At 40.0% G+C, this 136,337-nt stretch overlaps 3 protein-coding genes across 22 annotated transcripts in view; all 3 read left to right on the forward strand.

Moving 5' to 3' along the window:
- The window catches only part of DOCK9 (dedicator of cytokinesis 9), a 180,440-nt gene extending 174,417 nt beyond the window's left edge, over window positions 1-6,023 (forward strand). For 18 of the 19 annotated variants that reach the window (XM_042456882.1, XM_042456886.1, XM_042456900.1 and 15 more), the window contains 3 exons: window positions 609-709; window positions 799-937; window positions 4,882-6,023. In XM_042456882.1, coding sequence (XP_042312816.1) covers window positions 609-709; window positions 799-937; window positions 4,882-5,004 — 363 coding nt within the window. In that variant the 3' untranslated portion in view covers window positions 5,005-6,023. Of the gene's footprint in view, window positions 1-608; window positions 710-798; window positions 938-3,626; window positions 3,635-4,881 lie in introns of all 19 variants that reach the window. The other variant, XM_042456893.1, reaches the window with a different exon arrangement.
- Window positions 6,024-42,249: 36,226 nt separating this feature from the next.
- SLC15A1 (solute carrier family 15 member 1) lies at window positions 42,250-70,211 on the forward strand. 2 transcript variants are annotated; one of them, XM_042458687.1, is made up of 17 exons: window positions 42,250-42,366; window positions 43,760-43,859; window positions 45,012-45,102; window positions 45,853-45,936; window positions 46,767-46,849; window positions 47,703-47,789; window positions 49,301-49,390; window positions 50,287-50,331; window positions 50,726-50,758; window positions 50,861-50,949; window positions 51,577-51,658; window positions 52,573-52,698; window positions 59,599-59,751; window positions 60,772-60,821; window positions 62,741-62,848; window positions 63,732-63,825; window positions 65,912-66,064. In XM_042458687.1, exons 1-17 carry the CDS (start codon window positions 42,320-42,322, stop codon window positions 65,921-65,923), a joined length of 1,374 nt encoding a protein of 457 aa, XP_042314621.1. In that variant the 5' UTR covers window positions 42,250-42,319; the 3' UTR covers window positions 65,924-66,064. The 2 variants fall into 2 exon arrangements, with proteins under 2 accessions (XP_042314621.1, XP_042314622.1); XM_042458688.1 differs by lacking the exons at window positions 42,250-42,366; window positions 43,760-43,859; window positions 45,012-45,102; ... (3 more) ...; window positions 49,301-49,390; window positions 65,912-66,064 and adding exons at window positions 49,853-49,902; window positions 67,142-67,288; window positions 67,901-68,008; window positions 69,469-70,211.
- Window positions 70,212-77,966: 7,755 nt separating this feature from the next.
- On the forward strand, window positions 77,967-113,018 carry STK24 (serine/threonine kinase 24). Its single transcript, XM_042459552.1, has 11 exons — window positions 77,967-78,370; window positions 84,603-84,833; window positions 94,520-94,576; window positions 96,367-96,475; window positions 96,566-96,723; window positions 101,195-101,380; window positions 103,101-103,246; window positions 103,501-103,624; window positions 105,156-105,224; window positions 108,006-108,142; window positions 111,081-113,018. The coding sequence occupies exons 1-11, from the start codon at window positions 78,326-78,328 to the stop codon at window positions 111,115-111,117; spliced, it is 1,299 nt and encodes a 432-aa protein (XP_042315486.1). The 5' UTR covers window positions 77,967-78,325; the 3' UTR covers window positions 111,118-113,018.
- The last annotated feature ends 23,319 nt before the right edge of the window (window positions 113,019-136,337 follow it).

Raw genomic sequence — 136,337 nt, forward strand, 5'->3', positions numbered from 1 at the left:
CATGACTCTGGGGGATCCCTCCCTGCTTTCAGGATTATGTTATTTATTTTTTATTTAATTTTATTTTGCTCACAAATATACATAGGCAGCATTATTCAGTGAATACAAGAAGTGGAGTTTGGGAACTGGATTCTGTTCTCTACCCACTTGAGTGTCCTTAAAGGCTTCATTATTTTCAGCCTTAGTACATAAGAAGACCTTTCTTTTGTAGCTGTATTTGGACATAGTGCTGGTAGGGGCCTCATAGGCCATTGGGTCTTACCTCCTTGTTCAGTGGGGGATCTCTAACGAGAGTATCCCCAAGAGCTGAGTTAGAATGTCCTTGTGACAGAGCCTAATAGGGGAGCCAATTATGTTGGGGCATTTAGGGCACACAGAGGGAGAAACTCCACGTTTCTCCTTAAAACATATGTGAGATAATGCCCAAATAGGGCTTCTGTCTAGCTTGGAAATCAAGCTTGACAGTCCCTCGCAGGCTGTTTTTCCATGGATGTGAGAGGCAATTTTAAATGAAGCATTTCTTTTCGAAATTCAACCACCAAATAGATGAAATTTTGCTTTAATGTTACTAAAATGATATACTTGATAACTATACTTCTTTCAAAAAGGTTAATGCTGGACCATTAGCATATGCAAGAGCTTTCTTGGATGACACAAATACCAAAAGATATCCAGACAATAAAGTGAAGTTACTCAAGGAAGTTTTCAGGTAAACAGTCTGAAAGTTTATCGTTTTACCTTTTTAGCTGCCTTCCGAATCATTTTTACATAATTTGTTTTGCTTAATTACAATTCCAGACAATTTGTTGACGCATGTGGGCAGGCTCTAGAAGTAAATGAGCGGCTAATAAAAGAAGATCAGATAGAATATCAAGAAGAAATGAAGGCTAACTACAGAGAAATGACAAAAGAGCTTTCTGAAATTATGCATGAACAAGTATGTATTAAATCTTAAGTATTTCATTCAAAATATCCTAAGTGGTAATAAAGGTTTGTTTTATTATCAGTAAATTGTCTCAAATTCCATTTAGTCTGAGTATTTAATTTAAAGAAGCAGATTCTGAATGTATTCTTTATTGATCTCTTCTTTGATTATGCATCAGTTTTTTAAAGATGGAATAACTAGACAGGGGAAATTCACTAATATTTTAATTGCAAAGGGATTCTGCAGCATCTTTGAGATTTAACTGTGTGAAAGAAGTTGTAGCATGAGCTTTTGTAGACTCAGTCTACTTCTTCAGAATCACTCAGTGCATCTGAGGAAGTTGACTGAGCCTGCAAAAGCTCATGCTACAACTTCTTTCGCATTGCTAGTCTCAAAGGTGCTACAAGAACCTTTCGCATAGTGATATTCCAGACTAACACGACTATGTCTTTGAATTCTACCCTAATATTTTAATTAATTATGCATTGGTACTTTAGTTGCTCTTTGAACATTTTTGTTCTGCCTTTCATAAAAAAAGATCCTAGGGTAGAATATAATTCTGTGTCTATGTGCATGTGCGCATGTGTTAAATGCATTTTGCATAATGTACCATAAACTTAATTACAGCAACAGATTTAAAAATTATTTTATATATGGGAAAAATAAAAGAGGAGTTGCTTTCCACAAGAATGCCCACTCATCACCTGTCTGCTGCTCATCACTTCTCTACTGCCAAGAACACCCTCTCCTGCTTATCATATGTTTCACCTCCCATGTCAGGGGGAAGAAGAAGATTGTCAACAGATGTCCTTAACATCTGTGCAGGTTGTTAGAGATATAGCTTTACCTTTGGGATACCTATGACCTTAATGCCCTTAAAGATCAGCACTAGAAACCTCAATTGAGTTTTGAAACAACTGGCATTAAGTAAAAGTATTTTAAAATACTGGTGAGGAATGATCCCATTATGTACTGGCAGCTGTTTCCAAACCCTCTTAAAGAGTTAGTAACAAATACTCCAGTATAACAAAGAGATTGCAGAACTGCAGGACCTACCTTGGCCCACATACCTTTTTTTAGGCTACCAAGAGCCTTCCTCTTAAAACAAGTATTTTGGAAAAGATAAGAGGTGGCCTGAAATATTCAAAGGCTGCAGCTGCCAAAGGTTGAGCTGCCATATTTGACCATTTGAGGACAAAAAGTTAATTCATCCCAATTTAGCAGAGGTACAAGCATGACAGTGGGAGGTTTGGCCCTCTAGTATCCCATGGGGTGCTGTGTAAACCCACAGACTCTAGCAGTAGCCCACTTCTGATTTAAAAATTATTCATTTATTTAGAAAAAATATTTTTTTTAGAAAAAATAGCCTGCCAGGGTCCTTGAGGCAATGTACCCCAGTAAACACATGAAACATTCTTTAAAAACAAACTTGAACAGTTTTTCAAACCAATTTTAATAACACACATTCACAAACAATCCCCAAAGCCAATCCTAGCTTTAGGGTCCAAAGGCTATACAAAACATGCGAGCTTAGCTGTCCACGTGAAATTGAAGAGCAGCCTGACTTCCCTTGGCAGGGAATTCCACAACCAGGATTCTGCTGCAGAGGAAGCCCTGTCCCATGCGCTCACCAGCTTATTCTCTTAGGTGGTGCGAAACACAGTACGGCCTTTGTGCCAGATGAGCAAATATGGGAGGAGGTAGTCTTTCAGATAAATTGGCCTTAAGCCATCAAAGTTTTGAATTGCACTTAGATGTAAAATATAATCCAATATTGCAGTGAAACAGATAGGCAGGAAGGAGCGGCCTGAAGCTGCTCCTGGCTCGATCGTCCTGGGGGCACGGCGACCACATGCCATGGCCCTGAGGGTGCCCGCTACTGCAATCCCAAATGGAATGCAGCAAGAAGCGGACAAGATCCACTCCTTTGTGGGCTGCCTTAGATGGCCCTGCATGGCTTCAGGGCAGTTTCTGCTTGCCTCGGGGGCATGTGTCATGTAATCAACACACCCCCAAGAGGTCAGCTTTTTAAATCCATCTGTTTTGGGCCATAGTCTCTAAAATGCATGCCAGATAGCTACCACATTTTGTAGTAGCTGCGGTTTCCAAACACTTTTCAAAGCCAACCCCATGTATTATACGTTATGGTAGTCTAGTAGGAGGTAATTAAAGAACAAACTACTGTGGTTATAGGTTAACCCAAATAAAGCAGATAGTACTAGAATATCAGCAGATACACACCTCCTATCATTTGTTTGACTGTAAGATTTCTGTCACATTTTATTCTAATAATGAATGATATGAGTGTATATAGTCATCATTCTGTTACAAGTTCAAGAATTAGTGTATATAGTCATCATTCTGTTACAAGTTTAATTTAGATTTAATGTTCTGGGATTTTTCTGGAGGAGCATCCAATTATAATGGGAAACAATTCAAATTTTCAGTAGGGATAGCTCATTTTATTGAAATATCTAAGTGTACATCTTGTATTTTTTGACCATATAAATTTGGTTGAACTGCTTATTCTGCTAAGATAAAAATGTCCATTGTGCTTTCTTAAATACATGTTGAAGAAATAAACAAAACAGATAAACCATTTTTCTGTTAGACACACTTCTATATATTTTGTAGAAATCTTAATGGGCATCTCTCTTTCTTCCTTCCTTTCCCCCCTATGCTGCTTTGAAAATGTGATCAGCTGGGATGGTAATATTTTTTGGTTTCTCTTTCTAATTTTGTGTTGCCTTTTACTCCCGTGGCACAGATAAAATGTGTAACTTTATCATGTAGCACAGATTTAGGCTTGCTCTTTTTAGATCAAATACATTGTGTGAAGCTGGAGCGAGTGGATTGTCCTTCCCTGTACTGGGAGTTTTAGGAAATTTTCACTTCCAGTTTGGGTTAATCACAGCTACTGGTGTTTTCTGGACCAAAACATGCAAATAACAGTAATTATGGTTTCAGAAACCATAACTTGGCATTGTCATATCTGAAATGAAACATCATTCATGCTAGTCTCAGTTATTACATTGTTATTCATCTGTTTTAACTGCCAAGCTCCTCCGTTGTTGTGTGGGAGGCAGAGCTCATGAACTCAAGGCTTGTTCCCCTCTTTCCTGTACATGCACATTGTAATGTACATGTGTAATACATAGTTTAGCATGACTAGCAAATACAGCCGGCCCTCTGTATCCACAGATTATCCATGGATTCAAGCATCCATGGTTTGAAAATATTCAAAAAAATATATAAATTCCAAAAACAAAGCTTGATTTTGCCATTTGATATAAGTTACACCACTTTACTACCCCATTGTATTTAATGGGACTGGAGCATCCATGGAGTTTGGTATTGTAAGCCTGAGGGCAGGGAAATGTCTAATTAACAAATTGTAAGCCGCTCTGATAGCCTTGGCTGAAAAACGGGGTATAAATAAAATAAGTATCCATAAAAGGTCCTGGAACCAAACCCCAGCGGATACCAAGGGACTACTGTGCAGCCTGCATATCACAGTATGGAGGAGAAAGAGTTTAGAAGTGTTGGTGGTGTTGCATAATATTGTATAATATTTACTATTTTACTCATCAAGGAATTGTGTCATACCCTTAAAAAAACAAATGTTAAAAAAGGAAGTCTGTTTTCTTGAAGGAAACAAGATAAACATCTTTATTTTAGACTATTGTCTGTATTAAGTTGTGTCATGCTGGAGAACTGATATTGATTAATAAGGTTTCAGCCATTTAAATTTAAAAAAGGCATTGCTTTCACATAATTGACTCGGTTTCTTAATTACATGTATAGAATACTTTTCTGCTCTCATCTAAAGTTAGGTCTCTGATATTCACCTTTTGACTAGTCACTAAAGCAAAGACCATGGCAGTACCACACTTTTGATAAGCCCCTTTCTCCAATGTATTGTATGATATATGTCTCTCTTTTTCTTTCTCTTTAAGATAACTTCTGTGGAAGAAAAGGCCAGTGTAATGCCCAATTCCTTGCATATTTTCAATGCTATTAGCGGGACACCAACAAGCACAACAGTTCACGGAATGCCCAGTTCTTCTTCTGTTGCATAAGCATTTTGAATGACTACTTTAAGTTGGAACCAAAAAAATATATTTTTTTCAAACTCAGGATGAAAGCCACAATTGAAAGAGAACTGTGCAGGTTCTAACAAAGAGTGTGTTTAAATTTTTGGATCAGTCAGGGATAAGAAAATAGATGGTAGATATCATATATGTATACTGATGGTGCACATATTTTTTATATTCTATTGGCAATATTAAAGGTTCTCTGTGTTTGTAAAAGCAAACAAACACAGAAGTGTTCTGGGAAAAATCTGTTTCATATAATGGTATTATAGAAGAAATGGCACATTACAGGCAGGTGTTATGGAATGTACGTTTGGAGACGTAAACCACCAAAGTGTTGTTAATTGTATGCACATATTGATACAAAATACAAACACTAGTGGGTTTGATTTCACACTAGTGGGTCTAATCAGCACTAATTTGAGGAGATTAATATACTAGACATAAATTTTTGTATTTAACAGTTGTGTTCCATTTTATACTTTCTAGACATTTTGGAGAGCATAGAAGCATAAAATTAATTAAGCAGTTGCATCCAACCAAAAGACACTACATGATATAGTCTATAAAGGAAGAATTGTACATATTTGTTAATATAGATCATAAAGTCTGTACATAAATGTATTGCAGTTCAAAGCATTTTTAATATTCATACCAGCTCTCATGTGACAAATTCATGTTCATTCCAAGTAAATGCTCTATTTTCTTTTTACACATTATTGTATATAAATAAGTGCAATATGAAGTTGTATACAGTTTCTGTAACATTATGCACTGTTTTTAAAAAAAAGACATCATTTTTGCCAAAGTGATGGAATATGAAAGTGGTGATAACTACTGTGGTAAATGGTGATGTAATTTAAGCTTACTATATTGTTTTAAGACATGAATTAGTAATTTTATATTTGAGAACATAAAGGGTTTAATTTTATTTAACTGAAATCACTCTCCTGCTGTAATTAAACATTATATACTTCATCTGTATTAAAAAAAAGTTTAATTTATGTGGAACTTCTTCAGATCATTTTATTTTGCTACTGTAAAGCAACACTATCTGCTAAAGTTGGACATTATGTTGTTTTCATAAATGATACTAATAGCTAACTCTCCCCAAAATACTGGGTTATAAATATTTGGTTTAGTTTTTCTTTTGTAAAATTAGTTTATTGGCCATACTGCCAATATGTTCTGTACTTCCCCTTGCAGAGAAAATATTGTTTTCTATAAAAATTATTTTCAGCAACACAATTCAAGCCAGAGACAACTCTAATAAGAGTACTTAATGCTTAATACATGATGTAGAAACTTAACCAAGAACTTCTGCTCTTACATTCCAAGTAATTGTAACCTACATTTTGACTGTTGTTAAGGGTACCCAATACATAAGGAGGCTTCAGATAATTACATATGTGAAGCATATGCAATAACAGTTTTCAGGTATTGTCACCATGCATTCTCACCTACATGAACTTGGATGTTTATGAATGCAGTAATGAACAGATTAAGCGATTTTTATCAGAAGTGTGGTATGCACACAACAGATTTATGTACTTCATAATGCTTCCAATGAATAGCTTCTTCCAAAATGGAAATTTAGCTCTAATAACCATTAGAATCCAAAAATTGGGGTTTTGTTGTTATATATTCAAATGGTATACTCAGTACAGATGAATGGAATTAATTACTGTTATTCAAAACAAAGAGTGTCACACGTGTCGGCTGGGTGGCATTTACATCTATTGACTGCTGTAGTAGATGGGAAAGCTTCAGGATTGGGCTGTTTTTCCTGCCAAGGCTCTGGATAGCTCAATTTAAATGTGCCCTTGTTCGTAATTTGCTAGACTAGTAGGCATGTTGTCTGTTTCCCTAGCTACAGAGAAACAACTCTTTTAATCTAATCCAGTGATTCTCAGTGGAGTAGGACCCCTGAGGGGGGTTCAATACTGTAGTTGCATTAAAAGCACTACAGCCGCCTCAAGCTGGGAGAAGTTTGATTGGTAAATTTTTGACAATCCTCTCCCTTGCCCTCTCTCCCCAGAAGTCCAATCTGGGGCAGTCACTTAGCATGGCTTTCCAGTGATCCCGTACTGTTGGAAGGGAGAGCAAGGGAGCCCATTACCAAAAAGCAATCCAGCAAACTCCTCCTGGCATGAGTTGCACAGAGGCCAGACTGCCTAGCTCAGGGGAGAAGAAAGAAGGAAGACAAACCTGCTGAAAAGGCTCTACAGCCATAACATTCCCCTGCTATGCTTTCCTCCAACCTCAAACATAGCAAAAATTGGCTTCCCCTTCTTTATACACTTTCCGCCCAGCTTCTCCAAATGTTACATCACTGACATGGTGGGTGCATGCCCCTTACCACCCACAAGGCATTTTCCATAGGGGTAGTAAAAAGAGGCTGCAGCATTGAGAGAACAAGAGCTCAGCATTGGGGGTTCATGTGGCTTGTAGGAGAGTGAGAGGAAGGAATCTAGGGGTGGTGGGGGAGCAAGAGGAGGAGAGAGTGTGAGCCAACCAGAGAGAAGTAGTACAGAAGCCTGTTACAAACCCTTTCTCCCGCTTCCTTCTGACACCTTTTCCATCCTCTTCATTCTGCCAGGCCCAGCCACAGCACTTATGGCCATCCTCACACATGTGGTGGGGAGAGCCTTCCATTCTTTTCCCTTATCCTCCTCCATCCAACCTGAGGCTGGGTTGCAAAATATGAGAGCCTGTCTTCCCTACCATCTTCCTTGGCTCTTCACACCTGACTCCCTTTCCTCTTGATTTAGTCTTTCAGGTAGATACAATACCTGTCATCTCTCAGTTGTATTTCCTTTCTCAATCTCTCCCTGCTTGCTCCTCCTCCTCCTGTTCCATACAGGGATGTGGCTCAGATATGTTGTGCCCCTGAGTGTAGCTGTGACTGCACATTCTGCATCATGGAAGAAGGAAGGCTTTGCAAGTGGTGGGTGATGGGTGGGGAGAAGGAGAGGGGCAAGAGGACGCTGAATACAGCTGTCCTTTCAGGCATGCATAGGTCCCCTTTTTTTCTCACCAGAATGTGTGCTTGTGAGGTGGCAGGAATGGAGATAGGAAGGAAACAAGGAACACCCCCTCATGACTGCAAAGTTGGTGCTGCAAATCTAGAGCAGGCTCTAGAACAATGGAGAAGGCTTCCTTTCCTCTGCCATCCTTTCCCTAGGTTTCACTCTCTCCTCCCTCTCCCTTGCCCCAAACCCTTCACCCCTCCTGCCCAAGTTCTTGTGGAAGGGAACATACACACCCAGTCCTAGAGATACTTTTAGTTTTTCTGCTTTCATGGGGGTCCTGCACCCCTCCCCCTGCCAAAAGTGAAGGCTGGCTGTACTACAGCAAGCAGGGGGACCATGAGGTCTACATGTGTATGCAAAGGGGGTCACAGGGTTAAGGGATTTGAGAAACACTGAACTAATCAATGGAACAAGTGTGTACACAATTACTCTGACCATTAGGATGTTCAAGGCATTAGTATAATTCCTGTCATGTTTCCATAGTGCTGCTTCGGGGGGAGGTTTCTGGATCCAAGATGTCACAGTAATGCCAATAAAATATACAGTACAACATTCACATGCCCAGAAAGCAAGCACGTCTAACCTCTTCGATAACAAAGCACATATGCCAGAATGGAATACATTTCTGTGAAATAATTCATTTACTCTTCTTTGCTGTGTCCATGTCTAATTGAGTTTCTAATTGTTGTGGTATATTTTAAGTGATAGGTGGAAACAGAACATTATAAGAAATCCTTGTATGGTATTTTTGAAGGGTTTTTTTTTTAATGTGTTGTTTTGTTCTAAATTTGGAATCCCTTATACGGCAGAGTTTACTCATAGACAATGATTAAGTCACAAAGTGATTTCAAATTAAAAACCATAATATAATTACATAATTGAGTATATGTGGGGCAGGAAGAGAAGATGGATGGATATTTTCAACACAAGATTCCGTGTTGCTTTCTGTGTCTGAATGTTTGTTTATACATCTAGCCCTTACAAAAATCCCACACTGGCTACCAACTTTCATAAAGTGAATATAAAACCATAAATCTGAGGCCACAACTGTGATAAAACTATTAGCATGGGTCTCCAGCTAAATCATGTGTTGGTATGCCCTTTACCTCTTTTTCAAGCTATGCTTCCATTATTATCTCTCTACGCTTGCACAAATAAGTGTGCTTTCAACAGACATCTAAATTATAACATTGAGAGTTGTTGTAGTTTTTGATGTAGGTAGTTGACACACTGACCAAAGTGCAATCACCTATTCTCTTATTCAGGTATGGCTGATTCGGTTAAGGCTGTTTCAATAGCCATGTGGACCATGTGCTCATTTCCAGAAACAGGTACAACTATTTTAGAACGGGTACTACTATTTTAAAATGCCACAAAATCAGAATTGAATGCTGGAAAACTCAATAAAATATACATCCAGATTCATAGTGGTCCTTTTTGTTATTTTATTTTGCAATAGTATTGCAGTTCTACAAAAGTATATTTCTTTTCCCACTGCTCTAGAACAGTCTGGGCGAGCAGCTTAAGAAACTCATTGAAGGCCCTTATCTGCTGCCTCCAGGAGGAGGTGCCATCCTAGCTGAGAGACGATCCTATTAGGCAAGAGAGGGTAACTTCCAATATGTGAAACAAACATTCAGAGTGAGAGGAACTAGGGGTGTAGGAGGTAACACCCAGCAACTAACCCGTTTTGCCTGTCTAGATGTGAAACACTCCAGAGGGTGTGCTCCTTTAAATGTGTCAGTGAAACTGCAAACGGAAGGTAAAAGGAACAGGAAAACAAGAGAATACGTGGCAGTATGTGTTAGAATGTCCTTGGAAATCAACATTTCTGAAACATTCAGCAATGATCTTGATAAGTCTTCCCAATTTTTTTTCTGTTCACCTTGAATAATTATAGCATTTACAATTGATAAGTGCATTTTTTCATCTTGTTCTTCATATAGGCAATATTCATGTGCACAAGAGGGACACATAGGCCTGTCTGTAACAGGCCATAGACTCATAAAGCTGGAAGAAACCACAAGGGCCATCCAGTCCAATCCCCTGCCATGCAGGAACTCACAAAGCATCCCCGACAGATAGCCATCCAGCCTCTCTTTAAAGACCTCCAAAGAAGGAGACTCAAACGCACTCCAAGACAGCTATTCCACTATTGAACAGCTCTGACCATCACAAAGTTCCTTCTGAGATTTAGGTGGAATCTCTTTTCCTTAGTTTGAATCTATTGCTCCTTGTTCTAGCTTCAGGAGCCATGGAAAACAAGCCTCTTCCCTCTTCAATATGACATCCCTTCAAATATTTCAACATAACTGTCATGTCCCCTCTTAACCTTTTGGTCAGGCTAAACATTCTCAGCTCCCTAAGCCACTCCTTATAGGGCATGGCTTCCAAACTTTTCACCATTTTGGCTGCCCTCCTCTGGACACACTTCAGCTTGTCAACATCCTTTTTGAATTGTGATACCCAGAACTGGATGCAGGATTCCAGGTGAAGCCTGACCAAAGCAGAATACAATGGTATGATCGCTTCCCTTGATGTAGACACTATAGTCTTTGATGCAACCAAAAATCACATTGGCTTTCTTGGCTGCCAAATCACACTGCTGGCTCATGTTCTGCTTGTGGTCTACTGACTCCTAGATCCCTTTCACATGAACTGTTGTCTAGCCAGGTGTCTCCCATTATATATCTGTACATTTATTTTTTCTGCCTAGGAGTAGGACCTTACATTTTTCCCTGTTGAAATTCATCTAGCTAGTTTTAGTCCAGCCCTCTAATCTGTCAAGATCATTTTGAATTTTAATCCTATCCTCTGGGGAATTGGCAACCCTCTCCCAGTTTGGTATCATCTGCAAATGTAATCGGCATGCTGTCTATTCCTTCATCCGAGCCATTAATAAAGATGTTGAACAGCACAGGGCCTTGTACTGATCCCTGAGACAGTCCACTAGTTACCTCTCTCCAGGATGAAGAGAAGCCATTGGTGAGCACCATTTGGATTCAGTAAGCCAATCCACCTAACACGTCAAAAGGGTCTTGAGCTGGATGGGTTCACATATATATTTTGCTACAGCCCTACTGGGCCCTAAAAGACACCAGGGATAGCAAGATTCCACTCCTTTTGGAAGATTTTGGATCATGCCTAACACAAGTGGTGTCTATTAAGACCAGACAAAATGTATGGACCCTGAGTTGGAGTTAGGGTGTTTGAATATTCCATCCACCCAAGTAATGCCTCCAGGAATAATAAAGCTGCTAGTGCATACATAACTCCTTTGATTTTCCTGAACAGCAAAGGAAAGCAATAAAATGATGAGCACTGTTTATGAAAAAAAACCCAATGTTACTGATGTAATTAACTAAAGCCATTTTGATCATTGTGATTACTGTTTGCATCATCACTGAAAGTCCTTTGGCTATGTGGAATAACAGTGAATTTCTCCAAGCAGTTACCACACTGGTGCAAGCTATCCTGTGTATGGAGTAGCTATCTTTAAGCATAACACTGACATGGCATCAGACATAAGTAAATTATAACTCCAGATCTGCAGTTAGTGCCATTTTTATTTGTAGACACCACATAAACAAAATAATCTATTATTGTAGCAGCAAAATGTGAGACAGCAAGGAACTGAGAAACATCAAAATGTACTCCATGTCAGGGTTTGTCATATAGTCCTGCTCCTACTTGTCTGATTTATTTATTTATCAAAACATTATGTACAGGTTGAATATCCTTTTATCTGAAATGCTTGGGACCAGAAACATTTTGGCTTTTTGAATATTATTTTGGGGGATTTTGGAACATCTATATTTGCATATGCATTAATGAGATATCTTGGAGATGGGATCCAAATCTAAACACAAAATTAATGTATGTTTCATATAAACTTTATACATATAGCCTGAAGGAAATTTTCTACAGCAGTTTTAATAATTTTGTGTAAGAAACAGTTTGTGTACCATCAGAAAGTAAAGGTGCCACTATTTCAACCACCTATTTTGGTTTGGGGAATATTTTGAATTTCAGAATTCAAGATAAGGGAGATCCATATTCTAGTAGATTGATCTGTATAGTTACCAGGAATTACCATTTTATTTTTAACAGAAATTTCATAGTTTTCTTTTTATTGCTAAAATTTTTATTCTGCTTCTACTGCTGTTCACAAAAATGATTCCTGTGAACCATATTGTCTTTGCAAGGAAATAAACAAAGAATCCCCCACCACCTTTCAGTTCAGATTAATTGAAAACAATAGAACTGTGCATATAGTACTTACATAATAGCTGAAGAGGAAAAATACTAATTATTCCTCCATTAGATCTGCTTGTGGAATGTAGATAAGCAGAACACAATTATCTATTGCAGTTTGGCCATCACTCTTAACGTTTGACTTAATTTGGCATTGGTGACTCTCATTTGGTATACTTTTTTCCCTTCTCATTGGTTAGATAGTTGGGAAACTTACTGAGACCATTGCAACTTTTCTCAAAATTTTGCAGATACTTTAATCAAGTTGGCATCTTCAGATTTGTCTTGCATTTCTCTGTAGGCAAAAACACCCCTAACTTTAGAACATCTGGAAATCTGCTGAGGAATTTTTAAAAGTCTTACTGCAACTCCTTGGCTTTTCTCAAATTAATTTGGTCTTTTGCTGAAGCAGGAGCTTTCACAGCAATTTCCAGTCTCATTCTCATAAGCATCTGGTACCAAACTCACTCCAAATTTCAGTAATCTTAATTTAATAAGAACAGAGACCGATAATTTATTTGGGTTTTTTGTTTTGCCCTCCAAAAATTGAATATTGAAATAGCTAGAAGTCCAATTTTATTTTTATGCAATGAATGCCCTGTGGGCATGTTTCTAGATGTGTTATTCTTTTTTCTCTCTCTCTCTCCCTCTTCCAGAAAAAAAGTACAGTAGCCCCTAGGCTTTTGTGAGAGACCCGTTCCGGACCCCCCTGCGCGAAAATGGAAAATCATCGAAATTCAAGTCCATTGGCTTGAATGGCGGTGTGCGCCCACAGGCACACACCCCATTTTGTCTCCCTCCATTTGCCTCCTGCAAACGAGTGACAGACATGGATTTGAAGTCCACAAAAACGGAGGGGTGACTGTATAGTCCAAGAGAGTATGGGATGACATAAAAACAGTTTTGGGAATTGCAATTGTCTCCAGGGGTTGTCACCCTGCCTCAATTTAAAAAGAGGTAAAATATGAAGCATTATCTGTCAATCATTCCTCCTTGTGGGCAGAATATGGCGGATTGCCAGATACTGTCCCAAATCTAGAATTCAATGTATTCTAATTTTCTTGCACATCTTCTGACACATCTTGTGTGTCAGAATGCTTTCCCATTCACAAGGATTATGCACATGGATTCCTTCTGGCTATATGCCTAGTAAGCTAAAGGCACTTCAGAACTGAAGAAGAAAGGATGGTAAATAATATCCCTCTTATACAACTCTTCTAAACAACACTGGTTTCTGCAGTCATCAAAGGACAGAGAGAAAATACAAGACAGGAAGAGATGACACTACCAGGTAGGCCAATAGGGCTTAATTATGTTTGGGTGACACATTTTTATACATCTTCCTCCTATCCAAGTCGGTTCTGAGGTCAAGCCCTTTGCTTCTAAGTACGACGGCATAATTTAGGTTACAACATTACTGTGGGCAGCTTTTGTTTAGGTGCATTTAAAGTTTCAGTGTGAATTCCAACATGATGTGAAGCAACTACAACAACCAGTCTGTTCAGTAAGTGATTACACTTGAAGCAGTAAGATGGAGTTCACCCATAAATCCCAATGGACAAGTTGCTAACCTCTTACGCTAATGTCTGGATAAAATGGAAAAGCATCACTGTGAGTTACCATAAGTAAAGGTGAAGCTACTGATATAAATAAAGCATTCCCATCCATAAACAATGCACATGGTTGGTTTTGTTTGTGGGGGTGTTCCCACTTAATATTTGAAACGATTTAAAATACGTTTTTAATAAAACCGATTCAAAATAACCCTGGTGTTATCTCGCGTTCCGAAACGCGTTATTCTTCGTTCCTATCTGGTTATTTAAATCGAAGTTTTTACCTGCAAGCGTTCCTACTTGGCATGAAATCGGTGTTTAAATAAAGCGATTCTTCTCTTCCATACCTTATTTGGAGCTGTCAATCAATAGTACGTCAGAATGACGTAACGTTAACCCGGATTATTTGGAAGCAATTTAACTTTCGTCAGCGTTTCCATTTCATTGACCGTTTGTGAAATGATGTATTTTTGGCGGTTTTTTTTTAAATGAACCAATCAAGGCGCTTAAACGATCAAACGTCATAAGAGCTGTCAGCCTTATATACATTTTCCCTCCGAATTTAGTAGGAAACCCAAGCTCTTTCCAGAGGAACTATGGGATAGGTTTTGCATGACAGCATCCCCTCTTCATGTCTCCCAAGACAGCCAGGGAGAATCCCTTCAGAGAGCCCAGAGATCAATGGGGGAGGCTTCTGGCAAAGCAGGGAGGGAGCACTCTTCCCAAAGATTATCTTTCCAGGGTTGGAGGAGAAGGCAGATTCCGTTTGAGAAAGAGAGGGAGAAAGGCTCTATTCCCCCCCCCCCATTGATCAGAGCCCTTCCCTGCCTGGGCGAGATCAGATGCCTCCTCGTGAGGAGCCTTCCCTTCCCTGCCTGGGTGAGATCAGAGCCCAAGCGGGCAGGGAATGCCTCTTTGAGAGGAGCCTTCCCTTCCTGCCTCTCCTCCGTTAGAAATGGGCTCTCCCCACACAGAGGGGAGGTTGCAATCCACCAGGAGAAGCCTTGTAGTCCTTTGCAGATGCAGGCGCTTAAAGCGCTGAAGAGATTAAGCGCCTGAAACCATTAAAATAAAAAATAAAAATAATCCTTATCTCTTATTGAAAGACCACAGCGAACAAAGGGGTGAGGGAAGAAAAAATGGCGACAGCCACGACGGATGGGGACAGAAAGGGCAACTCCCCCAAGGACAGCCCCCACCTCAGTCCGCTCCTCCCATCCATCCAACCCGATTCAAAGGCTGTCGTTCCTATTTAAATACTCCGGTTCCTAACTCGAATCAATGGAAAAACGTAGGTCGGACCCTAGTGTTTTTTAACACGTGTTAAATGAGGAAAATTCGATTTAAATTTTTATCCCGCTCTACGATTCGATTTGTAGTGGGGACGATTGCGGGTTGCTCTAGAACCGTTCTAGGTTTAAATCGGATCCTAATATGAACGCCACTCCTTGGATTCGATTCAGAACGCGGGTTTCCCCTAGTGGGAACATCCCCTGTGTCAAACCATTAATTGAAACTATGAGGATAAAGAGAACTACTATAACTATCAATGCAGAGAAATAGAATGCAACAACAAAAAAGGAAAAATGAAAGACCTCTTCCCAGTGGTGTGCTGGGTTTTGGTGTCACCTGGTGCAGGGATGGCAAGGCTTCATGCCAGATGGGGTGTACCCAGCCCCTTCTTGCTGCAGGAAAGAGCCGGGCCAGCCGTGAGCAACTTCCACACCCCTCTTTCCGTGGCCTGCTTCTTTCCCTCTGGGATGTCACCCAATCTGGTGCACATCCCCCGCACCACCCCAGTGATGCTATTGCCTCTTCCACAAAATCTGGGAATTCAAAAGGAAGTTCAAACCAAGGACAAGAATTCTCTATGGCAAGAAAAAGAACATACTACAAGATCAAGAAAAAATAAAAATGCATTGAAGGCAATACACAGAAAAGTTATATAAAAGAGATGAAGGAATGAATGACACATGGAGTGAAAAACCACATGAAATAACCAAATCATAAAAAGCAAAGTAGAAGCCGCAATAAGAAAAACTGGTAAAAACAAATCACCAGGAACAGATGATATTCCAAGTGAATTGGGGAAATGCTCACAGACAGAAGCAGCTCTAGTGCTAACATATGTCGACAAATATGGAAAACAAAGTGGTGGCCAAGAGAAATTATCAATATACATCCAAAAGAAAGGAAACACAAAAGACTGCGGCAACTATAGGACCATAGCATTAATCTCCCACCCAAGCAAAATAATGCTCTATATTTTGCAGCACAGGTTCCAATTATACACGAAGACAGAAATTCCAAAGGCCCAAGTGGGATTCAGAAAAGGGAGAAGCCCTAGGGATCATGTTGCAAACATACGATGGTACAAAGGAATTCCAGGAAAAAATCAGCTTGTGCTTTATAGACTACAGCAAAGCATTTGACTTTAGATCACAAAAAGCTATGGCTAGCTCTTAAGGTTATGAGACTGCCACTACACTACTACTACATTTGATAGTCCTGATGAGAAATCTTTACTTGAAACAAGAAGCTACTTTTAGAACAGAGTATGGAAAAATAGACTGGTTCCCAATCAGCAAAGAGGTCAGGCCTGTTCATTTGGTATACAGAAATTATAAAATAAGATTCCAGTACACAGAAAATAAAGGAATTATCTAAATTGCAGTTATCATTATTAGGCAGATTAGCAGCTGTTAAAGCCCATATTCTAACCAAATTCTTTATTTCTTTTTCAAACAATTCCTCTGCTGATACAAAAGGAAATCATTAAGAAATTTTTACAAAATTATAGCATGAGGGAATCTTTAATCTTTGCTAATAGCACTAAATACACTCAATCATCAAGTGGAGGTTTAGTCTTCTTAGAACTGTTTTACGATGCATTCTAGTTGGTTCAGTTGTGGAAAATTTCTAAAAGATGCCAAATTAATTGCTTGGTTACCAATGGAAAGAAGTACAGTACAATATCTAAAGCCTGTTTGAATATATATATTTGTAGATAATGTGAAGACGTTACAAGGAAGACTAGGCAATCTGTTTACAAGAGTTGCTTAGTATGTAGCTGAAGTATAAGAAACTGTTAGCCCCAAATGCCATTTGTCCATTTTTAGAGCATTATATTTTCAAAGAAAAGGATAAATATATTCAGTTTAAGGAGTGGAATGAGAAAGGGATATACGGAATAACTGTATATATTTCCAGGGGATAAACCTGTACAACTAGAGCAAATGAAAAATAAATTGAATCTGATAAAGCCATCTTGGGGCAGAACTGATGGGCCAGAAAAAGCAGCCTGAATGTGCATGGCCCAACCTCATGGAGCTGCATCAAGCTGTGCAGCTGGGTAATTTGTTTTGTTGCCTCCCCACCATGCATGCACACTATCGCACAAACACACCACTGGTGTCTGCCTGCTGCCTAGATGGCATCCCATTTGTGTTTATCGCACAGGGCTTGGAGAATGGAAACGGGGGGAAACACATATTATTGCACGCCAATGCTGTTGGGAATCCCCAATCTGTTCCCCATCAATCCCACAGCAGCCAATTTTGATATTTTATTTTGTCTGCTTCAAAAAACACATAATTCCCCTCCTATAATAAGCATTTGCTATGTAACTGTCATTTATCATTATTATCATCATGTCCCTTAATTGCTCTAATTAGTTTCATCAAAGAAAATTCAGTATCATGTTTTGTACATCCTCTTCGACAGCAAGATGTGGGTGGTTCAAGGTAGCTTTCATGGCATGGGTGTAAGCAAAAAGGGACATATATTCATATGTTGTGGGAGTATCCCTATATACAAAAATGCTGGTTATAAATTATTCAAGAGAAAAATAGAATGATGGGGAGAAACCTCAAATTTAATAAAGATAATTGTTTTCACTTTGAATTTAAGAATATTGGGATCCAATAAGATAGAAGATTACATAATAAAAACAAATTAATTAAATTAATTAAAAAAAAATAAGAGCAGCACACAGTGTAATAGCATTGGGATAGAAAAATAACAATGTTGGGGAGAAATTGGACACACTATATTGCAGAAAGTCTCTTACTTCATTTTTTTAAGAGGGAGGAAAGGAAAATATAATGGTCAAACAAAGGAAATGATCTGTAGGAATAAGTGGGGTTTTTTCATTAAGTAAGTAAAAAGTGAAAGGGGGTACAATGAAGTGAGAGAAACTATTAATAAGATATTCTACATTGTAGGTATTAGATACTAAAATATTTGCTATACTCATCAAAGGAGGATGAAGGAGGGGGAGGGCGAAGGGATATGAAATGTGTGTGGTGTAAAAATGGAAATATCTAGTAATGATTTAACATATAAGATGTATGCTAAATTGAGCATAAAATTAATAAATAAAGGGGAGGCAGGAAAGGTTGCCTTCATGACACGATCTTCCCTCAGAAGAATGAGCACAGGAGATATGCAGTGTCTTTGTAATGATCGTTTTAAATATACGTATTCTGAAGACATTTTAGATGTCATAGCTGTAATGCATGCTGCCAGAGCTACTCACAAAACAACACAGGCATGAACACTTCATGGACAAGGCAGGGGACAGGGACGTAGCTAGGATTTTAGGAAGGGGGGGGGGGGTCCAGACTAAGTGCCACCATTATAATGGGGCTTGAGTGCGGCGGCGCAGCAGCACACACCATTCATTTTTCTAGTGGAAGGGGGGTCCGGACCTCAAGAACCCCCCCCCGGCTACGTCCCAGCAGGGGATCAGTGTTGCAAATCACCCTTGAAGATATTCCCCAGGATTGGTTCCCAGATTCCCTGGATCCTCCCCAAATTACCCGGAACGGGACAGGACTTCCAGTTCAGGAACGGGATTTCCAGTTCGGTGGGGCACGCGCAAGGCACTATGGGAAAGCCTAAAGGAAGTGGGGCTTCTGGTTCAGGGGGGAAGGCACTATGGAAGGTGTAAAGGTGTAAAGCTTGCACTGGTAGTTCTTTCATCTGGACTTCTGATTGGCCATTGTTCTTCATCCAGACGTCCTGATTGGCCACTTTTTGAGCGGGATGGTTTAATTCCCTGGAAATTCCCTGGAAATTTTGCAAACACAGACGTTAAATGGAAAGAGATTAAATCCCCCTGTTTCCAGGGAATTCCCCAGAAATTGGTAACCCTGCAGGGAATGTTGCCCTGTGCCATTTTAGGGGAAGGTGTCTCCCTGGCTCAGTAGTCCACAGGTCACCACTGAACATAGGCCCTCTAAAGTCTTGGAAACATTTTTCTCTCCCAGTCAAACAGCAACCTGTCCATTCCAACCTTGCTAGATCAGGAAAAAATTGGTTTCACTATCAGCCCCTAATCTCACAAGTGTGTATAACAAAGGGCATACTTCACATGCTTGAATCAAAAAGTACCTTGCAGCAGCCTTGTCCTTGTCCAAAGCCTAACTGACCCACTTCATAACAGGACAGAGTTTTCAAAATACTGTTGCACAGAACAGACTTATAAGAGACTTGCATTGAATAGTAAGACTTATCACTCCCTCCATTATTTTTTCCATAACACTGTGGATAAGCTGTTTTACTACGGTTACAAATTGTTTTTGCCCCAATGTAACTTCTGACAAATTGTTTGGATGCGGTGGACGTATGTAAAGCAAACGTGTTTTTTTTACAAGCCTCCCTCTTGTCACTCTAATTCAACTATTATGTACTTAGTTCTCTGAATAAAGGTCACCCAGTTTTTCTTGACAATGAAAATGTAGCTTCATTTTGTCTTTCCTGTTTAAACATTTTTATCAAAAAGATGCCTTTTCCTTGTAAAGTTTTATACTTCTATCTGGTCTTGTTCTGGTAGGACAAGACAAAACAGCAGTAGGTTGCAGTCCGCCTTGCTTTCCAATATGAACCAGTCTGTATAATGAATTGAGACAACGCATTTCCAAGATCTGTTTTTTTTTTTGTAGAATACAATATGATGACAACAAATTAGTGCTGGTCATTATACATCTAACTAGCATAGATCTTCCAGACTAATATCTCAGTGAGTATTGGATTGGTCCAAAAACAAAGGTTTTGAGCAGGGAACTTCCCCTCACTATTTGGTTGCAGTTTATTACAGTAGATTTGTTTTGCATCTTCAAGTTGACTCTGACTTATGCTGACCCTATCAATGGATTTTCTTGTCAAGATTTATACACAAGATTTCTGCCATTGCCTTCTTTTAATGCTAAGCCAGTGTTATTTACTTTGCCCAAATTCACTCAGTGGGTTTCCATGGCTCAGCAGGGATTTGAACCCTGGTCTTCCAGAGGCCTAGTCTGACACTCACAACACTACACCATAGTGGCTCTTGTGTGCAGTTTAATAGCTGTCCTTAACATGGGAAGTTTGTTTATTCGGGACTCACAACATACCAAGATATAACTAAACATAACTGCATCAATTCCATAAGCAGAGATAACTGTAGTTTTCATGCAGGAAGAAAACACCTATATCATACAGTAACTTATCATAAGAATTACATCATTATCATATGGGTAAAAGTACTTTGTACATTCCAAAACAAACATGATAAGGCAGCTCTAGTTAGCTGTCAAGAAAAGAGCTGCTACAGAACTGATTTAGGGGCAGAATAGGCCATTGCAAAAAGGTGGATTGGGGCTGCCTTGGTGCCACTCGGCACAGCAAGGGGCTACCACACACTAGCTCCAATCTGCCCTGAAGCCAGCCCAAATAGGAGTGGAAAAGAGCCGCTCCTATTTAGGCCTGTAAAAAGCCACCTTAAGCGGCCTGGGCACAACCCAGGACAGGTTCAAGCTGCTTCAGCGGTGTGCAACATGTAAAAAACGTGCACCTGGAGCGTCTTGAAGCTGCCTATGTCTGGTCAGCCAGGGGATCTTCCAGGAGGGCGTGCGCAGCATCTAAACCACACACCTCCAAGTTGCATGGAAGCCAGCTTTACTGGCTGGTCTGTTCCAGTCCTTACTGTGTCCATGTTCAAAAATACCCTCCTTTTCCTTTATATTTTGAACTACCTCTAATTATTCCTTCAGAGCACCTGTATTTCTGGCCTCTTCACTGTTTCTACCCACAGGCTGGCTATTGTTATAGACAGTTAAGGGCACCTATATACAGGCATACCTCAGTTAACCAAGTTAATGTGTTCCTGGACATTACTACTTTAACAGAAAATTTGGTACCAGTGGTAGAAATACCACAAATTCACCACATAAAATAACAATATGCACATGTGAACCTAAACAACCAGATCAGATAAGGCTTGCATAAAACTACCTGAAAGCTTCTCCCCAAATGCATCCAGGGTTGATTTTTAATTTCCCCAGACTCTACTTTTCTTATTATTTCTAGTTTGCTCTATGGATCTATCCCTTTTTAATAGACTGAGAGGAATTGGTGGAGTAGGCTAATCTGTGTTAAAAAGATTCTAAAGTAACTAGTATCTGTAACAAGTTGAAGTGCATAACCCATCTGAACCAATCACATATTTTCAAACCATTGTTTTAAATAAAGTTTTTATTGTTTGTTTGTCTTTTAAAAAGCCAAGCCTGGTCTCAAGTTACTACCACGCTAAGCACTTCACATTAAAATTGGTGGCGGCGGTGGGATAATAACTCCCAGGTGCCTGCCATCATAGGAAAGGATTGTGGTGTTGCATCACAATTATGAAGTATAAAAATTAGATACAACAAATGTTTACTACTTTTTTACAGTTTCATCTCATCCATATCAGGATGTTCATTGCATTTTAATGAATAAACACTAGAAATATCAAAAAATGTTACGTTTATTGGATAACTCAAAAAGATTTGTGAGACCTGCCTTTGCTGCTCCTTTTATATCCTTCTTTTTGAGTTTTCATATGCATCCTTTTGGGTCACAGTGGGAAACAGATGCTAGGTTATTTGTTAGGTCCTTGTTCAAACAACCAGAACTCTTCTTATGAAAAAGACAAACTTCTCTCTTACAAGAAATAAAAAGTAGGCCACCAAAATTCTTTCTATGTTCCAAATTAAGGGGCAGTACAAACTGCTCTGAAATGGTGGGCTACAGTGGAAGGATGCCGCGGCTGCCAAACCACACAGCACCCCTCCGCAGTAAAAAGAGCCCAGTTCTTCCGGGTTCTTTTTGTGGAACACTGCATATGTCACAAGTGCACCATTAGTGCACTTGTGATGTACGCAACTCGCAGCAATGTGCAGACTCTGTACATCGTCGTTATCATCATGGCAGCACCCATGTGAACAGGATGCCGCTATGATGCTGCCGCCCATATGGAATAGGGCTCCAGAGCGTGCGGTTGCCGCATGCTCTGCAACTCTAGTTTTGGCACCAGCACACCACTTTTGGCCGATGTGTTTTGGGCCCTAGTTATATATCTGATTTTGAAACATATATTATAGTAAAGAGGAAGATCGCATGCTAGATGGATGGACTCTACTAAGGAGGTCACAGGTATGAATTTACAGGACCTACCAAAAATCTGGCACCAAAAATCTGGATTTTAATATGACCCATGGATAAGTCAAGGGTAAAACTGGTGCACTTGTTACGCCACTGCCGCAGCTTCAAAAAAACCCCGCTTTTTGCAGGTTCTTTTTCCATTGGCGGGAAGCCGTGCGGTTTTGTGGCCGCGGCTTCTCTCCAGTGGAAAAACAGGCGCTGGCAGGACACCCTTTTTGGGTGGTCTGTACCGCGCTATAGACGATTATGTACTTTAGCAGAGCAGTGGAGGGCAGGGAGTCTTGGAGATGTTTCATCCACAGGGTCGTCATGAGTTGAGATTGATTTGAAGATGGTTAACAACAGCAAAACAAGAAATGCAATGTAACTAAAATAACTCTGTTCATACACCCTTTTGCTTGCCTGAGGATAACATTAAGCAGCAGTTGAAAATTTAACCAGAAAGCAATGGAAGCCACATAGTGTACTTTTCACTATTGGTAGATACAAGAATAATTAACCTGACATAAAATCTCATTCTGTCCTAAATTGCTTCATTATTTCTTTCTGAACTTTTATTCTTCCAGGGTTCTAATTTCTGTTGCTTTGCAATTCAAGAACTTTTAGATAGTAATGTTGTTGTGTGCTTTCAAGTCATTTCTGACTTATGTGGCCCCTAAGACAACCTGATTACAGAGTTTTCTTGGCAAGATTTGGTCAGACTGGTTTGTCATTGCCTTCTTCTGAGGCTGAGAGAGTGTGACTTGCTCAAGGTCACCCAGTGGGTTTCCATGGCAAATGGGGATTTGAACCCTAGTTTCCAGAGTCATAGTCAAAAACAAAAGGCAGGTGCATACATGTATACAAAGAAGGCAGAATTGAGTACAAAATATCAAATCTACAAGTTTAATCTACATTTTATATTATTATTAAGAGTGCTGTTTATCAGCTTCATTGTGGTGAGGAAGGAAGTGTCCAATTAAGGCACACGCCATTTTGTACCTATGCCCTTTTGTTAAAATGATGTCCTGTACTTTCACATTTGCATAAAAAGCACATCAGCAGAATTTGATGCAATGCTTGCAAAGCTTTCTGTTTTATACCTATGTAAAGAGCTGTTCTGTCTTATAAAAGGCTAAAAATGCTTGTTTCAGTGGAATGTTCCAGTGAATCACCTGGTTCTACAGCTGAGTTACTGGTTTAAATTATTTGACTTTTGGTTATGATTATACTTTAATTTGTTATGGACTGTAGAGTCAGAAAAAGCATAGCTGACCCTACCTCTAGCAAGATCAAGATAGCTGACTCGGGCCCCATTCTCACTAGCCCATTTGCTCTGGATAGAACTGGGCAGCTCTGGTTGCCCTCATACCAAATCTGCCCGGAAAGAAGTTCATACTACCCCTTTACTTTGATCGATGCAGTTTACCCCTCTGTCAAGTTCACATTTGCAGTACCACTTTAAAATGGAGCCTCCTTTGTTGTCAATCAAATTCACTTCCGCTTTCGTCAAAGGTGACATATCCTACAATCATTGGCCAATGGAATTGGTTCTTTCCCCCCTCCTTTTTTTAAAAAAAAAAAAACTGGCTGCAGTGTGCACATATTCTGTCAACTTGTCATATTTAAAAACCTCCAGGTGTGTGTGTGTGTGTGTGTGTGTATTTGGGTCATTACAGGTTATAGCAACCCTAAAACGACCCCATCCTGAGTTTTTATGTCAAGATTGGTTCCAAGGTGATCTGCCATTGCCTTTGCCCTGAGGCTGAGAGAGTGTGACTCCCCCAAAGTCATGGGTTTCCACAGTCTTCCCTCTGAATGCCAGCCTCTAGCTTCCCCCTCGCTTCCAACCCAGCATTTCCTCCTCTTTGGAAGCTCTTCCCTTCCCTTCCCTTCCCTTCAAGCTCCAAAGCCTTTGCCTCCCCCTATGTCATCCTCTTCCCTTCCTTTCCAGCCCAAAGCATGTGCATAATCTGCCACAATAATAATAATAATACCTCACCTCAGAATGCCATCTCTGCATCCTCTTTCTTTGCTTTCCCTCCAATTGCCACTCCAGAATGCCATCTCTCCTTACATACACATATGTAGCAAAAGCATTCACACATTGTATCAATTTGCCAAATTTAAAAGGAAACACAATCATTCGCATATTCGGTCACACACAAAAAAAATAATGTTTAAAAAATGCCACTTGCAAAGTGAGGAGCCGTGCCGGCAGCAAGCAAACGAAAGGGAAATGTAGCACAAGCAGACACATTCTATCAATATGTATCAACCTCTAGAACAAGCATTCACATAATCTGTCAAAAATAAAATTACAAAAGAAAGAGGGGGGGCTTCCTGCAAGAGGGGAGGCATGTTCCTCCCTCTGCCCTCCCTCTGACCTAAATCCCTCCCCTGAACTTGACCCGATCATGACTGGGTCAAGTTCACATTTGCCGGCAGCAGGGAAGAAATGGGTTTTCCAAAAAGAAATGGGAAATAATCCACTTTAGGAAAAACCGCCCTAAGGGGAATTTGCCCTGGATCGGGTGTGCAAGACCCTAATTCTGATGTGTTTAAATTGGTGCCAATGGGAACTTCCGACTTTTAATCCGGGTTACAGTTTGGTACAAAAGGTATTCTGAATGGCACCACAGATGCTGGGAAACCAGCAGGATGCTACTGGAGGAGAGGACTGAGTGCTGCACAACTTTCCCCAGCTTCCTAAAGTAGCCTGCCTCCTTTTGGTGTTGGGTAGGACACTGCCCCATCAGCCAGTGTGGAAGACAATCCAATTGCCAGTTCAGCTGGCTTGTTTTATATGGGCCCTTATCACATGAGGGAAATGTACCTCCATCCCAAAGGAAAAGGAAAGTAGACCCAATTCAAAAGTAAGCCAATTCATCCTGCTCTTTGCCTTGGGCAGCAGAGTATCTTGAGCCAACTTTGGCAAGTGTGACAAGAATAAACTTGGTCAATCAGAAATGTATTGTTAGCAGAAGTGATCTTAGGCCAAGGTGATTCTGAGTCAGCATACATAGAACTGTGACTAAGTTTTGTGCTTCTCCAGTATCCTTTTTCAACTGTTCTGCAGACATTAAATCTGTAATGAAAAGTGTATTTTCAGTTACACTTTTTACGAACAACAAATAAGTTCACCCTTTCAGCCCATCACACTACGGTCATAAGAAGACAAGGCCTGCATATATCGTGAATTATGTGCTTTTTAATTTATGAATACATTTTGAATTAAGATTTAAACACTAATTATGTGTTTAAATCTTAATTCAAAATTTAGTCATAATTTAGTCATAATTTAGCCACACTGATATCATTGTTGGGTTCAAATCCCAACTCAGCAAGTCACACTCTCTCAGCCTCAGAAAGCAATGACAAACCATCCTCTGAGACACAATCTTGACAAGAAAACCCTAATAATAGTTCCCTTTGAGATCATAAGTCTGAAATGACATGAAGGCAAGTAACAGCAATACAGAAGCCACGAAAGGCACAGAAATGAATACCCTGGATGTTGTTGTTCTTGTCTGCATTTCCCTCTCAGATTAGTGTTTTCCCACATGTATTTTCTAACTCATGTTACCTTCAGGGAGAAAGAAGGACTAGTTGTGTAAAAACAAACAAACAAACCCAAACCAAAAAAAAAAAGCCTACTTGGTTATGCTTTCATTTATTTCTGATAAAGAATTATCTGTACATACCTTTTAATCCTTCTGTTTACTTTTATTCCTTCCCTGTTTCCTTTATTTCTCAAGCCTCTTGGCTCTTTCTATCTGAAGACAGGGACATTTCTTGACTGTCTCCTCCCTTCCTCCCAACTTGTCACTAATGTTCTTTCTTCCAGTCTTTCAGCTTTAAACCAACCTCCTCCCCTTTCTCCCTGGACACCTCTCAAACCCTCTAGTACTTAACATCTACTCTAGTATTTAAAACCTACTTTCATGTCTTTAAAATCTACTCTTCCAGCAAGATCTTTGCTTGACAGAAGGAAATTCAGCAAATGTGTCTTGGGGAGGCAGGGGTGCCTTTGAGAGAAGGAAAGATCCTGGTGGTTTCCATCCATCTGAATCCAAGGCACAGAGAACCTTCCTCCCATGGTCCCACCACCAAATTTTCCTTTTTTGGGGTTAGAGTGGCTCCTGGTCTTTTAGAGGACTCTCCCACCTCCATATTGCCACCTCTCCTCCTTTTGCACCACCTTTCCTCACAAAAACAAGGAGTGGCTGAAGTCAGGAATCATGAAATCCTAGAGTTTGAAGAAACCACAAGGGCCATCCAGTCCAACCCTATGCCATACAGAAACTCTCAATCAAAGGAAAAGCAATCCCCTACCCTACAAAATGTTTCCATGGGGAGGAAGAAAAGAGGGTTGCTTTCCTAAGGCGCTGACCAGACATGTCCTCCTTTCCCAGGACAGGTCTTCCATCCCAACCTCCTGTCCCCAAAGGTCCCTCCATTGGGAGCATGACTAAAGAAGCAGGAATTGACATCCCTGGGAGTGTTTCTAGCTTTAATGTGGTCCATTTTTTTTCCTCCTGGAAGGTCCTCCCTTTTGTGGTGCCTGGTCCTCTTTAGCAGTGAGCAGGACACCTCTGGTCACCCTGGTTAAGAAGGTGTGTGGTCATGAAAAGTGTGGGTGTCCCTTTGGGTCGAGGCCATTCCTCTCCGCCTTTGAGAGACTGCCTTGCCCAGGTAATAATAATAATGAGCAGGGTAGGACTTGGAGCCCAGCCAAGGGCAAAGCGAGAGAGAGACTGAGAAAGAGAGAGAGAAGGAGGCTTTAAAGGGAAGCCCTGGCCCTCTTCTCCTCCTCCTCTCCACAAGAAGCAGAGCCAACAGAAGCAGCAGCAGCACAATGGGTATGTTGTGTGTGGAGGGAAGGAGAAAGTTGGAGGTGAAGGGATGGGGATGGGAAACACCTGTGAGGCTCATTTAATTTGGAGAGGCTTCCAATGGATGGTGTGTTTCTGGAGACACTTAAGAGTCCATCCACACTGGAGTAATAATCCAGTTTGGCAGTGCTTTTGAGAGCCATGGCTCAATGCTATGGAATTCTGGGGATGGTAGTGGGTTGTGGCACCAGCTGTGGCACCAACTCACTACCATCCTCAGAATTCCATAGCATTGAGCCATGGCTCTCAAAAGCACTGCCAAACTGGATTATTACTCCAGTGTGGATGCAGCCCCCACTTATTTTAGTTGTGTTTTCTTTTTTGCCTTTGCACTGGACGCCCTGGTCTGGCCTGGTGTGGGTGGCCTTTTTTGGCCTCCTCTTCCCCAAGGAATGAGGAGAATGTCCCTTCTGGCAGGACTTGACCAAAGTGGGGGAGTCTCCTCAGCACAAAGACTGCACAAAATCAGGGGGAGCAGAAGGCTCCAGTTTGGTCAAGACCTTGGATGGAAATGCAGGGTGTCACTTTGGAGTTCCTCCTGGACAGAAGGTTAGGATGGAGGACAGGTCCTGGGAAAGAATACTCAAAACACCCATAAGAGTGTCACTTTTGGAGTTCCTCTTGGACAGAAGGTTAGGATGGAGGGCAGTTCCTGGGAAAGGAGGACACCTGGTCACCCTGACCAGAGGTCCTCCTCCCTGACCCTCACCCCCCCCCCCCAAAAATGGAGAAGCTTCGAGAAAAATGCAGGACAGGACCAAAGAAGAGCTCCACACCCAAGTATGAATGCATACTTCTTCATGGTCAGTGCGCCAACTGCAGGACCGTCAAGGAAAATGGAGGACATGAAAGCTCAAAAGAAATGGAAAGCCCTACTTCATGTTAGTCGTGCTCCAAATGGAGGGCCTTCAAGGAAAATGGAGGGCATGACCACGGTGAAAGCTCAAAAGGAATGGAAAATCATGCTTCTTAGTCATGTTCCAAATGGAGGACATTCAAGGAAACAGAAATGCAAGGGATGACTGCTCCTGCAAAGATGCATGCAAGCTTCTTTATCAGGCTCTAAATTGAGGACCTTTGGGAGTTCTTCCTGGGCAGCAGGTAGAAATGGAGGATGTGTCCTGGAAATGGAGGATGTGTCTGGTCACCCTACTGTGCGTCTACTTTTCCCAGGACCTGTCCTACATTTCAGCCTTCTGTCCAGGGGGAATTGAAAAATGTCCCTCCACTTGGAGCAAGAAGAAGAAGAAGAAGAAGCATGCATTTGTGATACAAGTGCTTTTGGGTTTTTCATGCCCTGCATTTTGCGGTGGGGACACATCTGGCCACCCTGGGAGCTGGCAGGGGCAGAAGGTGCAGGGTGACCCTCACCTCCAAGGAGGATAACGTACCACAAAATGTGAGACATTCAAGAAAAAATGTAGGATATTGCAAAATATTTTAAAAACAAACAAACTAAAAACACTAATATAAATTCATGCTTCTTGGTCTTGCTCAAAATGGGGGGCATTTTGGAATTCTTCCTGGACAGAAGGATTGAATGGAGGATGTGTCCAGGAAAAGGAGGACACCTGTTCACTTTGATGCTTGTGTGCTTTTCACTGAATAAAGTTTAGCCAGCGACCTTTAATGGAGACCCCAAGTTGGTCTTCCCTTCCCTTTCTACCTCCCAGACCCCGAGACAGTGAGCAAGAAAAGCTACTTGTTGGTTGCTATACAATATACAAAGATATAGCCATGTAGTCTGTAGAATCAGTTTGTAGAGAGATCTTGTAGCACCTTTGATATTCACTGAAAGAAAGAAGTTGGCAGCATGAGCTTTCGTCTGCTTCCCATACATCTGAGGAAGTAGGCACAAAGGAAAGCTTATGCTGCCACCTTCTTTCTTCCAGTGAGTCTCAAAGGTGCTACAAGATCTCTCAACATATATAATATACAGGTGAACTCCATTTTCAGGCTGTCCAGGTTTCTGTGGTTTTAAATGAGGCGCAGGGAAGGGCGGGGAGAAGCCCCTCAGGTGTGACCACTTGTCTTGTCGTTTGGGAGATCATGGATACATCTGACCACTGTGCAAATGACATGACAGGATGACTGAACTGACTGGAGAGTATCATACTACACTGTTATTATCCTACTTTAATTGCTATGGTTGCCTCCTGTGGAATCCTGGGATTTGCAGTTTTTTGTTGTTTACTGCCATGGAGTCCATCCTGACTCATGGCAATCTTGTGGATGAGACATCTTCAAGATGCGCTATCTTCCACTGCTCTGAAAATTCAGGCCCCTGACTTCCCTGGTTGAGTCTAACCATCTGGCAATCAGTCTTCCTCGCTTTCTACTGCCCTCCACCTTTCCTAGCATTATTGTCTTTTATAATGATTCCTGCCTTCTCGTGATGTGCCCAAAGTACAAGACCCTCAGTTTCATCATCTTGGCTTCCAGGGATATTTCAGGCTAGATCTGTTGTAGTCTGTGTGTGTTGTTTGCCTTCAAGTTGTTTTTGATTTATGGCAACCATAAGGAGAATCTGTCATGGTTTTTTTTGGCAAGATTGGTTGAGAGGTGGTTTGCCATTGTCTAGTTTAGGGAGGGACATTTGGTATTCTCTGCCAGAGAGCTCTTAGAACTCACTAAACTACAAACCGCAGAATTCCACAGGAGGCAGCCATACAGCAGTTAAAGTGGCATAATAGCACTACATTCTTCTCTGGGTTTAGGCACAGGACCCCTGTGAATGTGGAATCTCTGGGTCCTTCAGTGCAATTTTGTGGTCCACATCTGCAAGACATTGACCATAGAATTGTGTTAGAGGAGCTACAAATGCTTAGTGGAGTGTTCTCTCTAGGAATCTCTAGGTTCTTCAGTGCAACTTTTGGTTAAAGGTGACCATCGAGTTGCGCTGGAGGACCTAGATATCCCTAGAGATAACATAATTAATAAAATCCATGAATAATCAAATCCACAAAAGTCAAAGCTGCAAATGTGGAGGGATGAGTATATAACAGTGTAGTGTGAAGAGAGTCAAGATGAAGACTTACCATCTTTTTGTGACAGCGAAATTTACCAGTGACAAGAACAAAAGAGCTTGCGGCATATCCAAACACAGAACATGTTTATCATTCCATGAGCTAACCAGGAAGAGAGTCTGATCCAGGGAGTTTTGTTGTCTGAGGTGAAGAATAAGGTGGCAATCTTTTTCGTGACAGTTAATTGGCAGTCCCATTTCAACACTGGCATTGAGACAGTGCCCTCCTCTGCACCTGGATGCAGCTGGGCTAATTCAGGGAGCCCAGGACAAATTGTGTAAAGCCCAAAAGTCATTGCTACTCCACAGTATCTTCCACCTGAGGCAAACACTTGCCCAATGGTAAGGACCAGGCCTGATGAAATAGTCCAGGGAAACTTGTGTCATCTATTAGGCTTCAAGTTGATACAAACTTCTTTGTTGTGTTTCCTGCTGACGCAGCCATCTTACTGGAAGTTATTCCTGGATAAACACAGGATTGCAGGCCTGATTTCTATAGTCCTGGATAGACCAACTCTCTCTCTCTCTCTCTCTCTCTCTCTCTCTCAATCTTTCACACACACATTTCTGTGTATATTATATAGTATATAATCAAATACAGAAAGGGTGTGTGTTCCATCATCTTATTTAGGTCATTGCCAGACATGTATTTAGAAGTTAATCCAGGTAAATAAAAAGATGGGTCAGTCAGAATAAGTTCATTTCCTTTTTACATTTCAGTTTTGCTATGCAAGGTTAAAAATAAATAAATAAAAAGCTGTGCACTGATTTTTGACTGAAAGTCTAGGCAGAGGGCAAATTCATAAATAATCATAAAGAAACTGGGGATGTTACTGGGCAGTGGTTGGATCTTAAGATCTTCCTTTGGTATAACACACTAGCATGCATGGTATTACCACCACGTTTTATGGGTAAAGTTCCTGCCTCTTTAGTGTTGCATAATATGTTCCTGCCTCTTTAGCGTTGCATAATAAAATTAGAGATATTTGTCCCTTTAGCTTATTTCCACATGGTGGTGGTGGAGAGTTGCACCTGTTGAGTTTTTTGCCTGTCACACAGCCTTTAAAAAGCACATGAGTGTGTCAGGAAAAGGTGACAGCTTTACTTGAATCATAGAATCATAGAATTGTAGAGTTGGAAGAGACCACTAGGACTTGTGTGGCAAGTAGAATTGCCGACTCCTTTATAGCCACCCATTTCACAGATGATAATTTTTAATCCCAAGGACATTAAAAATGAAACCTGTTGATTTTTGCTCAGCAACCATCTGTTAAAGGCACACACATACACTAAAACATATTGTTATTACTGAATTAGCCCTACAGGGGAAATCCTGCTTGTTGGGAAGTAAGGCCCTATACAGACCAGGAGAAAGTGCCGGTTTGTAGGCAGAATCAGGGCTCATTGTCCTGACTATGCTTGCCCTAACACTGCCCCCCTGGCGCCATTTTGGTGCATGCTGGTCCAGGCGCAGCGCCAAAAGGGGTACCATAGAGCCTTGCTGCCATGGCTATGGTGCCTCTTGGAGGACACTTTTTGTGGCTCCTTTTTGCACCCTCCAGAGGTCAGATCAGGGCTGGAGCATGAGTTTTTTATCCACAGATTCAAGAATCCACAGCTTGAAAATATTCTCCAAAAGTATAAATTCCAAATAGCAAACCTTGATTTTCCATTTTATATAAGGGGCACCATTTTACTCTGCCATTATATTTAATGGGGCTTGAGCATACACAGATTTTGTTATCCATGGGAGATCCTGGAACCAAACCCCATAAAAAGGTCCCACTGTGGTAGTAAGCAGGTTAGGCCACCCTTTCAAGTAACTTAGCAGTTGGGACCCACCCTATATTCCACTTATGTTTACATGTCATGTCTTAACATTCCAATTATGGGTTTTCTTTGCATTGATATCATCAAAACATAATGAAAAAAACTTCTGGATTTCAGCTAATATTACCCCATAATGGTACTAGCTAATTCTATTTATTTTAAAAGGAACATTTAAACCATCATTGGATTTCCTTAATATGTGCAGTGGTATTGTACTAATCCATATCATACAAATTCAAATATTGACAATTCCTATTGCCAGTACAAGAGAGGCCATTCATTTCAGAAGCAAACTTTTTGCTGTTCCTGAGTGGTAAAGATGGGAACTGGTACTCAATGAAGTGCCTTTGCTTATATGTTTGTTTGTTTATAGTACTTATAACCTGCTGTGCAGGATTTCAGACAGGGCTTTGGAAGTTACTTATATCCATTCCAATACTCATTATAGTGTTTAAAACTATGGTGGACACCAGTGACTTGTGATCTTTCTCATATTGGTCACTGCTTCCTGTTTTCTTTCTATTAGTCTTCTGAGAGCAAGCCCTCCTCAGATTAGTAGCAGAATGACATTCCTGTGAAACTGGCTATAAAAATTCCCTTTTGAAAATAATTAGAAACCATTACACAGGCTTATAAAATAACTTTGCTCATACTTGTTTACATTACTTTTGAAGGGTGGCATTGTTGTGTTGTTGTTTATCTTCAAGTTGCTTCTGACTTATGGTAAGCCTAACAGGGACCTATCACAGGTTTTCTTGGCATGATTTGTTCAGAGGGAATGTGCCTTTGGCTTCCTCTAAGGTTGAGAATGTGTGACTTGCCCAAGGTCACCCAGTAGGTTTCCATGGTTGAACGGTGATTTGAACCCTGATTTCCCAGTGTCCAAGTTCAATGCTCAAATTAATACATCACATTGGTTCTCCAGTGCAACTGGCTTTGTTGCACACTTATTAATTCTCGCCTATAACTAGTTACACAGCTAACAGGATTGTTGATAAATCTTTATTGTACTTGGAGTTGCTTACATATCAGTAACAAGACAATGCCCTCAGTCTTACAATCATAAAAATGCACAATATAAAGGAAAAAGGAGATAGGTGTGAAAAAGTAGGACATGAAAATGCAGTTTTTAATGCCGTGAAATGAAATTAATGCCATGAAATGAAACTTATGCTGTATTATTACCAGAGCTGTACTGTTGCTTTAATACTACAATATAGCTGGATTTTGTTAACCTTCTTATCATGACCACCTTGTACAGAATTAGATGAAAGAGTAGAACCCCCTCCCTCCAAAAAAATTGTTGATCTTTCAACCAGATGAGATGGTCCTGACTGCTTCCTAGCTCTCCCTTTTCTTCTGCCTGATGGAATGAATGTCAGGTGATTTTTTTTAAATTGTATAATAATGTTTCCGTCACTTTTGTATCAGTTGCAATTGTGTGCTTGTGTACCCTTTACAGATTCAGGTCACATTTTTGACGGCCAAAATTTGCCATTTAGGAAGCTTAAGAGTTCCCAGGTATTACCAGAATTTGGCATGTGATGGATACTGAAATATCTGATGGTGTGAATCTTCCACGTGCTGAGAGCACCTCAGCATGGACTGAGCAAGATGGAAATTGACATGAACAAAATTTTCCCAGTGGGCACTATGCATTGAAGATGTTGTCAGAGTGAATTCTGCCTCTCCCCAAATGTTTTTGTTTTTGTTCAGTACACAGCACACCTGTGTCACATCTATAGCAAAACAGGGGCATCTGTCCCTCCAGGTGTAGTTAAACTCCAGTTCTAATCAGACTTAGCCAGGTATGATGAGAGTAGTAGGTCATCAAGAAGGGCGAAGGTTCCCCCAAAGGAGCTGATAGTACTGCCTGATTGTTGGAGGGTTTTGTGTGTGTGCACATTTTGAACTATGGACCACATGCTACTAGAATTACCAAGAATACAGTTATAGCTACCAATTACAGATATGCTTAGCTCACAAATTAGAGTTCTAAAGTACAAATCCTTCTTGTACTTGAGTCTTATCTTCAAGATAAGTGAAACTGGTCACATAGTAGCACAAGAAGTGCTGACATAAATCTCATTGTCATGTTACTTTTTAATTATCTGTGGTGAACTTCCTGATTCTTATAGCAAAACTCATAAGCTGGAAGCTGGAAAACCTTTAGGTTCAGTGTCAGGAGGTACAGAAATTCCTCTGGCACAAGTATGTGTAACCAGACACAATTGCTGTGTGATCAAATTAAGGGTTACTCTATTCACAGCCCATCAAATACAACTTGGAGAAAGTTGGTCATAACAATATATCAGAATTCCCCAACTTTGTTGATGATGTTTCCAGTCAGATGTAAACACTTAATGGTGACAGCCAGTGAGTGGCGAGGGACCAGCTATGGACAATGTGTATATAAAAGTGTGTGGAGGTGGTGTAAATATTGGGGCTATAATCTAAGAAGGATTACTATGTGTGGTGGCTACCATGGACAATGTTCAGGACAGATATGATCCAGGAAAACAACCATATATTTGTTTGGGTAGGTGAAACAATCACAATATTTTGTGTGTGTAATTTACCACAAGATCGTATAATTAATTACAGCCACCTCAGCCTAGACAACATCATATTATGAATATCAATTGCATCTTTGGACAAAGTTTTTTGCTTTCTCAGGCTGTAAATATAATTACTGAACTACATACTGTAAACTCCTTGCTAACAGCCAATATGGAGTACTGACTATTGACTTAGACCAAGGAGACCCAAGTTCAAGGTGGCTTGCAAATGTAAAACAGATAAAATTAAAACCTGTCATTAGTGGAGCACACAAAAATTTAAAACATAATACAACTATAAATGAAATTAGAAACAATGGTATATCTATTAAAAAGAAACAGAAAGTCAGTATAACACAATTATTAAAGCTCTAGCCTCACAAATATTCAGTTCCCAAAAGCCTGTTTGGCGGGGAGGAATATCTTCCCTACCAGATGCACACTGTTGAAAAACTCCCACCTTGGCCTCTCTAGGAAAGGAGTTCTACATCCCAAGCAACAGCCACAAAAAGGGCATCTTCTGCATTCATACAAAACATGCCTGTGATGGTGTAGGACAGAGAGCAGGTGCGTAGCTATAGGGGAGGAGAAATGAAGGCATTATCTTTCCAAATAAGAATTATGTCCCATTAATGAAATTTTCCTTCAGTCCACAAATTTTGAGCTTTCCAGATAGTAAGACACTTTATTGCAGATTTCCCACAAAACAGTCAGGGAGACCCCAGAAGTTTGCAAAAAAGTTAGCAAGTTTATTAGCTGGCTCATTTCAGAGGAAACATTTCCCAAAAATCTGAAGCCCCATTCAACAGGTGTTCCGCCTTTTTATATGGATTCAGACAAAAAATCTCTAGTCTATACATTGATTGGCTACAAAGAATTAAACATGATATATTTCATTCAGTCACTGGTTACAGAAAAGCACATATTTTCAACCCCATATGGGTACCCATCAATCCCCCTTATCAGGATTATTTTTACTCTCTGTCCCAGCATGGCATTTCAACATTCCTTATTTTGACTAATGCAGACATCTAGGCACCCATTTGAACCATAAACAAGCTTGAGTTGTCATGAAAAAGCCATGAAAAGATCTCTTTGACCGGTTCTGTTATTTATTACAAAAACAGTCCTTTCCCTTATTTCATATACAGGCATTTTAGCTATTTAACATATTGGCTATTTTTCTATTTAAATAATTTTATTATTTTTGTCCTCACACTGAAAACAGTTCACACCTAGAACTCATATGTTTGTTTTGCTCTCATTCCCTTGGTAACTTTGCCTGTCCCTTTCACTGAATGTCTAAACTGTATTTATAAATAGTCAACTGGAGTTTTAAGTTACTGCAATATTATTAATTTTGGGGCTGAAGGTAAATTTCATTGGGGAGTAGAATTCTTACCTGGCAGGCAGTGCCCTAATTTTGTTCCCTCCCTCTGTAGTTGCACTCTTGGTAGAGAATACAGTTTAAAACAGTTTAAAACCACATGTATGTGTAAACCAATTAGACCCGTAAGGGGCCTTAATCAAAGCCATGTTTTACTTGGTGCTGGAACAAAGTCAATGTTGGCACCAAGGCCTTCAAAGGGCTACAACTGGGATGCCACTGTGCTTACACACTGTATTGCTCTTGGTGTCAGAAGACAAGAAAGTACCTCTCTAATCAACCATTTAGCAGTTTGAATGTCATCACAAGTACCTTACAGCCAGACTGGAAGCATATTGGCAGCCAGTGCAATTACTTTAAGACAGGTATTACATGGGGACTACATGACACTTCTGTCAACAGTCTAGCTGCTGTGTTGCTGGAATTCAGCGTACAACTAAAAAAACAACAACACAACTTGCCACTGCCAAACTGAATTCTAAATCAGGATGTATCCCGATATTATCACACACATTTTGCCACTGACACTGCCGGCCAGATGAATCCCGGGTAATGTCCAGCTAGAATATGAGCTCAGCTGACTGATTTGCAAAACCAGGAGCTTCCTGGTTTTGAAAAGAGACTAGCTGAGCTTGGATTCTAGCTGGAAGTTACCCAGGATTTTCCCGGCCGGCGACAGCAAAATGCATGTGATAATACTAGGATACATCCTGAATTAGAATTGAATTTGGCAGTGGTACGTCACTTTTTTTAGCTGCGCAACGCACTAATGTTGTTGTGTGCCTTCAAATCATATTTTACTTATGGCAATCCTAAGGCAAATCTATCATGAGATTTTTATGACAAGATTTGTTCAGAGTAAGTTTATCTTTGCCTTCCTCTGAGACTAAGAGAGTGTGACTTGCCCAAGGCAATCCAATGGCCTGTGGGCAGAGTCAGGGATGAGTGTCCTCACGTTCAATGTCCTCATGCCGTCACCAGGGTGCCATTTTGGCGTGTGCCGGCTCACACGACATGCACCATAGTGACACACCTCTGGTGTGCATCCAAATGGCGCAGTGCCAAAGAGGCGTCATCACATCGCACAGTGGTGGCTATGGCACCCCTTTGAGGGCACAACAAAGAGCCTGTTTTTCTGGCTCCTTTTTGTGCTCTACGGAGGCCGGATCGGTGCCGCAGCATGCAATCAGTAAAGGGGTGGTCTGTATAGCCCCATAGTCTAGCTCTCCAACCACTACACCACAGTGGTTCTTGCTGTGTTATACCTGTTAATAACTGTAATGTACATTAGGAATAGGCAGATGGGTTTCTTCAAACAAGGTTTTAATGCTTTTTGTTGAACTAGTACATTTAATTCTTTATAAAAGGAGAAAGTATCTATGGAATATGTTCAAGCAGTGTGTTGTCTCTTTAAAAGGCAAACCTGGAGCATAATAAAATGTGATGTGAAAGTGTATATATGCTTCTATGTGTTTGTGCACATCTGTTGACCACATAAGGAGCAGCCAAAGTTCAATTACTGTATAAAAAAACCCTGTAAACTGCATATATTTTATGTGAGATTATTTTGTAAATAATAATAATAATAATAATAATAATAATAATAAATTTTATTTTTACCCCGCCTTTCCAAAATATGATCAAGGCGGCTTACAAAATTTAAAACACTACAGTACAGGATAAAAATTCAATATAAAAGTTAAAAACATTACTACAGAGAACAGGAACAGGAAATCAATAAAATACACATGTCAAGGGCAAAGAGAAGGAGAAATTAATTTACAACGGTCCGGGGTCGAAAGGGAAAAAAACGAATTAATATATAAGCCTATGTACTTTTAAAACTTTTGTAACATTTAGTCTTTAGCCTGGAGCTGCAGCTAGGCAACATCTGTTATCCTTTACATATTCATAAGCACTACATTTTATTAATCTCTTTTAAAATGCAATTATGTAATATAAAATCCACTTTTAATTCTTCTGGTTTATTTATATCTGTAATGCAAAACTGTACCTAAAAATCCCATTTTCTCAATAGTAAATTGAAATTATGGCTGTGTATTCTAATGTTAAATTTATTCTGATTGTTTTTTGCTCCACCTCCATCTTTTCTGTTTTTGTTTTTCCACAGAGAAAAATAAAGGACGTAGCAATCATGTGGTAAGTATTCATGCTGTAGAATGTGGTAGCTTTTTTCTTGTTGGATATTTCTATTTGCTGAAGAATGAATCGTTGAATCATAGAGTTGGAAGAAACCTCAAGGGCCATCCCATCCAACCCCCTGACAAAATACACGCCATCCAGCCTCTGTTTAAAAACCTCCAAAGAAGAAGAATTCGTTACACTCTGAGGCAGCATATTATATGAGGCAGTGTATTCTAAAATAGATGATCACTCTAACCAGAAGTGAGACTCAAGTGAATTTCAGCTGCAAATTCAAGCATTTCTCACCATTGGCTATGCTGGATCGGAGTGATGAGAACTGCAGTAAAATAACATCTGGAGGGCCTCCTGATTCCCACCTCTTCCCTAAAGCCACTTGCTAGCCCCAGTTAGAATAGACATAGGCTGCATCTTCACTGCAGAAATAACCTGGCTTGAGACACCACTTTAACTGCCATGGCTCAATGCTATGAAATTCTGGGAACTGTAGTTTATTGTGGCACCAGAGGTATCTGCTGACCAGAGGTATCTGCTGACCACAGCAAATGACAGTTCCTAGAATTCCATAGCATTGAGCCATGGCAGTTAAAGTGGTGTCAAGATGGATTATTTCTGCACTGTGGGTGCAGCCATAGACCCATTAAATCAGTGGTGAACAGGTACATAGGGAGTAGGGCCCTATGTTTTGCCTTCCAACCCCTCCAGTTAGCTGTACAGTCACATCCAGACTTGCAAACTCTTTCCCAGCTTTCCCCTGGCTTCTCTGCGACCGCCTTCTGGCCTCCCTGGCTGTGGGAAATTTTAAGAAAGGCGTAGGGAAGCTGGTCAATGGCCAATGGACTGGGGATTTGGGGCTAGGAGAGGCCAGAGATGGGACAGGCCAACAAGCTGTCCCCTGCCACTTGCCGATTCCTAAAACCGGTGCAAACATAGTGGGAACTACGTTTTTTCAGAACCAGTTTCAGGAATCAGTTCAGGAAATGGATTCCTTAGCTTCCTGTTGCTTTCTAGCAAAACTCAAGGTTCTAAATAATATTATATATAACCTTTAAATATTTATTTCTTTATATGCCAGTTACGCTATTTTGTATCATACTATAATTTCTCATCAATTAGAATTCTATAATTTTTTTTTAAATCCCCTAGTTTTTAAGGCATTTACTGAAAATAAAATATTTGCTGATGGGCCAGAATTTTAACATCATCCAATAACAACAAGAATAATAACAACTATGTAATCACAATCTAGTACAGTGTTGAATATAAATAGGAAGCTATAGATGGGAAGTTTTAACATTCTTGCTCTGTCTTCTTCAGGTAGTTTGTCTTTAATGAGATGTCCTCTGTAAAGAAGGGCACATGGCCACTCCAAGTGCTGTTTCAATTTCCCACAATGCTCCAGAGAGACATTATATTTTTGGCTACCAGACCCAGCTATTGTCTGCTTTCATGTAATCTGGATGGAGCCCATTGATGTAAAATTGAGCCTACTAGGAACTCCTCAAACCTGGGCCTGCTATCCAGAAGCTCATGAGGAGCAAGGCATAAGATGTGGGTGGATGACAGAATCCCCCCCCCCCCCCGCTTTCTGCAGAAAATAAAGGGTCTGGATTCTAGTTCAAAAAGATTTACAAATAAAATGAATACAATTTTGAAAATACAGTACTTATTGTAGTTGTTGCAGTGTAGTTTTGCTGTGAAAGCCTACATTTTAATATCCCCCCTCTCTTGGAGTGATATTTGTTTCGTGGCTTCATAATTATTATGGCTTATTGTTGTCTGTTTTTCTGCTCCATCAGCCTGGTTGTTTTGGCTACCCACTCAGTATCTTCTTCATTGTCATCAATGAATTCTGCGAAAGATTCTCCTATTATGGAATGAGAGGTGATTTTTCAGTTTACTATAGTTCATTGATCATAGCTACAGTTACAGAGTGCTTCCTTTATCTAATTTTTGTTATTTTCTCCCTATAGCTGTGCTTGTCATCTACTTCAAGTTTTTTCTGAGTTGGGATGACAATCTTGCTACAGCCATTTACCATACATTTGTTGCCTTATGCTATCTAACACCTATCCTAGGAGCACTAGTGGCTGACTCCTGGCTGGGAAAGTTCAAGTGAGTACAAATATAAGATACCAAAATAATTCTGTGGAAGAAGCAGCTGAGTAGAGTGAAGAGACAGTTTCTTATTTGGGTATGACTGTGAACATATTGGCTGAGGAATTCTTGGAACTGTGGTCCAAAAAAGTAACCTTTCCAAGCTTTAATTTTATCTTGAAAAAATCTCTTGAAGATGGAATTCATATAATTAATCATGTCTCCTGCCCATCAATTCCTCACCCTGGTAAGAGCCGCAAGCCTGCGCAAAATCCATTGTACACCTTTCCCTAGTACAAAAAAGAAGTGATGGGGAACATCTAATGAATTTCTGCCTGTAAAAACACAGACATGGTTTGGAGAAATGAGTGTTGCTCTGCCAACTGTATAACATTTGCAGACCCGTGAAACTACTCACATATTCTTAATAATATCTGTGTAAATTCCACATTTCAGCTTGCAACCTGAAATATAGAAATGTGTGTGTGTAACATAAACTAAACATTTTGATTTCCACATGAAATACATTCAGTTTCTGTTTTTGAGAATGTATTTTGTCATTGATACCAACAGAAATTGAATCACAATGGCCAAATTTTATCTTAGGCCTAAATTTCATTGATAGTCCCAACAAGAGCAAATCAATTGTTGAATTGTGAGTCTACATTTATAAAATCCCATCGAGTCAGTAAATCTATTTTGTGATTGTTGTTGTTGTTTGCCTTCAAATTGTTTCCGATTTATGGTGACCCTAAGGTAACCCTATCATTGGGATTTCTTGGCCAGATTTGTTCAGAGGAGGTTTGCCATTGCCTTAGGGCTGGAGCATGGCTTTGGTGCGACTTCTGGACTCTTAGGACGCATGCATCATTGAAACACCATATCTCCACTGTGACTCAAAGCAGCTTTATTTTGGCTGTCTGTAACAGGCCTGTGTTACTTTCCCAAGGTCACCCAGTGGGTTTTCATGGCTGAACTGTGAATTGAACCCTGGTTTCCAGTCATACTCCAGCACTCAAACCACTACACCATGGCTGGATGTCATAAATCTACTCTAGTTGGAACTAAACAAGATTTAGGCCAGAGAGACTGTGTGTGAGAATGTGTTAAATAGTATAATAGAGTATCAGACAACTTAGCCTCAATTTAAAAGATCCACTGCTCAGTTTTACTCTCATTGTGTGGGAGTGACCTTAAAGTTACTTCCTTCTTTGCTGGTCTGGGAATTCCAGTTTTGTTGGAGTGCACTAATGCCACATGTGATACCTCTTGTATGTACAATTGTGCAGTGATCATTATATAAGGTTTAACATATACAGATACTCTGACTCTCATTACTGTAGCACAACAGATTTCTCGGTTTCCCAATGTCACTATTCCTCTTCATCAAGTAGAGCCATATCTCAGTAATGGAGGACAAGCTTTGCATACTGAGTTTATTGGGTTCAATCCCTTGTATTTTTAATCAGAGATGACAAAGAAACCTAAAATACGCAGACTGCAGACTACTTGCAGTGAGTGTGTGTGTGTGGGGGCTTCTGTGCACATAAACTCCTAGAAATTGGGTACATACACGTGAGTGATGGGCTCATCTGTATGCATGTTTAAAGATGTAGATATATATCGTCTACACTTTGTGCATTCTCCAGGCCATGACAACAGCCTATCAAAACCAACTTGCTTACCTTAAGACAAACATAGTGAGGACTGAGCTGTTAATCTTTTACTTTCTGTATTTGGCAAATTCAGATATAGAGACTAGAAGCAAAATAGGATCCTAAGAACAAGAACAGAAAAACCATCAAATATTGAGTTGATATTTAGAATTATTTGCATATGTTCAGCAATAACATGTTCAGATTTTTGTTGTCATGGTATAGTTGTCCAAACACAGTTTGGACAGTTCAGCTAACAAATTCATATTCAAGCAAGCAAGAATGAGGGTTTGTGCCATTAAAAAATGCATCTTCTGTCTACTTTCTTCATAACAGGACCATTATTTCCTTGTCCATTGTGTACACAGTTGGGCAAGCAGTTTTGTCAATAAGTTCCATAAATGATTTGATGGATGGAAACAGGGATGGTGTACCAGATGACGTTAAGATTCCTGTGTAAGTTTCAGCACTCATTTCTGTCTCCCACATGAATGCACATTGGGGCATACTAGAGATTCAATGTACCACAAACCCTCTGTTTACTGCTGTTTAATTGTTGTAGCCTTGGCTGTGCTCTTCACATTGTCCTATTACTCTTATTGCCCTCAATAAAATTGCAAATGTGCTTTGCTGGAGGATGCATGCGTTTTGATGACTCTCTGAAGACTTTAAATTGTTTAACTATGGAACATTTGTAATCTCCACTCTCATTTTACAGAGGAAATTGTATATTTTATAGCATGTGCTTGCAATGTAATTGCTAGAAGCATACAAATTTTGTTAGAAACATGCTTTACATTTTGCCCTTTAAGGTAAGCAGATGCATCAGATGTAGCTTTCTCCAATGTACTAATTGGTATGCATAAGAGGACAGAAAAATTATGTGGTCCACAGATTCAGAAGCAACAAAAATAAAAAAAAGAAAAGAAAAAGAGGTTCACTTAACCATACACAAAGCTTGTATGAGTACACTTTTTCTTATTACAGCCGTCTTTATTGGTGGTCATCTTTGAAGATATTGTTTACATTAAAAATTATTTTTGTGGTAGTTAGACTTGGCTTTGTGGGCTATCCATGTGGACCCATAATTCTAGAATACCACAACAGTGTCAGGTCTAAATATCAAAAGAATGAAAACTGAAACATAAACTCAGCACATCAACGGTCAACTATGGAATATAAAGAAGCTGTCTTGGATAAAATAGCAACTAACATTTATTTGTTTAGTACTATGTTTAAATCTTAGCTTGTCTTGCACCAATAGTTGTGCATTGACTTCACAATAGTTGATTTCACAGTAATCCATCTTTGGGATGAATAATATACTATGTGTCATGATCCCAGGGGATTACTGGAGGTTACCATATGTAACATTGTGGGAAAGAGGGGGCCCCAGACTAGTTGTGATTGATGTCATGTTTAATGTGCACAAAACCCCAAGAAATTAAGCAAAATGATGGCAGAATGATAGCCTTACCTGAAATCACCTCATGCATCTATTCCCTCTGTTACTCCTTAAGAGATTTTTATGGCAAGGAGAAGATAGAAAATAAGGTGCAAAAACAAGGGTTACAAAGGGAAGGTGATAGTGGATATTTTCTGAAGCTCCTGTAAAATACAGTGAGTGAGGAAAGGTAAATGCACGATAAAAAGTCTTGTCTATCCTGGGTTAAGTGGGGGTTTTTTTGCAGCCCCTCCCCCCCACTTAGTTGGATTCATTCAAAATGCAAAAATTTAACCCAGATTTTACCTGTATTATTTTCACCATCTGAATAACCCCTAGGAGTGCTCTCAGTCATTTGATCCCATAGCATATTTGTAAATACATTTTTTCTTGTTGCTGTTGCAGTGTTTTCTCTATGATTGGTTTAGTCCTGATTGCTTTGGGAACTGGTGGAATCAAGCCATGTGTAGCAGCTTTTGGTGGAGATCAGTTTGAAGAACATCAGGTATAACAGTATTTTGTTTCAAACTCCAACTCAGTGATTGGTGAGAAGTTTCAAAGATGCATTGTTTTATTGAGCTTCATTGCTTGTAGAGGAGGAGGGAGTGAAATTGCAAAAAGTGTGACATTTTCCTGTGTTACATTACAATTGCAATGTAAGTTGGTTATGCCATAGTTTTCTACTAAAAGGGAACTGATTATAAGCAACTAATTATTTTTCAATTAGGTATTTCCAAGATCTGTCAAATCCTTCTTGGTGCATTTACTCACAACTTTAATAACAAAATTGGCAACTTTGCCCCTGATAATTTAAGAATTTTGTGGATTAAAAACCCCATTATGCATTAACTCTATCTACAGTATTTCACTCCCAAGACTAAATAAAAAGACATGAAACTTTTATTTCTTATTTATCATTAATAGATGCAAGATCATGCTTACTTATAGCAGTCATGCACTTTAGCATATACAGTTATGCCTCCAGATTCCTTAGCCACAGATTCAACCATCCATGGCTTGAAAATATATATATATATTTTAAATTCCAAAAAGCAAACCTTAATTTTGCTATTTTCTATAAGGGACACCATTTTACTACACCATTGTTTTTAAATGGACTTGAGCATCCACTGATTTTGGTATCCATGGGGGGTGGACTGGAATTAAACCTCAGTGGATACCAAAGGCCTATTTAAGATGTCTTAAAGTGAGGCATCTGTATAGTGATCTTTGTTCTTTACTCATTACTAAATAACTGCTAAATTAGATGTTCTCTGCTCAGGGGTTAAGACACTGACTCTGACAATTGTAAGATTGGCAGGTCGGCAGTTCAAGGCCTAGAGACGCTACATGAGGGAGTGAGCTCCCACCACTAGTCTCAGTTTCTGTCAACATGGCAGTTCGAAAGCATGTAAAATTGCAAGTAGATAAATAGGTACCACTTCAGTGGGAAGGTAACAGCGTTCTCTGCAGTCATACTGGCCACATGATCACAGTCATCTCTGACAACACTTCAACTTAGCAATGGAGATGAGCACCGCCAGGACGTGACTAGACAATCTTATAAAGGAAAAATCTTTACCTTTTTTACTATTTTATAATAAACACTGAATACAGTCATGGGTAGTTTATACCAAGTTTCTGTTTTGCGTTTCAGGAAAAACAAAGAAGCAAGTTCTTCTCTATATTTTACTTGTCCATTAATGCTGGGAGCCTTCTTTCCACTATAATCACACCAATGCTGAGAGGTAAAATTTTCTCCTGTATGTATAAATCTATTTTAGAAGAACTGTTTATTTCAGACTTTGGCTGATGAAGAACTTGACATCATGTTCAGTTGTCTTCATCTATAAAGGCGAAATATTTGGTGAATGTTGTGATAGTGGTATCCCACCATTATCTTAGTCACTAAGGGAAATACAACTGTATGGATCTTGGCTTACATCTAAGGAGATTATTGCACAGGACTTGGATGAGACTATCCTCGACGGATGATGGATTTTACTGCACTCTGCCATGGTCAGGCCATAAGCAGCCCCTATGAATTTTCCATCCTAGAAAATTTCCCATTCTTGAAATACGGGCTGCCTATGGCTGCCTATGGGTCCGACTATGGGAGATTGTTGTAAAATCCATCACTGAAGGGATAGTCACATCTACCTCCCGTGTGATAGTCTCCATAGTAACAAAAGGGCTACTATTTAGATTATAAAACAGTATCGCTATGGCATCTTCTAAAGACTGTAAGAGACAACAGTTGCTCAGTGAGGACCTCCTGTTCACAAAAAAGTGTAAAGAAGTTTGGTGTAAAAAAATATAGCTATCTTTGCCCTCAGCTATCCAAATATGAACTAAAATCCCTGAGATTAATCAAGAGCTGTTGTTCTTGAACTTGGCTTTTGCGTAATCACCAGAATTTGGTAGATCAGATATGGCCTTCATAGGCTTCTGTTCCAGAAGAATTCTGATTATGTCTCCTGCTCATTTCTTTTATTAAGGGGTGGAATGCGGAATTCATGTCAAGCAAAAATGCTATCCTCTGGCATTTGGAGTCCCTGCTGTATTAATGGCTGTTGCACTTGGTATGTTTTTTTCCTTTCATTTTAATTTACTTTAATTTGACAAATTTGGGGATAGGGAGGAATTGCAGTAATGTATTTGTAAATTTTTAAAATCCATTCATTCATTCATGCCCTCAAGGAGTCTCCACAGCCATGCTTCCAAGAGTCCAAATGTGAAACAATTTTGTTAATCCATCACACACACACACACACACACACATACACACACAGATTTTAAAAAATATTTTTATTTTTTATTTTTTATTTAAAAACATCAGATAATACCAAATGTTCACTTTAACCACATGAAAAATGCACATGCAAATACTTTTAGGCTGTGCATATGATATTGTAATTTAAAGGTATAATTTTAATTTTGTTAGCTGTTTATGTCATAACTGTTGCCATTACATGTCCCACATAATATGTGGGGATTATGATTTATGAATAACATTAGTCCAGAATACATTACCAAGGATTCTATATGGTGTGGCACGGGAGGAAGTCAACAGGGTCAGTGACATCATGAGTTACTGCACCGGGTGATGCCAACCCTAGTGATGTCACTGACTGGTGTAGAGGCTTGCTATGCTACTGCTACAGTGACATTCTTTGTTTGCTGAGGTGGTAAGCTATATGAAATAAAGAGAAAGTTATTTAATACAATTCAGAACAGTATACAGTCATGTGAGCTGCTGATTTTGTCTACTGGGATTTCTGTATCAGTTCTTAGAGTGGTTGCAATGGCCCCAGGTAATTTGCCCCAGGCTTATTCTTTCTGATATTTGCTTGCTCTTTCTGAGATTTCAAAAGCTTCATCACATGGTGGTTTTCTTTTTCTCCTTCTGCAGTTGTATTCGTAGCTGGAAGTACAATGTACAAGAAAGTTGAACCACAGGGCAACATAATGGTCCAAGTTGCTAAATGCATAACGGTAAGCAATACGAAGTACAAGGGGAGCATTTTCAAGGATCACTGTGTATTTCTGAGCTTATCAAGAGAATATTGTTTGGCAAACATAACTTTTTTAGACTACATACCACAGAATCCCCCAACCAAGACAGCCAATGACCTTTTCTTCTGTGATGTGCCATTTATAGAATGTCTTTGCCTTGGAGACCCAATTGAGGTTGACATTGACTTAATTCTGATCCCCCCCCCTTTTTTTTTTTTTTACAAAATAGCTTTTCATTAAAGCCTTTGAGGCCTAACTAATTTCTTCCAAAATGCTTATGTACATAGTTTTAAACTTTTAACCACATAAATTGTTTTTAACAAGCAACTTGTTTAATATGTTTTAGACTATTTAAATTATTTTAATGGTTTAATTTCTAAATTATTATAAATTGTTTAAATCTATTTTACTTGTTTAAATCGATTTTACTTGTATGCCATTCCCTGCAAACTGAGAACAAAGCAGAAAGGTGGGAAGAGGAGGAGAGAGAAACTGGGACATTTTAAAAACATCAGAAAAAGAAGGAACACAGAGGATTCATTAGGACTGACCCTACCGAACTGGGACAGTTGGAGGTGTGATACACTGCCCTGATTTCTATCTTACCTGTCTGCCAAAACACAGAGCTCAAGGTGGCCAATAGCAGCAAACGTCAAAATAAAAATACAATTAAAACATTTAAAAAAGTATTAAAAATACAGTTAAAACATGTGAATTGTTTACATTTCTATTTCAGTTTGATAAATCATGGAAATTGTTCTGTCTGTAAGAACTTATTAAAATAATCAGTAATAAACAGCATCACTAACAATTTGAAATTGTTCTTTTGCAGTTTGCTATTGGAAATAGATTCAGGCATCGCAGCAAACATTTTCCAAAAAGGGAACACTGGTTGGACTGGGCTAGTGAGAAGTATGATGTAAGTTGTGCTATTTGTACAGAACTAAAGTCTTTGCACTTTGAATTGATTTTCTCTTGTTAAGTGACACGTTTTTGTCAAAGCTATCTACAGTAGCACCCAGAGTACATTGTAAGGCATACATATTAACATGAACAATTACTGAAGTGTGTGGACTGCATCAGATGACACTCTAAGATGGGAGTTGAGACCACTGCTTCCCAAACACCTGCCTTTTGTCAGAAACAATCTGTGGCATTCACCTGCATCACTTCAAAACTCTAAAGAGATGGTGTGAATGGGGTGAGCTTCAGCTCAGTGGGAAGAGAAAGAAGAGGCCCCAGGTTTTAAAATAAATTAAAATTTTATTTTTTACATTTTTAAATTCTTTAAAATATTCTTTAAAAATATAACATCTTACCAAATTTTCACTTTAACCACATGGAACTATGTATATGTAAATACATTTAGACGGTGTTTATGATACTGTAACTTAAAGCTATAATTTTAATTTTGCTAGTTATTTATGTCACAACTATTACTATTACATTCAGTGATATACAGGAATTATGATTTATCAGTAACATTAGTACAAAAAACATTACTAAGGATTTTGTATGGTATGCAAGGAAGTAAATGGGGGTGGTGACACCATGAGTTTCTGCATTGGGTGATCCCTAACCCTAGTGATGCCACTGCATATTAAGATACTTCTTTTGGTGTCTGTTAACCTTTCTACAATATGTAATTTCCAAGTCCAGTAGTACATAACAAATCGGTTTCTGTGTGACCAGCACTTGGAACCTTTAGTGTCTTTAAGACACAACAAATGCTACTTCTTCTCTCAAAAACACTTGCACTGAGTTGTATTTTGTAGCTGCCTGTTCTGTAAGTCCCGAGTAAGTCATGAGACACTGCAGGAAACAGAAGATTGACATCAGTAAATGTAATTGACACATTTTTTGGTTCTCTGATAGATTTATTTGATCTCTGGAATTGTGATTAAATCAGTTTAATTTACTGATTGAATCTTTGGCAGATAAGGACTGCTTGTCTAACTTCTGACACCTACAATAGAGGCAGCATTATTTGAGCAGACCAGGACCCAATTTCTGATAGCTGGGAATGTGTTCTGAATGCTCTTTCCCCTAGTTTTGTAATATGGGAATAACCATGGTGTCACCTCTTATCCTGCACTATTAGAGCACCTTGGGGTTCAGACTGGGCTTTGGAACTACAGCTGATATTGTTTTAATCCTGACATGTTTTTAAATTTGGACTATCCTTACTGTTGATTCCAAATACTTTTGATTAAAGACAGTAATCTAATATTGCAGGATGCAACTTTGAGAAGTGGATATAGGAAGATGGGCAGGCGTTCTGTCTCCCAGTTGACAATTGATATGCTTCAGGAGATCTCATTGTGTATTCTAATCTATATTGTCACTATCAGTTCCAATCTGTATATGGGCAACTTTATCATTTTACAGAGATAATACTTTAACATCTCTTGTATTCTTCCTCTGATACAGAAACGGCTTATTGTCCAGACTAAGATGGTTTTGAAAGTTTTGTTCCTGTATATTCCTCTCCCTATGTTTTGGGCACTTTTTGATCAGCAGGTAAATTACTAAAGAATATTCATAAAGTGGGTGATGATGATACTGGAATAATTAAAGCTTTTCTATACTTCAGCTCAGCTGTGAATCAAAATGGTGAATGTGGTCAAGAAATCAGAGCAAGACATGGAACGCTATGAAGGGACTAGATAAGATTGCCAAATGTAAAGATATATCATTAAAAATGGAAGCCAGAATTAATCTACATCACTGTATTTCTAGTTTTCCTAATTGTGTAAACTGGACAGTGAAAAACACTGGCATGAAGAGAATCCTAACTAATTTGAAATGTGTTGCTGGAGGAGATTTCTGTGTATGCTAATTACTGTAAAAAAAGGCAAATAAATAGGTCAGAGAGCATCTGATTCTCCCTAGAGGCCAAAATGACTAAACTGAGGCAGTTATTCTTTTATTCTGATATTAAAGCTGACAGAACAATTGTACCTGGAAAGCAAATCACATATTCACTAATATAACATAATGTAAGAAGAGCCCCAGTGGATTTGTAAATTATGGTTTGATACATTTTGTTTTTGTTTTCCAAGAAGTCCACAGGCCAACAAAATTATCTTTAAAATATTTGTCAATAATAATAATAATAATAATAATAATAATAATTTTTATTTGTATACCGCTTTTCCTCCAGATCAAAGCAGTTTTATTGATTTAATTTTTAACCTGATTCCTACCCAGGCAAATGCTCTCAGAGGAGTTCATAAACAGATTATTTTGGCAGTCTTAATTATAGATTATTTTCTTAATTTTTTACCCACCTTCCCTTAAACAGTGACCTGGAGTGTACGAGTAAAACAAGTATTCTTGATATTCTGTAAGCGTATGTTCTGACAAAATTTAATTACAATTATTTGCTAAGAAACATCTCTTACTTTGTTTCAAAGGGATCACGGTGGACACTGCAAGCCACAACCATGGATGGAAATTTTGTAAGTTATTTCTTTAACTCCTTCAGCTTGACTGAATTCTAGTCAGGTGTTTGGGAAGTATTTTTATGCATGAACAGCTGTGCATCCCACCGAAAGCACATTTGACTTGCGCTTGCATTTCCTGCTGTAGCAAGACATGTGCCTGTCTTTAATATGCATGAGTACCCTTATTTATTAGTATGTATGTATGTATGTATTTAAATATCTATACCCCACCCTACATCAAAAATATCTTAGGTCTGCTACCAATATATGGAGCTGTAATTGAGGACTCACAGCTCATTACAGTAGTATAATCCAAGGGTAGCTAGATTGGCACAATAATATTTCAAGTGTTGATTTATGAATGTTTTAAAAGTATGATATACATCCTCTCTTTTCTCCTCTCCTTTAGGGTGCTGTTCAGATTCAGCCAGACCAGATGCAGGTACAGTAAATATCTACATCCATATTTTCATCTCTTTCCAACAGACCTTTTAATGGTGTTTGAACAATCTCCACTTTCTCATGTTTTATTCTCTCTCAACAGACTGTGAACCCAATACTCATTGTTATAATGGTCCCAATTGTGGATGCTGTGGTTTACCCTCTGATTCAGAAATGTCGCATAAATTTCACGTAAGTAAAGTTCGCTGTTTAGAAACTGCTTTCACCTCTAGCATATACAGTAGTGGTATTAGGACACATACAGTGTCTGGGTTTAGTATAAAGTAATTTGCAAATCAACTTCAAAATGGTGGATGAAAAGGAAAATACACATGTGGTGGGGATGGGATGAGAATATGGCTCTTTCCTTCTATCGGTCTAAAATATGTGCAACAGCACTGCACTACAATTTGCCTAGATTATTTAGCTACTCTGTTCAATTAACTGGAGAGCTGTAGTGATCTCCTTTTGTACAATAAGAAAGCCCCCACTTCCTTAAAAAGAAAGAAACCCCAGCTTGGCTTCTGACATGTGAGATGTGATGTGTATACTGCACAGTCAGATCATGTCCATAGTGTTGTCCTCTTCACACCAGTCATAGAAAGTGACCTGAATCAGCTGCACCATTAGGCAGCATGAGGCAACTGCTTCAAGTGACAAATTATGTGGGTCAAAATCCAATAGCCATTAAGCTCATTTGGAGTATAAAGCCTGGCATGCTTTCCTAAAAATGTGGCAATAATTTTCAGTAGTTTAATAGCAACAGTGGATTTTGGTTAAGCATGTTCCTAAATATCTGCTTGCTCCCTTCTGCACTAGGCCTCTGAGGAAGATGACAGTGGGTATGTTGCTGGCAGCTCTGGCTTTTGGGGCTGCTGCTTTGGTGCAAGTACAAATAGATGTAAGTAAAAAAAAAATCTAGCAAAATTCTATGAAGAGGACTTTTATTTAGCTTTTAACATTGTAATAATGGATATTGGTGTTAAAATACAGGTTGTTTAAAATCTGATGCTTTTAGTTTTACTTAGTATCATGGAAACCCAATGATAAGAAGCTTTTCAATGGCACATTCTGGAATTAAATATGCAGAGCAAATTTAAATATATTTATCTTCATACTAAACATTTTAACATTCCTGGTTGATTCTTATCAGACAAGATGGCAGAAAGATCAGGTGGATGATACTGACTGGGGAAGACAGTGAAATGGAGTAAATCATTAGGCAATAAAGTATTTGATCAGAATTAGGAGTGGGGGGTGTTGTGTTTGGAGGCCTAAGTTCTCAGAAGTCAGACTGTAGGCTCTTCAGGTGTTTAAAAGATGCTTTATTGTTCTGCAATCCTTCCTTATCCAAGGCCACCGGCCAACTGTTCTACCCTTCCTAAACACACAGCAGAAATCCTGGGATGGACTATCTACACCTAGTCCAAGCCATCACCAAATTCCTTGATATAGATCAAGGAATGTATCTGCTGAAAATACTACAAGAGGGAGAAAAATCCCATAAGGGAGAACCATATTTCAGTGTTATAATACAGTCAGCCCTTCCCTGATGCGGAGGATCTGTTCCAGACCCACCCACCCCGCATAAGGGAAAAAACGGGTATGCTCAAGCCCCATTAGAAGTAATGGGACTTGTGCTTGAGGCCTTCGTGGTGATTCTGTTTATCAGGAAAGCAGTGTAAAGCAATGATAATATTCTGTTATCAGAAGCTTGAGACTACTCTGAAGAAATATTGCAATTTCTATATCCAAGAAATTTTATAGCATAGACTGTGATATAATGGCATTCCTTATCACTTTCTTCCACTGCAGAAAACTCTTCCAGTCTTTCCTAATGAAGGCGAGTCTCAAATCAAAATAGTGAATCTTGGAAATGATAATGCAACGGTTTATTTTCACGCTAATGAGAATACTGTTAATTTGAGTCCTTCGACCTGGGTAAGTTTTAGCATTAATCTTATGTTTGACCGACGATCTGCGTCTGAGCATCGACAGGGGCAGTGTGACCCTGTTGGTGCTTTTAGACCTCTCAGCGGCTTTTGATACGATAGATCATGGCATCCTCTTGGATTGCCTGAGGGGGCTGGGAATTGGAGGCACCTCATTGCAGTGGTTCCATTCCTTTCTCTCGGGCAGATCTCAGAGGGATCTCGCTGGGTGAGATCATTCGGAGTTATGGAGCTGGGTGTTATCAGTACACTGATGACACCCAAATCTATTTCTCCATGTCTCATTCGTCGGCCTTGAATTCTGATGGTGTCTCCTCTCTCACTGAATGTCTTCGGGCAGTAATGGACTGGATGAGGAAAAACAGATTGAGGCTGAATCCAGACAAAATGGAAGTGCTCACGGTAGCGGCCCCGAAACCAAGAATTGGGTTACAACCTTCAGTCCTGGACGGGGTCACACTCTCCATCAAGGACTGCTTTCGCAGTCTGGGGGTGCTCCTTGACTCGTCGCTCCTGATGTCAAACCGGGTAAATGCGACAGTCAGGAGCGCCTGTTATCAGCTTTGGCTGATACGCCAGCTGTGCCCTTTTCTGGAAGTAAGGGATCTTGAGACTGTTGTGCACGCGCTGGTAACCTCACGTCTAGACTTCTGTAATGCGCTCTACATAGGGCTACCCTTGTGCTTGGTCCGGAAACGGCAACTAGTACAGAATATGGCAGCCAGAGTAATTTCTTGAACATCCAGGAGGGACCATATTACCCCAGTTCTAAAGTCCCTCCACTGGCTGCCCATTAGCTTTCGGACCCAGTACAAGGTATTGGTTATCACCTTTAAAGCCCTAAATGGCTTGGGTCCAAACTATAATAATAATAATAATAATAATAAAATTTATTTTTATACTGCTTTTCCAAAAGATCAAATCGGTGTACACAAAATTTAAAACCAGTTACAAACACATCATAAAATAGATAAAACTAATAACACAATACAATATACAAATCTAAAACAATCATTCAAAAGGGTGAGCCAGGAAGTTGATGGGATCAAAGTACACTAGTTCATTTTCCAGAGGGGAAGGCTTGAGAGAAGTGGAAAGTTTTAGCCTCTTTTTGAATGTTTGTAGAGGGGTGATCAGGCGGAGTTCCTTGGGAAGACTTCCAGATTTTTGGGGCTGCTATTGAGAAGGCCCTCTAGGATGTAGTATTGTATTTAGATGATGGAATTTCTAGCAAGTTCTTCCCGGTTGTTCTGGGTGTGTGGGGCGGATTATATGGGGAGATGCGGTCCCTCAAGTAACTCGGGCCCAAGCCATATAGGGCTTTATAGGTAATAACCAACACCTTGTATTGTGCTCGGAAGCGAATAGGCAGCCAGTGGAGATCTTTCAGAATAGGTGTTATATGGTCAAACCAGGATGCACCGGTGACCAATCTGGCTGCCATGTTTTGTACTAGCTGAAGCTTCCGGGCTTGGTACAAGGGTAGCCCCATGTAGAGTGTATTACAGAAATCTAGACGAGAGGTTACCAGAGCGTGTACCACAGTTTCAAGGTCCCTTTGGCCCAGGTAGGGTCGCAGTTGGCGTATCAACCGAAGTTGATAGCAAGCACTTCTGACCGTCAAATCTACTTGAGATGTCAACTGCAGAGACGAGTCCAGAAGTACTCCTAGACTGCGAACTTTGTCCTTCAGGGGAAGCGTGACCCCATTCAGGACAGGTAGATAAATTTCCTTCCCCGGGCCTGGGGAACCTATCACCAGTACTTCCGTTTTCTCTGGATTCAGACTGAGTTTGTTTTCCCTCATCCAGCCCATTACCGACTCTTTGGGACCGCCTTCTCCCCTACAATCCTCCCCGCGCACTCTGCTCTTCTGGGAGAGGCCTACTTCAGCCACAAAAATCTAGGCTCTCGGCTACCTCCCAGAGGGCATTTTCCATCGTCGCCCCCAGACTGTGGAATGGCCTGCCGGATGAGATCTGTCTGCTTACATCCTTAGACAGCTTTAAAAAGGCTGTTAAGATGGATCTCTTCCGGCAGGCCTTTCCAAAATAGAGAATCTGGCCTCAGAAAAACGTCTGGGAATAAGATACTGCCGCTCCCATTGATTGCTTGCTGAGTGATGTTGTTGACCTTCTGGTCAGTTTTTAAGTTGTATGTTTTTTTGTAGTTGTTGTTTTAAATTTTGCATTGGATTTGATACTTTTTTAATTGGGGGAGGGCACCAGGGATTTTATATGTGCTGTATTTTTAACTTTGTTAGCCGCCCTGATTGTTCACAGAGGGGTGGGATACAAATAAATTATTTATTATTTATTATTATTATTATATTTCATTGCAACATCCAAAGTAAACTTACTAAATTAAGATTTCTCACCCTTAATTGAAAACTAGCAAGCTACTTTCTTATTATTTGAATTTATTGACACATTTGAAGTACTGTATCATCTGTGGAAAGGTAGTATAACTTTGAAATACATGTGTACAATCACACTTGTGTAGGAATATTCTGCAGGCTGCAGATGATTAGACAAAAATATAAATGTTTTAACTTACTCAAAAGGGCCAACCTGGTCTGAGTGCAGCACAGTCTTGTTTGTTCTAAAAAAAAGAAAGAAAGAAAATCTTCCTTTAGTTTACTTTATTTAATCCTCATTGAAACAGACAACCCTCTAGTCATGTTGTGTGGGAAAACTGCCTAACTAGACCTACATGGTATGGTAGAAAACATGAAAATATGTTAAGAATTTTAGACGTGAGAAATGCAGATTTTTTTTTTACCCAAAAATCTACTATATCTTTTGAATTTGTGTTAGTTGTTATTTATTTTTCAAACAAGTTAGGCTGGCAGCTACTCAAAACAAGTATTCCACTTCATATGAACTTTTGTTTTCTTGCAGTTGGTTTTGGGAGGGGGGCGGTGTGCCCTCAAGTTGCCAGTCAACTTATGGCAACCTCATGAATTTTGTAGGGTTTCCTTAGGCAAGGAATATTCAGAGGTGATTTTCCAGAGAATGCCCTTAATTCTGCCCTCATCAATTTAAACAAACAAATAAATTCTGTTGGTGTTGGTCATTTTTATGCTGCAAACTACATTGGAATTCTCATGAGGGTAAAAAACACACTCACATTCGGGCACTAGATTGATTTTTTTTTTAAAAAAAACCTGCCTGTACAGTATAAGGATGAATCCCCTTACATTTCTGTTTGTCTGATTTATATTTGACTGTTTTAATAGTGGGTATCGTGTGTCCAGGGATCATTGTCCTCAACTGTTATATTGTTCCAACCTTACCTCTTTCTGGTGTACATAGTATAGGCTTACATTTTGTCAAGATATTAATGTTCTCAGTTCAGGTGGTATGAAGGTATATTCATGTAGGAAGGCCACTTCTCTTTTTTGGCCGTGTTGGATTTGGGAGACAAAAAGAGTTGTAAAGTCCAGGAAATAAAATCTAGGGCTGAAACAGACCAACAGTAACCGCTGGCTTGGGGTGGCATGGTGTTCAGATGATGGAACCCAAAAGGTTCCAGGAAGCTCTAGAGGGGTTTATGGTTGGAAATGACGGCGACTCTGTTGATGCCCTGACCAACATCTGGGACACGGATCTCTCCAGGGCTATACACAGTATCGCTCCCAAGCGTCCTCTCAGGCCTGCTTCCAAAAAGAAGTCCTGGTATACGGAAGACCTCCGAGCAAGGAAGCGGGTACTGCGACGGCTAGAGCATGCCTGGCGGAAACACCAGCGCTTACCCGACAAGGCTCTCCTAGACCATCTTTTGAAGGACTACGGAGAGGCGATCGATGCAGCAAAGAACTCGTTCTTTGGTGCATGTATCGCATCCGCAGAGTCGCGTCCAGCAGAGTTGTTCAGGGTGGTCAGGGAGCTAACTCAGCTCCCTCCTGCCCCGAACCAGATCCTTGAACCTACTAAGGCCTGCTGTGACCAATTTAACAACTTCTTCGTGGATAAAACCTCTCGGATAAGCGAAGGTCTTGAAGCCAGTATTAGAGCAGAACCAAGAGTAGAGGCATCCAGAGCTTCCGTGGACTCCATTGTACTGGATCAGTTTGAGTCTGTCAGTACCGAGGATGTGGACAAGATCCTTGGAAGTGTTAGGAAGACAACTTGCTCTCTCGATCCCTGTCCCTCATGACTAGCGGCCCAGGGGGGCCGGCAGTAACTTCACTGTTACGCCGGATTATCAATACATCCTTGAGGGAAGGGCAATTTCCAACTAATTTGAAATTGGCCATTGTAAAACCTTTGTTTAAAAAGCCCTCCCTTGACCCCCTGTTGCATAACAATTATCGGCCAGTCTTGCTATTGCCATTTTTTGGGGAAGGTGATCGAGCGGGCGGTTGCAATCCAGCTTCAATCAATCTTGGATGAAACGGATTATCTAGACCCATTTCAAACTGGCTTTCGGGCGGGTTACGGGGTTGAGATTGCCATGGTCGCCTTGGTCGATGATCTCCGTCTGGGCATGGACAGGGGTAGCGTGTCCCTGTTAGTGCTCTTGGACATCTCAGCGGCTTTCGATACCATAGACCATGGTATCCTTCTGGAGCGCCTGGCGGAGGTGGGTATCGGGGGCACTGCGCTCCAGTGGTTCTGATCGTACCTCTCTGGGAGGTTCCAGATGGTGCAGCTGGGAGACGTGTGCTCCGATAGGAGGGCCCTAACATCTGGGGTCCCTCAAGGAGCCATTCTGTCTCCCATGCTTTTTAACCTTTACATGAAACCGCTGGGAGAGATCATCCGGAGACATGGGGCGCGGGGTTATCAGTACGCTGATGACACCCAAATAGTCTTCTCTATGTCTCCGACTGATGCAGAGACTGGGGATGGCATCTCTCCTCTCGTGGCCTGTCTGGAGTCGGTAATGGGCTGGATGAAGGAAAACAGACTCAGCCTGAATCCAGAGAAAACGGAAGTACTCGTGATAGGTTCCCCCGGTCCAGGGATGGCTGTGGCTCCACCTGTCCTGAACGGGATCACGCTTCCCGTGAAGGACTCGGTACGCAGTCTGGGGGTGCTCCTTGACTCGTCGCTGCACCTTACATCTCAGGTGGATGCGACAGTCAGGAGCACCTGTTATCAGCTTCGGCTGATACGCCAGCTGCGTCCCTACCTGGCCCGGGGGACCTTGAAACGGTGGTACATGCTCTGGTAACCTCTAGACTGGATTTCTGCAACGCGCTCTACATGGGGCAACCCTTGTACCATACTCAGAAGCTGCAATTAGTGCAGAATATGGCAGCCCGACTGGTCCAGGGCCAGTCATATAACACCAGTGCTTAAAGATCTTCACTGGCTGCCTATTCGCTTCCGGGCGCAGTACAAAGTGTTGGTTATTACCTATAAAGCCCTAAATGGCTTGGGCCCAGGGTATCTGGAGGACCGCCTCTCTCCATATAATCCGCCCCACATACTCAGATCATCTGGGCAGCAACTTCTAAGAGTTCCAAAGGCTAGATTAGCTTCCACCTCTAGGAGGGCCTTCACCATCTTGGCCCCCAACCTCTGGAACTCACTGCCCCTTGAGCTCCGCTTAGCCACCTCCCTAGCCCAATTTAAGAAGGGGCTGAAAACCTACTTCTTCGAGCAGGCCTACCCCTGACTGTTTCGCTCCAGAATGCTCTCCCCCCCCCCGGTCCATCAGCATTGTCAAGCTGGCACAAATTTTATTGTTTTTATTGTACTGTGCTGTTTTTAAATTATGTTTGTATTATTATATTGTGTATGCCTTTTGCTGTACACCGCCCTGATTCTAAGAAGGGCGGTATATAACTAAATTTTATTATTATTATTATTATTATACATGCCCCGACTCCACGCACAAGCCGATGTCATGCCGCGCACCCGCCCAGATGGTGAGCAGCTTTGTGGCACTCTGGCAGCACAGTGTTCAGATGCTGCATGCCACATGTCTGCAGAAGAGCTGCTGCCGTGGTGGAAAGGGAGGCTTTTTTTGCGCTCCAAAAAGGAGCGTCATTTTACCACTTTTGGGGGGCCAGAAAAACACTGGATCAGGGCCGCAGCATGCTGTTGCCATAGCCCTGATTTGGTGCTCAAAGGGGCGGCATCAAGCCGCCCCTTTAGAGCCATCTTTACCGGCCCTAATTAGGAACACAAAATGAAGCTTCCTTTGAGATCCAAGCTGTTTCTGTCCTGTGCAAGGCTACCCACATATGCATACTATTTCTGGCCTAGAGAAGGTCAGTAGCTCTATATTTACATTTTTCGTTTTCTTTTTGGTTTTTACCCTGCATCTGATTTGACTCCAACAAATCTCTGAAGATCTGGACATTCAGTACAGAGAAACCAGTTTGGATAAATATCCATAAACATGAGCTGCAATTTGGTCTGCATTTTCCATTAAGGCAGTAGTGTTGCAGCCTGGGTCAGGCATTCCTGGTTTAGGTCTTTTCCTTCAGCTTTGGGAAAGATTAACTTTACTTACTAAAGTTTTTGTATTTTCATTACTGTATGTTAGGTGCTTTGGGGATTTAACTAGTCAGAAAAATAGCACGTAAATAGAAATAGAAAACTGAATTCCATTTTGACCCTGCTGGCTGTTCAATAAGGCCGAGTGGATAACTGACACAAAAAACATCTTCATTGTTCCACCTCTTATTTCTAGACTGTTGCCATTCCCCTTAAGGCTGCAATCCTATGTGCAGTTGACTGGAAAATAGGTTCTCTTAATTTATGTTCTTAGTAAAATATTCTGATTACTCAAATTTCAACATTTGGATGAATCAGGGGTAGGTATGGTTTGCAAAAACTAGGAGATATAATTGCCAGTACTCCATAGGAAAAAAAAAAATCTCCTGCATCAAAGGAATGCCAGCTGTTTAATTGTTCTTTCTCTTTATTTACAGACAGATTACATGCATTTTGAGACAGCAAAGCTAAATAATAATAATATCTCTATAACTTATGGAAATGGAACTCTAAACCAAGCTTATATTTATGCGGGAAAAGAACGACATACTCTTGAAATAACAAATAGAGCTAGAATCCAAGCTGAACTGGTAAATCTCTTTAATGTCATATTTAAGAAAACAGCCTCTTGTCTTGATGTAAGGGGGGAAGGGGGGATCAGGAAGTTAAATGCCAGGTACAATGTGCAACTACGTAGGATAGTTTACAAACAACCTGAAGGCATGATAATGTTGCTGCCTGTGAGTACTCATGCATCTTACAACCTGTAAAACATGTTTGATCAGAGATCAGCCAGGGAATATTTAAAATGTGGGTGCACAAGATCAGATAGCAGTAGGTTAATTGCAGTTCCTTCAGGTTTATGGAAAGCATCCTTTCTTTGTACATGGGATGAAAAAACTCAAATACAGAGGGCTCTGGTACATTTGCAGAGCTTCTGATCTTTGGATACTGTACTTTGGGTACTTTATTGTGAAACTGCCCTGCCTTGTTCACAGAATTTAAAAAAAAAAGTTTTAAGAGTGTCTCTCTGGATGACATTGTAGTTAGCTTTTAACTTGTGTTTTCAGACAGCTGCTCCAATCTTTTGCTTTTTAATTACCTGAAAAATAATCTGCAAAATGCCTTTTGATTGCTAATGCTAAGACTTCCCATTTAGAAGAAATCAGTTAATTCATATAAAATTCAGTATTTGTAAAGCTAATCAGAGTTCATCTTTCAGAAGAATGGTTTTAAATCCTGGTAGGAGACACTTTGTTGGCCATTACTATGATAGTTATGTAAGATTTAATCACAGTTAAGGCTGCTGTGCACATTCCAAGATGGAGAACACAATCCATTTTTGGTTGCCTAAGTTTTAAGTAATTGTAAAAACTTTGCATGCACTACTTCAGTGTAACACAGTGCAGGTGAGACCTGTTGAATGAACACTTAATGTAATAATTATTTGTGCAGTGCATTCAGTCAGAATGAACTATCTTTGAATATGAAGAATGTCTATTGTCAAAGTTCATTCTTGATACAAGAGAAATCAGCTATTTTAGGCAGAATATTACAGATCTGAGACACTGACTTGTGCTTCATTAACCCTAAACTGTCTTGTCTAACAGCTTGTGGATGGTCTCGTAGAAAAGCCAGATCAAGGAGTCAATAAGATCAGGTAATAAAAATTATAGTTATATAATACTATTTTTTTAAATTACATTTTCTTGAAAACAAAACACTGGTTTGAATTAACTTCATATTGTGGTATAAAGTTGTCTTCTTAATACCGAAAGTTGCATTATTTTTTTTAAACTCCTAAATATCTAATATTAGATCATACCATGCCAGTGGCATCACTAGGAGTGCGGATTGCAATGGTTAAACTCCAGATAAGGGGTGGCAACTGGTTGGGCCTTCCTTCTCCTTCAGGGTAGAAGGGGCAAACATGTGCCCTTCTTGGCTGCTCTGTTGCTGGGCTTTCTCCTTGGATAAAAAGCTTGGTGATGAATGAGAGGAGGGCGAATGTGCACCCTTTCCGGTGACTCTGCTGCTGGGCTTCATCCCTAGGGGAGAAGCCCAGTGACAGAGGAAAGGAGGAGCAAATAAGCCCCTTCTGTCCCCTTCTGTTGCCTCACTTGCCTTGCCAGGGCAACGCAGGGCAACACTACCCTTCCAGGGTCTGGCCCAGTGGCGGGCGACTAGGTGGCTGGAGTTAGCGGGAGGGGGTAGGGCATGCCACTGCACCCCCCTTCCCCCGCTGGCAGCTATTCCTAGTGGGTGTCTCATAGTGATACCACTGCCATGTGCATGATAGGAAATCATACTGCACCCACGGCTCATATGTCATTGGCCTCCTCCCTGGTCTACTCCACTGAACCGTCTTGTGGGGAGAGGACAGTTTGATGTGATAACATGTAATGTGTTGACCATCTCTAGGCATTGTCTAGAATGGGGAAATGGGACTGTTTTTACATTAATAAGGGAAGTTTAATTTAGCATGTAGTTATTTAACAAAGTAGTGGAGCAGGAAATTTGTTTTCAGGATAGCTAAACATTCATATATCTAAGAATACCTCAGAAAGTAAATGTCAAATAAAATGATATAAACATTAAGAAAGCAATATGAAATATGGATTGTAATATAACTACAGTATAAAATATCAAGAAAACCTCTCATCAATGTCTAATTGCCACTAAGTAACTAGAGATGCTTTATTTCTGACCTTTTGGCAAAACCCCCCACATCTTGAGCATCTTATAGTGGCAGCAAATGTGTGCACAGCTTGTTAGATATAAAATAAGGCATATATTGAGGAGTTAAAACAAGTAAAATTGGAAATTTCAGACAGTCAGCAATGAAATAATAATAATAATAGAGCGTAATCTGGCACATACAGTCGGCCCTTCTTATACACGGATTTTTTATACACGGATTTAAGCATACACGGTTTGAAAATGTTCCAAAAAAGTATAAATTTACCTTGATGTTCCATTTTTTATTAGGGACACCATTTTGCTATGTCATTATATTTTATGGGACTTGAGCATCCACGGATTTTGTTATACACGGGGGATCTTGGAACCAAACCCCAGCATATAACAAGGATCCACTGTATTTTTTTCTTCAAAAGTTGACACACTGCATTTTCCTGGTGTAAAACAAATAAATAATTCTCTACCAATCTTCTCTCAGTTTTTTCACAATATATATGGAAACCGCAAAGGGATATTCCTATTAATTAGTAAGACTTAGAGCTTGTCTACACAATTAAACTATGTACTCCTCATTCCAGTAAAATACGGATTCAACCATCCATGGCTTACATAACAGAAGTTTGGACAACCTTAATTGTGATTAAATCTAACATAACAGTAGGAGTTCAGGCTTTTTGCACCCTCTCCAAAAAAACCTCCATAAAATCCAAAGGAAAAAGGAAAAACAAATAAAAACCAGAGGAACCAGATCTACTCAATGTTTACTAAAACTACTCTGTATAAGAAGTAGAGCTGAACCATAATACTGTTTTGATTTCTTCAGTAAGTTGCTGATAAAGGTTTTTTTTAAAAATCTAACATGCATTTTCCCCCCTAAAGATTCATAAACAACTTGGATTCACCCATTAATATCACTATGGGTAGTACTGAGTTTCCAGATGTGCTGTATTTCTCTGCCACAAACTATTCAAGTTTTCCAAGGGGACAGTAAGTATTACTGCTATTTAACATTGCCTAGTGCTAGCTTTTGAAGAAGTGGGATGTTGTGTTACCAACAAGATCAAGTTTGTACTGAATTCTACTATTCTATAGCTCTTTGCAATCCAGCTACATTTTCACAGATTCAACCACCCATGGCTTGAACATATATATATATATATATATAGAGAGAGAGAGAGAGAGAGAGAGAATATATATAAAAAGCAAATCTTGATTTTATCATTTTATGTAAGGAATACCATTTTACTATCCCACTGTATATGATGGGATTTGAAATCCACATGGAGTCCTGGAACCAAACCCCAGCAGATACCAAGGGCCACTATGCTTAAATTTAAAGTGCCCAGAAGTGTTCATTCCTCCCTTTGACTTTTCAGCGCTGAGAAGGTTCAAAATATGTTTGTTGTGGTACTAGTGTTAAGTAAACAAAAACAATCTGGCACTGCTTTTTAAGGCTCTTGGACACAGGATTCTAGCTAGATGCTTTAGAACTTAGTGTCCTTGGCTTGCCCATTCTCCTTTAGCTTAACCTTCATATTTTTAAATAAAGATCACAGATCTCTTGCATTTGTTCCTTGTAAGGCTGCTCTTGAAGTGGAAAACAACACAATGTACTTTGATCACAAAACAGGAATACATGATGATGCAATGAGACAGTAGTCAGTAAACTATCTAAAACAATTTCTTGTCATGACAGCTTTAAAACATGGAAGTTAACTGGTTAACCAAATAAACATATAATAATTAGCTTGTAGCTAATGCATGTAATATGAATAGACAATGTTTATGATGCTACTTTTAATTCCTATAATTCCAGAAATACAAATATATAATTTCTAGACTATTCATATTCTTCTATTCCTTTTTGCAGACAAGATATTACTGTCAAAACCAACCTTTATGAGTGCAAAAGTCCATCTTTGTCATTTGGATATGGCAGTGCTTATACCATTATAGTAGACGGGGTAAGTTATAAAAAACAGAGTTTGGAGCTTCCCAAATAGTTTTGTATATACAGTTGTTCCTCCATATTTGCGGCTTTGACTTTTGCAGATATGATTATTTGTGGTTTTGATTAATATGTTCTCTCTAGGAACCTCTAGATCCTCCAGTGGAACTCTGTCAGACGTTGACCATAGAGTTGTGATGGAGAACCTAAAAGTTCCTTGAGAAAACACTTCTCTAGACATTTGTAGGTCCTCCAACATGATTCAATGATTAACTCCTGGCAGATGTTGACTGTAGAGTTGGACTGGAGGACCTGGAGATTCCTAGAGAGCTGTAGTCTTAGGTAAAAATAATAGTGTTTTTTATTTGTGGTTTTCTCACATTCACAGGGGTCCTTCGCCTCTAACCCCAGCGAATGTGGAAGGACCACTGTACTCATATTTAAAAATTGAAAGATCATTGTCAGTTGTACAAAACTACCATACATACTCGTGTACAAATCAACCTCATGTGTAAGTCAAGAGAAGGTTTTAGGGCCAAAATCATGGATTTTGATATGACCCGTGGATAAGTTGAGGGTAAAACTTAGGGGGGTATAACAAAGGCGGGTTACAGACCGCCCATTTGGGGCGGGCTGTACCCGCCCCTTTCCCTGGAGTATCGGGGCCTCAGTGGTCAGAATGGCAGCCGCTGAGGCCCCGATCCGCTGCTTTTCAGGCTGCGGGGAAGTGGCAAAACACCGCTTCCCCGCAGCCTGAAAAGGGGTGTCCCTGGGGCTTCAAGCCCCAAGGACACCCCGCAGCATCGGGGAGGAAGAGAAAGGGGCTGCTTGGCCTCTTTCTCCTTTGGTCCGCTGGGCGCAGCCATGTGAAGGCTGCACCCAGCGGACCAAACCAGGAAGGAGCTCCAAAACAGAGCTCCTTCCTGCTCTGTGCTAAGGGTGCACTAAGCGCCCTGGCGCCGAGCGAGGACGTCACGTCCGCGCCGCCCCGTATAGAGGTGGCACGGTCGTGACATCATGGCGGCAGCCGTGTGGAACGGCCGCCGCCATTTTGTGCGTGCGGAGTGCACACTAGGGTTAGGGGGCGGAAGCACCACCCCTTTCTAATCCTAGTGTGCGCTCCGCACACACAAAATGGCCCGTTTGTAACAGGCCAAAGAATCTAAAGTGGAAAATGCCACTTCTGTCCCTCCTTCTCCTTCTCTGGACCTCTCCCAGCCACCTAACACCACTTCCCTGGTGCTGGAGGAGAAGGTTTTAACATTGGTTGGGGAAGGGAAAGAAGTGGATTTAAATGTGAGATTTGGTGGGGAAAGAAGGATTTAACATGGAAAAAGGAAAGAAGTGGACTTAAATGTGAGGTTTGGTGGGGGAAGGTTTCAACGTGGAAGAGGAAGGGAAAGAAGTGAATTTAAATGTGGTGTTTGGTGGGGAGAGATGTCTTTAACATCGGATTGGGAAGGGAATCACCTCTTTCACACACACACACACACACACACACAAACACTCACTCCCTGCCGACAGCTCTTTCAAAAATCACACAGTGGTGCTTTTTTCAGGACCTTTCTAAGCACTATTAGTGCACTGACCCGTATATAAGTCAACATAGGATTTTACGGTAAATTTTTGGGCACAAATTTCATCGAACCATAGAGTTGGAAGAGACCGCAAGGGCCATCCTGTCCAACCCCCTGCCATGCAAGGGGAATACATAGTCGAGTATATGTGGTGTATCTACCTGGAACAGTAGCACATATTTGAATTATAATTAACTTTTTGGTCTTCTTGTTTTTCTTATAGTTTATTACACTGGTATCACATGTCAAAACATAATAGAATTAAGATTCCAAAGCAAAAGATATTTTGCTGAAGATTTTATTTCTCTTATAAGAAGATGTGCCTTAACAAGCACTAGAACTGAAGCAACTGACAATGCTACACAATAAACGTCACTAGGATGTTTTATATTTAAAACAATTAGGTACTGCTTTATAAATGTGAAAGCTTTTTATTTCAGACTTAGAATTCAAACTAAGTAGATGGTATGCTATGTACTGAGGATTTATGATGCTGGTTCTAGCAACTGTATTTCTATATTTCAGCTGAGTCTGTGATTTAGCAAATGCTAAACATTTGGGTCAAGTGGGAAGATATACACTAAAGAAAGAAACAGGATACCTCAGAGCCATATATCTGGCCTAGCAATTTGTGATCAGCACCAAAACAATGCTCACAGATCCTTTAAACACTCATTCACTGCCTCGTCATTCTTTCTGACCAAAAGTTTATTGGAAGGATGCTTTGTAAGTGTTGCTGTTGTATGACAACTGAGAGAGAATCCTACTAACGTACTGCATAACACTTTAAGATCTATCTGTATATCTATATCTACTTTCTTTGTCTATCTTCTGCAGATTTGTGATATAAAATTCAGCACTCAGTCTATAGCAAAATGTTTGCTTTTCATACAGATCTCAGTGAGCAGGACATTCCATTCATTTTGATGGAGAGAGAAAGTATCTTTATTCTGCCACTAAGAGAGCGGTGAGAGCCAGTGCAGTGTAATGATTTGAGCACTGGACTGGAGACCAGGTTCGAATCCCTGCACACCCATGGAAACCCACTGGTTGACCTCACTCAGCCTCAGAGAAAGAAAACCCTCTGAACAAATTTTGCCAAGAAAACCCTATGATAGGCTCACTTTAAAATTTCTAGACGTTGGAAACAACTTGAAGACCCACAAGCAGAAGAAGAAGAAGAAGAAGAAGAAGAAGAAGAAGAAGAAGAAGAGAGTGATAGGAACTTAGGTCCAAAGCACATTATAGAAATAATGCACTATGGGACCACTTTAACTGCCCTGGCTCAGTGCTGGGGAATCCTGGGAATTGTAGTTTGTTGTGGCACCAAAGCTCTTTGACAGAGAAGGCTAAATGTCTGACAAAACTACAGTTCACAGAGTTCCCTAGCATTGAGCCAAGGAAGTTAAAGTGGTCTCAAACTGGATTATTTCTGCAATATGCTTTGGACCTTAGTTGTGTACAGTATAGTTCTCATGTTCATCAGGAATCCCTGGACATACACATCTCAGAATACTTTGTTGCTGTTGTTCATTTATATATAGTTTAATCTGAAAGACCTTAAAATTGATTTGCAGCTGAAAGGGGGCTATAAATCTTTTGCTCATACGTAATGTGTCTTTACTCTCATTGTTTCTGCTCTAGGTATGTGTGATGGTAAAAGAAGAAAACAGTTTTTATATTTTGATTGCCTTTTTAAATGCCAAATATTTTAGTACTGTGTATTATTAATGAAATTTGGTTTTTCCTCTCCAGTGTGACAGCAATGGACTACAGCTCAAATACATTGAAGATATTCATGCCAACGCAGTCAGTATGGCTTGGCAAATCCCCCAGTATTTCCTTATTACTTGTGGTGAAGTTGTCTTTTCAGTGACAGGACTATCATTTTCATACTCCCAGGTAAAGTTACCTTTATAGAGATTTTACTTTTAATCGTAGTCCTGAAATACTGATAAACTGGCAAAGCATTGAGATTACTTCCAAGGAAAGGCATATAATAGTATTTAGAAGTGGGCCAGCAACACCTAAATCAAATGGTGTTGCTGGCCCACTTCTAAGTCCTATTTCAATATGGCTTATTCCTCTTCAGTTGTATCACTCATACTCTAATGTATACTATGGTACTATACAAAATGCTTGCCATGTGGAAACTAATCTAGTGTGGGCATATGAAAGTAAAGCTATACTGATTCCAGATTTCTGTACTACTACACACACACACATACACATATACACACACAAAATATCATGGACACGGACATAGTCTTAGCCCACCATCAGTTAAGAACTATGGGAGGTGAAAATAGTTGGAATATTAAATGCATTGTTTCCTTACAGTTGCAGGGTTGTTGAAAATACCGTAATACATAGATGTAACAGCCATTTTGTGACAGCTCCATTGATACTTTCTAGACATCTAAAATATACCCACTAGTTGGGAACCCCTGGGGCCCCCTGCTATATTTCAGAACAACATGCAATTGAATTAAATTACCTATTTTGATTTTGTAGGCACCTGCCAACATGAAGTCTGTGTTGCAAGCTGGTTGGCTATTGACTGTGGCTGTTGGCAATATCATTGTCCTTATTATAGCAGGAGCATCAAAGCTTAGTGAGCAGGTAAAGTAAATCAATGTTGACACTAAAGTTTTAATACAGGATGTAACTGTTACAAGCTGTACATGTGCTTTTATCAGTAAGATACACCAAGATATGGAAGAGGGCAGTTGCAGGTAAGTATCACACCATAGAACTGTGTCACTACACCAGAACTGCAGTTTTATTAGATGCACAACATGTAAAGATGTTGCTATGGCATGTGACAAAAAACAAATTCAGCACTACCTCTATATTGCCTAAAATTAGTTTTAGATGATAAAATCTTTGGTACCAGATCTACAAAGTCAATTGGGTAACCATGATTAGGTCTTTTTTCCAATCCTTGGGAGAAACCTGTTCAGAGTTGTATGAGGTAACAGGTGGTAGGTTGCGGAGTAGAGCCCTCTCTCATTCTCCTCTCTTCTCCTTCCTTCTTCAGCTATCATTCCCTTCCCACCCCCTCCTCTGTATAGCAATTAAACTTTCAGACCTGTTATTACAGGTTGAGTCCCCCTTATCCAGATTTCTGAAATTTGAAATATTCCAAAAAACAAAACTTTTCTCATGGGTGGATGAGATAGTGACATCTTTGCTGTCTGATGGATCAATGCACACCAACTTTGTTTTGCACAAAGTTTGTATCAAATTACCTTCAGGCCATGTGCATAAGGTGTATATGAAACATAAATGAATTTTGTGTTTAGACTTGGGTCGCATCGCCATGATATCTCATTATGTACTTATATGCAAATATAAGCATTCCAAAATCCTAAATAAATTAATAAATAAATAAAAACCCAAAACACTTCTGGTCCCAAGCATTTTGGATAAGAGAGACTCAACCTGTATGTCTCAGATGTAGCTTAGAGGTTAACAGCACAATCTTATGCGTGTCTGCTGAGAAGAAGTGGCATCATTAGTATTAGTATCATCTGGTGCAATAACTAGCCTCATGGCTGGAGAAAGGAGAGTTATTGCTTACTGATGGTGCGAGCGAGGCCTCTCTTTGCACTGCCCACTGAGCTTCACTACTGATACCCTTGAGGAAGAAATCTGATTAAATTATGCTACTTTGGTATTAGTTTTCATAACATCGCCACTTATCTCCCAATCTGTTTAGAATGACTCTTCTAGGAACAGTGCTATGTTTTGTACATTCCTCAACAGACTCTAATCATATTTAAATATAAATGTATGGTGAAAGGAGCAGTGTGTTTCTACTGACATTTGCAAAGTAATGCTTATGTGTTAATGCACCTAGGCTAGTAATAACTTTTGGCTGACCATACCTTCATATGATTTATTTTGGCTTACACTTAGTGGCATGCAATCTGTAGTGTAAATATAGTTGTAGAAATGTTATATATAAGAGATATTTGAGTAGTAATTGCATAAGTTTTCCTCTCGATGAAAATAGCAATAGTGTCAAATGCAAAAATCTCCTCTTACAAAATATCTTTGTTTCCCTTTTCTTTTTACAGTGGGTAGAATACGTTTTGTTTGCAGGTTTGCTCGTAGCTGTTACTATCATTTTTGCCATCATGGCCTATTTTTACACCTATGTGGACCCAGCTGAGGTGGAGGCACAACTTGTGGAGGAGGAAAACAAGAAGAGTGAAAAGGAACGGCAATTCTATGAAAATGGATCCCTCTCACAGACTAAGATGTGAATACATATGGAAGGGTGAATGAGAATGTGAACAGCCATTCGAAGAACTGTGTCTTTAGCTTGAGACCCATAAGTGCCACTGGGCAGGGATACATTTAGAGCATCAATAAAAGGCACATGTTCTTCTGAGGCCAAACATCAGGAAATTTGTTCTGTGGAGAAAATGAAGAAACCCCAGTCCTTTCTCAGAAGAATTTGCACTTTAAAAAAGGAAGGGGATTTGAATCTGTCTTCACCTGCCATTATGAAAAGACATTCAAAGTATTATTTTTATACTAATCTAATTTCATACTGTAGGAAAAGGAAAGTCCTCCCAGATCTAGGCATTTGTGTCTCATGTAAAATACAGTACAGAATCCTGGAGGTCTAAAGGCTTTTAACTGCTCCCATACCAATAATGAATGTGTTATACAAATGTACTTTTTCTGAAAACATGCATCTGAGCCAGCTGAATGTTTACAACCTTGGTGTTGCACTTGAAACGTCTGCCTTCATTTACTTCTGGAGGTCTCTGCCGAAACAAATTTCATGTAACAACAATGGTAGAAATGAACAAAGAGGAATTGCAAGTGGAATAAATCTTTGATTCTAACAATTAAGAGTCTAAACTCACTTTCTTAAAAGGAGGAGAGATTATTTCACTATTGTCCTGATGAGGACAGAGTGCCCTATACTTTTGGTTGGGAAACACTGGTGCATTGTTCTGATGATATGTCATACTTTAAAGTTACATCTCTTTTTTGGTTTCACATGTGCTTTTTATATGGATATTTTCCATGGATAATGCTCTGGATAATTGTGTTTAATTCTCACTTTTCCAAAGGTGGTAAAAATGAGCAGGGTTTACCATCAATCTACTATTGAGAGTCAGATAAACATTACCTCCACCTTTGGTTAGTCACAAAATACAGGGTACTCATAAAATACATAATTCAAACTAAACACCTGGTCATGCACACACATACACACCTCAAAGTGTTCCTAAGTTCCAATGAAACTAGTGATGACTTGCACTTGAATAATCCTTGGCAAGGTAGAAGGCAGTAGGAAAAGAGGAAGCTTGTACTACAAATGGATGGACTCAATCAAGGAGGTCATGGCACTGAGTCTGCAAGACCAGAGCAGGGCTGTTTGTGACTGGGGCTCTGGAGATCTCTCATACCTAGAAGTTGCCATGGGTCAAAGCTGATTTGACAGATAATAAAATAAACATATTTTTATTCCAGTCTTGCGATTAGAGTGGCTTACATGTTTTTTGGGGGAAATTATTCCACTCTTTCCATGACAGGATCGTACAACACACCCATCCCCCAACATCCTTCTCTTTCTCTCCTCTGAACATCTCTGAGTACTCACTATGCCATGCTACATCAAGAAAAGAGATGTATGCTCATATTGGCCATACTACCATACAATCTTTAACTTTCTGTTCTATCAAGACATACATTTGGTGTGAATATTACACATGCAAGACTGTGGGGAAAGGCTCTTTTATGCTCTGTTGAGAACTTTTGTTTGGGACTTCAAAAGCCTTAGCCGTTGTAGCTAATGTAGTTTAAAATCATCTTCAAGGCCTCCACCATTCCCTCTATCCATGAAGATAAAGTCCATGTCCACATCTGCATCTTTTCAGATATTACAGACACAAGACAATAATTAACAACAGAAATAACTCAACATTCACTTCCTCTGACAGAACTCCTTTTTGGGGCCCATTCCAACTTACCAGAAAATCCGTTTCCTGAACCGATTCCTGAAACCATTTCTGAAAAAACGTGGTTCCCAATATGTTTGCGCCGGTTTCAGGAATTGGTTCAGGAATCAGCAAGTGGCGGGGGACAGCTTGTTGGCCGAGTTGCCAGTGGGAATCAGAGCAGATTTGAATCCAATTCAAATCCTCCTGGTTCCCACTTGGGCTGAATTGATTTATTTCTAAATTTCTAAACAAATCGATTTAGCCCAAAAAACACCACATTTTTCCAGCATCTTTTTGACGCGGGTTGAATGGGCAAAAAAGGGCAGAAAGCATGGCCTCCCCTTTCTGAATTGATTTCTAAAATCGGATTCAGTGGGAACCATGCCCCTTTAACACAGATCCCGATCTCGATTTAAACATAGTGGGAACAAGGCCTTGCTGTAGCCCAAACTTTCTCCATCCCAGCTGTTCTAGTTCTTCTTACCATCTTTCCCTTCATATTGAATCCTTCCTTTCTCTTTTTAAAATCGCTCTGCCACTCAGTATATTGCTGATAGACTTAGCAATACCTCTAGACAACAGTCTGTAAACTATGAGGGGCCAAAAACTGTGGGCTTTATCACACATGGCTTTTAAATTGCAATAAAAGTTCAATAATAGCACCTCTGGCCATACGTATGACATGATGTAGTCTCCCTCTCATTGCTTCCTTGTCTTTCATTAATTAGCACATAACTTGCTATTGATGGGAAACACCCACCAGTCAACTCCCAATTGTGCTAGTTGTCATCCTTTTACTGTTCTGGGATTGCACAGTCACATAGGACTTTATCACACAGGGAAAATCGGGGGTTTAAACAGTAAATATCCCATGAAAATTCTGTGATTACGATTAAGATTTTCACATGATGTCATAATTAAAGAGTCATTATCCTGGGAATAACCAGGGAATAACCTGGTTGATTTATTGTAATTTAATCACGACATTGTGTGTAAATCTTAATTGCGATGACACAATTTTCATGGGATATTCACTGTTTAAACCTCTGATTTTCCACCAGCTTCCCCTGTGTGATAAAGTTCATAGTGTCAGAGTCTCCTCCTCTGCCCCATCCCTCTCTCCTTCACTATTCCAGAACAGCTATGCAGTTTAAAACCACAGAGTTAGTATAACTCCTGAATTGTGTTAAGGAATAAAAAATACATGAAAGGCATGTTGTGTAGAGGACAAGGTAGGGAGGTAGGGCTAAGGATGAGGATGGAAGAGTACGCAAGGGGCCAGCAACATCCCAGTCACGCAAATGGAAGGATGTGTGTGGTAGTGGTAGGTAGTGCTCCAAAACTGGTATGTATGCAATTCCCTTCATTAATGTAAGCATGGTGAGAATGGAAGTGGTGTGATAAAACCCTAAGGAAAGGGCCCTGGCAGTAATAATATGTAGTACAATAAATAAATAAATAAATAAAGAAAGAAAGAAAGAAAGAAAGAAAGAATTCTCTTAGAGGTCTCATGTTTTATGTTACAAAATCATAGGATGTCTTGCTGAGATGAAACGGAGGTACTGGCAAGTATTATACTGGGCATCAGTGGTGATGCTTTGTGCCATATAGACAGTCTATGGGGCTAAACAGACAGGTAAAAAGAGGTGCTTTCAGGCTGACTTAAAGGTGTGGCATTTAGATGACACATGCCTTGAAGCCAGCAGGAAAATGCCCTTTAGGCACCTTATGCAGAGAAAAGCCGTTTCAAAAAGAAGCAGCTTTTTCCGCTTATTCCTGGCTTGAAGCCATATCATATGGTCATGACATGAGCACTTGGGAGCCGGTGGTGTGGTTGGTGGGATTTCAACGTGGCTTCAGAAAAGGCAGCTTCAAGCCACTTTTTCCTGCCCATCTGTTTCACCTCTATGATTCATTAACCTTGTTAGGAAAGGGCTTTAGGGCAGAACTCCACTTCTCATTCATCAGAAATGAGTAGGAGGGCCTCCAGATTCAGTAAGGTTGGTGTACAGCTATACCTCACTTTAATGGAGGAATGTGTTCCTGGGCATGCCTTTTTAAATTTGGCACCACAGGCAGAAATAACATGGAAAGAACGAGAATAGATTCCTACACCATAACAAAAAAGATCAACACTTTTCAGCACATTTTTTATTCAGCACTAACAATATCCACACCTGAAATGAAACAACCAGGTCAAGCCAGCCTTGCAGAAGTAAACAAAAACATTTTGAGTCTTTTAGGCATCACTTGAAGGCTTCTTCCAAAATCCATCAATTTTCTTTCACCTGCTTCCACTTTTCTTATGATTTCCATTTGGGTGGCCAATCGTACCAATTTATGATTTTAAAAGAACTTGCTAGAGGTAGCTGGTGAAGCAGTCTCTTTTTTGCTCTCCCCTTTTCTCTACTTTGCTGTTTATGTTTAGTAAGAGATTTAGGAGGCAGCTGCTGTTTACCTTTCCAATTGCAGGCTGACACATTTAGCTATAGTAGGATTGGCTAGGATGTAATCCCACTCTATCCTAGCTCAAGCTTTATCACTTTACTGCAGACATGCTGCTGTAACCCGTCACTAAAACTCCGTGTTTCTCCAGTTAGACCCAAGTGCAATTTGTGGTTGGAAGTCTGCACTTGGACACTTGGTAACAATAAATGTTTGGAAAATGTGCACATCTTTAAAATGCACATTAGACTACATACATCTTTAAAATGTGCATCAACATCCTTTACCCAATGAGAGAGAAAAATGCATTCAGTTTAAGGATGTATGCAAACAAGTGTGCATTTTAAAAGAGTATCAGAAATATGCAGAAATTTCCATGGAGAGAGAGAATATACTTCTAATGGAAAGAAGGGGCTGGGTGGGCATAAAATGCCTTTGTAAAAGGAGTTTTATTGTCAGAGGCTGTACTACGTTTTGAAAGAAGTCAAGTAATGCACGACAGTGAAATAATACACATCAGTGTATTAAACACTCTAATGATGTGTGTGCGCGCAAGATGATGAAGTCCAGAGTCTAACATTAATGGCATAATTGTTACTACGTGGCATATATTTTAAAGAATGTAGAGATGGATGGCCTTAGCAACCATACTCAGAAAAGTAGTGATGGAAGAAGTGGCTATTAAATTCTTCCTTGGCGTAATTAAGCTGCCTTTGGTCTCATTAAAGCCTTTGCAGCAAGTTTGATCAACACCAATTATTTTAATTGTATAAGAGTCCAGCTATGGGTGTGACAACAGTATCTAGGTTAAAACAGAAACGTATAATTGATCATCCCAGGAAAGGAATGCAATTATGGCCCAGTGAAGGGTTGTTATGAACAAATCCAAGATGTTCTTGCAGGCTATGCAAATATACAGAATCCTACTGAGGTTAGATTATTTTTATGAGCTTCCGCTATTAATTACTATTAACCCATTCAGAGCAACAGCACAGATACTTGAAGCATGTTTAAATCCAACAGTTTATGTAAGAGACTAGTGCAATTCTATTTCCCCTTTGAAATCTTGCTTTTCTTGTTCTTGCACCTGGACACAAAACATTAAAAAGCATTTAAAGAACTGAACACAAAAGCTTTTTTTTACTGAATTTCGCTGTCCCTTAGGCTGATTTGTAAACAACAACAATAAGAAGTATTGGCAAGATTAGGCTGCAAGGCAGTGGTTCAGTATGTGGAGCCTGTCTCCTATTTTGTTTTTGCTCATATATTTGCTTATCAGTCCTCCCTTTTGGTAAGCAGAAACTCTTGTGTGCTCATTGGTAAGACTAAACTAAGATAAGGGCTTATTGTTAAATAATTTGCTGATACAGCAGGGAAGGAATTATCTCTTTTCAACACTTGCAAATCGACAAAACCCAACCTTGCCTTTCTGATTTCCTCTGCATAACTCACCCTATTCAAGGTCTGTATCAGATTCAAGGGCTTTCTCTCTCTCTCTCTCTGCATGGAAATTTTTTGCATATTTCTGATACCCTTTTAAAATGCACACTTATTGGATAAAAATGTGTGCAGGTTAAGTATGCTCTCAAATTTGCAAAAAGTCATAATAGAGCAGACCAAGGTAAATTATGATAAAAATAATGTACACAAATAAGTGTGTATTTCAAAAGGGTGTCAGAAATAAGCAGAAATTTCTATGGAGCGAGAGAAAAAGGTTGATGCATATTTTAAAGATGTATGTAGTCTAAAGATGTGCAAATTTTCCAGACATTTATTGTTACCAAACTATACTATGAGCTTCCAACTGCAGACTTTCCAACCACAAATTGCACTTGGGTCCATGTTTTGGCAGGAGCGAATACTTCTCAAAATCTAACTGAAATGAATTTTTTTTTCAACACTCCTAATTTGTGAAACGCTAAAGGATATGCGTGTTGGGAAGGTAGGAGATCTGATCATCATATTAACGAATTCAAGTTTTATGTTCCCTATTTAAACCCCTAGGAAATCACCAGGAAATTGAGTTATTATACAGCTTTCTGACATATAACTTGTGTAGTCTGAGAATGTGGAAATTGTGAAGTACACTCATCTCTCCATATTTGTGGCTTTGATATTTGTGGATGTGATTATTCACGGATTTGATTAACAGGTTCTCTCTAGGAATATCTAGGTCCTCCAGTGCAACTCTATGGTCAACTTTAACTAAAAGTTGCACTGAAAGACCTAGAGATTCCTAAAGAGAATACTCTGCTAAGCATTTGTAGCTACTCTATGGCATTTTTATGGTCAGTGTCTGTCGGAGGTTGACCACAGAGTTGCATTGGAGGACCTAGAGATTCTTAGAGAGGTGTCCTCTCAGGTTAAAAACATGGTGCTTTTGTCATTTGCAGTTTTTTCATATTCACTTCTGCCCCTAACCCCTAGCAAATATGGAGGGACAAGTGTAATGTGGTTTAGCCATTTGACAGCAAGAAAACATGTAGTTTATAGGGTGGTTTATTGGAAAGCCTGTGACATGTATTTTGTGCATTTTGGTTGACCCCCCCCCAAAGACATCACTGTTTTGTGGGTTTTGGATGTTACCCTAAGATCTAAGTTATTGAAATGCTATAAATTTGGAGACTGAAGGAAAATTTCACTTGGGATAGCACAATTGGGGGGCATGATCAATTTTGCCATCACCACCTCAAACCCAATCCCTGAGACTGGAAGAGGCAGTATTATATTTGGGATAGAGCACTTGGTGGTGGTTTGAGCATTGGACTATGACTCTGGGGGACCAGGTTTTCATTCCCCTCTTGTCCATGGAAACCCACTGCATGACTTTGGGCAAGTCACACTCTCTCAGCCTCTGAGGATACCAGTGGCAAACCCAATCTGAACAAATCTGGCCATGAAATGCCCATGATAAGGTCATGTAGGAAAGCACTTGAAGGCACACAACAACAACAACAACAACAACAACAACTCCACCTATTGCATGCCTTTTATTGGGAGCTATGGAGTAGCAGGCTCTCCTAAGGAAGAGTCTCCACAGAACTCTTCCTCAAGAGGCATCCTAGTGCTGCTTTTAAACAGAAAGACAGAAAAAGGGGCACAGGAAGCAACCAATGCCTCACTTTAACTGCCTTGTCTCAGGGAGAAGGAATCATGGGAACTGTAGTTTGTGGTGGCAGCAGAGCTCTCTGACGGAGAAGGCTACATGGCTCCCCCAAACTACAATCCCCAGAGTTCCACTGCTTTGTCAAACGCCATTATTTTTGCAGTGCTGAGGCAGCCTCTAACTGGCTGAGTGCGGTGGAATCATGGGAACTGTAGTTCGTTGTGGCACCAGAGCTTCTCTGACAGAGAAGGCGAAATGCCTCGCGAAACTACACTTCCCAGAATTCTATCGCATTGAGCCACGGCAATTAATGAGGCACCAAACAGGATTATTTCTGCAGAGTGTGGGTGCTGCACAGGGCATTATCTCCACAGTGTCAAACTCCATAGCGCTGAGGTAGCCTTTAGTAGCCATGGTTCCATGCGGTGGAATTATGGGAAGTGTGGTTCGTTATTGCACCGGAGCTCCTTAATAGAGAAGCCTCAATGCCTCACGAAACTACAGTTCCCAGAGTTTCACCGCATTGAGCCACGGCAGTTAGAGGCTAGGTCATTTCTACACTGCTGAGGCAGCCTTTAACTGACGCGGCTCAATAACATGAAGGCATCATGGGAAGTGTAGTTCGTTGCGTCACTGGAGCTCCTTCACAGAGAAGGCTAAAACGCCTCACAGAACTACAGTCGCCAGAATTCTACAACATTGAGCTGCGGCGCTTAAAGCGGCGTCGAAATTGGCTGAGTGCGGTGGAACCATGGGAAGTGTAGTTCGTTGCGGCGCCAGAGCTCTGTCTGTCAAGGGAGATGAGCCGCCTCACAGAACTACAACCCCCAGAACCTCATAATGGCGGGTGTCAAACCATCCTTATTGCTGCAGCTGTGGCTTAGTGCGGTGGAACCATGGGAAGTGTAGTTCGTTGCGGCGCTAGAGCTATTTGTCTCAAGGGAGACGAGACGCCTGACAGAACTACAACCCCCAGAAAGCTCAATAAGGCGTGTGTCAGACCTCCCTTATTTCAGTGCGAGGGAATCATGGGAAGTGTAGTTCGTTGTGTCTCCACAGCTTCTCTGCCTGTGGGGGCAAGGCCTCATTTCTCCCAAAGCTACAGTCGATGGATAGGGGTTTAAAGCGGTGTGGGCGTGGGTTGTTCCTGCAGTGTGGACAAGGAAGGCGTGGGGATAAGAAGCAGAGGGCGCCGGTGGCTCCTCCTCCTCCCTCAGCGTCGAGGGCGCTCCTCCTTCCTTGTCCCTTCCTTCCATGAAGCGCAGGCCCCTCTCCTCCTCCTCCTCCTCCTCCTCCTCAGTGGGGAGGCCGATGGGGCTGCTGCTGCTGCTGCTGCTGCTGCTGAGGTGATTCCTCCCTGAAGAGCCCGGAGGGAGGGCCCTGGATGCCTCCTCCATCATCACCTCCACCGCCGCCTTCATCATGGCCCACTCCCCCGTCCAGCAGCCTGGCCTCCCTGGGATGCAGGTGAGCCATGCCCCCACTGGAATGGGGCTCCACTGGCTGCCTCCACACACTCTCCCTGCTGGGCTTGCATGCGGGGCGAGGAGGGGGGGGGTTAGTCATATTAATAGTAACCTAGATATTAAACCTCCCTCCCACATTTTGGAGGAGGGGGACTGGGGGCACACACAGCCCTTCCAGGCAGCGCTTCTTCAGGGGGGAAGGTTTACTATTTAGGATATTATTATTATTGTTGTTGTTATTATTATTATTATTATTATTATTATTTGACCCCTAATTGAAAGGGAGCCACCCCCCTTTCCCCCTCAGCTTCCATTGAGATATATATATATATATACACACACACACACACACACAAATAAGGGACACATAACTCTTCCAGGCAGGGCTTCTCAAAGGAGGAAGGTTTAATTTTTAGGGTTTTTTAAATTATCTGCCCCCCAAGTGAAAGAGACCTCCCCCTATATATATAAAAAGCACACAGCCCTTCCAGGGCTTCTCAAGGGAGGAAGGTTTGGGTTGCTTTATTTTGGACCCAACCTGTATAATCTGACTCCTAAATGAAAGGGAGCCACTCTCGGCTTCCATTGATTTTAATTTTTCAATTCTCTCTCTTTTTCCCCCCAAGTGGTTCACTGAAATCCCCCAGATGTGGGCCATGCTTTTGAAAAGGGTCTCCCACACAGAGACACATACACAAACAACAACAGCCCTTGGTTTGAACCACTGCAGTTGTAGCCTAGGGAGAATAGATGACCTTCAGGGTGTCCTGTGGGATGGGGATGGTGCCCCTCTGGATATGAATCCTGGCAGGAGGGAGGTTAAAAGCAACCCAACTAATCTGGAAGGGGGATGTTTTAGTCCAGGAGGATGCCTCTCTCTCTCTCTCTCTCTCTCTGTGATTCAGTATTATCATCTCTCTCCTTACAGCCCTTGATAGATAGATAAATAGGGGGAGAGATTTCGTCTCCTTCTTTTATTTGGTGTACTCCTGCTCCCTCCTTCCTATCTCTGTGCCATCCAGATAAGGCAAGGCAACACTGGGATGGTGGTGTCCTTGAGGGGATCTTTGCTGTGAAGAAGTGAATTTGGAGACTCATTTCAGATGTTAGGTAGCTCACAATGATAGCGACATACTGTTTTGGCCTAAGCAAAGTGGGGAGGGATGGGTGATACCCCAGAGTGGCCTATGCAGCATCCACACTGTACAAATAATCCAGTTTGGTACCACTTTTTAATTGCCATGGTTCAAGGCTATGGAAACCTGGTGCCACAACAAACTACAGTTCCCAGAATTCCACATCCTTGAACCGTGACAGTTAAAGCGGTACCAAACCAGATTATTTCTGCAGTGCAGCCTTTTGTGACAGGGAGAGTTTTCTGTCCTTCACAGGCTGCAGCAGATAGGAGTCATTTGGGCTTGTTTTGGCTGGAAAGGTTGGTATGCTCTCTCTCTCTCTCTCTCCTTCTCCCTATGCAAGGCTCTTGCCCCACAAGGACAGTAAATAGAGGGGAAGCTAAAGGGTGGAGAAGTGTGCTTCCTTTTTTTTAGCACTGCACTTAAGGCATCGGCTTTGGGGAGGGCGGGGTGAAGTATTAAAGCTAAAGTATGAAGCATGCTTCAGGGTGTTTGTGGAAAGATACTGCCCTTTGCCTCTGTTGGAGTTGACCAGGTTTTGTGAGGTTTTGAGGAGCATCATTCTGAACCAGGCTGCCCTGCAGAACAGAGAAGGATAGGAGAAGAGAATTGTAGGTTTTGATGGTTTTGAGTCCTGGAGATAGTCCTTCCTTGAATGACACACTTTCTCTTGAACTTCCTGCCCCAGAGTTCCTTAATTCCCGACTGACATCCCCTATGCATTGATAGAAGGAATCAGGTGCAGCAGGAAGCGGAGGACAGCAGCCTTAGTGACACCACTGCCATGGAGCCTCCCTTGACAGAGCTTAGGAGCAACCACTGAGAAGGCTCTTTCTTGGGTCCTCACCAGCTGTATCTGTGATGATGGTAGGACCGAGAGAAAGTCCTTCCCCAAATATCTCAAAACCCAGGTAGGCTTCTATTAGGGATATAGGATCCTTCAGACACCCTGGCCTTAAGTCATATAGGACTTTATAGGTCATAACCAGCACTTTGAATTCTGCCTGTAAATGGACTGGTAATCAGTGAAGATGCTTCAGCAAGGGATATATATCTATATCATCTATCTATTTATTGTACTCAGTATTAATATGTTCAATATTTTCTCTACCCTCACAAAATCTAGCCGAATATGTACTGTATGTTATTTTATGTCTGTTGTATCTCAAATTCGTTCTAACCAATCCTCTCACAAAGTCATCCTTCAAAATCCTTTTGCTTCATGGCTATTTCTACCCTTCTTTTTATAATCAGGTTACATACAATTCCATCCCTTAATCTCTTGGATTTTGTTATATTTCAGGTTTTGAGTTCATTTGTTTTATTGTTATCTTTTTGTTTGCTACACTTAATATATACTTTTTAATTCTTTGTGTTCTTCCAAGGCTGGCAGCAGAATTTATAAACTAAATCCACCAGCTATGTAAATGAATCTATGGATATTACAGGTGCACAAGAAAGCTTCTCAGTCTATCTGCCCATGTTATTTGGGGCCTTCAACAGGAAAACACACAAATCAAGCAGTTCTAACTTTTGGGAAGCTTCTTTTTCTGATGGCTTAAAGACAGTTCTTTATCATCGTAGGCCCTGCATTAACTAAAAGCTTGAATAAAACACATACAATAAAGGGTTGCACTTTTGATAGTTAATTGTTCTTTCAATAAGTTACATAGAATCATAGACTCATAGAGTTGGAAGAGACCACAAGGGCCATCCAGTCCAACCCCCTGCCATGCAGGAATTCCCAATCAAAGCATCCCCAACATGACATCTCTGTGATTCTGAGTATTATTCTGTCTATTATTATTGTGTGCCTTCAAGGCGTTTCTGACTTGGGTCTACCCTAAGGTGACCCTATCATGGGATTTTCTTGCAAGATTTGTCCAGAGGTGGTTTGCCATTGCCTTCCCCTGAGGCTGAGAGAGTGTGACTTGCCCAAAGTCACCCCATGTGTTTCATGGCCGAGCTGAGAATCGAACCCTGGTTTCCAGAGGCCTAGTCCAACACTCAGACCACTGTGCCAAACTACCTCTATATTATTTAGTTATTTTTTTTAAAGAAACCTAAATATGAAACTTTACTGCCATTCATAGTAGAAACCTTGCCTGCCAAAAGAAATTAGATCTGTGGCTGGCTAATGATTTTATAGCTATGAGCCACTTTTTAGAATGCACTGGGCTATGAGAGGCAGATACAGATTTCATATTTCTTACAAAATCCCCTTATAATCTTGTGTGTTTTCCTTTATATTCATATTGCTATGATGAAGGGAGATGGTGCTACAGAACTCTTGCATGCATAATTGGCGGTCTCATGCTTGACTGGATTGGCCCTCTGATATTTGGAAGTAGGATGTAAGTTTGGTCCCAAGGCAAGGTCTGAGGATACATGATGCAGGAGTCTTGGTGATGCTAAGCAAGCTTTGTTCTGATCAATGCTTACCCTGGATTTTTTGACAGAAGAAAAGTGGAATACAACTATAATAAAGAATTGCATTATATTCAGCCCTCCTACCTTTGCTATTGAACATTTTTATTTTAAAACCCATTTGTTCAAAACCAGAAGGGGACTTCTTCCAGTCATTTCCAGTTTTAATCTTCATTATGTAGCATTATGGGCAAGTGTTGTGGTCCCTGGAGTCTCTGGGGCAAAAAATGGATCCCCAGAATTGCCACAATTATCCATCCCTGTATTAGAGGCTTAACTTTGTTAAAAATTTATTTAGGTAGACAAAAAATTAATATTGGATGCTAAACCTGGCTGGGGATTACCAGCTACACAATCTTGCCCAAGGCACCTTGCAAAGTGATGCTAGCCACTTTTATTATTTTAATAGTAAAATATAGATCTGTATAGCATGGCAGAATATGTGTGTGTTTGTATTTGCAGCAAAAAGGCCTTTAGTCATGCACACTATATTGCTTCCACTACATTAATGCTAGTGTTATGCTAGTCCAGTCCTCTGTTATGCATATGTATATGCTGTGATGACATGGATCCATGCATATTGAAAATACAGATATTTTGGCTGCAACTTTCTGGTTGTCTGGCTCCTTCCGTGTTGGCATCTGCTCAAGTCAAATGCATATAATTCTGTCTACCTGGCAACTCTAGGCCTGTACCCCTGTGATAACTCCTTATCTGTTTGCCTCTTGGTTCCTTAATTGATTCCTGTGGTTGCAGGTATAGAACTGGTGTGTGTGTGTGTGTGTGTGTGGGAGGAACTGATGTAGCCTTCTTGATGTTGGACTGCAAATCTCATAGTCACTATGTTGACTCAGTTTGGTGGGAGTTGCAGTCTGGAGGCCTGAATGTTCCCCATGCCTACATTAGAAAAGGGGAAGGCAAAAAGTGCCTAAAGAACAAGGTGTAACACCTTCTTAATGAGGATAGGATAGACTCTTCACCCTTCACTAGGGATATGAAATGACACATTAATGGAGCAATAAAAGGAGTGAAACCACTTTGGAGGTATTGACTAGGTAGAACATACTAGAAGTGGGGTGGGGAATTTATGGCATCCAGAGTTTGTTGCCTCATCCCGACTTCTGGCCTTGCAGGCTGGGATTAATTGGAATATAGCACTGTCTGGAGAGCCACAGGTTCCCATCTCCAGATTCCCCATCCTCAAACTTGTTCATAAAATGGCATTCTAATCCCTGTTGTGTGGCTGCTATGCTGTATGGAATTAGCACTGTTAAGGTACATTTTCTTTCCTTATAATCTTGGTTGCTAATAAAAGTGGAATTTAAATGATAGCTGTCATGGTTGTAGAGCAAAGCTTGAAAGTGTGTCAGTAGCGCATGTGGAAAGTTCAGTAATTGAGAAACTAGGGATTTGAAATTGCAGTGACTAAGGGAGAGAAGGCTTTTCTGCCTGAATTACCCCATTTTCACACTTCTTGCTTGTATTCATTTTAGCATGGTACATTATCCTTATCTGTATTACCTTTATTCTGCAACCCCTCCATTCTTTAAACATATATACTGTATGCCACATAACTTTGGTTTCCATAATGCATGGAACTTGGGTTCCTTAAAGTGGGGTTTCTTTTGACTGGGAAGGCATCATCTTGTCTCCCAGGTTCTTCCCGCAGGTAGAGTATTTCCAAACAGTGACCAGAGATCAGATGGTCTGTTGGTAATACTGTAGTCTTTGTAATAAACTTAATTGCCATATAGAGAAGAGTATTTCCAGAAATTGTGTGTGTGTGTGTGTGAGAGAGAGAGAGAGAGAGAGAGAGAGAGAGAGAGAAAAGAGGGTGTTGAGCATTTGCATTGAAGAGCAACATGGTAGCAGTGGAGCTTCACCAGTTTGTCTAGAGCCAAACTGTAGGCCTGCTTTCTAAAAAGCCTACAGAGTCAGAGTTTCTAGCAATTCTCCCATTTAGCGAATCTTCTGCCCACTGTATACCGTTGACGCTGTGTTGTTGTTGTTGTGCCTTCAAGTTGTTTCTGACTTATGGTGATCCTAAGACAACCTGATAATGGGAATTTTTGTTCAGAGGAGTTTGTGATTGTCTCCTGCTGAGACTGAAGGAGTGTGACTTGTCCATGGTCAGCTATTAGGTTTCCATGGTCAAGTTGGGTTTTGAACCTTGGTCTCCCAGAGTCCTATTCCAACACTCAAACCACTGCCATCCTGGCTTTCACTGATGCTGTGTTATACAGTTGACCTCCATATCCACCGATTGGATTTAACCATCAATTTATCCACGGATTTAACCATGCAAGGCTTGAAAATATTCTAAAGAAATATACATTCCAAAAAGCAAACCTTGATTTTGCTTTTTTATTTAGCAATTTCATTACACCATTATTATTAATGCAACTTGAGCATCCATGGATTTTGGTATCCATGGGGATGTCCTGGAATCAAACCCCAGCGCTCACTGTAGTTTTTTCATTCAACAAGAGGCTAGCATGATTAGTTTGTAGTGGGAATAGTCAATGAATATAAGCTGAAATTTCCCTGAAGCCTCTTTGCAATACTGAACGTGACTTCAGAAGTCAGCATACATTATTTGGAGTATTCAGCTGAGAGCTGCAGTGTAAGTTAAAACATCAACATGGTCAACTTCTCTTTTTCTTTTGCCAGAATCTGAAAGCTGATCCAGAAGAACTGTTTACGAAACTAGAGAAGATTGGCAAAGGTTCATTTGGTGAAGTTTTTAAAGGAATAGACAATCGAACTCAAAAAGTTGTTGCAATAAAAATAATTGATCTTGAAGAGGCTGAAGATGAGATAGAAGATATTCAACAAGAAATCACAGTGCTGAGTCAGTGCGATAGTCCGTACGTTACCAAATATTATGGATCCTATTTAAAGGTAAAGGGTTTTATTTATGTTAAACTTGAAAGCTCTTGCATGAAATATATTGTTTTATGAATTGAGATATTTGTGAAATAAATTAATAGCTTTCGGTGAAAGGCGATCTGCTTTGAATGCTAGATAAAATTACTAATACTAAAATTACTGATACTGATATTCAAAATAAGGTATGTGTTGCAACCCAAGAGAGGAAAATTCAGAACTAAGGAAGAAGCAGGTGAAGGCAGGTTTATAAGAAAAATCAGGTGAAGACAGTTTAAATAAATAAATAAATAAATAAAATTATTTAAATTTATAAATTAAATATTAATATATATAAAATTATATAAAATATATCAGAGCAAAGCCTGCACTGATATTATATATATATATATATATATATACACACACACACACACACACATATATACAATTTACTTTTATTGCTCTCATACTTCAAGATTATTGCTAGCTTGACAGACTTGCATTATCTCACACAACCTTTTGAAGATTTGTAGCTAAGGTTACAATTTGCATCTTTCTGTATGCTGTTATGCTCTGACCTCACCCTTGCAACCATGTAACTGCTACATACTTTGGGTTTTAATATTAACTTCCATCAGTGTGTCTCATGACATGGATTGAAATCCACAAGAGCTCATGCTAAGATAAGCCAATTAGTCTTAAAGGTAAAGATTCCTTCCCTGCCTCCCATTTTCCTTTTAGATAATTTTCAGTTATTCAAAAAGAAATGTGTGTCCTATTTACACATCACAGAGGTGGAAGTATTTGATGTTGTTTCATGAGTGCTAGGTACCAGTCCATCTGCCACAGTTTGTGTAATTTGTGTAAATTGTGATGCTAGCAAAGCATGGAAAAATTAGCTTCGGTGAATAGTTTCCACAGTATTGATACAGGTAAAGCTCTTGTAGCAAACAAATAAATAAATTATGAAATATGTAAATAAAATAATAAACAAATTAATAAAATTATAAATAAAAATAAATAAAATATAACATAAAATACAAAAAAATAAAAGTAAATAAAAGTAAATAAAAATATAATATGATATATAAATATTAAAATATAAAATTAATATTAAATATATGAAACATGAAATATAAAAAATAAAAATATTATAAAGTAAATAAAAATTAAATGCTAATAGAAAATGTATTAAAATAAGATAAAAAGAAATACAATATATAAAATATACTGTAAAAATAACAGCAAATATATAATAATATATATAAAAATAAAAAAAAATTGTCAAGCCGAAAAACAAGCAGAGAGCCTTAAGATAGGGTCTGTGGTTTTCCAGGTAGATTACTAGGCATCAGTTTACTTAAACAGCTTCCAAAGCTGACACTCACATATCTGCCATTGGATTTGATGCTTGTCTCAAGCTCAAGCCCCTTTTCTTTTTGCCTGGAGTTTTACCCTGGCTGAGCTTGTGCTATCCTGCCCCAGTGCTCACCCTGGGTTGGCATGGGCATGGGCGGGTGTTCACACCCTGACCCAGGACTGGGTCACTCAAGCCCAGATTCTAGGAGGGAGCATATCACACCAATATTAAAATCACCTCACTGGCTGGCAGTTAGCTTCCATAAAGTGTTGATTATAACCTTTAAAGCCCCATGGTTAGTGTTAAGGTTGCCAAGGTTGTTCTCTGGGGGACTTTTCTTCAACCAGCCAGGAGTACAGTGGAACAGCTGCCCCTAAGCTGTTGAAAGATCTGCTAGGAGAAATTTGACCGCTAAATATGTTTTTTTTAATTTAAAACAGTATTAAACTACCTATCTCTTCCAGCAGGCCTAACCAATTTAAAATTGGTATATTCTTACTTACGTTGGGATGATTTTAATCTGTAATGGTCATCTTAATGTTATGTTTGTGTGTTTTACATGTATTTACATGTATTTAGTTATATAGTTGGCCCTCCATTTTCATGGGGGATTGTTCCGGAGCCACCCCCCCTGTGAAAATGGAGGCTTGTGCATATTCAAGCCTCATAGGGGCTTGAATGGGGCACAGCCCGTGCGTGCGTGCCGAGCTCGTGCCCCATTGAAAATAGTGGAGATAGCCCCCTGCAGATTTTCGAGGTTGCGGATCTCAGATCTGCGAGTTAGGAGGGGCGACTGTATATTGTGTTTACCCAGCCTTGAGCCATGTGGAGAGGTGGGTAAGAAAAAAATGTTGTTATTCTTACAGTCAACCCTTCTTATACACGGATTTGTTATACACGGATTCAAGCATACACGGTTTGAAAATGTTCCGAAAAAGTATAAATTTCAATGATCAAACCTTGATTTTCAATTTTTTATAAGGGACACTGTTTTGCTCTGCCATTATATTTAATGGAACTTGAGCATACACGGATTTTGTTATCCACGGGGGATCTTGGAACCAAACACCAGCGTATAACAAGGGTCCACTGTATTATTAGGCTGCCATAAAACTTCTTCTGAAGCTTTCTGAAGTTTCAGAATAGTCTTCCAAAACTGGTTGCACATCATTCTTGAGGCCTTGTGAAATTTGCAAAATTCTCATTAATTTGTATGCTGCCTTTAAAGACTATACAGCAGTATCAAGGCAGTTTACATAATAAAACCATGCCATCATGCTGGTATACAATCTCTTGCAGAAAAACAGGATCACAATCCCATCTGGCATACACAAACTATTACATTATCGAGTTTATATATGGCTTGGAATCTTCTGTTGATACAGTGTATTCACAGCATATGAGCATCCAGATTTTTGTGATGGAAAGGGCTTTGCAGAATGAAATCAGTGAGAATTATTCAAATATTTATTCACGATTCAGTCATTGAGTCAATAAACCTATTCTAGATGGAGTACCAAGAGAGTTAAGGCCCTAATCTTTAAATAGCACCGTTCCTTAATTCACCTTGTATTTATCAATATCAAGATTGTGTTTTTGACTTGCCATTTCTTACATCAGTGTACTTGATTAATTTGACAATTTTCATTATTTCTCATGCTGTGAATAGCCTGCTTTCAAGAGAGAGTTCCTTGTTATTTCTCGATTTACTGAATATTAATATTTTGGCTGATGAAAATGAATTCCCATTTAACTCCAGAGTTAAACTTATCATTACCTTTTATCAGAGTTATCATTTCCTCTTCCACTTCTTCCGACAATATAAAACTGAGCACAATAATGTCTAATAATTTAATGTATACTTAATATGTGTTTATCATTCCCCCTGTTACCTAAAGAAAGGTGGGGAGACGGGGGGGGGCACCAACTACCAGTATTACTTCAAATGTTTGGGAACTTAGCTTTTGTAGTAGGCTTAGGTAACCTTTGGACCATTTGCACCTGTTTATACCAGTACTATACCAGTACTAAGTGAGGAGTACTCCAGGTTTGGGATGAATTAAGAGGATTTATTTAGAAAAATATGTAGAGTGCAATCACATACGTACAATAGCCATTCATACAGACAGTGCACAGAGCTAATTGAAATGAAATTGAGATGATAGAGTTAGGGGATTTGCAGAAGATTAATACAGTGGTACCTCGGGATACGAAATACCCAGGTTACGAAATTTTCGGGATACGAAAAAATCCCATAGGGAATTATTGTTTCGGGTTACGAATGTTTTTTCGGGTTACGAAAAAACTTTTGGTGCTTTTTTCGGCTTTTCCGCACGGAATCGCGGCTTTTCCCCATTAGCGCCTATGGCAATTCGGCTTACGAAGGCTTTTCGGGTTATGAAAGCGGCCGCGTTACGAATTAATTTCGTAACCCGAGGCACCACTGTAATTACTTGTCAAATGATAGACCATGGAAAGCTGGAGTGGCTGAGACTGGGAAGTCTGAGGGCGATACAGGACATACTCAGAGTTTAGAGGTATATGCAGAGGCTAGATTTTGTAACCATGCTTATACCTAAAGTATAGCCTCAAGTGGTGGGCTATCTTGTCAGGAAGCAAAGGCTGATGGTCCTTTCCCAGGAATTGGCAATGAGCTGGAGTATCCCGGTTTCTTTTTGCTCTGGTTTTTAGCCCCTGAGTGCGGCTTTGGTCCGGTTTCCAGCTGCTTTTGCCCCACCTTCAGAGCAGCTTGAAACTGCTTTATTTTGCCCATCTGTTTCACCCTCTAGTGTTCCTGAAAGGTCATCAATCTCTCCTCGACCTCAGATAATGGGATATAAAATATGGAGACCCCAAAGTGCAGTGTGGGGTATGCAGGGTGTGCTAACATCCCATTGGCCAAATTGATAGGCTAATTTAGGAGAAGTCTATCATTTATAGTTGAAACATGAATATCCTACTTAACAGTATTAGCAGCAATCTGTACCTTTTCTATGAACAAGTGTTCTAGAATAAAAAAGGTATGAGTACATGGTATCTCTAATGCTAGGTTATTGTGATATTCAGTGGAAGTATTCAACCATTGCTGCTATAACCCCCCCCCCCCTTCAGTCAGTTCAGGTTACTAGCTTATTCCATAATCAGTGGAGCATGAGACCAGGAGATGTCTCACTTGAAGAATGGGAAGAGGTTCATTTGGGAGCAGGAGAAAAACAGCAGGTGCCTTTTGATTTTCCTTCAGTATGTCTTGGCTGATGCCAGTATTAGCTGAGAACCATTTGGCTTTTAAATAATTTGATTTTAAAACCTAAACTAGTCACCATAGGCTCCCTGGAATAAGTATGGAGATGCCATCTACAGATAATAACTGCACTTCGGATTTTACAAGGGCCGCAAGTGGAGGATGCATGTTGAACCAAGATTTACTCCTGCTCCTGCTTCATTGACAGTTTAATGTCCATTGTTTTAAGACTTCTGATGACATGTTTTTCAAAGAGTGACAAAATATTTGTTTGCATCTTTAGATGCAGATGAATTGTTCCTCTCTAGGCAAACTGAAGAAACTTTGTTGTTATGTGCCTTCAACTTATGACTTATGGCAACCTTAAGAGTTGTTTGAGTGTTGGACTATGACTCTGAAGATGAGAGTTTGAATCCCGTGCTCAGCCATGGAAAGCCACTGGGTGCCTTGGGCAAGTACATACTCTCTCAGCCTTTGAGGAAGGCAGAGGCAAACCCTCTCTGGACAAATCTTGCCAAGAAAACTTTATGAGAGGTTCATTTTAGGGTCACGATAAGTCGGAAACACAACTACTGTACTACAAAGAAGAAACTGCCTTGTCTTTACATTATAATGCTGCAGATTCACCACTAGATGGCTCTGTGGCATCAACATATTTGTGCACCAATTGTTTGAGCCCCCATATTATATAGATTGCCTGTTTTCTTTTTAAAAAATAAACTCAATTTATGCTTGGATGGAGAGGAAAAAAATAGTACTATGCATTGTACCCCATCTGTAAGGTTTAGGTTGATTAAACATTTTAAAATGTAACTTGTAAGTTCTTTAAGCAGTAATTAAACAATGTTATCAAATCCCAGTTGATATAAAGTACTAGCTAATTAATACCATATGATGCACTTTATCCAGAGAGTTTACAGAATGGGGAAAAGCAGAGAGGTAACCCAGTTTTAAGAGGGTAGAAAGAGAAAGGGGGAAGATATGTGAGTGGATTATTGTGCTACCTAACTATTTAGATAGGTTTCCATTGAATGCAGAGCTCACTTTGTTTTGTTCTTAAGATAGCCACTTTCTATGTGCTTGGTACCTGCCCAGAAGAGATAATTTCTTAAAAGGCTTTCAACAACAACAAAAAAACCCCTTAGCAGCCTCAGAACATTCTTCCCAGCATAGATATAGGATCTCTTACTTTTCTTTCCTTTATTTCCTGCAACTCAGCCATTTGAGGGTATTTTACTCTCCTTTCCGACCTTACTACAAACTACTATTGCACAGTTGCCTCTCAAGTCTTATTCTTTCATGTTCATGTTTGATAACGATGACTTGAGGGGAACTGAAAATATTGGCAAGATGATGTATGTTCCTCATAGGGGGAAAATAAACTGCACGAGGATCACACAGTTGTCAAGAGAGATGAATTTTGTAACCAATATAAGAAAATTGGAAGCTAGTGCAAAGAATAGGACTATAAAAAATAATAGAAGCAGGGATGGCTCTCCTTTTTGGCAGGGTTAGAAAGCCTGCCCCAGATACCGAGTTCTGTATACTTTTAATAGGACAGCAACTCATCAACCGTACTATATTTTTACCATTGTTTTTGAATATTCTGTTTCAGACGTCAAAATGTGACTGACCATTTCCACACAGAGGTCCTTACATTAGTAAATATTCTTTGATAAGTTAATCATTTAAGATTTACAAATGACTAAATAGTACCTTTTAAAAAATCATTCCATAACATACTACTGTAATTTTTTTCTGAAGTAGATATATAAATGGAAATGTGAAAATTGGTTCTTGCAATTAGGAAGAAGCTATTTCCTAATGGCCTGTGGTGTGCGTGTAACAGTACAAATGCTATCCAGACTCTCAGTGAAGTGTTTCAAATGTTGACTGGCTGTACTTATACATGCCCTGTTAGACATTGCTTTCATTTTGTGTTCAAGCTACTTGTGCTATATCTCTTCTAGTGTACTTACAGCTCTGAGTTAAATCAGTCCTTGGGTGACATTACTTTGTGTTTCCTGAGTGTATTCTGTATTACCCGTCAAAGAATGCATTTCCCTACTATCAGTAACCATGCTGGATGGAGAACTTTAATGAAAAGGTTGTTGTTAAGTGCAATCAAGTCGACTTCGACTTATGGCAACCCCTCTAAGGAGAGACCTCTAAGTCATCTTATCTTCAACAACAATGGTGGTTGATAAGAATGTCATAACCTCAATATAGATTTATTCAAATTTTCATAGGAGTAAACTATAAAAATACTTTATTTCCATAACTTTCATATAACTCAGCAAACAGTGTATTTAAAAGCAGGTAATTTACATCTTAGAGAGCCAGCATGGTGTAGTGGTTTGACATTGAACTACAACTCTGGAGACCAGAGTTTGAATCCCAGCTAGCCCATGAAACCCACTGGGTGAGTTTGGGCAAGTCACACTCTCTCAGCCTGAGGGGAAGGCAATGGTATTGTCTTCCTCAATGGCAAACCTCCACTGAACAAATTTTGCCAAGAAAACCCCTGATAGGATTTTGAGAGGGCCTTAGGGTTGCCATAAGTTGGAGACAACTTGAAGGCACACAACAAGAATAAAATCAACAATGTACACCTTTGGGACATGAAACCCATATTTTTCTTTCTTTTTTAGTGGGCAGTTTTGCACTAATTTTGTAGCTTTGGGGGAAATTTAAGAAGCAGATGGTGATGATGGAGAACTGGTAGGTTTTAAATGAAAAGAGGAAAACATTTCTGGACATGTTTTCTCTGTGTGAATTGAACTGTAGCTGTTATGTCTCCAAGAAGTATATTGCTTCTGGATTTGGAGTGAATAAATTGCAAGTCTGTGGAATTTCTCATACTAAACAAGAACTAGTTGACAGTGAATTATTACAGTTGTGTGCCTTCAAGCTGTTTCCAACTTCTGGTGAACATATCATGGGATTTTCTCAGAAAATATTGTGTGCGCGCGTGTGTGTGTGTGTGTGTGGGAGAGTTGCTACTGCCTTCTTCTAAGGCTCAGAGAGAGTGATTTACCCAGGGTTACCCAGTGGGTTTCCGTAGCTGAATAGGAATTTGAACCCTGGTCTCCCTAAGTCCTAGGCCAGCACTCAAACCTGCTGGTTTGGCAGTATGTTGAATGAATTACAAGCAAGTTTATTAAACAACAAGGACTAGACTGGAGGTACATCCTGATACCAGGCATGTTATTTGCATCCTTCAAATATCAGGCGTCTTCATAAATCCTGGTGGGTTGCAGTTGATAATGTCTAAAGCTATCCTACAGTTGTCTTAGACTGGAAGTACCATATGCAGTCCATCTGTGCCATATGTGAGCTGACCATATGCTACTTTGATCATACGTGTATGGCAAGCCCAGGGGGACAAAATGACCTGCGCGCCCATGCACGGCCCTTATTTTCAACGGGGCTTAAGCATATACATTTTTTCCCTTATGGGAGAGGGGGTCCAGAAGAGATCTGCCACATATGTGAAGGGCCCACTGTATACTCACCTGTAAGTTGAAACATTTATGTGCAAAAATTGACCCTAAAATCCTGGGTCAACTTATATATGAGTCAATACAGTAATACCTCTTAGAAAGGTCTTGACAGATGCTCCACCTGGATGCCCCACTCTCCCTGCCTCTGCAATGATCTCTGAAAGAGCTGCCCAGGCAAGGAGTGTGTGTCTTTGTGTGAAAGAGGGGATTCCCTTCTCAATCAAATATTAAAACATTTCCTCCCCATCCTCCTCCTCCGGATCTCTCTGACCACCAAACCCTATTTTACCTCCATATTCCTTTCCTTTTCAATCTGATGTTAAAACCTCTCCCCCAGCACCAGGGTGTTTGGTGGTTGGGAGAGGTCCAGAGAGGGAGAAGGAGGGAGGAAAGTGGTGTTTTCCTTTTGTTTTGCCCTTTACATCCTTTGTTACATGCCCCTAAAGCCTTTCCTTGGCTTATGCTTGAGGTTGACTTATAGTTGAGTATATATGGTAGTATGTTCAAATTTGAAACATCCTTTATTTTAGTAAATCGAAAGTATACCTGTCTTAGTTTTTATTTCTCTTTCATAAGAACGAGAAACTAACTAGAGTCTGAGGAGCTGCGTTGTATGGATTTCAGTGATATATCTTGACTCTTCAGGTTCCCTGGTTTCAGTCTAGAGTTCATCCGGTCCCCAGTCAGTTAGTGCAAATCTGTTTTTCACATCGTCTTTAAATCTTTTGGGGATGTTCTTGAAGTTGTATTACAGCATGATGCTTGGTTTAGAGTCTTCTTTACCTTTACTCTCTGGGGCTGCCATATTGGCCATGCAGAAAAAAAGAACAAAATCTGAAATCCACAAAGCAGTGGTATATTTATTGGGTCTAAGGAAAGGGTAGTTAGCCTCACAGAGGAGAGAGTTTGCCAGGAACTCAATGGAAGTTACTTTGCTGTTGCTAATGGATTGGAAATTTTATTGCCTGACTTTTACTGCCATTTGTACCCTTTCCCTACATGTCCAAGAAGGGGAGTGGCCTCTAGATTCTTCTGGACCATCTTAATTAACAGCAGGAGAAACATCCTAGACAAAATGTAGGCCTGTGACTCCGCACTAACTAGTGATTTTGATATCTCACATGATGTATTTTGTGCATTTTAATTGGCCCATTAAAGGCATCACTGTTTTGTGGCTTTTGGATGTTGTTGCATTTTCCATGAAACAATATGTCTTACTCTGCACACACAAAACAAGCAATCATGCGTGTTAAGGGAGAAGAGAGATGAGACAAAGAATCTTCTCTTTGACCAACTCTCTCAGGAGTGTAATAGTTCTCCAATCACACTGAGAGTTTGAGACAGTTATTATGGCTAAAATTAATCTCATTTTTGTTTGTTGGAAAATGTCATGTATTCTGAAAAAGGGTTTAAAAGGAGCATTTTTGGTATTAATTATGTTCTCCTATTTATAGTATTAATTATGTCCTCCGTGTTTTAGTCTTAAATTTTCCATGTGTGATTAAATACAAACATAAAATAAAATACACAGAGGTTATATATTTTGAAAAAAAGATGTTCAAGAGTTATTATAATTTCCAGCTCTATTTACATGGATATTTGTCTTTATTAACAGGATACCAAATTATGGATAATAATGGAATATCTTGGCGGAGGTTCTGCTCTTGACCTTGTAAGTAATCAGTTTTCATTCATGCAACTAAAGGTTATTCTTACTTCATCTGAATTTGCCATAATCACTTATGCATCATGCGACCATAAGAATGAAAGCTTTCCAAATATGCATGATGACCAGTTTAGTAAGGGAAGAACAAAATATGCTTGCACAATTACACAGTTCTGACTTTTTTTAAAATGGGGGTGCTTGCAAAATTGTAGGATCGCATCAGCTGGGAAATATAGTTGATATCCCCACAATCCCAGGTAGAAGCCATCCCAAACTGGCTGCATCTCCACTGCAGAAAAATGCAATATGACACTGCTTTAACTGCCATGGCTCCATCCTATGGAATCCTGGAGTTAGTAGCTGTTTGTGGCACCAGAGTTCTCTGATGGGGAAGACTAAATATCTCTCAAAAATACAGATTCCAGACTTTCCTAGGATTGAGCAATGGCAGTTAATGTGATGTCAAACTGCATTATTTCTGCAGTGCAGATGCAGCCTACACTGTAGAAATAATGCAGTTTGACACTACTTTAACTGCTATGGCACCATCCTACAGAATCCTGGGTATTTGTAGTTTTATGAGGCACCAGCACTCTTTGGCAGAGAAGGCTAAACTACAACTACAAATTTCAGGATTCATTCATTGGTGTCAAACTGGATTATTTCTACAGTGTAGATGCATCTTGTGTTAACATGGTAGAAATGTTTCTGTTGACTTTCAGAGAGGTGCATGTAAAAAGGGGGAAATCCACTTTGTCCTTTCCTGTGCAAGGCAAATGGCTGTGTTGGTGTCCATAAGCTTCTCCTAGAGCCTGAATAGATGAGGCAGGATAGCACAAGGGCTGAAGCTATGCTATCCTGTCCTGGTTAGTCCCTGGGTTGGTGTGCAGATGGAAGGGTGTTCACACGCCTGTCCCTGCACCAACCTAGGACCACTTCTTACCTTTCCAGCAGGCAATCTGTCCGAGAAGCCTCCCAGTCTCCCCATCTCATGTGGAAAGGGGCACCTGACTGCACCCATATGGCTAGATGCCCCGTTTCTGCATCAGATGGGGCAACTGGGAGCTTCTCAGATGGATCATCTGCTGGAGTGTAAGGAGTGGGGGGGGGCTGTCTGAAAAGCATGGTTTTGCAGTGGAGTTTTGTAGAAACTCCATGCTAAACCAGGGCTGTTCTACCTTGGGGTAAAGGCTCTACCCTGGTTTCATACTGGATCCCCCGGATACATGTCTGCATAGGCAGGATAGGCCCCAATCCTGCTGCAGGTGTTTTGGCCTGTATCTTCTAAAGTAAAGGATGCGAGGCCAGGGGGAAGCCAGGCCATTTGCCCTGTGCGGACATCCCCCTTGCCACAAGACAGGGTTTTCTTTTATTCTCGTGTATTGAGATGGGCACTCTCCTCTCAAGGTAGGTGGTACTGCCTACTACAACTCTGTAAATTCATGCATGAGGAGATGCATGTATGCACTACTAGTAGTAATAACAACAATAATAACAACAAAATTTTGGAGAAATATTACTTTTAGTTTTGTGGAGTTGCTTGTGTATCTAGTTCTTTTCCTTGCTCTATATGGTTGTTCAGTACATCTAATAAGTAAACTTTCTGATTCATAAACCTTTCTAAACAACTTTAAGGAAGCTGTAAATGAAGTTTATATTACCTATAGTTTAGGTAACTATAAATGAAAGTACAACAAAAATAAGGACTGATACACCAGGTTAATTTTTTCTTCAGCATTATCTTCTGTATTATTGTGATATTTTATTCTGAAAATAATCAGTTGTGTTTCTTCTAGTTAGAACCAGGCTCTCTTGATGAAATCCAGATTGCTACAATATTAAGAGAAATTCTGAAAGGACTTGATTACTTGCATTCAGAAAAGAAAATTCATAGAGATATTAAAGGTAAAACAGTAGGGTTTTTGCTAATAGTTTAAATTGCTTCAAGCTTAAACTTTCAAACTGCAAATTTCTTTTTTCATAAATGTTTTCTAGCTGCTAATGTGCTGCTCTCTGAACAAGGCGAAGTCAAACTAGCAGACTTCGGTGTAGCTGGACAATTAACAGATACACAAATAAAGAGGAATACCTTCGTGGGTACACCATTTTGGATGGCACCAGAGGTTATAAAGCAATCTGCTTATGATTCAAAGGTAAGATTAATTCTGGGGACTTTAAAATTTTCAGGAAACAGAGAGAACTTATTCATTTGTTGTCTTTGTCCATGAGCAGACATGTTAAACAAAATGCCATGGTCCTGAGAGGGCACCCACAATCAGTATTTAATAGGGGAATTTTATTGCCTAAATTACAGCAGCTGAGAGGGATTGGGCAACTCAAAGCAGGAATCAAACCTGTGTATACCAGTTCTGAGAAACAGAACTCTATAAAGCAAGGTCCAAATGTAGTTTTATTTGTAAAAAGGATGCACCACTTTATTTGTGCAAAGAAAGCACCAGAAAAGTATGCTCTCACACACACTCACAAGAACTAATGATATAAAAGGTGGTAGCAACTAGAGACTTAAAGGATTGCAGAAGGTAATGCTCTACCAGTTCCAGAAGGGAAAGTTCCAGTTGGGGGATTTTGTAAAGTGAAATGGCTCAGCAGCTGCCAGGAGTACTTAGGAGTCAAATGAAATACTGACAGGGTGTCTGAACCTCAGCGAGATCAAATTGGAGGTCCCTTGGCCAGCACATTTATAGGGTAAAATGTACCCCAGGGCAGATTTTGGGATTAAAGTGAAGTTTCCAGGAGAGAAGAATGAGAAGGGAAGTTGTAAATGACTGGACAATCAGTGCAAATGTCTCTGGACAATGGAGTATTTTCTCCAGAGGGAGGTATGCATGGACTTTGGTTTTTTCTTTCTTTGCAAACATCAGTTCTATCACCCACCATCACTGCTGTCAATGAAGGGATTATGCAGATTTTGATCTTGATTGATCTATCCCAGCTATATGCTCTTGAGTTTCACCCATGCTGAGCAGGATGTCCTTATATGGCATGGCTAATTTTCTGCACCCTCTTGGCTGCATGGCCAAACCATCCTTTTTGATATCAACTTGATATCAAAAAAGGAGTGGTGCAGGGGGCTAGACCTTGGGGTAGTAGCGCATGCGTTCCTGGCCCAGGTGCTCAGGCTGGTATGGGGATAGGTGTTTGTTTACATGCCCACCCATGCCTACTGTATAGACCCAGTACTATCACACACCCCATACCTTAATCTCCCATTGCCACTACTTTCAAAACCCACATCACAGCATCTAATATGGAAACGGGGTGTCTAACTGCACCCACATTGCCAGGTGCTCCAATTCCATGTAAAATGTGGTGACAGGGGTCTTTTCAGTAGCAGCAGTGGTAGAGTAAAATAAGGGCATACCAGGCTGTCTAATCTGCTAGGATTTGCCAGAGTTTCTGGGAAACTCCATGGCAAATGAGGGGTCAATTTGAACCACATTAAGTCCCATTTATCCCAGGATCAAGCCAGATCCATGTCCATTCTGCCAAGATCCATCCTGATCCTGGCTCTGGGGTATTGACCTCTGTCATGCAAACAGGATGATGCGAACCCGGAGAGAACCCGGGTCTTTTGGTCCATGCAGATAGACCCTTTGTTAGGGACCTGCCCAGGCACATTGAGATCTGCATGAGTGGATTTGAGCAACTTACCTGGATCCATGGAGATTTGCAATAACTTGTGTGGTGGATGGGGGGAACTGCACAGTGGTATTTTGTTTTATTCCATGTGAATATCATTTACTATTACAGCTTAGTTGTGGCTTTTCTTGTGGGTGTGCTCTGTTCAGAGCTCCATGGCATTTAAAACCCTACACAGAGTGACAGAAAATGCTTGAGATATAATGTGTGGATGCCGAAGAATGTTATACTTCAGTTTCATACAAGATCATTAACAGTTATAAATGCTGATTGGGAATCAGATGGAAACACCCCCTCCCCCTGTAAAAATGATATCTGAAAATACAATATATCAGTTTTCATGTTGGATATCTTATATTATCATCACCCTCATTGATAATATTGATAACTTTATGTAACTTGTCAGAAGAAAAGTGAATGTTCTAGGATGATTTCCTTCATCTTAGAAACATTGGAGAACACTCTTTGGAGAATAGTTGTGGCATCTGTGGAAGGTTTCTTTGTCAGAGAGGGAAGACATTTTATGCTTGATCATGGCATTAAGATTGTAGGCAAGCCCAGACTGCACACCTTTTACATTGTTATCAGCCACTTTGTATAACGGCTAATACAACAGACCTTCCACATGACTTAATTTTTGAATTGTACATATGTTCTTTTGGAGCTACTACAGTTGGCCCTTGGTATCCGCTGGGGTTTGATTCCAGGACCCCCTTTGGGTAACAAAATGTGGATGCTCAAGTCTCATTAAATACAGTGGCATAGTAAAATGGTGTCCCTTACAGAAAATGGAAAAACTGAGGTTTGCATTTTGGAATTTGTGTATTTTAAAAATATTTCAAGATGTGGATGGTTGAATCCATGGATACAAAATCTGTGGATATAAAGGTCTGACTGTATTTCTTTCTTCATGGAACAGCTAATATTGTACAGGTTGAGAATCTCTTATCTGAAAATTTGAAATCTGAATGCTTCAAAATTCAAAACTTTTTTCATGGGTGGTTGAGATGGTTGCTTTCTGATGGTTCAGTGTACAGAAACTTTGTTTCATGCACAAAATTATTAAAAATATTGTATAAATTACCTTTAGGCTATGTGCATAAAGTATATATGAAACATAAATGAAGTCTGTGTTTAAACCTGGGTCCCATTTTCAAGATGTTTTATTATGTGTATGCAAATATTCCAAAATCCAAAAAACATTCAAAATCCAAAGCACTTCTGGTCCCAAGCATTTTGGATAAGGGATACTCAACCTGTATCTGGTTTTATTTGGGGGGGGGGCATGCTAGCATTTAATGCACACTGGCTAAATATACCAAGGCTAGATATTGCTAGACATAGCTTCGTAAAAAGGCACATATGTATAACAGCCCTCTTTCTGCCCCCTTAGTGGATAGACCTGGTTTCCAGGTCCATGCCACCTTACCCTACCAAAGATAGACTACTGTATTTGCAACTATCTTTTGTTTTTTTTGTTTTTTGTTTTTTGTTTTATTTTTTTTGAGGTGGGGAGATAGACTGCTGTACTATAACAGCTACATAAAAAATGTTTGAGTTTCTGAATTTTGTGTTTGTATGGCAGCAATCACTCCTCATAAGGACTGGAGGTGATGAAAACAAAAGACTTAAAAACGAACAAAGAAGTGATTATGTTGCTCATTTCAGTAACTTCAGTCCTTGAATAAAATGCCTCATAGTAAGGTTCTGCATCGACTAGATTTAAAATAATAAAAGATAGGAATCTAAAGTTTATGATTTCTGGCCTGGAAGGGAACAAATGCCCTCCTGTCTTGGAGACATCCATGCTTGGATACCTTCTGTGTGGCCAAACACTCATATATGTGCCCTTTACAGTATCTGTCTCTGTTTTCTTCCACAAGTGAAATATGTTGTTAATACATTTGTTAAGTCAGATGTGTATATTTAATATTCCCTCTTGTATTATTGGTATCAACATCATTTATACAGTACCTTGCTTTTTCCTCAAAACCAGGATTCAAAGTGCCGTACAATTTAAAATGAATACAATATAGTTAAAAACAAATGAAAGATTAACACTAAAATAAAATTAAACCTTTAACAATACTGAAAACAATTGAGGCTATTCTAGCCTCTCTAGGGAGAGAATTCTGGTCACTAGGGGCAGCCACTGAGAATACCCTGGGTCATATCCATACCCATGAAGGTGGTGGGACTGAGAGCCTCTCCTGAGGATTGGGTAGACTTATACAAGGATATATGGTCTGTCAACCTGGATCTATGCTATGTTATTCAGAGGACATAATCAACATTTTGAATGGTGGCCTGAAATGGACCAGCACCCAGTGGAACTATTGTTGCCAGAGAATTGTATCATCCTTGTCACCAGCCCCAGTTAACAACCCGGCTATGGCTGTTTGTACCAACTGAAGTTGGTGCAATGGCAACTGCATGTAGAGCGTGTTAGAGTAATCCAAATGGGATGTAACTAAGGCATGTATTAACCATGACCATATTAGTGTGCAACTTTTTTATTATTAACTTTAAGTGTGCAAAGGCACTTCTGATCACTTCAGAAACCTAGTCCTCCGGGTCGAAAGCTGAATCCAGGAGTACACCCAAATATGTGACGCGCCCAGAGGGAAGCATGTGCTTATCTGTAAATAAATGGTCAATACAATAAAGGAAATTGGCATTCATGAAATGCTTCAGTTGATGGCCTACTGTAAAAAAATGTTATTTTTAAACAGACAGATTTTAGAACACACCAACTACTAATAACCAAACTTATAAATTATTGCATTGTTAGAATTCTTTTTAGTAAAAATCTTCATAAACAGTTTTCAAACTTTCAAAAAGTTATCATTTGGCTTCACCTTTGAAATCCATATTAATTGGGCAATTTGGACTAGCTTGGCAACCTTAACCATCCATTTTCTGTCCTTAGTGCTTCCCTCCTGTAAGATTTCTTGTGTGTTACAGGCAGATATCTGGTCGCTGGGCATAACAGCCATAGAACTAGCAAAGGGCGAGCCACCACATTCAGAACTGCATCCAATGAAAGTTTTATTCCTCATTCCAAAGAACAATCCACCAACATTAGAAGGAAACTACAGTAAACCTCTCAAGGAGTTTGTTGAGGCCTGCTTGAACAAGGACCCAAGCTTTGTAAGTTATTTTGTCTACCTTCGGCCTGTGATAATTTTAGGGCATTTTGCTTAACTCAGGGTTGTGAGAAGATGGAAGATAGAACTGTTGGATATATTTGGGTGGTGTGTGTATTACATACACTATTTATGTATTACGTACACTATATTGTAGAAATAGAAACTTGCTGAAAACAAATGTTTACCTTCCTTTGTCAAGTTTATTTTGAAAGGAACTTTGTTCTAGATATATGTGTTACAAATGTCAAAATAAGATTGTTTTCATGTTCATTATTAAAGTAAAAAATTATAGCTCAAGCAAAGTAGTGGCATAATACCCATGTCCTTTTCATGTTTCTGACTCATTTCAGCTTTTGCATAGTTTCTATCCATGTTTTGTCTCGGTTGAGTGGGATATGGCACATTGCTACCTCCTCCACAAAATTGCTTAGCTATCTTGTGCGAGAACCATTGTGTTTTTTTTGGGGGGGGGATTTGAGGAATGACTTTAAAAACAAAAACAAAAATGATTTCCATTTTGGTGTTTTTGTATGCCTAGGCCTAAATGTAGTTTTTATTCCTAACTTGAATCTGTGGGATTTATGCGTTGATTTGTGTGTCTGTGTTTGTGCCTTAAAGTCCTTCAAGTATTGACGTATGGCAACCGCATGCATTTTTCATAGGGATTTTTAAAGCAATGAATATTTGAAGGTGTTTTTTGCCATATGCTTCTTCTGAAATATAGCCTACTACAGCATCTGGTATTTCTTGGCAGTCTCCCATCCAAAAATACTAAGCAGACCTGACCATGCTTACTTTCCAGAATCAGATGGGATCTAGTGTCTTTAGGATATTTAGGCCATTGTGTCAACTTACCAAGTTGTTATTTGCTCTGTGGGTGTAGACTGCAGTTAGGACTGATGGTAAATTTAGGTCCTAGATTGCACCTACTTTGCTCTAGAAGTATTTGGGCAGGTTGCAGCCAATGCATTGTTCGTCTTAGTACCTTTTCCTTTTCTTTCTACTTCAAGGGAAGGAAGGGAGTATAGAAACAGGAAGCTTTCATTAGTCTCAGGTTTAATTCAGTAAATGTGCATTTATTTATTCAGTAAACTTTAATTCATTTTAATTCATTAAATGTGTATGGTGAATTTATGGTCATCAGATGAAGTGGGCATGGTTCAAAGGCTTTTTCAGATAAAGTTGTAAAAATATGATGTAGTATTATGAGCTTCAGCCCACTGCTGAAATTGAGCAGTAAGCTGGGGACTTTTTTATTTTTAAGAGACCAAGTTTGAAAGTTACACTTGTGAGAGTTCAGCTTTCATCAGACTGGGTCAGACTGTTATTTTAAATCTGTCTTCCTAAAGAATAAAGACTTACTCGAGAAAATAACAAACATGCATTTTGTGGTTTAAAAAGTAAACAATAATGGCTTTAATAAATATATGCATAAAATAACTGAAACCTAATTTAACTGGTGATGGTTTAGATAAGGAGAAATAAATCTCACCATCTTTTAAGATAGCAGGAAGATGGGACAAGCTACTCCTAACTGACTGCTGACAGCAGTTTTTAGCAGTTTAGAATCTTGAGAGAGAGCTGTTAAACTGCCTCAAGACTGACAGGAACAACATGATAGAATGAGAGAGGGAGTCCCTATCTATATTCATTTTTATTCAGTAGATGTGTATTTATGGTCACTTGGTGTATTTAGTAAAGGAACCTTTTTTATTTTTAAGAGACCAACAGCAAAAGAACTCCTGAAGCACAAATTTATTGTACGAAATGCAAAGAAAACCTCTTATTTGACAGATCTGATTGACAGACATAAAAGATGGAAGGCTGAGCAGAACCATGATAACTCAAGTTCTGAAGATTCTGATGGGTAAGTGTGGTTACCAAGATGCATAAAGCTAGAACCCGGTTATTTTTATTCTAAATAAATTAATCAAAAATCTCTATTGCTATAAGAAGGCAATTTCACACCAACTTTTGTTTCTAATAAAAATTAGAATTTTGCTTTAGTAGCATTACTTTAAATTACTCACAACTGAGTTTCCTAGGTTTATGTTATTGCCACCCATTAATAAAGTGAATGAAACTGTTTTATAATGTTTCATAAATGTGTTTGCATTGAAGTGAAACAGACGGCCAAGCCTCAGGAGGCAGTGATTCAGGTGACTGGATATTTACAATCCGAGAGAAAGATCCCAAGAATCTAGAAAATGGTGCTACTCAGCTGCACGAGTGGGAAAGAAACAAGGTATTCTTTATATTACAGATGTTGCAAGAAACCAGAAATTAGTATTTTAAATAGTAATGCATGTTTTTTTATCCAATTTTGATTGCCAAAACCTGAAGTATGCTTTGAGATGTAAAGATTTTATTATAACTGTAGTCCAAATCTTGTGCCACCTAGTAAGCCTGTGCATATTTTTAAAAATAAATTACAGTTAATTGCATAGTGTAGCACAGCCCCATAGGTGGGCTTGCCTTCCGTTTACGCAAAGGCAAGCCCTGGCAGAAGTAATGGGGGTGCGTACCGGCATCACACACCTTGCACCACGCCATGAGTGCATGCCCCATTATTTTCAATGGGGCTTGAGCATATGCTCTTTTCCCATACATGAGGGGTGGTGGTTCCAGAACAGATCCCCCACATATGGGGAGCATGGACCATATAAATATTCATAGCTGTAATACTCTGCATTTGTTCTAACTTATCCTGTGTGTTGCAAGTAGAAACAAATCTTGCCCATTATGTTTTTATTCGTTGTTGTGTGCCTTGAAGTCATTTTCCTACTTATGGTGACCCTAAGGCAAATCTGTCACAGGACGTTTCTTGGCAATATTTGTTCAGACAGAGTTTGCCGTTGCCTTCCTCTGAGACTGAGAGACCATGACTTGCCCAAGGTCATCTAGTGGGTTTCCAGGGCTGAGTGGGGATTCGAACCCTGGTCTCCAGAGGTATAGCCCAACACTCAAACCAGTTCACCACACTGAGTCTAGTTTTTACCTGAAATTCTACCAAAGTGGATATGGGATGGGATCAGCACCACCTTTTGGATTGTGTACTCCAGAGACTGTTGCTCACCCCAGAAAAGCTATTTGTGAGGTTCAGAGGAATTTCTGATTCAGCTTCTGACATTAGTATGGGGAGCTGCAGTTAGAGGCACAAGCTAACAAATTCATAAGTACTTGACTTTGGGGAGCCCCACTTTGAGGACATTTTATTGTGCTGAAGTAGGTGGCTTTGTGGTGTCTGAAATGCCTCCTGGGACCTCAGGTCTGCCTCTAAAATATCGCTGACTGTCCAAATTTGCCACTTAACTTGTTTTATGCAGTGCTGCAACTAACAGTGGTAATGGGGAGATTGTGATGCTGTTGTCGTTTGTTTATACAGTGTACATATTGAGGTGTTCTTGTCATTACTTCCTTTGCTTCACAAATTAACTTTTTAAATCAAATATGCATAATTGAATGCTTTCGATAAATATGTAACCAGTGTATTCAATATGCTAAAATTTACTTTGCTGCAAGCTAAATGGCTTGTAATATTCATTGTTGCATTTCCTTATTGTTTATCTTACAATCATTTGGTGTATGATGTGTGCAAGGGCACCAGCCTCCTGGAATTGTAATTTCAGCTTACAGTGTTAATTTAAAAGTTACATTAATGGATATTGCATATGCTTGCCTTTGGAAATGTATTGCATTAAATCAAGAGTGTTGAAGAATAATTGCAAGTTCCACAAGATTAACATATGGAATTCTTTACCTTTTTTTTCTTAAAGGAAAATACCATTCAGAGGCGGCCTTTGTCTCGGTGTTTATCTACAATTATATCACCATTATTTGCAGAGGTAAATTCTCTTTGAATTATTTCTCATCATTGGTTTAGAGTTTGTATGGTGGTGGTACAGAAGATCCAAGAAAGCAAATGGGACCAGGTTTATCCTTATAAGAGCATATATCAAACAAGCTGACTGATCAGTATGCAAAAGGATCTTATAGCACCTTTGAGACTAGCTGTGTAAAAGAAGCTGTAGCATAAACTTTCGTAGATTTGGGGGCAAAACAGACCACCTCTTTGGAGCAGCATCCAACCACCTCTTTCCTCACCAGATCGGGGCTGCAGCAACTGCATGCCACGGCCCCAATTTGGTGCTTTGCAATGGCAAAATGCTGCACCTTTTAGCTCTGGCAAAAAGGCGTCCTTGCTGCAGTGGCAGCAGCTTTTTGGTGCTCCTTTGGTGCAGCGTGTCTTAAAAACCTAGTGTTGTTTATAGTGAATCTAAACGCTGTGCCAACAGAGTGCCATAACACTCCCACCATGCAGTTGGGCATGTGGCTTGATGCCGGGGTGATGCCAGCATCAGGGGGCCTGGCATCAAAATGCTACGCCTCCATGCCGGCGCTTCAAGCCGGTCTGCTTAGTTCCTTGGTGTACTTCCTCAGATGAATCAAAGTAGACCAAATCTATGAAAGCTTATGCTACAAGTTTTTCACACAGTTAGTCTCAAAGATGCTACAAGACCTCTTTGAATACTGATATTGTGGACTAACACGGCTATGTCTCTGAAGCTGCTGATTTTTTTAAAAAACAAAAACAAAGATAATTGTCAAGTATAGTTTCTGGTATTAACATCTTTGGAGTGGTGGTAACATGTAGTTGTTCTATGGAAGTGGTGAGTTTTCCCAACCTGGGGAATGCAGCTTGGTTTAGTGCCTGCGTCTGTCCTTTTTTTTTCTTTCTCCACAACCTTTTGGGATTAAGTCTCATTGAGGTGGGTGGTGGAGAGAGGTTTATACTGGCAAATGTCTATCAGTAGTGGATGGCAGTCTCCTCCTGCCTGTTTTTATAATGCTACAAAGTTTGAGGAATGGCAGCTGCTCCTGTATAGCTCTGCATTTCCCTACTAAGGGGCTATGGGGGGTGATCACTGAGGTGCACAAGTGTGTCCAAACATTCCTATCATCCCTGTGTGCAAAGCTGTTTTTATTTATAATCAGCTGACCATTTGTTCCTGCAGTCTGTTTCATTGTTTTTAACCTTTTAAACCTGCTGAGTCCAGGCCACAAAGTAGGAAACTATTACAGTCCGGATCCCTCCCCGTAAGGCGAATTCCGCCTATGCTCGAGCCCCATTGGAAACAATGGGGCTTGTGTGTGGCGGCGCGGGCGTGCGCGGGGCGCAACGGGCGCGCGCGCATTCAATTGAATGGGACGCGCCGCCCCACACACAACCCGCGGCTTGAGCGCGTATGCTCAAGGCCGCGTATGGCGCGCCTGCATATGGCACGGGTGCACTGTATCAGTAAATGGCATCATCCTGTATAAAATCCATTCTGTTGCTCACAGTAGGGAGGATTTACTTTCACTTTCCACTAGCATGAATTTGGGCATCTTCAGCAAAGACAGATTTCTCTGCAGATTTTCTTCTGCAGATTCCAAATGTCTGTGCAATTTTAAATATTACCAGCGTACCTGTTGACTCACTAGATAGACACAAGACTAGGTTTTTAAGATGTTGCCCCCCCCCCCCTTGAAGCGGTTTTAGAAACAAGGCCATCTTAGTTCATGTGAGTTAGCTGTCCAGGGAATGAAGACATTAGAAATTAAATGAGTAAAAAATCAATAAAAACAAAGTATAGTTGATGGTAACAGAAAATCAGGAGATTCAGGAAACTACTGAGGAAGAAGAGGAAGCAAATCATACACTTTTCCATCAACAGTGGGCTGTTAGCCAGTCAGGTTGGGAAGCAGTTACAGCAACTGAACCATTGATAATCTGGCCCTGTTTAGACAAGTAAATCAAATTTATTTGTACAGTGAATCTCCTTTGCTTTTTCCTTTCCTTTCCCCTTTACCTTTCCTTTCCATTCTTTTTTGTGGCATACTAGGCTGCCTATGTTAGCACAGAAATCACTTTTAAAAGAGATTTGTAGTGCAGGGGAAAGAGGTGGGGTGGGAGCAGGATGTTATGTTGAAAATAATTAAAATGACCTTGTTAAAGTGGCTGTGTGGCATACACAGAACTATTAAATCATACAATTTTATAAACATTTGGTAAGTGTGACTCCTACTCCTGCCTAAAGTTCCACCAGGGACTCATATTTTTCTTAGTTGGATTTACTTGCTTATATGCAGTGTAATCAGAGAACATTTTAACATTTATTCTGTACATCGACACACAGAGTCTTAAATATAAAGTGGAGTGCTAGCTTTGTTTTTAAACTTTAGAAGAATGAGAGGAAACAAAGCTTTTTTTATTTTTTAAAAAGCCCAATGTGTTTTGGCCTTTCCCCAGTTGGCCTTCTTCAGGGGCTATTCAGTACAAGTGGACATTTGTCCAACAATCAGATGTCCACTTTTATAGAGAGTGCAGACTGCAACTCCAGGAATTTCTCAGGTTTGAATAATCCCTGAAGAAGGACAATTGGTGATAAGGATGAAACGTATTGGGCTTTTAAAATATAAAAATAAATGTTTTTGGCGATCACATAGCATGTGAGACTTTGTCTCCTCTCATTAATCTACTGTCAATATGTGCTTTCTAGTTGCCTGCTGTTTTTCAACTTGTTATACTGTAGTGCATAAATATTTGGGGTTGTTTTAATCACTAATATGCTTATGATTTTTAGTTGAAGGAGAGAAGTCAGGCTTGTGGGGGAAACATGGGATCTGTAGAAGAACTGAGGGAAGCCATTTATTTAGCTGAAGAAGCATGTCCAGGAATTTCAGATACCATGGTGACTGAGCTTGTGCAAAGACTTCAGAGGTAAGAGTGCATCATTTCATCTTTAGATACATAGGAAATCATTGCATTTATGTGTGCAGGTGTTGCATGCCTTCTGTTTTAATAAAAAGTTAAACAATGGTCAGTGGTGTAGGCCTCTGTGTCTAAATTATTTGTAGAACATTTTTCTGAGGAAACTGTAGCCTAAAAAAGTAGCCGGCACACTGCATCAATCAAATATATATTTGTATCGTAGGGAATAGTTTAAGACAAAAATGCCATACTAATATTTTAGATGGGAAGAGGTTTGCATGATATTTGCGTCTGGGATTGTGTTCAAACAAGCTAGAATTTATAGAAAGGTAACAAACTCTGCTTTAAGGCTGTTTTTATGAATTCAGTTTCATTTGGGCATATTTTAAGTATAACATGTGCACATGTGTTGAATTAAATATTTATTTTACTTAAAGAAAACTTTTTTAATTTGAATAATGTTATTTCCTTATAAAATATTAAAATATAAATATACATGAATATGCAAATGAAAATACACACACTAAACACACGTGTGTGTGTGTGTGTGTGTGTGTGTGTGTGTGTGTGTGTGTGTGTGATGTCTGTATGTAGATGTAAAGGGGGTCACAAGGGTAAAAAGTTTGAGAACCCCTGGACTATCACACAATTCATAGATATCATACTTTATTAAGCAGCATTACTGTTATATGTGGAAAGAGACAGTGTGAGAGCTGGAGGAAACCACCGGAGTAATTTTTGTTTGTTTCTCAAATGGCACACAATGTTCAAGCTGGTGTAATGTGAGATTAAATGTAAACTTATTTTTTGTTCATCAGGTGAATAAAGAATCTCTTGCTAGTTTTCTCAGAAGGGCATTTGAGAAAATAGCCGAACAATAGAAACAGTTTGCTGAGCATCTTACTGCAGAAACATATGTCAAAATGTCAATTTAAAAGCAATCATATATTTATTTATTGGTTCTTGAACAGCATGAATGGCTCTCCTCCTCCTCCCCACTTTATCCTCACAGCAAACCTGTAAGATTGGTGAGATTGAGAGAGAGACTGGCCTCCAGTTGTCCTACAGCGAGTTTTATGGCTCAGTGGACACTTGAACCCAGATCTCCTAAGACTCACTGCAGCATTTTAACAACTACGCTGGCTTAGTACAGATAGCATCGTGTGATAAAATATATATTCACATGGGCTCAGTGTTTTGAAGGTTAGTTGAGTTCCTATATGCAAATATTTATCTTTCTGATTTAATGCTAGTAGAATTAAATAGAATCCATGCCACCCACTTCCTTACTGATGCCAGGGTAGTACATCTTCTAGGAGAGCCAGTGTGGCATAGTGGTTTGAGTGTTGGACTGCAACTCTGGAGACCAGGTTCAGTTCTCCACTCAGCCATGAACCCACTGGATAACCTTCGTCAAGTCACATGCTCTCAGCCTGAGGAAGGCAATGGCAATCCTCCTCTGAATAAATCGTGCCAAGAAACCCCGTGATAGGTTTGTCTTAGGGTTGCCATAAGTTAGAAATGACTTGAAGGCTCTCAACAACTACGAAAAATTAGGTAGAACCCATGCCACCCCCTTCCATCCTGATGCAAGGGTAGTACATCTTCTAGGAAGTAGAACTTCCCTTCTTTTTTTCAATAATGCAAAATATGGCTTAGACTCACATCTCTGTTATGTTTGTGACTTGTGTTAAGAGGCTTTAACTGTATTTAGGTCAAAATTAACAGTAATTTAAGATAATTATGAAATGGAAGTTTTGCTTTCAGTGAAGACAGCTGTGCACAAATGACAGGAAAACTGGTAACTGAAGTACAGTGGGCCCTCCTTATACGTGGTTTTGCCACCTGTGAATTTGAGCATCTGCAGATGGCAAGCCCGTATTGTCCCCAATGGCGGTGCTCACACAACTGCGTCACCATTGAGGACAATAGTCCTTTGTCCTTCCCTGCTCCCTCCAAGGCTTCTGCCCCAGCTTGACTGTGGGGGCGGAGTCTGCCACGCAGTCACCTGGGGCTGGGGCCAAGGCTTGATTTTTGGAGCCCCAAGCCTAGCATCCTTTGGGCTCCGAAACCGAAGCTTGGCTGCCTTGGAATCCTGTTGTCCAGAGGGAGCCAGGGCTGGGGCTTGGGCCTTGGAGCCCAGAGGCCAGGTCCCAGCTGACTGGGTGGCAGATGCTGTCCCCACAGCCAAGCTGGGTCAGAAGCTTTGGAGGAACAAGGGAAGGGAGGGGGGACCGGGGAAGGGAGGAAGGGGGTGAGGGACTTTTGTCCCATTGTCTCTAAGGGTGTTGTGGCCATGCTACTATTAAGGACAGTGGGACTTGAGCATCCATGGATTTTGGTATCCGCGGGGGTGGTGGTGTCCAGAACAGATCCCCTGCGGATACCAAGGACCCACTGTATGGTGAGCATTTCACATACCCTTCAGCTTATGAAGGGGCACCTGCCATCTTTCCATGTAAATGTGCATGTTAATGTGAATTCAGGTCACTTGTCAAATTATAGCAACCCCATGAATTTCATAGGGTTTTCTTAGGCAAGGAATACTCAGAGATGGTTTTGCCAGACCCTTCCTCTGAAATGTAGCCTACAGCACCTGGTTTGTTGGTGATTTACCATCCAAGTACTAACCAGAGCTGATCTTACTTAGCTTTCAAGATCTGATGGGATCTGGTGCCTTTAAGGTATTTACTGAGGACCTTGATACTGTGTATGTACCTTTACATAACTGTAGGGATATGATGTTTGGAAAAAAAAATCATATGACAGGATTACAGGAAGGCCTTGGAATCTATTAAGATGGCTGCTATCCAATTCTTTTAAAGCCTTTGTTTGAAGTACTTTATATAACAATACTGCTAAATCACAATAATGGAAACTTCTTTTCTTCCCACCTTTTGGTTGTGCTTGTTGTTTAAGAATCTCTTTTTTCCCTCCTTTCACACAGGTATTCAGTAGCTGGAGGAAGCACATCATCCCACTGAAGTATTTTTTCATGACATTTGCTTCTTCATTGGGAATCGTGTAGGCACCTACTTGACTGTTGGTCAGTGGGGTGATTTCAGTATATGGACAATCCTGAAGATGCAGCACGGGCATTGTTTTTCAGCTCTGTATAGTTTTTTTTTTAAACACACCGTAATGCACATATTCAAAGGAGGTATCTTTTTAAATTTCTGAGATGTATATTTAGGGTTGATTGCAGTTAGGAAACTAAAGCTATTGTGAAATCTCAGGTATCTTGCTTTAAGTCATTGACCTTCAGCTAATGGGCCCAGATCCAGAAGTGGGTTCTTTTCCAATCTAAAATGGTGTTGCCCCCATTTTATTTGTTTTAGGGTTGTATTTTGATTAAGATGAACTGTGGGAGGAGAAATTAAGTAGGTTCTGTATTTTGGGTTGAGATTTCAGATGGGTCTTGGGTCTCCAAAAGTCGAAGGCAACTGCTTTAAGTCGATAAATCTGTGAATTGGAAAATGTACTATTGGCTATGTGTACAGATTTGTATATAGTCACTTTTTTAACTGAAACTTGCTCAGTGTGCATATAAAAACCCTCTGTACAAATCGCCAAGTGCTTCTGTAGATGATACTAGTGAGGTAAATATTTTGGCAGATCATTGGCTTGCCTTTGATATATGAAAATTTTGAATTGTATGACAACTGGTTTGATCTGGCCTTGTATTTATAGGCCAGATAATTAAAACCGTGCTATAAAATTCTTGTTTGTACCTCAGAGGCAGAACTTTCTCTTTTTTTGTTACACAAGGGTGTTCTTTGTTGTTGATCTAGAGATGGGTCTTTAATCATGGTACGACTTTATTTTAGTTTACTGCATCATTTTGAAGTTCTCTATTTTTTGTTTTCCATAGTGGTTTTTATATCTGTTTAAAATTGTGCCAATCTGATGTCTGAATTCACTTTTAATAGTTTTATTTGAGACTGTTTTGTAAAACCTGAAACTCACATTATGACTAAATTTGAAAACAAAAAGGTTTAAATAATTCCTAGAAGTCTTGGCTGAATAATGACTATTTTGTAAGATGCTGGTATTAAAAATGATCAAAAAGATATACAGCTATTATGTACATGAAAATGTTTAGTCACAATCACTGTGATAATTTGGTGTCTGATTTATGGTTGAAACAAATTACATATAATTCCTTCTAGACTTAAACTAGAAATTCTGACTGTCATGCTTTTATTCAACTACTTCAACTTAGTCTGGAGAACTTACTCTTTTGAGCCAAAAAACTGATAGTCCAACCAGGAATGAGAATGTTACGATGTTCTCTTGATGTGGAATTACACTTATTGTGTTTGTAGGATCTGTAGCATCTTCTCCTTAGACTGAGGGAGGTAGAAGTTACCCTACCTTGTATGTGAGTGGCAGACAGAGTTGATTTATTGGTTGATAGTACCTATTATCTTCTCCCCAAGCCCTTTTAAAATGGTCCAGCCACCTGTTTAGGCAGATAATTGTGCAAGTGCCTAAGGGGGGGGAATACTGTAGTAAAGTTTAGTAGCCTCCTTGAAGCATATGGATGGGGTAGTGATATGGAAGAGAAAGGTTCTTGTCCCCTGGCTTTGTGTGTGCCTGCCCATTTCCCCCTCTTCTTTTTAGGTATGTCTGCACACAACCTAAGACTTTACAGATGCCAAGAAGGTCTTGTTAGGTAGCCTACAGCCTTTAAGAATAATGTTAACAATTCACTTTGCTAGGAGCATTGCTTTGAGAATTGCTAAATGGGAGGCAGAAAACTCAATTTTGAGAATTTGGCCATTGTACAAGAACATCATTTGCTCTACAACAACATTTAGAATTTATATCTTTGTGCTTTTTACATAATTGGATAAACCTGAAATATGTTCTTATACAAAAGATATTGCTTAGTTGGAAATAGATTAAAAGGTGACTTCAGCCAATTTGTAGCCTGGCCCTAGGTATGATTAATCAAACCTCAAATTGAATTCAGGTAACCATGACTGTACAGTATCTACACTCCAGTTATAACATGCTACAGATCCCTGGGATTTGTGGCCGAGTACTTAGAATTTTCTGTTCAGGAGCACCTCCCTGTATAGGATTATAGGACATTAATGCATTGTTTAGTTTGAACTAGGGAATATATGGTATATGTAGATTTCTGAAATTAAAGTTGACATTCCCTCTTAGGGTGTAACCACATTGCAGTCTGACACCATTTTAACTTCCACAGCTCTGTCCTACAGAATCCTGGGATTTTTTGTAGAATCCTACAGAAAAGTAGTTTGATATGGAGCATGGTCTGTGAGAGAGCGCTGATGCCTCACCAAACTACAGATTCCAGGATGGAGTCATGGCATGTAGGATAGAGTCATGACAATTAAAGTGGTGTCAAACTGCTTTAATTCTGCAGTGTGGGTACCCTCTTAGTTGTGACCAAATCATACATCTTTATTCCACTTTTAAATTCATAAGATTTTTTAAACTTTGCCTGTTAAAATGACTATCATCCTTCAAGCATCACATTGGAACTGGCCTCTTCTAAGCAACTGCAACATTTGAAGTCTACGCTCTTGAGGTCATTCTATGTGCATAGTGTAGAAAACTTTCTCTCCCTTGGCTAAGATAAGGTTTCTGCCTTTAAATAGTTTTGCTAGAGAGCACAAAGGATTCCCATGCAGGTGTTAAGGAATTTATCTTTTTTCCAAAACTGAATGAAGGTGCTAAGCAAGCTGTAAAAGTAAATCGAGTCTTTTAAACAAGAAAGGCTTACTGTCTGTTTCTCTGTGTTAAGTCATATGCCATGTGTTTAGTAAGGATTTTTTTCCTTTGCAGTTACACTCTTGTAATTGAGCTAGAAGGTAGTTGGCCATTGTGTTGGCACGCAGAAATAGTGAAGGTTGCTCCTGTCTTCTCCCCAGGTAATTTAGGTGCCATGGATTTCCGGTTTCCATTAGTTCATTCCCTTGGGAGTGGCACTTGGTTTTGTTTTGTTCTTGACCTTCATGTAGCATTTTGTATTTTTGATACCATGCAGCACTGATACTTTTGTAGCCAATTTAGAACCAGTTCAAAGGTTTGTGCCCCCAGTAATACCCTACAGTGGGATTGTGTACCTGTGTCTGCATATAAGAGGTAGTGAGTGTGTTGGCTTATACATTATAGGTGGATGCTTCATTAACTTGGCTTCTTCTTCTCTCCACCTATTTTGAAGATGAAGAATCACTGCAGTGAATTTGGTGCGTGAGATTCCAAGACCTATTCCTTCACCTTGCCCTCTATGCTCCCACGCTTTGCCATGTGTAGGCTGAACTGGTCCTTTCCTTTTCTTGATATATATGCTATTGGAGTTGTAGATGTACAAATAAAGTGGCAAAAGCGACAACACCCTGTCATTTAAAACCTTGGCATTCAAAAACCAACAGATTTATTTTCACGCAAGTTTTTCTTGAGCCAAAATTTGGCAGTAGTTAGCACACACATATGCATAAGAAAAGAGAATAGGTGGGCTGAAGGACTGTGAAAGGCAAGAGGCAGCTGTAGGTCTGCAGAGTAAATGCAATGGTTTAGAATAGGATTCCCTAATCTGGCACCTTCCAGATTGATCACCCAATTGTCTCCAGAAGCTTGGCCATGTTGGCTGAGGTGATAGGAGTTTGAAAATCCAGAATATCCAGAGGGGGCCAAATTCAGTAAAGATAGACTTAACAGGCATTTGGATTCAGCAGACCTGCTTTTGTTTTATTTCATGACCTTTTGGTCCACTTACTAGTTTTTTCTTCAGTGCCCTTACAGGTGTATACACACACGCATGCACATGCGCACTCTTCTCAATAACACTTTGTGCGTCTTTTAAGCGCCTTAGTCCAGTGATGTCAGGTGGGAGTGATTTTGAAGACAGAAATGTATCCACTTTTTAAAACGTGCTATTTCATAACATTAATTAGCAACATAATAAATGCCTACTGTATTTGGCCAGTTTCAGAGATAGAATTAATATACTTCAGTTGATTATTTCCAGGCGATGGGCAGGTGCGTAATAGCTCTCTGGGTGTGCTAAAATTAGCATGTAGTGCCTTTGTGCTCACCTAAAATTCAAACAGTTTAAAAAAATGGATGGTATTAAGTTATGTTGTGCATTTCTTGCTGGGCCGTTTGTAAACTAACTAAACGTTTGGAGTTGTTTGAATATAACATTTAAACTACCTTAGAGTTGGTTTACTCATTCCCCCTACCTTCAAATGGTTAAGATCCTGGATTTGAGAGGTGTCTCCTAATGCAGCCTTCCCATGGCAGAACAGCCCCTGTTCTCCCCCCGCAACATGGCCATTTCTGTGTGGACAGAGAATGGTGTGGATTAGCAGGCATGCATCCAGCCATTTTCTTGTAGCTGGACACAGAATAACAGGCATTTGAGCAGATTTTCTGGGGTCCTTGGAAGGTCCCAGTCTCACAGCTAGGGTTGCCATAGCGCCGGACCTCAAAACCGGGGAAAATGTAGGACAAAATTTTCAAATGTAGGACACACAAAAATGTGTCTTACATTTGAAAATTCTGTCCTACATTTCCCCTGGCGATCGCGGCGGGGAGCGGAGGCCAAGCGGCGAGGGAAAGCCTCCACTTAAGGAGGCTTTCACTCCCCGCCTGGGCCCCGGGCCTCACCGCGATCGGAGGCCAGGATCGGGACCAGGAAGGAGGGAGCAGGGAGGCGGGGAGGTTGGCGCGGCTGCGCCCAAGAGGCGACGTCTCCCTGCAGCCTCCTCCGCCCCAGGCCTTGCTGCCCTCCTTTTCCTCCGTGCGGCCATGCGCGGGGGAGGAGGAAGAGGGCAGCAAGGCCCCAGGGTTGCCTTGCAACCTTGCTGCAACCGGGCTTTTCCTGGTTTTTGGCTGCACCCGTGCCGTGACTGGGCAGGTGCAGCCAAAACCGGGAAAAACCCGGTTGCAACCGGGTTATGGCAAGCCTACTCACAGCCAGCTACAGAAAAATGGGTGAGCACATCCCTGTTAATCCCCTTGCTCTCTGATGACACAGAAATGGCTATATTGTTCGGGGTTGTGTTTCTTACAAAGTGGGCTTTGAGAGGCTTCTAGCTGTGTGGTTGGAACAGAATTCAGACCTCTGCAACAACTAAAAAAGAGTGAGTTGGGATGGCATTAGTCTGACTTATGCCATTGCAATTCACTAACAGGATGTTGGCTAAATTTTTCAGTTCAGATACTTTAGATATTGGAAATTTTGAGGGAAAACTTATATAGCACATGAAACTAAGATGGCATATTCTAAACATAGAAAAGCTAGAGTGAATTATGGTCAGTTTATGGTGCCAGAGGTTTGCTAGAAAATTTTGCAGAAAAACTATGTCACCAAAAACTTATGCCATGATAAATGAAAATTCTGTGGGACTGTTTTCAGTAGTTAAGAATCTGTTACTGTAAAATAGTACTGTAATGGGGTGTTCTCATAAGCAAAGGTATCATAAACAAATGCAAAAGTCTTTGGATAAAAGATGTATTTTTATATTTGTCCTCAGGCAGAAGGTAGCCCTCAGTGTATCCATCTACATGTCTGTCATCTAGTATCTCATACTAAGGATATAGTGCATATACAAAGCAAACCCCCATTTGTGGAATTTGCAGGAGATGGATAAAATAACATTGGGTTGCTGCCCTTCTCGTTTGGGTTCTTTTTATTGCTAATTAAAGCTAAGAGTTTATTGCTGGATGAGACCGAAGGTTCATTTGGTTCAGCACTTTGCTGTTAGCAGTGGCTAGCCAGTTGCCTTTAGGAAATGTGCACATAGTGTTCTGGGAACAAATAGCCTCTCCTCCTAATCCCAGTTCTGGTTAAATGGAGCATATTTTCTCAATATATGGAGGTCCCAACTTTAGCTATCATGAGAACTACCTTATGAAAGACCAGTCCTTGTTCTCAAGCTCTGTTTATTTCCCCCCCCTGCAATACTGCTATTTATCAACCTGTATGAAATCTGCTTATGTCACACATCAAGCTATTCTCAATTCCTTGTACCTTACCTCTCACAAAAATAAAGAAATACAACAATTTTGATGTGTGTTCAGTGGAAGTATTTTACAGGAAAACAGATTTTCAAATTTAACAGACCATGGAAAGGAAGGGAAAGTGGTGGTACACTTAGACCTCACAGGAAGAGTATTTTATTGAAAATCTCTCTTTCATATATATATATAGGGCCTTGGTGTGGGTATGCACAGGCTGTCATTGGGGAAAATGGGGTAGGACCATCCGCAGATGCTCTAATCCACAGATGGCAAGCCCATGAAAGAGAAGAGCCAACTGTATGATTCCCTTGAATTGCGTTGGCTTTCTTAGCTGTCACATCATATTGCTGACTCACGTTCAATATGTTGTCCACTAAGACTCTTAGACCCCTCCTATATCTGTGCCACCCATCCTAGATCTGTGCATTTCATTTTTATTGCCCAAGTGCAATAGCCTACATTTCTCCCTGTTGAAATTCATTTTATTAATTCTGGACCAGCTTTCTAGTCCATTAAGGCCATTGAATTCTAATCCTGTCCTCTGGGGTGTTAGTTACCCCTTCTAATTTGGTGCATGTGCAACAGTTCTGCAAACTCTCATCTTAAGCGATGCAAATTTATTTTTAAAACAGGAAAAATGCAATTTTGTTTGTATTACCTTAAAATTTTGGCACGTTTAAAGATGTAGAGCTATTCTGTTCACTTTTCAATAAAGTAATGTTGAAAGCATTTGTACACACTGTAGAAAGGGCAGATCCTCTGTGACTGATAAATCAATTGCCATAGCAATGCAATAGTGGTTAAGAAAGAGCCTTATTCTGTTTACATAATATTTAATAGCTACAGTTTTTCCCCCTAAATTACTTGTAAATGTGGATGAACTTGTGGTGTATATAACAAAATCACAAGAAATATATTTCAGCTATCAAAAAGATTCTCATTTCAGTCATATTCACTTTATAATATTGTCATTTGCCTGGGCTCACCTTGGTTCAAACACAGGGCCTTGTAAATGTGTGCTTTCAAATTTAAACACACAAAATGTGAATTGATTTGTTCCACCACTGGTAATCAAAATACAGAAAAAACACTGTATATTGTGGCTACACATAAAGAAACAGGGGGAAAAACCCCAATTCTTTAAAACAGATGCCTTAAAGTTTGCACCTGTCCTCCCTGAAACACAAGCAACAATTCTTGTACTACTTAGTTGTTAATATTTTGACAAAACAGTAATCAAAGCTTTTCAAATCTTCAACTTTCACAGGACATCAGTGCCCAATATTGCACAGAGTAATTGTGTAAACTGTTCACCTTGAAAGTTAGTAGGATGTATATTTTTCATTAAGAATGAATCAAGGAAACGGCTGGACTTCCAATGATGAGACGAAATAAGGAAGCTACACATTCAGTTGGCATTTTTAATTTCTAGAAACAAAATGTGTAGAAACATTGGGAATAAAGTATGAAAGGTAACTTCCTTGATTTTAGGCTGTTCCTTATATTGAAGGCTGTTAATACAATACAGAGGAAGTACATTTTTTAAAAAATCAGTGTAGCTATCATTTTGAGGGTCTGTCTCATACAGAAAAGGCATTTTGTTTTCCAGGGAAATACCAAATATGAAGTTACTACAAAAATGGTACTGTATTTCTGGTGCAAATCTTGGGGCAAGGAAATGTCTTTTGGCATTTGGCACTCGGAGGACAATAGTTTAATACTGGCACAAGCTAAAAAACCACACCAAAGGACAATTACAAGACATGAAACCGTCACTTGGCCGATAACAGTAAACAATCCTGCTCAGGCAAAATTACAAAAAGCTGTCCCAAAACAATTGTTTAAAAACAAAGTTAAGTTTTACTAAACTTTAAAAGGGACAAAATAAATTTAAATGTCCTATAGAAAAGCAGCAACTGCTGGAATGAAAATTTGGAGTTCAGTCATCAATAAACATGTGATTCTTCATGACTTAAAACACGGATTCGTGAGGCAGGGCTCGTGGCACTTCGGATCACTTCCATCCACCTGTGCGACAGAAAGAGAAATAAAAGTGAGTATTTAGACTAACCTGTGATGGCCCTTGGTAAAGGCAGGCTCTGGGTGCCAGAGCTGCTGAATTTCCCTGAACTCATTAACTACTAATATGTAGGGAGCAACCCATGAGTTCAGGGATGGAGGGATGTACTTCAGTGTCAGACATACTGCCTCACTCCATCTATAGATACAGTATCCACATTGGTGTGGTTGTGGAGAAAAAGCCTAGATGTGACCAGATGCCTTGTTGGCAGCCAACTACTATGGCTCAAAGTGCTCCTTTCAGATGTATAATGTGTGAAGGGTCTTATCTGGCTCTTATGTTTTGAACTAAGACAAGTCAGGAATTCCAAGGAGCTTGTCTTACAGAGGAGCACTATAGCAGTCAGGGAAGCCATTGGAGGTTCTGGGGGCATGAAGGACACAGTGGGTCTTTATATGATAACCTTTGTTACCTTCAAACCAAGAAATTCCAATAATTAAAATCTGGTCAAAAGAATTCATGTTGACTCTTTAAGCAATATAATTACTTTTATTACATCATGTAATATGTGGTGATACAGTACTTGTATTACAGCTTGTACAGTGGACCTTTCGGGTTTGGTTCCAGGATGCCCCGTGGATAACAAAATCCGTAGATGTTCAAGTCCCATTAAATACAATGGATAGTAAAATGGTATCTCTTATATAAAATAGCAAAATCAAGGTTTGTTTTTTGGAATTTTTTCCCTTTTAATATTTTGAAGCCACGGATGCTTAAAACCATGGACAAAGAATCCGTGGATACGGAGGGTTAGCTGTACTTTATAATACAGAGCAATGGCTATTCTGGCTGGTGGGCTAGTAGTCCAAAAATATACTTTTCCAAGTCCTGCATTTGAATAATTCCTTTTAACCACATTTCTGCCCACTATCCTAGAATATATAACAGAAAACAGACATACCTTTCAAACGTATATTCACTCTCTGCCCTAAAGTAGTACACATGGGATTTGAAGTGTAGTTTGAAGACATAGTCTTTATGAATGTTCTCAGATTCAGAAGGAATGGTAAGAGAATAACCAAGCAGAGGCAGGCTGGCTAAAGGATGATTGTCCTACAAACGAAAGATGAACATAGCCATGAGAAAAGCAGCAGTAACACTTCATGCAATGGTCTCTTTGCTCCACCAGTCAACCAACCTGCCTACACATGGACTTAAACCAAAAGGTGTTCTTCACCCTACAACCAAGAAGGTTGAAGTCCTGCAGAAGGTTGTGTGATCAGCATCATGTGGATAGATTTCAGAGAGCTCCTCGGGGCTTAAGAGTCCAAACCACTTGTTGCTCTAGGGAGGGCCTAAGTGGCTGCTGGGGAAACAGTGGATCTGGATGCCACTTGAAGGACCTCTTCTTCTATACCAAATTGGCACTGTCTGGGGTATCTTCCAATGGCCATTCAAAGCTCCAATCAGCCATGGGATGGGGCCCAGATGTTTCCTTCTCCCAGCTCCTATTTAACTTAACAGCAGCTCAACTTTCATAGAAGCATCTGTAAGAAAACAGGAGCTCAGGCTGGAAACATGTTATGGATTTATGCTGGTGTAAATGTTGTCATGCAAGCAGACTGACTTCCCCAGAGGTTGCACAAGGGTGGCATCTTATTTAGGGTTGTGCAAACACTGTGATACCAATATACGCTAGAGGTTCGGAAAGAATGAGCTTTAGTGATGGTGTGGAGTTGGAGTGACTGCTATGTAATGGGAAAGCACATGGCCATACTGTTTAAATGACTGTGTGACAGCACAATCTTGTACTGTGTGGCTTTGCTTGTGTAATTTGCTTGCTGTGCAATTGGAGAGCAGAATGCTGGACACTGGAATGCTGTGCTAGGTAAGACCAGTGTCTATATAGCCCAATATGGTTATCTCTGACTAGTAGAAATGGCTTTCCAGATTTTAAGGCAGGATTCTTTTCTAGCCTGAACTGGATATCCCTGTTGTTCTGTCTTCCATCCCAGTACTAACCAGGTCATATGCTGCTTAGCTGTCAAGACTAAAACAAGTTTAGGTGTGTTCTGGGTAGTATGGTAGTAGGAATCAGAGTGCTGATATGATTATGTGTGTGCATGTACCAAGAATGTGCTCTGTCATGTTGGACATGTTGCTGACCTTCAGTAGTCTGCCACACTTGTAATAAAGCCCCTATGCAAGAAGAAATCATGTGGTGCAACTGGACAGAAATAATCAAGACTTCATTGCTAACTTTCCTCTCATCCCACTCCACTGATTAGTTTTGGGTGTCTGCTAATTTCCTCTGTTTCCTATACAGCCAATGTTCTAAGATAGTGTTAACCTGGAGTCGAAATAACCAGTGAGCCTTTCCTCTTAGGATTTTTTCCCCTCTTAATGAACCAGAAAATGGGGAGGGGCTGATTCAGTTTTTTAAAACAGGATTCCAACCTGCTATTAAATGGAGATTCAGATTGCAGACTGTTTTTTCATCAACCTCTGAAACAAGAGCTGGACTAGGGATATTAAACACATGTTTTCCACTTAAATACAGCAGTGATTATGAATACTGAGGCATTTAGAGTTCCCCAAATACTGATCAATGTCTTTGGAACAAGCAACAGAATTTATTGTTAATATTTTTCTTTCCAAGAGGTTAAAGTAGTGAGCAATGGTCTCAGCTCCCTACTATCCTAATATTTGGATACAGAGCTAGTCTTTCCAGAGAAGATGCTGTCCTGGTTCATTTGCTTCAGGAGGACTTTTGATTATTTTGCTGTAGCTGTTCCTGGAAGAAAAAATAATGTTCAAATAATCCTAAACTGGAGTCAGGTGTCTACACAATTTGCATGGAGAACCGAAGTACCATAAATAGTAGCCGCTCTCAGGCTGTAGTTGCAGAATGGAGATGTAGTCCAAAAAGCACATTTTCATCTCTTTTTGCTTACAAGAATTGTTCTCCAAATCTGTTGCTGCATCTATGGAGACCAAAATTCACGTGCTTCCATGTTCCCCCCAATGCATCCTTGCAGACAATGAAGATGGGTTGTTGAAAGACACTCTTTTCCACAAGAGACCAGTTAGAACACAGATTTTTCTCCTGACTCCAGAAAATCATTTACCTGGTGGGATTTGTAGAAAAACATGCAGAAGTTGGTGAACACCACCCAGAGCTTCTGCCATCCATTGCTGTTTTTAAACTTTCTCAAGAGGTTTCCAGAGAGTTGGTTCTGAAAAAGTGAAAGAAATTGTGCAACAAACTAAATAAAACAGGTTCATGGAGAGCAGGCAAGTCTCATATAAAAATCCATTTTTCTGCTCTAACTGGGTGAGTTTTCTCCTACTGGAAATTTTAATATGGATCTATCAATTTTAGAATTCTGTACTGCTTTTTATATGAGGCTTGTTGTAAACAGATTCTGTTAGAGAAGACATGATTTGCTGTTACTTCAGAAATGTTTACATTTGGGATAAAGAAGGGTGGGAAGGGAGAGTAACAACTTTAAATTATCCTAAACTGGAGTCAGGGGTCCACACCATGATTTTAATCTTTTACACCTTTGTAGCTATTTAAAATATAGGAGATAATGGAAGAGCTTCTTTCAGTCAATGGAGAGAGCCAAGCATAATATGATGGATTTAGATTTAACCACCCTTAAGACGACCTACTGAAAAGTCAGTAATGATTTTAGTGGGTTTACTTTAAGGATGACAAAATGTGGCCCAATTTAAAATGACCTTAGACCCTCTTTCTATACAAATGTCAAATTTATTTGAAAGTTGCAAAAGGGGAGTTAGCCACTCTGCATGGACACATAATGTATACTGATGTACACTGATGTGTGCTGTGCAGTGTGCAATGATGTGCTTTGCAATTCTAAGAAGATGATATAGCATAAACAAAATGTAACTCCATGAGTATGAAGTTACATTATGTCTCCATAATACACTGCACCCAAACAATTGTCTGCTTCATGGGAATGACCAGGATTGCAGAATCACCTGGTTACATCCATAGCCAGATATGAAATGATTACAGTAGCACAGAGTCCTCTGAAGGAGACTTGAGGTCATCATCTTGCACCTGGCTTCATGGAAACACCTAAACACTTCTGTAATTCTAGATGAAATAGTATGGCCCTGTCCGGGGAGAGGGGACATTCAGTGGCTTTTCACTAAGTCTTGGGGGGGTGTCCTTTTGGAGCTGCAGTGGAAGTAAATCTACAGCACTATATAAATAATAATAACAACAACAATAACAATAATAACACCAACCTTAGCGCCAAAAAAAGACTTATGCATGTATATGTCCCTAACAGGATGCCTGACAAAGTGTGTCCATACTAGGGGAAAATGACGCATACTACTCCTTTTTAATTTTCTAATTCCTAGTTTGGTTACCTCATTACTCTGGGGAATATCATAAAAGGACAGGCTTTGCATTTGGTACCAGCAGGCATAGGAAATGGAAATTGACTGCTGATCACTGATCAGGCTGGTAGGTAAGGAAAGACAGTCACTGACAGCAAGAGGATCTTCTACTATAACAGAGAGAAGGAGAGAGGCAAGGAGGGAGGTAGACACAGAGAGAAAGCATAAACAATAACACTGATGTGACTTTACCCAAAGAACTAGGAAAATATTACTACAAATTGCCTGCCTTGGGGGCAGCTGTAGAACAGAAGACAGATGTGTAAAGTAGTGGATCTGCTTCTAGGTTGCTTAAGAGTCCATTTAGATCATTTAAAGTCATGTAGAGATGGCTAGGAAAAAGCTTGCTTTAAAAATGAGCACTTTTTCTTTTACTGCCTTACTCATAAGTAAGCCTCACAGAGTGGAGTAGGAATTACAACCAGTAAGTATTTATGTAATGTTGCAACATAAAAAGAGCCCAATTTATTAGAAGATGTAGTTGATAAGCTTACTGAATCAATAAACCTGCTCTGTAGGTAAGATATAAATCTTCAAAAGGCTCTTAAAAGCCCAATTACACAATGTAAGTAAAGCAACCTAGAGGCATTTTATTGAAAGAGTGTCTGCAGCTACCTTGAAGAAGCTACACCAATTTACAGTTTACTTGATGTTCCATGTTATCATTTCTTCTAGAGCCAATTTTGTTGAACAATGATTTGCTTTATAAGGATTATTTGTTTGTTTTGTTTTTATCTACTTTCATGCATTTAAAAAAAATAGAGTAGGGCTATATACAGGGCCATGATTTTAATCTGTTCAAAACAGTCTTAAAGCATGATGATACCAATTGAAGTCCCATATGAACACTCCAGTTAGCAGCTATTAAAATGAAATGATGTTGCACGTATTTCTGCATTTCAGTAAGCTGAGGCTGGAACATTTTGGATTGAAAACCTCACTGGCTGCATTAAATTGATTTAGCTCTAATCAAATGTATTATTAAAGCTACAGAGATATGTTTCCTATGATAGACAAAATGCAAGAGAGGAAGAATGAAGCCAAAAAGATATGAGATTATAACTCCAAAGAAAAACAAAACAAACCCTAAATGAAAACAAAGTTGCATTAAAATGCAGATTCCAAACTGCAGCAACCAAAATTAGAGTCAATTTCCTTTCAGAGTATACGAGTAAAATACTGCCAACAAGACACCCATACTCTATCATTCTTTGGAAAGTATGTGAAATTGTGTGTGAAAACTGCCACACAGTGTTTCAGTAGCTAAGTAAATTGTTTGTGAAAACTGGGCCTTGTTGCATATCTTATTTTGAACTGATTCAGTTCCTAAAAATCCATGGAAGGACCATGACAGATTATTGCTTTTTAATATACAGGGAAGCAGAAAGGAAATTGTTCCCAAGAATCGCTCTTTCTGGGGCTGCAGTCCAGGTGATTGTTCTGATGCAAATACCTCCACAGCGATGCTAAAGTCGACCATGGAAACGCTGGTATTTCTGTGCCAGCAGACGTGTACTGTGGTGTTGCCACGGTGAGGTGTTTGACGTTCAAGGGAGTTGCGGGATGCATTGAGATCATCTTCTGACTCCTGGTCTATGGTGGGTTCCTCAGGGGACTCTATAAAATGCAGGGGAAAAGCCATCTCTGTTCCTGACTTGTATAAAACACCAACTAAGAAAACAAGAAGAAAAAGACTCTGCCCTCGTAAAGCTTACATCGCAATCTTGTGAGGAAATTTGTGGAAGTGTTTAGACGTTTGGAATTGGATGGGAGCATGAGGAGCAATGGAATACAGCTGAATTTTCTGGGGAAGTATCCCATATTCCAAACAAGAAATAAAGTATGCCACCATCCAGCACAGAATTCAGTGAATTGCTTTCTTTGTAGCTTTGTGTCTTTTCTTTTTTTTATTTATTGATGTTATTGATAAAAACAATACATCACAATATAGTCCAATCATACATAAACACATAAATCACACAGAGAAACATTAACCCCCATACATAGATAAACATCCAAATAATATCATCCAAACAAACAAAATAACGACTTCTTGAACTTTATTATGGCCTCTTTTCCTCTATATTACATATGTCCTAATGTCACTTATAATATAATTTCCCTTTATCCCTGCTATCTAACAACTTTTACTAAAATGGATTCCTTATATCTTCACATAATAATCCTCATAATAGATCTCTATGCTATGTGTTAAAGGGTATCTCGTTCATAATAATCAGTATATTCTGGAACAGAAACATTAACTTCGGTAAAATGCTCATTTTAATGATAGAGATCTTTCCTAACCACAAAAGTTGTAATTTATTTCACTTTACAATTTCAGTTTTTTAATCTCCTGCCATGCTTTGATATAGTTAATTATAGTTTTTAAATAGATCTATATTTTTTAGTTGTTACTGTTATTACCAAATACTTAATTGATTTAGCAATTTTTATATTTGATTTTGCTTCTGGTTCCACTTTCTTTTTGTCTATCCAGATTCATTGTTAGCACTGATGTTTTTTCTTTATTTAAATGTAACCCTGAGACTGAACCAAAGTGTTCTAGTTTAGTTAATATTTGTTCTAAGTTTTCCATTGGATTTGCTAGTAGCTTTGTTTCTTTTCTAAGTAAAACAACCTGGTCTGTATTTCTTTGTTTTTTCCATTTTGTTTGATAAACCCACTAGATCCATAAACTACTCTGGGCGACAATCTGTTGGAGCATTAAAGACTTCTTTCTAAGAGCAGCTTCAAATGCGGATGACTGTATTGGAATTATTAAAACTGAATACAACTGGTAATTCTTTGTACACCTCCCAAAACACACTAGAAAAAACAAACTCATAATGAACTCTCTCTGAACTGGTATCAAATATGAAATCACAGTTCTGACAATCCACTATTAAGAAGTACAACTAAAAAATTTATTTGGCGTTTGGGGGGGGGGAATTGTTAAACGTTAATTTGATGCCCCTGACTAGTTAAACATTTAAAGTAATTAAGTTTAACACCTTGTTCTGTTTTTAAAAACCTCCATTAACATTTCATTGTTTTTTTTAATGTTTTAACTTTGGTTTTTTGGGGGATGAAGTACCATTTTTGGCCTTTTGGAATCCTTTTAAAACATTATTTAATGCCCATGAAGTAACATTAACACTAACTTTTCAAAGCTCTGATTCTTTTAAAAATAATTTTGTTTGTTACTGATACAATTTATTCCACTTCATTATTCTTTTCTGCATTCTTCAGCCTTTTCCCATTCTGTACTTACTATTGTCAGGTGGGCTGCTGCCTAGGAAGTCAGGAACTGGGCCATTACAATTCTCTGCCAAGTCAATTACCATCTGGATGTCCTCGGTCCACTTGTCCATTTCAGTGCGGCTGCTGCAAGCAAGAAGGGAAACTTTCATCTTATTGCAGGCAGCAATGAGCTTGAAGAGCTGGTCACAATGAAGCCGAATTGAGTTATCATTCTCTTTTCTTGCACCATAGTCCAGACAACTTTGCATAGAAATCCACCACCATCTTACTTCGCTATATCTATTTCTCATATTTTGAAAAGGATGAGTAAAAATCATCTGGGTGTAACTACTTTTCCAACAGTATGCCTCTTCTACTGTGTGCACTTTATTCTCTGCAACCCCTGGCAACATGCCTCCAAACTACACAGTCCAAATCACTCACCTTGCAGCAACAACAATAGTCTGATGTTGACCTCTCAGTGTGAAACAATGAGGAACTCCCCATTCTTCTTCACTTTCTTCTATCTGAGAATACAAACAGATAAGACACATTCAAGGGGTAGGAAACGGAAACTGGCTGATACATATGCAACAGCATACTCTGTGGAAATACAAGCTATAGACTGCAGCACACTTTGTATATAATATGAATGACATAGTTGGAGATCCTATGTTTTTGGAAAGAATGAGACTCAAAACCTATTAAAAATTCCTGCGAGAACCATAGCAAGATTGGCGCAAGTACCATTAAGAACTGTGCAGTTAGTAACTCTTCTTGATAACATGGTAATTCCAGAGATTCTGGTTCCTTGCTATATTAGAGAATATAAAGTTGCCTGTGAATGGAATAATTCACAGATGTTATTGTAGTAAACATGGCATTTAGATCTTAATCAAGTCCAAGTCACAATTCAAACAGAGAATTTCCCAAAAGATAATTAACATGGGCTTATATGCATAAAAATTGTATTAACACACCGCTGGCAGCCCTACAGGTAATCTCCAAAGCAGAAATAGAATAAACTACAGGGAATTTTGTTCCAGTAGTGTATATGAAATTAAAGGCACACTTCCCATTAGAAAGGACTGCTTAACAATAATCTACTTCTATGCTTTGCCAGGGTCCTTCCATTAATTTGACATGGTTCCCAATCAATGAAGCAACTGTTTCCACCAACGCAAATTCCTACCAATCAAAAGGATGGCTGTGACTTAATCCAGATTGACTAATTTTTCAAGCCACTCAGTCCTTTAGACAAGTGCTTCTCAAGATGTTTTGGGTTTCAATGACCTAAAGCAGGGGTAGGCAACCTGCGGCCCGGATGCGGCCCAGCAAGGCCTTGGGACCGGCCCCAGCCCAGTCCTGCCGCTGATTGCCGCCGGAGCCTTTGACCTCTCGTGTGAGGATGTGGAGCCTTTGGCCTATCAGGAGGAGGCGGGCAAGGGGGGCAAGCGGCGGGCAAGGGGGGCAATTGTCTATAGAAGCCTCTGAAACATGCATTTATATTAACATTTTTAAAAAAAGGTAAGCAATTTTTTGCGTGTCCTCCAAATTTAAAAAGTGTCCTCCATTTGAAATTTTGTCCTACATTTGTCCCGGTTTATTTATTTATTTAATTTTTTGTGGTCCGCGGTGTATTTAGTGATTTAAGTTATTTTTTAAAAATTTATTTATTTATTTATTGGCTTCACCCCCCCCAGTTGTCTGAGGGACAGCAACCCAGCCCCCGGCTCAAAAAGGTTGCCTACCCCTGACCTAAAGGCTCAGTCAGTATAGTTAGGTCAGGGATGTTTGTAAATGAAATACCAAAGCATCTGAAGGGCAAAGGCTGAAAACTACTGCCTTAGGTCAGCATGCTACACTTAATTTATTCATCTTATTTCTCACTTGCACTCAAATATAAGATATTCCATGCGTCCAATATGCTCAGATTAACCATAACCTTTTGCAGTTTAAGATAATCCAACAGTGACAGTAATCAAGCATCAGGCTCAACTCTATGTGCACTTACCATCATACCATAGAGTGGGAGCTGACCATGGATTTTAAACTGATTGGATGCTGTTAGGCCTCTGCTTGTGTACAGCAAGACACATTGAATACAGGCAAAAGGAAAGAATAAGTCAGCAAACCTAGTCACTTCATTAGCTATCTTTGTTCTTCATCAGGCGCTATCTACATAGCCTGAATACACAATATTTTTAAATAATTTTGTGCATGAAACAAAGTTTGTGTGTACTGAACCATCTGAAAGCAAAGTTGTCATTGTTTCATCAGCCACACATGTGGACATTTTGGATTCTGGATGTTTTGATTTTGTATTTCCAGATAAGGCTGCTCAGCCTGTTGAATTTCTACGGAATAGTGTTTTGTGTGCATTTTCAATGTCCACATTTTTAGCCAGATGCATTTTAATGCAGGCATAGTTTTGTGAGTATCTTATTTCCCAAGGTGTATGAATGTCTGTCATATGACTGTAGGGGCAGTGCCATCTCAAACTAAGCTGAAGAGCCAGCGTTGTCCAAGGACTGCTGTGGTGGTCATGTGGCCAGCATGACTGCACCGAATGCTGTAAATTCCCCATCAAAGTGAATATCTATTTATCTACTTGAATTTGCATGCTTCAAAGCTTTGGCTGGCAGAAGCTGGTACTAATGACAGGAGCTCAACCCATCATGCAGCACTCGGGTCTTGAACTGCCAACCTTCCGATCTTCTGAACATCAGAATGGGTGACTTAACTACTAAGCCCATAACCCTGTAAGAGTGCTACAGGCTCACTAATGCTAATTTCCAAAGCAGGTGCACTTTTCTTGCTATGAAAGCTGTGAGAGAGAAAAAACAACTTCACATCCTATGAAAATTTTCCCCATCTTTACTCTTAATCATATATACATGTTCTCTGCAAAAGCTGAAAAAGTGAAAGATGTTATGTAATTTCGCTTGTTGAGATGTTAAGCTTTGCACTTTCTGTAGTTAATCCAATACAATGTTTTTTATTTATTTTAATTTGGCGGGGCCTAATTTTTCTCGCTCAAGAAACAGATTTTAAGAAAATAAACACTTTTCTTAGTTTATTTCACTAGTCACAGCTAACTCTTCCATGAATGCCTTTCTCTCTTGTCATTTGCCATTTATGTACATTTATTGTATTGTATTAATTACACACAATGCAAGTTGTCCTGTCACTTCCAGGAAGAAACATCCCGTGCTGTAAGCCTCCAGGACAGCTTACTAAGGCTACCCAGTCAATAAATCCTGTGTACGAAAGAGACATAAAACTGAAAGCATCAGTGCTCAGAAACAATATCTGGTTGAAAGTCTGTGAGTTAATTATATTCTATGACTGACTTAATAATGTTATGCCTGCCTGCTCCCAAATCACTTCTACTACACTCCAAGTGATATCTGCTCATCCACTTTTGCCTTTGGGTCCACTAATTGGTTCTGAGGTAATTCTGCAGTGAAGAAGCTGCAGCAAAGTCCATCTATCCAACCACACGGGCTCCAAGACAAATGGAAGGAATCTGTGATACGGTAATGGTCATGACTCTATCCTATAGAATCCTGGGATTTATAGTTTGGTGAGGTATTCAGACTGGTCTGTCAGAGAGCTCGATGTCTCATCAAAACTACAACGCCTAGGATTCTGTAGGCACAGTCATGACAGTTAAGTGGTTGTCAAAACTGCTTTAATTCTGCAGTGTAGATACACCCAGTATTTTCATACAATAGATTCTGGATAGGAATGATCCTAGTGTGGGAGCCAGCCTGCTCTATGGAGAGCACAGACTGTAGGAAGCTTCCTAAACGGTTAGAATGTCTGCTCAATTCAACGAACTTTACACACAGAAATGGAGACACGCTGTGGTGAGCAAGCAATCTTCAACAGTTTTAAATAAGAGATAAACCATTCCTTGAGATGCCATTTGAAAAGCAATGGAAGAAGAATGGGAAGATGTGATGGCTAAGAAACTGGTGGTGTGCAGGGTATCGTTGTCTTTGCTGTCAGTACAAAAAACACAACAACACAACAATAATAGATTTATATTACCTGCTTTCCATGATGATCAAAGAGGCATACAGATTAAAATTCAACATAAGAATACACCATAGCAATAAACATTGTAAAAATTATCAGATTAAAAACTATACAGCACAGCCTCAGTTGAATTGATCCAAAAACATTACGAAAATTGTTACACACCATAGGGGGAAGGACATAATATCACATCTCATGGGGGAAAGCTTGGTGAAAGAAAAAGGTTTAAGGCTCTTTCTGAAAAGATCCAGGGAGATGGTGGAACGGAGCTCGTTGGGAAGGTTATTCACATTTTTTGGGGCCAAGATGGAAAAGGCGAGATCACCGCTATTGCACAGTTGGGACCTTCAGCAGATTCTCCGGTAACTATGAAGTTAACTCTAGAATGAGAGACCTCCAAGAGCCCTGGTATCAACTGCCCTGTCAAGTCTTGCAAACTCAGGCCCATAGTTTCCTTAATTGAATCAATTCACCTGTAGTGCAGTATCTTCTTTCCATATTAAACAATTTGAAAAAGTTACTTTTGGGACTACAATTAAAGAACTCCCACTAGCTGGCCATTTAGGTGGAGGTGGTGGGATTCTGAAAATTTGCTGCTTTAAAGAGAACATTTCCAAACTCTAGTTAGTTTACCAACAGGGACAAGAAACCAGAACACATTTAACTGCCTCTCTTTTCTTTGTGGGCATAACATATCAATCTCCTACTAAGCACAGAAACCATCCATCTGCTGAAGGGCTTTTTATAGTAAGCTATCTGGGAACCATATGTAAGAGCGGCTCTGGATGTGGAGTTAGGATGTAATGAAACAAAAGGAGAGCTAGATAATCAGGATGAGAATCATGCAACTCTCCAGATGTTCTAGACAGCAACTTCACACAGCCCTAGCCAAGCAGAAAAACAGATGGGGAATTATATGGGGAGTTACAGTTCCAACAGCATCCATAGGGCCACATGACTCCTTCCCATGGAGACTGGCATAGCAGACAATGGTGGCATCCTGTTTGTGGACATTTCCAGTGTAAGAATTATGCTATGCATACAGAGAACAAAGGTCATAGCCAGCAGAGACACCATAATGGACTTGTGCATTTGGCACGGCCACACAACAGAACATTATAATACACAGAGGAGTGTATGAAGTGCACTGCCTCTTGCATTGCCTGCACCATTGTATGTTGCAATTCCACAATGGGTTATCTGCCATGCACCTGAACATTTATCTAATATGTTGAACTACACTGGTATTCCAATATAGGGATTGTGTAATGTAACTTCACTCCGGCACATGTTTACACTATGCTGAAACTATAGTAAGATCTTAGCCAGTGTAAAAATCAAAAGACAGAAGTATTCAAACAGAAGTTAAGATGTACAATGGGCCCTTGATATTCGCTGGGTTTTGGATCCAGGACATCTGTGGATCCAAAATCCATGGATGCTCAAATCCCATCAAATCACAATTGCATAGTAAAAATGTTGTCCTTTATACAAAAGCAAAACTAAGGTTTGCTTTTTGGAATGTGGGGGAGGGGTGTATTTTAAGCATGGATGCTCAAGTCCCATTATATAAGATGAGGTAGTAAAACAGTGTTTGCTATTTGGAATTTTTGTTTTGGGACTACAGTGGGCCCTTGCCTTATGCGGGGGATCCATTCCAACCCCCCCCCCCGCATAAGGCTAATTTCGTGTATGCTCAAGCCCCATTCATTTGAATGGGGATCATGCGCAGCGGTGCAGGAGCGCGCGGGGTGCCATGGGCGCACGCCCCATTCATTTTAATGGGACGCGCCGCCCCTTGTGCCCCGTGCGCTCTGCACGGCTTGTATTTCACTCTATGGATGTTTGAACTGTGATAAAAAATCGTAGATATGGAGGGCTGACTGTACTCAGGGAAGCAACACAGGTCTTTATAGACCAACAAAGTGGTATGTTGAACTTCCAGTTGGAACCCAGAAACTGAAAAAGGCAGGGAGAAATGCACACATTAAGGTTAGGATGCAATTTAAAAATAAGAGAGATGGGTAAGGGCAATAAAGAGAATCAGGAACAGAGTTATGAGGCCCGCAATGTCACTGAAAACAAAACAAAACCTTAAGTCAGAGTAGAACAGGGAGCAGGGTCCCATACAGAGGCATTTCTATGGCTACTTCATACTTCCCTTCTTCCTGATAGATCAGCAATACAACGAAAAACCCACTGAACAAATGCAAGCCCAGTGTTGTGATTAGCACAACTGGCTCAGTCTCAAAGCAAACAGTAAAAACGCGAACACTCCACATGTTGCTCCCAGCAGCAAAGAGACAGAGTGTGGAACAGGAAATATTGCATTGTCAATGAATCTCAGGATGCAGACATTCACTATTGGGTGAGGGGCACAGCTCGCCTCCTAAACTGATTCTGCTTGTCCATCCAGACTAGCAGCAATCACTCTGGTGGAATCACCAGTAAACTGTCCAGTGAATCTGTTAATGGTGTGGTATCCTGTCCATTAGACTTTCTGTTGTGGTAGTTTTCAAAACAGTAGCTGTGTTAGTTTCTTGCAGCATAAAAAGGAGAAAGGAAGGAAGAGGGGAGAAAAAAAGAAGAAGGAATATACTACTTGGATTACATTCCTTCTTTCCCCCCTTTTCCTTCTTTATATAAAACTGGAAGTGGATTCCCAACCCCCACCCAAATCCCTAGTAACAGATCCACTGGCTGCCTTTGACTTTTTTACTGGGTTCCAAGGTCCAATTTATTTTGACTGCTTGCTTTACATTGCTGTGTTTGAAACTGTCCGAAGCAAAGAGAAGTCTATGTGCAGTTTTTGGTATGGAGCAGGGTCCATACAGAGGCATTTCTATGGCTACCTGTCCAGGTCAGCCATTAGTATTAAAGAGTAATAGAAAAAATACAGTCTTTCTGAGTTTTCTCTACTTGCTTTTGGGACTGTTCTCAAACAGGGCTGGAAACATTATCTGAGAAACATATCGTGCTTCATTGGCTACATGCAGGAAAGGGCTTACACATTCAAAGAGACACTCTACTCCTCTAGCTCCCCAATATCCACCACCTTAGTGCATTTTCCCAAGGTCCATGTGTTGAATGTGGACATCTGTAATAGTGAATTAATGGCTTCCCTGTGTATCCTGACTGTAGTGGTTGGCATGGTCCGATTTCAGAGAGATACTGCAGACTGGGCCAGCCAGAAAAATCAGCAGTAGCAGATATGCCACAAACATCCTGGGCATAAAATACTGTTTGAAAAAAACTGAAATTCTGGACCATGCCCAACCACTACCATGTCAGGATGCAACAGGGAAGCTTTAAATCCACAAACATCTGGATAATTTCAACCGGAAAGAAGAAACCCTTAAAGTGAACAAATTTGGCTACCAGTCCTGAGGAATGCAAAATAAGGACTCAGCAAATGCAAATGGGAAACCATTCAGAATCAGGGGCTTTCCCAGCAGATAATGATCACCAATTAGCAGACATTAATCTTCTTTTGCATTAGCCTCCCAGCCTGAAGCGGCCATCAGCACAGAACAATACACATGCAAATCACTCCTGCATTCCCAGGCTCACACAGTGTGTGTGAATACACATACACCACTTTTTCCCAGACAAGCATTCTCTGAAGATGCCAGCCACAGATCTGGTGAAACGTCAGGAGAAACTCTTCTAGAACATGGCCACATAGCCCGAAAACCCACAAAAACTAGATCAGACTATTAGAATGGACTGTGGGGTACCTTTGAAAAGTGTTTGAAACCACTACACACTGAGCCAGAATGCTTGCGTCTAGAAAAAATGACGTGTCTGCTTTTCTAAACATTTATAAAACATCTTGTTCCATTTGTACTGGCCTCCAATTTTTTCTGGCCCCAGTTAAAGTTGGCGACGCGAACAATGAAGTTCTAAGTGAACTGGACATTTTAAAAGACAATCTTACCTGCGTCTTGAACCTGCCTGTTAGTTTATACCTCTCTTCTCAAACTGTTGCTCTGTAACTCTGTCATCCAGAGGAGGTACAGCTAGGAAGGTCATAAAAAAAACTCTTTTGTGGGCAGTCCTCCAGATTGAGAAACTCCTTGCCAAAGGGAGTTGGATGGGCATTTTTCTGTGCTTGTGGAAGGCCAACTAAGATATTTCTATCCCACACCTCTTTGTGTATTCAACATTTCCAGTAGCAAACTAATTCATCAGATATTTTTCTTTATTTCATTTTAATGCTCATTAGTGTACTTGTAGGATCTTAACTGCTAGGAATGGCTTGTAAGGCAACCTTTTTAAGAAGGAAGATGGACATATATGCTTTTAAAACTGAAGACACAAACTATAGAAGCATTTAAAGAGATCACACATCCCATATGCTCTGCTCCTGGAAATTGGCATGCTAGCAAGAAAGAATTTAATCTGGACTTAATAATAGGAAATTTTCTTTCTCCAAGACAGGGAACATGAGGATGTGTATACTACAACTGCTTGAATTTGAAGTGCACTCTAATGTGGTTTATGAATGTGGTAGCCTAACTCTCAGTAAGAAATGGGAAGACCAAACGTAGGAGAAGTTAATAATCTTGGGTTGGTGAAGAAACAAGGGAACCCCCTTTATGAAACCTATAAGCTGCTCACTTTTTAACGCAGAAAATGTACTTTTTGGATTACAACTCCACTGACCATGCTGGTTTGAGGAAATATGAGAGTTGTAGCTCTAAAGACTATAAATGCACCAGACCTCACTGATCTTGGAAACTAAACAGGGTCAGGTCTAGTTAATACTAGATGGGTATATGGTTATATTTCAGAGGAAACAACTGGCAAAAGCACCTCTGAATAAACCTTGCCTAAGAAAGCACAGGATCGCCACAAATTGCCAACAACACACACACCCCCAAAATAACTTTTCCACCTTTGATTTAGTCAAGACACAGGCCCTCTCCACAGCTTTCTAACACAATAGCAAAGGGGGCTCTCAAAAAAGTCACAAGGCTGTAAGATGAGGAAGGGATTGAGGGGAAAAATGTGACAGCACTTTCCCCCTTTCTTCTTCTTCTTTTATGCTACAAGAGAATAACACACTTACTTTTTGAAAACTAGTACAAGAGCCTAGTGTCCTTGGCATCCTTGTAATCTGAGCACCAAGTAAATACTGCCATTGATTCATCACCCTATTGGCACTTCTAGTAGGTCTAGTCCAAACGCTGTTTGTTATACAATACCTGACTCTTCATTTTTTGCTAATCAAAAGTAGCATGGTTTTTTTAAAAAAAAAACCGCTCCCCACAAAGGCAATAATATATTTAAAAGCCCAGTTTTTTTCTTTGTCTAAACAATGTGCTTTATCCCAAGTGTTTTCTCCCTTCCACTTACCCTGTCCTGGAATCACAGATTGTCAATGCCTATCAAATCTTTTTTCAGTTCATGCAGTTTTTCTGGAAATTTCCATTTTCAGCATACTGCTTGAAGCTG

Source organism: Sceloporus undulatus, chromosome 3 (assembly GCF_019175285.1).
Source record: "Sceloporus undulatus isolate JIND9_A2432 ecotype Alabama chromosome 3, SceUnd_v1.1, whole genome shotgun sequence".
Taxonomy (NCBI): domain Eukaryota; kingdom Metazoa; phylum Chordata; class Lepidosauria; order Squamata; family Phrynosomatidae; genus Sceloporus; species Sceloporus undulatus.

Coding starts and splice junctions, on each gene's coding strand:
- SLC15A1 (XM_042458687.1), top strand. CDS start 42,320: ATGGATGGAAACAGGGATGGTGTACCAGATGACGTTAAGATTCCTGT. Junction 47,790..49,300: donor GGGCTAGTGAGAAGTATGAT/GTAAGTTGTGCT, acceptor CCTCTGATACAG/AAACGGCTTATTGTCCAGAC. Junction 50,759..50,860: donor TTCAGCCAGACCAGATGCAG/GTACAGTAAATA, acceptor CTCTCTCAACAG/ACTGTGAACCCAATACTCAT.
- STK24 (XM_042459552.1), top strand. CDS start 78,326: ATGGCCCACTCCCCCGTCCAGCAGCCTGGCCTCCCTGGGATGCAG. Junction 96,724..101,194: donor AATCTGCTTATGATTCAAAG/GTAAGATTAATT, acceptor TGTGTGTTACAG/GCAGATATCTGGTCGCTGGG. Junction 101,381..103,100: donor TGAACAAGGACCCAAGCTTT/GTAAGTTATTTT, acceptor TTTATTTTTAAG/AGACCAACAGCAAAAGAACT.